This window comes from Colias philodice, chromosome 11 (assembly GCF_061535455.1).
Source record: "Colias philodice isolate Cphi_HAF_F1 chromosome 11, ilColPhil1 Martin Lab GWU primary, whole genome shotgun sequence".
Lineage (NCBI taxonomy): Eukaryota > Metazoa > Arthropoda > Insecta > Lepidoptera > Pieridae > Colias > Colias philodice.
The window spans coordinates 3520767-3664945 of NC_143096.1; the positions used below are offsets into that span (position 1 = coordinate 3520767).

The window sequence follows — 144179 nt, forward strand, 5'->3', positions numbered from 1 at the left end:
TCTATATTAAATCAACAATGTATTCAAGGTATTCAATTTGTTAAGGATTAATGCTGTATTGGTTAAAATCGCATCGAAAATTTGCCATTATTTGTCGTAAAAAGTAAATGACAAAAAAAAGTTATTGTGGGTTATCCATAAGAGATAGACATATACCATTGCGGACTTTTCTTTAGATCTTTTCAATGTGTATAATACTTAGTACATTATTTTGATAAAACTCGTAGGGTTTATAAAATGTAATTTTTTACGACATCACATTAGAAATCTCAAAAATAACAGTACTTCTCCACTATTTAATGGATGTTATTATACATATAAACCTTCCTCTTGAATCACTCTATCTATTAAAAAAAACCGCATCAAAATCCGTTGCGTAGTTTCAAAGATTTAAGCGTACAAAGGGACATAGTGACATAGGGACAGGGAAAGCGACTTTGTTTTATACTATGTAGTGATTATTTGTATCTTATCTTATATATAAAAATGAATCGCAAAATGTGTTGGTAAGCGCATAACTCGAGAACGGCTGAACCGATTTCGATAATTCTTTTTTTATTATATTCCTTGAAGTACGAGGATGGTTTTTATGTAGAGAAAACGTAAATATGTACCACGGGCGAAGTCGGGGCGGACCGCTAATTAATTATAAATCCGTTTTCATTAAGATCGTAAATACTTAAGCTACGAATTTAAAGTATATGTTATTCTTTGTTTACAAACAGAAACTGCTCTGGGCATACGAATTAACTATCTTCAGAATCCTGATAATAAGTTTCTAAAAGCCGCTACGAATCTGTTTGCGCTAATTACTGACAGAATGTTTCAAATATGGCTTTGGCCTGACGTGATTTACAACCGTTCCTCTAAATCAACTGAATTCTATGAAAATCTGAAAACAGTGTACGACTTAACCGATGAGGTAAGTAATTTAGTTCTATGTAGGTACATTCGTAATAATGATTATTTTAAACAAGTTGTACCTAATATTACATCTTCTTATGTACAAATTTCAGATAATTCAGACGAAAAAAGAAGAACTCAAGGATGTGGACATACAATTAGACAGCGATAGCGTTATTTTTGGTATGCTTATTTACTAATATAATATTGGCAAACGTTTTAAAACATCATCAATCGTACTTTCAATAATATCAAGATTACAAAAACTTTATTCAAAACCGATTACAAAATTTTAGGTCAAAGTCCCAAAAAAGTTCGATGCTTCCTGGAACATCTAATACTGTTATCGAAAAATTCTGGCGGCTTCACTGATGTAGAACTGAGAGAGGAAGTTATAACCTTTCTTTTAGCAGGAACGGACACTTCGTCTATTGCTATTTGTAATACACTGACATTACTAGCAAAGTATCCTAAAGAACAAGAAAGAGTTTATCAAGAGTAAGTATCTTCTTTTAAAGTAATATTTGAAACAGCTTTAACGTATTATAAATGTTAATTAATTTCAACAGAATAGTGGAGGTTTTAGGAGAATTAAATCGTCCTTTAGTAAAAGATGACCTCAAGGAGTTTAAATACTTAGAAAGAGTAATAAAAGAAACACTTCGGCTTTTCCCTCCAGCGCCATTATTGATAAGAAAGGTTACAGAAGAAACAACAATGCGTAAGTATCTACCAAATAGTAGAATGAATCACAATAGATCTAGTTAATTATTTTTTGTAGGTACCTATTATAATTAAAGTGTACCCATAAGTAAATACACATACTGGAAGTCAAATTATTTTATTATTGTAGGAGAGCCCAAGGGAGATCGTCCTTCACCGATCTGATAACCAGATGAGACGTATTTTTTATTAAATACTTTTTACAAATATGCCTATCTTCTTCTTCTTCTTCTTATATATAAAAATGAATCGCAAAATGTGTTGGTAAGCGCATAACTCGAGAACGGCTGAACCGATTTCGATAATTCTTTTTTTATTATATTCCTTGAAGTACGAGGATGGTTTTTATGTAGAGAAAACGTAAATATGTACCACGGGCGAAGCCGGGGCGGACCGCTAGTATTTAATTAAAAATAGCCATGACCACTTTTCGATAGGCAAGCAATTATAGGCATATTTGTTTATAAAAAATATTTAATTAAAAATAAGTCTCACCTGGCTATCATATCGATGAAGGACGATCTCCCACGGGCTCTTAAACCATCAGTTTATTTTGCTAAGAAGAGAAGAGATATTATCTAGGAATTGAATAAACTAAGTATCATCATTATAACTAGATATGGCTATTATAATATCCCATAATGTATTTTGGATATAAATCTCTGTAAAATTACTATAATTACAGGAAATAGTTTTTGCTGGTGTTATAATCTGACAATTGATGTCATTATGACGTAGGTACGCATCTTTAGCGTTTAGTATAACCTGTGGTACAAAGAAATAATAATAATTAGTGCTTATTCATTAAATAAAAATATGAGTTACGTCACGTGGGTATCAAAATGTAAAGGCTCAGACAGATTTATTTTATAGGTGACTTTGTGAAGCGTCTTTCATTAAAAATAACGTTTACAAAGAATTCCCCATTAAATTATAATTTTTATAACAAACGTTTTATTGTTCTGTGCGAAAACCCAAATTCTTGATCAAGTTTTTTCCTTTCAGAGTCAGCGATAGTTCTTCAAGTTCTAATTTTGAAATTATAAAGAAAACAAAAATAAGATTGATGTTTTTACTCTTTTTAAAGTTATTCGTCTGTTGATTCAATAAAGCAAACCAAATTTTGTTTTAAAATATAATATTTTATTTCCAACAGCTACAAGGGTGACTCTACCAGCAGACACTGCTATCATAGTATCAGTATGGGGAATCAGTCGAGATAAGAAACATTGGGGACCAGATGCAGATTGCTTCAACCCGGATAGATTCCTGCCTGACAGGAAGACAGGCTTGTTCATACCATTTAGTACTGGTCCACGGAATTGCGTAGGTAGGTATGAAATTCACTTTTTTCATAGGTAGGTATAAAAAAAGTGAATTCCTGTGTCCCCTTATCAGGAAATGAGGCGGATGCATTATGCATGTGTGCCATTGATTGGTCATTTGTATTGAGTTTTTTATTATTAATCCCAACAGGGAATCGAACACAGGACCCTTCGGCACAACAAACCGTTGATAAAATTTAACCAGCCATAAATGTAATGTTATGTTTATTTACAGGTTACCAATACGCTTTAATGTCAGTAAAAATGGCGCTTGTTGGTGTACTGCGGCGATATAAAGTTGTTGGTCAAGAAGAAGAAGGTCCTGCTCCAAAGATAGACACTAAATTCAACATAATGATGAAAGCAAAGGATAACTATCAAATAGCTTTGGAAGCTAGATAATATTATAGTTCCAGATAATTTATAAGTGAAATTACAATAATTTAATTACACGTGCAATAATTACTCATTTAAGTATTTAAAGTAGGGAATAAACTAAAGTTTTATGGTGTCTTGCGCAATTAAGAAATCCTTAGAACTATTGTTAGCTGTTAAGTATTTCTTTAAATATAATAAATGTTGTTTAAAGAGGCATCTTGTTTTATTGTCACCATACATTTCATATACTATGTGAGGCGACTAAAAAGTTCACCTTAGATAGGTTGGTACCTATACGAAGATGCCATTGCATTGCAATCAAGCTGCTCGCCCAGCCCACCCCTGTCAAAATGTCCTTTACAGTTTAACTGTCTACCTTGATCGGTGGTAATAACTTTAGTACAACCGAAACGACAAATCCATCCTTCATAAACTGCTCTAGCTACCGACTCCGCAGTCATGTCCTTCACAGGGCAAATTTCAGGCCACCGCGTTAAAGATTTAAAATATATCTAATAATTATCCTTATACCTACAACCGAAGTCAATCAAACAAATCCCAAATCACTTAAATCAGCTCTTTAATTAGCCAATCCATGGTCCAGCCCAAGTCCAGCTTTTTTATTAAACATTCAAACGGCGTTATATTTTGACACGATATAAGTAACTAGCCGCTCCGCGCGGTTTCACCCCCGTGGCTCCACTCCTGTTGGTCGTAGCGTGATGATAGCCTATAGCCGTCCTCGACAAATGAGCTATCTAACACCGAAAGAATTTTTCAAATCGGACCAGTAGTTCCCGAGATTAGCGCGTTCAAACAAACAAACAAACTCTTCAGCTTTACAATATTAGTATAGATTAAATATGTGTAACTCATAAATAATCCTTTGCACTAAAATGCTTTGAACACAATATTATGTAATTTTTATTACAATATATTATTATTAAGTAAAACACGTTTAGAATTCTGACCTCTACAGGTATTAGAAAAAACATGTGAAACAAATTCAGGTCTTAACCTGAACAAAACTTTTTATTTATTTATTTATTTATTTAAAAAAGGCTTACCAACTAGATACATAATTTTTTGTTCAAACAATTCAATATTTACTTAAAATAAACATTAGTATTTACGTATCTAAATTACAGGTAGGCACCGCTTTAACAATTTTTCATAAAAATTAAATTATATCTAAATTGAAACCAAAAAGTAAGAACTTCAATTACAATTTGTTTAATGTTTTAACAATATGCTTTTTGAACGAGCTTAGTTTTGAAAAATAAATATCTGTGTTATGATCAACTGCAAATATTCTATTATATAATTTTAAAATAAGTTGTAACGGGGAGTTCGAACCATATTTATTTTTTGAAAATTTTGTGTACATAGGGCAAAAAGTACTTAGCCGACAATTATAGATAGGCACCGAGAGACCAATTTGCGACAACAGTGATGGACAGTCTATCTCATTGTTTAATAATTTATGTAGGCATGTTAGCTGTGACGCGCTTCTGCGCGCTTCCAAAGACTCCATTTTAAAAAAGTTTAGCTTTTCGCTATAATTTGTAAGAATATTGTTTTTGGTGATATAACTTAATCTATTAATAAATTTTTTCTGTACTGATTCAATACGAGTAATATATTTTTTATAGTAAGGACACCAGACAACTGAATTGTATTCAAGGTTGGACCTTACGAGAGAATTATAAAGTATTTTCATAGCGAGAGTAGATTTAAAATCCTGTGTATTACGAAAAATAAAACCTAGCATTTTAAAACTTTTGCGAACCACCAGATCTATATGTGTATCAAATCTGCATTCCTCATCCAATGTAATACCTAAGTCTTTAAGATTGTACTTTTGATTAATAGCAATATCATCAATTTTATAAGTTGTTTTGAATCTAACATGTTTTCTGGAAAGTTTTATAAAATTACATTTACTTCCATTCAATTGCATTAGGTTATTCTTACACCAGAGAGATACTCGATTTATATCATCCTGCAGTTTTTGTTGGTCTTGAGAGCAATTTACCTATCTGAAAAGTTTCAAGTCGTCCGCATAAACCTCATATTCAGATTCCAAGATAACATTTGTAATGTCGTTAATAAATAATGTAAACAATAATGGGCCTAGATGGGAGCCTTGGGGAACTCCAGATAACTGATAGTATTCTTTAGACTGATATCCGCTAAGCCTAACTGTTTGTGGTCTAAGGTATAAGTAAGACTGCAACCAGAGTAAAACCTGTTCTGAAAGACAAAAAGTGTCCCTAAGTTTTTTTATTAGCAGATGGTGATTCACTGTATCAAAGGCCTTACTGAAATCAGTGTAGATTGCGTCGACCTCATTACCGTTACTTATTTTTGTTATTACTGAGTTAGTGAAACTTAGCAAATTGGTAAGTGTCGAACGTTTTTTTGTGAAACCATGCTGGTTCACAGAAATAAGACTCTTGGTGTGCCACGATATGTAACCATAAACGAAAGACTCAAAAATTTTCGCGGGAATCGATAACAACGTAATAGGCCGATAATTTTTTACTTCACACTTATCCCCCTGTTTAAAAATTGGCACTATCAAACCTTTTTTCCAAAAAGTTGGAAATATTCCGCTGTTTAGAGATTTATTATAAATTATAGATAGAGGAACTGACAATTCCGTTGCACATCTTTTGTAAAATACCGTACTGATACCGTCATAACCCGAACCTTTATTAATATCGAGTAATTGTAATTTACGCTTGACCTCCCGTTCATTAATATTTATGTTTTTACGAGCACACATAGTTAAAGATGAAAGTACGTTTTGTGACGACAAGGATGACGATGATTGACTGTATACCGAAGAAAAATGTTCAACAAATAAGTTTGCTATTTTTTTAGTATAATAATAATCTACCTACGTGTAGGTAAGTAATATTTTCGTTTGAAATGTGAAATGGTTTTATTTGAAACTACATAATTCATAATGTACCTTAATTATTTTTATTTTTAACTCTAATAATTATTATTTTAATCGCTTGAGAATTATTTCTGAATCGCCAAGCAAACGTGAATTACAAAATATTTATCTGAAAAAAATACTTTGTTGCGAAGTGGATGTTAACAATTATCTCAAGTAATTAATTGTATCTTATCTTAGGTTCAAGTGTTATAAACACTGAATAAGTATTACTGAGGTTCTAATTAGGCATTGTGCATAATGTTTAAATATTAAACATCTTGTCAGCACTCTGCAAACGATTAATAATAATTTGTATATCTTTACATTGTTGAAAACGAGTTCGGAAGTGTAGGTAGGTATGTAAGTAAATGCTAATGAGGCATTAGAATAATTATTTATTACAAAAGAATGACTATGAACACTATAATATTCCTATCATACAAAATCTATTGTTATTATAAAACCCATCAAGATTTACTTATTTTTTCCGTTGCTTGAGTGTTTTTTTTTTTACTTATTCCATGGTTACAAGATGTCATTACAAAATAAAAAAAAATGCGGGTTGCACTCCGGGAGTGCCGGCAGAAGTGAAAACTTGATTATTAACGTTGAGCATGTTTGATATCCATCCGTCTTACGCTTTTTTGATCAGGTCACGTGTCCTGAAGCGAGTTTAAGATTTTATACCGCTAAAGAAGTTTTCACTTCAAAAATCTTATACATAGATAACTTGCGGCCAATTTTATATACGCAAGATATCGCTTAATCCACATTATGTATTAGTTCTTCCTCCGCTCCTTCGCTCCTTCATAAAAGAAAAAAAAGGGTAATAAATGAAAAACAGTTATAACGTCGTATTATTTATTCCCGTCTGCGTCCCAGCCGCCCGCTACAGTCGCGAGCGGCGTGTTTCTTTACGTACACGTAATAACGCTACTTTTACCAAATTTTCGAAATACTGATATTATCTGAGGACCGTGGGCCCCGCAACACAAACATACCGCGGGGGTCAACGTGAGAGGCTAACTTGTATATCTATAAACATCTATCGATACAATCATTATAAACATACACAAACCATAAAAGTAAACGCTATTTACAATATCATCTTTATATTTATAAATAGTTATCTTTTCGTTTATTGCTCTATAACATTTATATAGCATTTAACCAATTGTTTTAATACATTTTTATAATTATATTTAAGACAAATCAGAATGAGTAAGGTGAGAATTGTGGTATGAAAAAATAACATCTTTGGCACGATCTGTCATTTCTATTGAATTTACAATAGTTGTAGAATAAGAGAATTTAACAGAATTAACGTAAAGTGGCTTTCTTAGAAGTAAGGCTGTTAAGTACAACACGAAACTGGTATATAAGAAAAACAATTTTATCTAATTCTGAAAAAATATATCGAATTCATCTATCTATGAAATAAATATTTTACCTACAGTACAATTAGACTTGAATAATTCAAATCCAACAATTCACTGGACTAAAAAAACATATCACCAGTTCATCTTGAAACTAATTGACCAATAAACACGAAAGAGCACAGAGCAATCTGTGAAACATCTAATACTTACATTGCAACAGAACAACAGAAGTGAGAACAATGAAATACTACCGTCGTCCACAACATATAAACATATCTACAAATGCCAAGTGACCTCTCAGGTGACCGCGCTAAAGCCAACCGAAGCCGCCGTCACTACGCACTACTGTCGCGCGGCTACGCGCCGTCGAGCGACACTTCAAGTCTTTAACACTATGTTACTCTATTTGGTTGGTGCTATCGGATTCTGAGGACCAAATAATAATAATAAAAGTGAAAACTTGATTATTAACGTTCAGTATGTTTGATATTTTGGAATGGTATCCGTCTTACGCATGGAATATAAGGACTAAAAAAAAATCCGTCTTACGCTTTTTCGATCAGGCCACGTGTCCTGACGCGAGTTTAAGATTTTATACCCAACGCCGCTAAAGTTTTCACTTCAATATACGGGCATTTCTTCGCAACTCAACATCAAGCGCTTATTTTGCGTGAGAGAGGGAGGTGGGGGGAAACCAGCTAAAACTGAAACCACCCGAGCTCCTCCATGAAGCCAAGCAGCTTGTGAGGGCTGCCGAAAGCTTCTGAGGACCACTTTGTAACTAACTTCAGTGATAATTCAGACGAATTTGTCATTTGACGCTAAAACTTCAATGAACTTGAAAAAATGTAGAGTCGAAGCTTCACGATCGTTTTCAAACTCATTTTGTGACCAACTTATATAACGATTTAAAACTGCTCCAAAAAAAAGTCTAGTCAAAGTCTCACGATCGATTTTTTTCTTGTTTATAACGTAGGTGTTATAGTTACCTGATTTTTTTGTCATAATTTAAAATATTAAATTATAAGTGTTAATAAACATCATGTATTCGTTTACACCACGGAGACCATGTGCGTCATTTGTAAGCTTTTTATGCTCAAATCTGATATGATCTTAGGTATTAAATGTTAATTTTATTTGTTTATTCTTGTTAACAAATATAAAAGAAGTAGGATTGATAATAATTATGTAATACGGGCTATCTATGAATATGCTTTTAAGTCATGCATATTAAATTATAATAATAATTTAGATAGATATAGCAAGTGGACCTATTAAGATTCCGACAGCACCAACTTAAGCGTACCACGTGAAATAAATTCAATGTTCGGTAACAATATTAATAGCTTTGTCTAATATTAGTAACAAGTATGTATAGTGAACAGTTAAAAGCTATCAATTTTCATATATTAAGCTAATAAATGCATTATTTTTTTTTATTTTATTATATAATGAATATGGCAATACAATCTACTTCACGTGGTTCCGTTTTAACTCACGAAGGCGATATCATTGAGATTAATACATTTCATCGTCAGATTCTATAAAAATTTCAAAATCATATTGTCTTCGCTTTCAACCTCTAAGGCAAACCTCAAACACACAACGAACCAAATTCCAATAGTTGCGAAACTGCTTCTTTGTACTTTTATTCACTGTTTGTTTGGCAGGGCCTTAAGACATGACGTCGTAAATTATGAGAATCCGTACATGAATTCCAAAGTTTTCTTACTTAATATAATATTTCGTATTCGTTGATAAGCACGTAGTATACAACGTCTAAAACCGACTAAATCAGAAGACATCAAGAGCGTAACAGTTAAATAAATACAAAACATTGTAACAAAATGTATAGCAAATATAGGAATTCATGAACAGACTTACATTTATATAAAAGGCGAGGTTCCAACGCAACTTCTAGTATATCACAAATGAGAAAAAGGGTAAAATGGTAAAGTATCAAAAACCTTGTGTCCCATTTCAGTCGTGTTCTTTGTGCAACTCTATATTATAAAAAACAGTAACAAAACTTCGTCTTGAAGTGTTGCTCAAAAGCATCGAGTAACCAAAGAGCCTCCGACAGACATATAAATAAGTGTATTAATGTAATAATATGTGTAACTATTTAAAATGGACCAATCATGGCAGTGAGATTTTAATCAGTGCTGTCATTGGTCGATTTCCATCACTCTTATATGTCTAGCAGACGCTAGTTATAAGAATAGAGATATTATTTGCGAATTTCAAATTATCCTATCAATAAATACATTTATCTAATTCTCTTTAACAGACAGATAATAAACGTTTAACAATATTTTGAATTTATCAATATAATATGAATATTTAAAAGTCCTACAGCAATATCAATTCGGAGAACATTATTAATTATTTCATCGAAGAACTGTAAATAAATATCAGCATTTTATTTATTGTGTCGTTGAAATTAGTCATTTTCAATTCGCAAATACGATCCCAGATCTCGAGATTGCGACCGATCTTTAAAGGAAGAATCCGTTCCTTCACAGAATTAGCGACTCGTAAAAATGCTTCACTAACACTATTTTACTTTAATATATAGTTATATGTATAATAGTTATTAATTTATTAATAATGAACAAGGAATATTTGGAATATTTTAAACTTTCGTAACAGTCGTGCCTCTAGACCCATAAACGTGACGCGATCGCTCGTCCTACGATGGCCGCCCACCGCGACCTCTACGAGCTACTCTGATATGGCCTCAGTCTCTAGACATTCCGACTTCGTCCTGTACACTCCCTGCCTGCCTACTGACTTGTGTCCACTGTCGACGACGGAGTTCGACGAAGTGTTCGTGTCGCATTCCAGTGTAGTGTTGCTACTCGTGTCGAGGGTGCACGCAAGTCTCTGATATGTGGGATGGGGTGTGCGGCGGGCCGGCCGCCGGTGCGGGACCGGAGCGGGCCCGCATTCGATACGTACTCAATTATATACAATGTACAATACATCACCGTCGCCGCGAGGGCGGCCGGCGGCTCGCTCGCGTCTCGAACGCTCTCACATAATGTACACCATAACTCGCTATATATAACAAATTCGCGAACGCGCCCGCTCGAGACGACGCAGCGTCCGGCGGAATCGTAGCACTCTTTCGATTCTTTAAAAAAATTGACTAGGAAAACGTTCAATTCGCCGGGAGCCCTACGCGTGCGCGGACGAGGAGAATATGTCGGCGGCGCGCCAGGCCTCCGCCTCCTCCTCGGCGTCGTACTGCTGCAGGAACGGGTTGGTGGAGCTGTAGCGCGGCGAGTTCAGCGTCACCGCCAGCCCGGCCGACGTGCCCGGGATGGCGCTGCGCGGCGACTCGCGCGACCCGTCCCGGGAACCGTCCCGCGACCCGTCCCGGGACGACTCCCGGGGCGTCAGGTCCCTGGGAGTACCGCGCGGCGAGTCCCTGGGCGACGCGCGAGGCGACGCTCGAGGCGAGTTCCTGGGGGACGACGACGGCGCCCGCTCCGGCTGGCGCAGGATCGACGACACGGAGCCGCCGTGCTTGATGGTGTCGGCCGGGCTGTGGCTGCCCGAGCTGCTACTGGCCGAACCGGGAGACGAGACCGTCACTTGCCGGGAGCGAGGCGGAGCGGGCAGAGGGCCGCGTAGAGGCGACTGCGGACGATATTGGCCGGCCCTGACTGATGAGAGAACCTGGAACCGAAAGGTCGACGTTATCCCGTTGATGATGTGCAGCGATTGTAGGATTTTTATTACGTATCTATTAAAATATAACGAAAAATGCCTCTACTTGTACTCAATAGGGATATAACCAAAAAGTATCACGCCAAACAAAAAAAAATCAGAAGTTTCATTGAATGGAGTGTTTTAAAAAACGTAAACGTTAAAACATATCATACTATAAGTATCCTCATTACCTAGCACGCAATTAGCTTTAATAGTAAATTTTATGAGGCAGGAAAAAATACTATAGTAGTTAAGCTAGCATTAAGTTGTAAACTTATTTAACAATGGGTTGCGTATTTTTATTTTTAACACAGATAAACCATTTTAGATGGCAGTTATATCATAATCGTTACGACGACGGCAATTTTTGTCTTTGCATTATTAATGTAGTACATATTAAGCTTCGTCGACGCGATAACCGAGTAAATTATGAGCACAATTATCTGAACCGCCTTCAAAAAGAGTTTACCTTAACCTAATGTTTTTCATATTAAATGCTGCTCTAAACTTGTTTTACGTCAGTGTGTCTTGCAACTATGTCTACTACTACATGCCATAGGGATTTGAAATACTGCACACTTACTTAAACCTGTCGACAACACATTATTTTGGTTTTGAAAGAAGGCCTGCGCATACTGACGTGAAACCCCAGAGGTCCAGCTAAACTATTAGAGATAGAGAGTTGCTGCGTAAATAAAACGTGATGGGAAACTCAGATAGTTTAAGGAAAATCGTTTTTCACTTGACAGAAACACAGCCACTCGTAAAATTTGGCGGTTAGCCACGCACAACAAAACAGTCAGTGTTATCTTCCGAATCAATTTATTACCCGAAAAATTTCCTCCGCTGTGCCATTGTTTTGTGTAATTTTGAGAGCCTGCTTAGGCATGCTGTGGTACGCAGCTAAACGCAATATAATAGCAAAATTAACATTAACTTTACCTAACTTTATTAATAATAAATAATAACTTTATTAAAGTATATTTCATGCACAGCATTCAAGATTTTTTTCATCAAGCTTGCAAATAACGTATCGTTCTATTTCCTCATAGGTTTACTGTTTCTATGGAATCATCCTGCCATGTAAATGCTCTATTTTGGAAACTTCTCGTTTACCTATATCTAAAGGAAAACATATTAATATGTTGATAAGGGCTAATGATGAAATGTTTTCATGCATATTCTTTTATATATTTTCATACTTTGATATCTCAGTTTGAAAGAGGTGGCACGATTTGAAATGAAAAAATAATGGAATGAGAGCGAATAATTACATGAATCGAAACTCAGTATGAGTAGCAAATAATAAAATTATTAATTAGTACATAATTCGAGTTTTTCTTTTCAAAAATGTCTCATTTTCTATGTTATGGAAATTCGACCTACGTTTCTTTCTCTTACTTAATATTTGAAATTTATTTATACAGCAGATCCGGCTCGGGGTATTATATCCAGATATAAGTATATTAAAATATTAATTACAACAGGATTCAGCACACATTAAGACTGTGATTAAGTCATAAGTAAAATATTTTATAAACTCTTACTCAAAATATGAATTCCTGAATTACCTACCTAATCATAAAGTATATCATTTAAACACAAATCTCTCACGTAAAGGAATAATTGATAATTAATTGATAAACGAATCGGCGTACTGTCCATAAACGTAAAGTATTTTTAATAACCGAGGTTCGAGTTAGAGTCTGAATGAAAATATACCTTATTGCGATAACCATAAAGTCCATTTTAATATAGCCAATGATCTGACATATATTTCAGAAAAGTTCTAATGAATACGCTACTGCACATAGGTAAAGATAAAGCCTATCATGACATTATCAATCAACACAAGGAGCTTTTTCAAATTAGAGTTTGAATGAAAATATACGTTACTAAACATACAAATAAAATCAATTTTAACATAACCGAAAACATATACGAAACATATTTGAGTAAAAGCTCAAATGAATTACTGCACATACAAATAAAGTCTATTATCACATAACCAATCAAACACAAGGCACATTTTCATATTAGAGTTCAAATGAAAACATACCTTACGACACATACACATAAACTCATTTTTAACATAAGCAATGATAAGTCACATTTGTGTAAAAGTTCAAATGAAAAGAAGCCTTACGACACATACAAATAAAGACTATTATCCCATAATACGTACATGTGCGGGCGGCGAGCGGTCTGCCGCGGGCCGAGCCGAGTGAGCTGGCTGCGGAGATGCTGCTGATGCTGCCGCTGGAGGCCGATATGGACTGACTGAGGGCGGAACTCGGCCTATCGGGGTGGATATAAATTGTGTTATGTATGTCGGGTTGTATGATAATAGAAAGTAATAGTAAATGTACTTTATTAATGTAACAATTGTAAATTAGTAATTAACAGAAAGGATTGTATATGATGCCGTGTAAAATGTAAATCAAAGATGTCTTCCCGAATAACAGTGTTGCCAGGTAGCTTTGTAAGTTGCACAGATTATAAATGTCCAAATTATGTCGCCAACAAATTGTATTCTTTAGAAAGGATACAGGTTTGTAAAGGTCGAAAAAGGAGAATGAAAATAATTGATCGACGTATAGGAACTCGCGTCCGTTGCCTTTTTTGGTGCCTGACTGAAGCGAGTTTGAATCCCGCAATGAGACCTACTTTTTCAAATTCTTTAAATGTTTTAATAGTTATAACTTAAATTAAATTTTTATAAAAATAAAAACTTATAAAGATGTCTGAGATTTAATTATTATTAAATATTATATATAATAATATTATTAAACTAAAAAATATTAAAATCATCCGTATTGATACGTACCTGGGGGGAGGGTGGCTGAGGCCACTTGCGACGCACTGGCTCTGCTGCCACGCGGCCCGAGTGCTGGCTCGCCGCGCCGAACTGTCTACAAACATACATGCGTTAAGGTGTTGCTTTACACGTGCCTTCAGACCGCCCAAATCGAATCAATTCCGACCGATTTCCCCCTGTTACCTTGAAACTTAAAGCCGATGAGAGATTTTGTTATAATAACGTTAGACGTGGTGTCCATTGTGATTTGTGACGTCAACGTCGATAGGTAAATTTGGAAAAATCTGAAACCAGCAGTACTAATTATTGAGAAATTTGGAATAAGAATTACTGTTTTATTTTTACCTCTTCAAGTAGCTATCTTAAAAATAATGCCAATATCTTTTTTTTAAGTACCAAATTTGATTACACACATGAATTAACACAAACACAATAGATGATGACATTACCTGAACGCTTCGGCGCCGGCCAGATCTGCAGCAGACACTGCAGAACATGTATCGGTCGCTGGTAATCCATTTCAGACGGTGGTTGTGACTGTAGCATCAATGGAGGAGCTAAAGCCACCGCCAAATGCTGTGGGGACATTTTGTTTCTATCTTGTGCGGCGACCACCAGCGCTAAATGGTCGAGAAGGAAGACTAGCGTCGCTCTAGCTGCTCGCGGTAAGCATTCTACTATCGACGCCATTAGTCTGGCATTCCCTTCTTTGTCGTCTGGTAGACAGACTCCTGGAAAAAAAAGAGAATATTAAAGTTGATTTCAAAATGTATTAGAATAGAAATTAGGAAGTAATAAAATAGAAATAGAAATGAGATATATTAATTCATTTATAAATAATATGTATTATCGCACTTTTGTAGATTTTGTAAAAACAAACTTATTGAAATTTTTTAAGAATGAAATTTTTATGAATGCTTTGAAATAAGGAACTCGTCATTTACCTAGAGCATCCAATGTCATTTGGAATAAACAACGGCTGAACAGCGGCTGTGGTAGTTCTCGTAAATAGTCTTTCAACACTCCGGTGATCACATTTATATCGGGAACAGAGTCTGGGGTTAATTCGACGCCACGAGCGTTGCGTTCAAACGCCTCTCGGAGGATTCGCTTCTTTGCCGCGGATCCGCAAAGACGGTATAGGCCTGGAAAGGAAAAATATAAGTTGAATTAATAGTGAGTTGAGTTTATTTTTATAAAAATACAAGTATTCAGATGGTTTCCGGATCGAACAATAGCGATGGATGTTTTATAGGGATACTTTCAAGTTACGATACTAAGCCTAAATGTTTACCAATAATTTCCTCGACACACCGTCTCACTATAAACGGTACTAGTGCGTGGTTCGACCACACTTATAGTTTTAAGCTTTTTTGATACGATTGGTTTTGAAACGATTTGAGCTCAGATACTTGGATGATATATTTACCAATAATATCCAATCCGCGTCGCTCAATCTCCTCCACACATCTCCTCACTATCAATGGTACGGGGGGAGCATGACTCGGCCGCACTTCCCTCGCTATAACTTGGTCGAGTTCTGCACCGAACAGTGGGGGTGGGGAGAGGCGCGGGGGGGCGGGGCGGCGGCGGAACAGTTCGTGAGGTTCCGTGTGACGGACACGCACGTACAGCGTGCCGCGGGGTTCCATCTGTGTGATTGGGAATGTTATTTGGTATTGATTTACAAAAACAATTGAAGATAATAATAAATAGTTAAGTATAGTATAAATCAAGATTGAGAAGGTTGAGTTTTAGAAAATTGAGATATAAAGATTTCAAATCGTTACGGTTTTTAAATTTCTTTCCATTTTTTAAATTCTGTTAATTTCCCTAATACGGTATTTACTCATGATCTGAAAACGTTTTATCTAAACATTTATCAACTAAAATTTATTAATTTTTGCAAGTATTTCAAATTGCTAAATCTATAACATTTTGAATGCTACATTACCCTAATAGCCAACTGATGCGACGCAGAACGCGACAAAAGATCTGGCAATGTAACAGCCCCGCGGTAGCACAGCTTGTGTCTGTGCTGCGGGTCCCACGAGTACACTAGCACGTCTAGCTGTCGGTTGTCCACTAGTTCTAGCTCGAAGGACTCGTCCCAGTCGAATTGGAGTTCGCCTGTGCGTACCTAGAATAGAAGTAGCATGTAATTTTTCATAGCAATATAAAATTTGCGACAAATAGCTTGCAATTCAGACCAGATTGTGGAAAAATTTGTCACCTTAGTCAAAGAATTTATTGTTCAATTGACAAATTTTATAAAAGGAAGGTAGGAAGATATAGAGTTTCTTGCCGACTCTTCTCTGAATGTTTCTTCTTGTCTACTGTTTGAATCAATGGTAAATAATAATTTTACATTACGACGATTTCAAATTCAAAAGTCTTGAATAAAGGAATGTTTGAGAATGAAAAAGTAAAGATTTGATTAATAATTCATGTTAGCATTTTTTTAACGAATAACTTACCACAGTCCGAGCTTTATGCACTCTATCGCATTCCAGCACACAGTACAAATCCCGGGGTGCCACCGGGGGCTGTGGCGGGGCCAATGGACCCGACGGGGGTGATCCCGGGGACGAACCCGAGGGGGCCGGTCTAAGCCCCCGCCCCGCTAGTAAATGCACCCACAGCATCCCGGACACGCCCCCCGCCAGCCGGGATAGTCCCGTCATAGATGTGGACAGACCCCCCGCGCCTGGCTTCTCTATCTTGTACTTTAAGAACTCTGGAAGAACACGTTTGAATGAACCACCGAAAAATATATTATGTACATAATAAAACACATAATGCAAAATTGTCACGTAATAAGTGACGAAAAAGGCTCTTAATCTAAATTTAACTACATTAAATTATAAATATTTAAAATGTATTTGCTGAATGTATTTTTAAATTCAAGCTCTATTTTTATATTAAAGCAATTATAGTGTTATCTATACTATAAGCTAAAATTAATTCTATCGCCATACCATTAGGGTTAATATCCAAATGACGTTGATGTCTAGATCCCGGTGTAGGAACCGGGCTAGGGTTAGGGCACGAGAACTTTGAACCTAGCTCGAGCAATTGTCTCACACGACGTGCTGAAGGAGAACCACTGGCTGTAGGTCCTGTAACGGTATAAATGTCTTAAAATTTGTAAGAGATAAAAATAGGGTTTGAATTTTCATATTACGAAGAAACTATGCTAGTTAAAGAATGTGTATAATAGAAATAGATTGTTCTTTTCCATAGCGTGAAAATGCAATGACTGGCTATTTTTATTGACAATTTAAATAACTTAGCTGTAAAAAGACCAGTTGACATTAAATTAAACTTCACTGTGCTTACTCCATTGTATTAATAACCTTACAAGGTGATTTTTTTTTCTAACTTTTATGTATAATCTCGACAATTACTATTAGTAAATAAAAATAGTGTGTCATGGATACTCTTCTTTTCGATTAGATAGAAAAAATAGTACTAACCAAGTTGTTGAGAAGACAATGAACGTGCAGGCAAATGTCGCGGGCGTTCAATTCGACGACCAGCCAAACCAAGTGTAGAACCAAAGCGACTGCCTGTTTCCATCTGTGAAATGATCAAGGTGTTAAAAAAACCACCAAAGTTTATTTAAAATTTTAAGGAACAAAATGTATCTAATACAATGGAAAACAGAAATTGGGTAACATAAATAAAGTTAATTAAAATACAATGATTACATCTTGTTGACGTGATGTATAAAATGAATTTAAAACAATGGAAAATAATACAGACAGACCAGTATCGACAAGAAATTCGCTATCTTGGGCAAGATATGTGATTAACAAATTAAAGCACAAATATCAAATCATACTAACACATTACACTTACATTTTTAAGTGCATCATGAATATTCTCAGCCGAGTAATGCGTCGGCAGTCTTGGGCGCAGACTCTCATAGAGCGCACTAGTAGACGGTGCACGGGAGAGCCACGCGCGGTACTCGTCTGATGTGAACACTGACGGTGAGGACGGGAGACGACCTGAATTTGTTAGTACATAATATGCAAAGAGAATGGGGGATTTTCTTCAATGGCTTACTAGTGTAAATGAAAAGGTTGTGGCAAATATGGTGTATGTGATTAGACCAAAAACATGACTGATTTTAGGGCTATTAAAAGCTGTTATCGCTATACAGTTCATGGTGTCAAATCTAGATAGAAGTGTTTTTATTGATAGCTTTATCGTAGACTCTCATAGAGCGTGCTAGTAGAGGGAGCGTGGGAGAGCCACGCGCGATACTCGTCTGATGTGAACACTGACGGTGAGGTCGGGAGGCGACCTGAATTTGTTAGTATATAATCCATACTAATATTATAAATGCGAAAGTAACTCTGTCTGTCTGTCTGTTACTCAATCACGCCTGAACTACTGAACCAATTTGCATGAAATTTGGTATAGATATATTTTGATACCCGAGAAAGGACATAGGATAGGTTTTATCCCGGAAATCCTACGGGAACGGGTTTTTCTCTGAAAACGCGGGCGAAGCCGCGGGCGGAAAGCTAGTATGTAATATATAATATGTAATGTGAGTAGGGGGGATTCTCTTGAAAGTCTTACTAGTGTAAATGAAAAGGTTTTCTAAAAATAAGTAAGTGTGATTAGAAGATATGGCAGATTTTAGTATGATTAAGGACGGGAAACGACCCGAATTTATAAGTATATTCAAAGTGTATGGATTTTTTTAATCACCGTGTTTTTTTTTATATCCTAATACTGGTGTTGATAAAAAAGTCGTGGAAATCTAACACTATCCATGATCATAATATCAAAAAACATTTGTTTTTTTTTAGATTTTAGCAACATTAAAAACTTTTATCGATATTCACTTTGTGTTCTTAGGAAAATTCATTTTTGTGTTTACCTCTGGAAGAACGAAGATCCAGACGTGAAGATAGAGGTTCGGGTTCATCTTGAAGTACACTACCGGCTCGTCTGGACAATCCCAATCTATAAAGAATATAACGTTATTAATTAGATACCCAAAGTTCTACACTCTCTATTAAAACTTCCTCACCTTTGGCCAGTTCCTCTGACGTCTCTCGGCAAGGAATTAAACTTAGAGCTTATATCCCTTCCTAATGTACTGCTTCTATATCCACTCAAGCCAGAATAGTACGGAGTCCGTGTAGGAGCCGTAGCTTCTGTATCCGACGAGTAATCTAAGCTTCGATTTCTTCTCGTCGTACCAAATTTACTTCCATATGACGATAATCCAAGGCCAGTAGTTCCATATCCACCGCCGAGAGTTGAACTCAATCCAGATCCGGTTAAGCCAGTGCCTAAGCCAGAACTTAGGCCAGTTCCAACTAAACTCGAGCCAGTGAGGCCGCTTAGGCCAGTTGATGACAATCCTGAAGGAAGACCTGGTCCTAAGCCAGACCCAGACAATCCTGTTCCTGTTAAACCTGAACCAGGCATTCCAGGCACTTGCATTCCAACTCCACCATAGCGTTGATATCTCGATAACGTAGATGCTGTAACAAAAACATCAATTGATGTTAGGATAATTTATGCAAAATAAAGGAAATAAACTTATAGTTTATTTGAACTTATTAGTTTTATACATTTAAATGAATTCGAAACCACGTCTTTTATCGTTCAGTGGCACTAAGACAAATTAAAAAAATATATTTATCAGATATCTGGTACAATAATAATATTGACATGATTTTAAAAGAGCAACTATGGAGTTTCTTGCCGATTCTTCTCCATAGATACTGCTTTCCGAATCGGTGGTAAATGTTAAAAATACTTATGTAATGACGATTCGAAAGTGCTACTAAATAGTAGTCTAATTGAATAAATGAATGTTTGAGTTTGAGTTTGAAATAGTTATTAAATAGATAACACAATATTTACCACCAGGAGGTCCAGTAGCACCAGATGCTTTCAAACTAGAACGCAACAAAGAATGTCTGCCGAAATCTGAATGCGTTTCAGCGCGTGGAAGTTGTTGTTCAGATCCTGATCGCGGTACTCTTCCTCCAAATCGGGTACTAAAACAAAAATAACATGTAATTAATGCTTAAAATAACATAGTAATTAATGCTCAAAAAACTATTTAAAAGAAACAAGAAAATTAAACTTATTTTACTCTTTACGACTTCGAAAACTTATACCAAACATATTTTCAGTTCATTGCTAATACTTTTTAATAATAAAATAAAGACTATTTGATTTTTTTCAAAATAGGTAGTACATAAATAAAAAAAAAGTATAAATCTTTACGTACCTTGCACCATCCGAGGGATAAAACGAATGAACCTTCTCAGCTAAGCTTTCCAATGTATTGGGGTAGGACCTTTCATACGGCACAAAGTGGGTCGCTGTTGACTTCGGTTGTTCTGTTATCACCGGCGGTGGCGGTCGATAACTGTTAATAGATTACAATATATTGAAGGACAATAAATAAATTGATAATATTTCTGTGTAACAAATATCAGCGCTGCTTTTGTGCAGCATTTTGCTGAGGCTGTCTCCGTTTGCCTAATTGTAAGATATTTTATAATGTGTTTGGCTGTGTTATTTCTTTTCTTTCTTTCTTTCTTTCTTTCAAATAGACATAACAAGATTCTTATGATAACCTAATTCGAAGTGTCTGATAGTGAATCTACAATAAGTTCGTATCCTGTTGTATTTATGAAAATATTAAATGAATCAATATCAAGAGTCTTATTTTACAATCTCAGTATTAATTCAGTCCTCAAATTCATAGAAATAAAAATCACTCTAAGACTTCTTACATAATATAAATTTTCCTCAAACGTTGAACTCGAATAATATGCATATCTGACTTTGTCTTCAATTCTACGAGTTAATTCTTATTTAATTAATTATAGAACATGTGGCTTACAGACAAGCCAAAGCGCCACAATGCTATACAGTACAAACAATTATTATAAACATTACAATAATTATACACGATAAAAAACAAGAACAATTTATTATTAAATCTTACCTCCAAGTAGAATGATCAGAAGGTGGTCTAGAATTGTAATATAAGTCCAACGGCGTGGAATCAGGTGATAATGCTCCAAGTTGTAAGCGACTTCTTTCTTCCCGACCATCACCGACCGGTCGTACGCCCCCTGAAGGCCCAGATGATCGGAGTGTTCCATGCCTGAGAAACAATTAGTAAATAACTAGTGGTCCGCCCCGGCTTCGCCCGTGGTACCTACATGTTTAAACTATCCTATCTCTCAAGTTGGATCGAACTACACATGGTGTGCGAATTTTATTATAATCGGTTAAGTGGTTTAGGAGTCCATTGAGGACAAACATTGTGACACGAGATTTATATAGTATACTAGCGATCCGCCCCGGCTTCGCCCGTGGTACATGTTTACGTTTTCTCTGCATAAGAACCATCCTCGTACTTCAAGGAATATAATAAAAAAAGAATTATCGAAATCAGTTCAGCCGTTCTCGAGTTATGCGCTTACCAACACATTTTGCGATTCATTTTTATACATAAGAAGATTAAGATATACCTAGATATACGTGCAATAAACATTTGTATAAAAGAAAAAAAAACATGAATATGTCTGGAACTATGTGAAATTAACATTTGTATCTAAAGTGAGAAAAGGAGTATATTTTGTATGATATCAACATCTATAATATAGCAAGTGAGGAAATTACAGTGGAATGCGGAAACAAGGTAGCTGATAAACTCATTTTAACTACTAGGAATGTACCGTGACCGGGTCGTCAAAATAGTTCTTAGTATAACTTTGCCAAATAGTTTTACAAGTACCTCGGAGAATACCAAAATTGTTTGATAAAGATGTAGGTACATCTTTATCAAACAATTTTGGTATTCTCCGTACTACTACATTTTATAATGTGATTAAATATACTAAGTAGGTACTTAGGTATATTTAATCACATTATAAAATGAAATCCATAATTATAGTGATATAAAATTTCTAACATTTTTCGTTTTTTTTAACCATTCATACAAAAAAAAGACGGGTTGCACTCCGGGAGTGCCGGCAGAAGTGAAAACTAGATTATTAACGTTGAGCATGTTTGATATTTTGGAATGGTATCCGTCTTACGTGTCCTGACGCGAGTTTAAGATTTTATACCCATTACAGAAAAAGTGCTCAACGCCGCTAAAGAAGTTTTACTTCAAAAATATTAAATAATTAAAACCGAACTTTTATACTTACTGCGAATAAAGTCCATCGACTCTATCCCGATCTCTGTCATCATCATCCCGACAGTCTCTTTTCAACACCACAACTGGTGGAGGTTTGTGCTCTGATCGAGGAAGAGATGGTGATCCTGGTCCTGATTTACCTGGATATGTGCCAAAATTTATATTTTATTGGCAGTTCTTTTATATTTGAGGAAAGTTTGATTTGGAAAAGGAAATTCAATGGGCGGATAACATACAGAGCAAGCAGCCTCGCGAAGCTCCTTATTAGGCGGGAGTGAGTGCCGCGGGACCACATCTACTTCGGTGTTCCGATCAAATTTTTGTACGCATATACGTGTATATTATAATACATGCATGCTAGATAGCTTTAATTGTATAAATGTAGATATAGGGATTTATTCAATTTAGATTATCATGTAAGCGACTTTTACAAAACCACATTTCTGCAAGAACAATCTTGCTGATTGCACAAACTATGTTAATGTGTATCCTGGTTAGAACAATTAAATAAAAGGCTTGTTGAAATAAATATGAAAGGAATTATTCATTTGAAAATATTGCAATAACAGTGTGTTACTAATTTGAAACTAAACGAAACATGTTTTAATTTTGCGGCCTCGTTTTCATTTCACTGCACTGAACAAAAATGTTACAGTTCTAATATAGAGTATAGCATATATAAACATGTGTTTATGCTGTAGTTTTAATGTAAGCTTATAATTATTTTGCTATTTTTAACTTTGAAATCTACTGAGTCCCAAATTTTGGTTAACAGGTATTGGATCTTTAAGCCGAAAAAACGCATTAATCGTTATATGTCACAATATCGTTATTTCCACAATAATATTTAAGTAAAAAACACAATATATTTCATGGAGGACAACGAAAAACAAACAAAAAGGATCAACATAAATCTAAAAAAAGCTTGTATGGAAAAGTCCTATACCTAAAAGTCACAATTAGTTCATACCTTTCCTTTGTCGAGTGCAAAGCAGGAGCCGCCTGGGTATCGACATGATGATAACAACATCATCCAGCGACATTCGCCTAACATCCACCAGGTTGACCGCCAGGATCTCGTCTCCCACTTTCAGACACCCGCTGTTGTATACCGCAGACTCTAAAGCTATTCGCGATATGAACACTCCGTCTGTTCTGGTGCCCCCGTCCCCTTCCCGAATGTATAGCCCTAAAGTTTGTCCTGGTCGCTTTACGATTTCAACCAGTTGTACTATGTGGCGTCCATCCTGTGGACATTTTATAAGTTAGGTATTTTCCAACAATAAATTCGAAATAGACTTTAAGAATTGTTTGGCTGAAGGTGTTTCCTACACACGACTTCAATATGGTCAAACGTCTACTTAAACTACAAAATAGGTGATTGAGAGACATTATAGGACATTATTGCTATCAAATGCTAGATCAAACCGATCAAACCGCAGAGACATCAATTAGATTGCATAACATTGGCTGGATGTACGAGCTGTGAGTGCGCATCCTAACAATTCTAGGCTAGATTGGATTCGCATTCCTATTATCTAGGCCAAGCCAAACAATGGATCTGTCTGGTGAGAGCTCTTTCATCGAGATCAGTACTAGGTTACGAGGAAAGTATTCAGGTCAACAAAGAGGGCGAAATTACCTGTTTTTAAAGGGAATTAGAATATGTAAATATCGATGAATAAATTCCCTTTCCACGCGCCTCTTTGAGGAGGTAATAAATGGTTATATAAGACGGGAGGATATATTTGAAGAAGAAAATTGAGGTGTAATCCTTTGTGAAGTATGAAGGCTTTCTTAATTTATGTTTGGCAGTTTTATTTCTGAGCACGCAGGTATTGTTATTAAAATATGCAAGCTCTAAACTTTTTAATCACAATATTTAGTGGTCCGTTGTAATAACATCTTCTAAAAGTATAAATATTACTGGTAGAGTGGATTTTAATGAAAAATCGGCTGACATAGTGGAAAAGTACCTTAACGCGGAAAGCTTCCATGTAGGTATAAAGCTTGAACTGCTAACTGTATGCTTGTTACTTCTCCTTTATTTTCCACAACAGCGTCTAAATATGAAGTTTAATTATCTAAATATTTTGTAGTGTACATTTTATTGACATACCTGCAAGGAGAAAAACTTCTTGGCGGCTTCAATGTTGTTTCGTCCAACTTGTCTCAGCTCAAGGATCCGAACAATCATCTCACCGCGGCGCTCCACCGCCTACAAACAAAAAAGGATTAAATATTTTACTTAAATAAATTACTAATATGTCTTATACAATATTAGTATCTAATCTAAATAAGTAACTATCGAACTAATATTATTATAAATGCGAAAGTAACTCTGTCTGTCTGTCTGTATCATCCTCACGTTTCAACCAGTGAACTTTGGATAAAATAGGGATTAAGATAATAACTGATAAAAATTTTAAAACTCAAAAATATTATACCAGACGGAGCTGAGACGAACAGCTAGTTTCAAATATAAAAAATATGTGTGATTTAAACCGTGAATTTATTTTATTTCTTATTTATTTTTTGAGCTCTTTTAAATTACCTACTCATAGCTGTTAAAAAAGTGTTCACCTTATTTTAATTATAGAGAAAGAAAGTAACTCATTACTCAATCGTAAATAATTTAAAACTAAGAGTGTATTAAACATTTAAGCAAGAAATCCTTACCTCGAGCGCCGCGGCCGTCGTTGCGTCGTGATCGTTTTCAACCATCTCAATCTGCCTGAATATTTCATTGCTAACGCCCGATACCTGCCAATGGATTAAACGCTTTAATGGGAGAATTCACTTGCCTATAATATACCAGTTTATAGATAATTTTCTCTTGTATTGGCCGATTTACAAATAGGTATACGAAATAGAAGTATAGTGGCAAATTTGTCGGAAATTGATTTGTTGTCTTCCAGAAAATAATACCTACTAAATAATCTTAGCTCCAACTGTGAGGTACTGGAAGTAAATCGATCAAATGCGTCTACATACACGTACCTATTACATTACACCTAATACCACATATTGGTGTATCTATTGTATTTCATTTTCTTTAGCAAAGCTGATCAATCGAAAGAAGCAAGAGCAATCAATGTCTATTCACGTTTTAGAGATGCCTGCAGTATGCCTCGCATTGTACTTTTCTACATGCGTTATTTTAATTAACAAATCAGATCAATCAAAAGAGCAAACTTCTAAAGTCACCATTATACATACTTTTCTATTACATACCTTCCTAAAATCTGGCTGCAGCACGCAGGGCGGCGCATGGTTGTTGCGCGCCGGCTGCAGCGGACCGGCTGGAGCGCGGCCCGGCGACGCCGTGAGGTCCGGCGCCGCTCGCCCATTCTCCTGCACAATATTATATAGATTAAGATTTAAGTATAGAGGATCTAAGTAAAGGAGAGTATTGTATACAGTACTAGGTTCAATAGCTTTGGCTGGGTTGAGGTTAGGCGCAAGTCGATGCGAATGTAAAATAACGACTGTATTAAGCGCCAGGTGACAGTAGTGCTTAATTCGGCCGGGCCAAGTAAGTATACTTATGAAGTAATAAACCTATTTTTCAACTTAAAGGTTAGTAGATTATCATCTTTATCAAGATCTGCCTTAATGCTGTTCGGAGAACATGTAGAATGAAAAATGATATAATCTTGTTTAGTTAAGCATGATATCGAATGATATAGCTATTATAATAGATATAACTAATATTTTGTATGTAAATGTTTATATGTTGTCTATCATATTTTAAGAAAGATGAAAATCAATGAAAAACATGAACATTAAGGACAGAATTACCGATAATCAACCGCATTATTTATTATATTTTCAGTATTTCCAATAATGCGATAGCCTCAGTGCAATTCGTAATTCAAATAGTAAAATAATTTAGTTATAGTTTCAGTCATAAAAGTCGAATATTGCATGCTATTTAGCGAACCATTAAATGAATCAGACTATAAACCCTTGAATAGTATATTGAGCGAATAACGTCGCCTTTAATTTAAAAATAAATATAATAACTACACATTTCTAACAACGTCGTTTATTTCTGTTGGTTTCATTTGATATTAGGTATGCCACATATCCACAAGTTTTGCTTTATATAATGCAAGGTAAGCTAATTGTTAAAATCTAATTGTTTCAAGATATCTGCTAATCTTACATACTTCAGAGGATTAAAATAAATAAAATTGCATTGTAATAAAGTACATATTAAATTGCCTACATTTTCAAATCTTATTTGTCGATGCAGTCGAAGCATCGATACGAGAAAGATATAATACGATACAGTTACACCAATGCACTGCTTATCATGTTACGTATCTACTCTTGTACCCGTATAATTCGTGCAAACATTGTACACGATAGAATCAATAGTCGAACTTTATCTAATCTCCTATGTCAGAGGAATGCAATATAGTGGAACACGACCGTCGGAAAAAGGGCTTGTAAACGATAGCCGGGAAGTAGGTCGGACTTTGTTGAAACTTCCTAGTCACAGTTTTATAATCCTGAACGAAATCAGAAACTTATATTATTAACAAAAATCTAAGTTTTGTTGAGCTGATAAAGGTGCATTGACAATGTTTTTATAAATCAGCTTTCCAAAGACTTTACTCGTTTATTATCCTTTGCGAATTTCCGCATGAAACGTTGAACGATAAAACGTGATAGGTTCTATAATTCCAGCAATTACCTATTCCCAGAATATTAAGAGGCATAAATTAGTAATTAAATCTATAACTAATATATTATTATAAAACTGAAGAGTTTGTTTGTTTAAAATTTTAAAAATTCTTTCGGTTTTAGATAGCCCATTTATCGAGGAAGGCTAAAGGCATATCATCACGATAAGACCAACAGGAGCGGAGCACTGCGTGTAAAACCGCAGGGCACAGCTAGTTTATTAGCTGTAGCGTGTAGCGTAGACACACTTTATCGAATTAAAGAAATATAATATTGTAAGTTTTTCAAAAAAGCTCTGCACTCCTAAAACATAACTCTAAACGCACGAATATTATCATATTAAAAATTCTATGCATAAATAACGAAGTGTATTAACATGTAAATACCGAGATACATACAAAATACACAGAACTGGTAATTAACTTCCAAAACAAATAGACAAACAGAAGTTAAACGATGACAAATTCTAATATAACTTTGAAACTGTGTTATTTGTCAAGCTTGGGGCCATTTACGAGATAATATACAAGGGGGTTGCCATCTTCCTTATTAGAGAAAACGCTATACCACAAAACCAATATTTAGACTAGTGACTTTATTTCAATAAGGTAATATACTAATTTTTTTAATACCATTATTAATAGATAGATAGACTTAAAAATAAATAAAATGTTATCATGACTCGGCATCCGAAAAACATAATGAAATACATAACAAACTGATATCAATTTAAAGCCTTATTAAATAAAAAGCTTTTCATTAAAAAATCTAGTGTAACGTTATAATATGTAGATAGTTACATATCTTGAAAATATATTTGGCAATGAGAGCTTTCTATTGGGCTAACCGTCAGCAAATCAATTCACTTTAAAACAATGAAAGAGAGACCTTAACACAATAACAAGCTATCAATGGCCCTGATAGGAAAGTAGGTCAAAGCATATTTTATTCCTGCTGTTTCTATGAGTCTTTAATACCACCATTTTAAAAGGCACTTTTTCGAATCGCACAGAAAATATGGGTAACCCATTTTCAAACAGTCTTGATTACTTATTCAACTGCAAACATAACGTGGATTTAAGCATAACCGGGAAATGAAAAGCTGTACTCAATATTACATACTAACGCTTTTATAGTTTCATCGTCATCCCTATATTAAACAATTAAAACCAGCTTTTCCTGTCATGCAGTAAGCTCTTTGATTCAACGCGTAAAAATTTACATGTGAAAAGGGACGAAGTATCAAAACGTGTAATAATCGAATTCCAGAAAATACTCCAATAAAGCAAAAACAAGAGAAATTTCTGTGTCAGTAATTACTTAATAGATAATTCCGAGAATGCCACCAATCGAGGGCTCTTGAATATTTTTTATCTTATAAAGCACTTCCAATTACAGTTTTGTTACCATGAGAACGTTTAGAATTAGGCGGTCGATCGAGTGCGGAGTCTGGGTGGGGTGGGCGGCAGGCGAGGAGGGCCCTGACCCACTTAAAGCCGCCCTCGCGTACGCATGAGGTCACTGTACTGCAGTTGCAAGCTTCCGAACGCCGCAAAGGTGACTGTACGTTCCAATGAAACATTTTCACCACAATACTGAACTATCGAACATTTTTCCTAATACCCTTTTATATCTAACAGTAGGGTATAAATGGGACAATTTTAACACGCAATACAATGATGGGATTTTTTATATATATACGTACAATACATAATATTATAAACCCTCGTTAAACGAATGCAAATTCAACACGTCCATAGAGACATGAGTATCAAAGCGAGTCAAAAGACGTCCTTCTGTTCCCCTTTGAGTCCCATTCCTTGCCATGACCTACTTTTCCAAAGAAGTTACAGTGCAATCAAAGACGTCTTGATACTTTGTACAAAGATGCTCTACATTTAGTGGTTTTGTTATAGAAAATATAAAATTGCGTATTAAGTTATTTCACGTGTTTTATGCCATAAAATAAAATAGCAATATTAATGATCAACACCATGAAATCAATCCATACTAATATTATAAATGCGAAAGTAACTCTGTCTGTCTGTCTGTTACTCAATCACGCCTAAACTACTGAACCAATTTGCATGAAATTTGGTATAGAGATATTTTAATACCCGAGAAAGGACATAGGATAGGTTTTATCCCGGAAATCCTACGGGAACGGGTTTTTCTTTGAAAACGCGGGCGAAGCCGCGGGCGGAAAGCTAGTATAGTATAAAGAATTCAACGTACAATTTCCCAAAATAATTTTAAGTATAAGTTTTCTCCCAAATTTTAACCAAAAATTCATAAAATTACAACACTTCGATGCATCATTAGCTAATTAATGTCTCCACTGCGCTAAATCCGACGTACTATTGTGGTACCATGAAGTTAATCCGGTACACGGTCCGAAAGCCTGCGGATTAGATGATGTCATTCATGTAGCATTCCAACTGTCTAATCATGCGATTAAGTACGAAAAATCTGTTATTTTTCATGTTTGTTTGCTTTCAAGGTTTTCGTATATTTTTCAGAACAATCTAATCATATTATATAAACTAAAAAGTTCATTTAAAATACGACATCGGTGTCAATAAGTTACTTATTTTATACAATCTGATTAAATACTGAATTTAGACATTTAGGTGTATAAAATTATGTAAAAATATTTGATGAATAGTTATAACTTCTACTTTATATAGTCTCGATTAACTCTTCTTCCAAATATTAAGAAAAATCATATTACATATATTCTTTTTTGTTACTATATATACATTAGCGTATTAAAGCTTTTATAATACTTGTATAAAAAGCTACTTTGTAACTCTGAAATTACTAAAATGACACAACAATTTTCGCGCGCCTCAATTGCTCGCCAAGAAAGCAGAGGACCAAACGCAAACAATAAAAGTTAAAAATGTGTCAGCAGTCAGCCTGTCGACATACTTTTGGTTGCATTATGCGAAATAAACATTAATTTCGAAATGCAAGTTACGGAAATATTAGATATCATGTGGTAGATATAATATTTTACATTAAGAATGTTTGATATGAGGAAATCACTCCCATGGTACCTATACAACGTAGATCTTATTTTTCAAAATTGATAAATATCATAAGAGCTTCCAAAATGTATAGATAGGTTTACCCAATGGTTTACCTATATAATATTTAAGAAATAATGTCTGTGACACAGCCTCTTTTGTTTTAATCTATTTTTGCATATAATATTTAATCGACAATATTTCAATATATTTTCAGTAGGTACATTTCAGTACATTTAAAAATCTGACACACAGCACATTCTATAAACCATGGAATACCGAAATAATCCGACAAAGAATATGAATTATTATACAAACTGAAGAATATTGAAAAAACATTTTACAGAGGTTCTGGGTCAAGCTTTAACAGGGATTCGGTGTGAATATCATATTATTATCCAACGGGATAATTCGTACAAATGCGAATAAAGGGTAGAAGGAATTTTTAATTCTCAGCTGGAAACGTTATAGGCGCAAAAGAATATAAAAAAAAATCCTATTATAATCTTTTGAGAAGTTGTACGCGTGAATATATTTATTTCGTAAAATACCTTTGTAGATTTCTTTTTTAATTCTAATGGTGTAGACGCGTCAGGTATCAATGTGTGTTTCGGTAACAATTTTTTTTTAAAATTAAGGTACGATATTTTACTTTTTGATGAGTAGAACCAATATATTATGTTAAAATTAAGACTCCTAGCTCTATTTACGATTTTAAAATATACGGGCATCATTTATAAAATCCTTTTGTAGGCATAATATCGCAATAGGAATTTTTAAACGCAGCAATCCTTCTCTTTTTGGAATAGTATAGTGGCCTAATTAAAGAAATTTCTATGAACGTTTAAGTACCTACTGATATCGTGAGGTATATTATAGTCAAATGACTTATCCTATTAACTGATTAATATTCAACGTGGGAGTCTTATAATGTAGGAACTAAGTACAAAATTCAAAACATTTAATATTTCAAAATCTATATTTAATTTAAATAGTATATCTGAAGTAATAATAAAAGGTACCCGCACAAAGCTATTTCTCTAAACTCTTAACTGTAATTTATAGCAAAAGTATGTAAATTCCGTGCCGGAACCCAATTTTAGCGTACAATTATTTAACTCCAAAACTATGAAGTTCTCCGCCAGAAATCTAGACCAGTATTTATAGAATCTTAGACAATATATAAAACGAGTCTCCGGCGGCACAAACGCCGGCGGGTCGATGGGCGGCGTACGCCCAATCGATACCGTCGTACTACTACCTCAATGAGATGCGCGCGCCGCCGTTCCTTACGTAACGCGCAGAAACCGTCACCTGTTGCTTCATACTACCACCTAGCTAAACCCAACCGAAACGAAAAGCCTCGCCCACTCTTTGCCGCGCTTATTTAAACGCCGTCCTGAATTCAGGCGGGTAGTCGGTGTCATTGCACCGGCGCAACCTTCGCTGCACTCAAGGGTGCATAGTAGCGGCTAGCTGGCTTGATAATGATCTTCGTTAGCTATTGAAGAATTGTAATGAGTATGTAACGATCGCGATGTCTATGAACTATTAATTAAACATACTATATCGCACGCTAGTTTACGTTTCACGAGCAGATTACGTTACGTTTAATGGTTTTCATGAATAAAATTGCTATTACGCATTTTCATTAGCTAACCCTTTACGTGTAATGAAACTACGTTATGTTACACTACGTTGAACTACGACAAATTTATCACGTTACGTTCATTCACTTTTTATGACTTCACACACCCAATACCTACCTACAACCTGATTAAGGCTACACCTACAAAAATAACTTATAAATAACATATAGTATTTCACGTAGGCTTTTTAACGTTAATGTAATTAAATTTAATACAGTATATTATGACATTAAAAGGTCAGAGTATCGTCTATTTTCCCACGCTTTATTTAAATGTCAACGAATTACCCTATTAAAGCTTTTACGGTAAAGGAGACTCCATTCTATTGAAAATATAATGAGCACAAATTTAAATATCAAATAATAAACATAAAGAAATTTGATCAGGGTTAATGATATAAAAGATTTCATTTCATATTTTAAAAAAGAGGAAACAACAACACAATTCACACTTGAAAATCAAGACAGTGATTATCATCACCACTGATTTTTTTGTTCAGAGGAATATGTAGGTACCTAATCATAAGCTCAGACACCAAAAGATAAGAAGAACATGTACCTAACATTAATTAAAAACGATACATTATCCTATTTCTCCACATACGAACTTAAAACCTTTCATCAGCAAACTTAATTCACAACTTTTACTTCGCGAAATCTTCCCTTTGACGGCTTGCAGTCAAAGACTGAGCTTTATATGATCTTAATATGTCAGAGAGGGGAGTGAAGCCTCGTCAAGGCTACCTTGTCTAGACGTGGCGTTTGAACCAAGCCATTATATGCCCCTACGTCTTCGTATTGATGTCAACTGACATCTCTAGGGGGCGATTAAACTGAACACTACGAGCAACTGACGTATTAACGCTTTCATATTTCACCTTTGAATTCTAAACGGAATAGAAGTGCAGAGCTTTAGATATATAGGTACATATCTATCCCTATTATACACTTAGGTATTTAAACTATATTTAAGGTAAAAAAGCTGAATCTCTTGTTTGTCAGTTTGGTTAGTTGGTGAAACGCGCTAATCTCAGGAACTACGGGTCTGATTTGAAAAATTATTTCAGTGTTAGATAGCCCATTTATCGACGTAAATCATCACGCTTAGACCAATATTATCTACCCAATATAAACAAGTTAACAAAACCTATTTTTAAACAGATAAAAATTAAAAACTATAACAGAAAAAAACGTGGCATAAATAATATTAGTCATGTCAATAGGCTGAGTTTTGTCGCATGGCTGTTCAATTTAGTCACTGCAATTTGTGTGCAAATTATTGCCACTATTGTACATAAAATAGCGAATTCATGTGAAATTAGTTCGTTTATTTTCATTAATATTTAAAGTGAAATTCGTTCCAACAATCGCAAAAATTACGTCGATTCAGCTTTAACAACATTTGTTATACTATTATTTTCCAGGAACATATTTTTAACATTTATCACATAAAAACTTAAACCTGAAACAACTCATAATTTTCAACCACCTTGAAAAATTGGAGGTTGTCAATTCGACTGTATTTTTGGTTTTATTAACGACTGCGAGAGCAAAATTTATTTAGCTTCTAATATTATAACCGAATCTTTCATAGATTCGGTTATATCAGAACTCAGAAGCTAGCACTTACGAAGTTGCCAAACTTTCCAATCTTTTACAATAAGAAATAATTGTCACAATCCCATAATACTTTCAGGGAAATGGAATATCATGCATGGTATTGATTGATACATGAAAGTTGATTAACATCTATTAAAAACTGCTTATTTGTTTCAAAGCCATAATAGATTATTTTATTATGTACATGTGTTGCAGTTCCAAGAATATTTCATACACCAACTATCGCGATCGTAGAGATGACCTCATTTTCAAGTCAAGTTATAATTTATGATAAAAATTCTAAAAGCTGACTCAACGGATTAAGCTGATTGAAATGGCTCAGTATTTATTGCATGTTATAAATGTTCTTTTCCATCGTAAATCCATAGACTAGAAGTAAAACTGTTTTCATAATAAAGATTCAACTTACAAGGTTCAGCCGTCTAGACAGGCGCCGTCGTTATGGCACCCGAGAAAAATGACGTCACACCTCTATTAATACCCTCAGGACATGCCATGGCATTCAATGGACCTCATGACCTAGTTTACATTACTTGTATACTGACGATAGTTATTGGGTCATAGAGATGTTTTTAATCAACCATGATGGGGTGAGACCAAGACTAATATTGCGAATTTTTGCTCTGCCAGCTTTCAGTTATTACAACTGGCAATATTGTCAGATAAGGAATAGTTATTTTATTCATAAGAACATAAGCTATGGAACGATAAAATTATCGGCGTATTCATGTACTGTTTGCAAATCGTATATCCTATAAATATTTAAGACATAGATACAGAATATTTATAAGAAATCCACAACCAAGAATGTTAAATGCTGAACTGTCGCTGCTATTTACCAGACATAAAAGCCTTTCGTTCGATGAAAATAAAACGCAATAGTGACGCATCCAGTTGAATAACCTGTAATCCGATCTAGAAACATTGAAGTATCGGTGTTACAACACTAGGAAATCGTTTAACCCTTCGACTTTATACTAAACTCTGTATCGCATAACACTTTTAGGTATTTCTTGATCAAGGCAGACATAATACTAGTGTTTTTCCTTTAATTTCCACATGTAGGATGGAGGATAGAGAACCAAACAATAACAATTTCTTATCATCCCTTTACATCAGTCACAAAAGTAAAATATACCATTTTAAAAATTACTCAAAGGCCAAGTTGAAACATCTTTGACAATAAAGGACTGCAAGCGAACCTGATAAAAGTCAACAGTAATCCGGGGCAGATCAAAAAGGAATTTTTAAATAGTGAGAAGAGGACTTACACTACCGACAATGTTTGACGTAAGCTTCTTTTGCATAGGATTATTAGATAAGCAAAGGGAATATCTACTATTCAGGAAGTTTTCACGAAAAACGAATTATGATTCTGTACTTACAAAGAGTTAACTTATGTCTGACATCGAGTGAAATAAGAAAGAAGCCACATATGTATCATGAAAGTAAAAAACTCCGTGAAGTATAGCGCATAGCTTACATAGATACACATCACCCCTTTATTCCTGATACCCTAGTATTTCAGGGAATACCAGGTCCCTTTCTAAGGTTTATTAGTTATGACTCAGCTAACTCCTCTTTGTTTCCTACTAATGATTCATTCCATTGTTTGGTTCTAATGGAACTGATAAATACCTATTAAAAATTAGCCGTATTGTTTTATAACAATAAAGATTGTTTTCACAATTTTAAATGGGTTTTGGTTTTGATTGAAAATTCCGTGAAAATTACCTACTGGTAAATTCAAATTTAGAATCATAAAATGAAAAGTTTGAATTTTTATTTGTTGCCAGTTACTCCTGTGTAGGTAATCTCTAAAATGAATTCGGTGTAAAGGGTGTATATTGGAAAATATTGGAAATTGGAAAACATTAAAATCTAATACTTACATTTTATTCAAATTACATATTTTGTTATTAGCAAGTATGTACAGTAATCATCAAATGCTAACAGCTTTTTGGCCAAAATATGCAATAGGTATAAAGTTATATTATAAATGCCTGCTACCTATTTTTCAAATTTGGTTTGGATTGAATCACAACGGTCCATTAATTATATTTCGTAGCAAAGAAGTAATGCATAAGTTTTCCTAAATCAATTTCACAGAGACATCGTTTAAACGTAAATAATGAATGCAGATATAATGCTATTTAAAATCAGATTAATCGACAAATTGCATGTTGTTTGATATGAATGAGTTTTGGTAGAAAAGGGGTTATTATTCTTGTTAACACAACGACAGAAAGCAAACATTTATAAAAACCACCTATTTATCTTTGACCTAGTTTTATGCGCTTTAGAAATAAAATGGGGATGTAATATCTATTATGGTATCAACATACGCGAATAAAATGAAAATCTAACGTTTATGAAATAACATGAAATAAATTTGGGTTACAGAGATTTGGGCTTCGAAATTCGTAGTTATTTGGTGCTAAAATCACACTTAGGTATTAATAAAGTTCTCTCACCATTTTCTAAAATCGACTCAAAGTGACTAAAAGCACTTAGCCGACACGTCACGTCTCTCCCATTAATAAGCTTATACATTAACATTAAAAGTTCCTTGCGTTACTTTAAGTGGCAACTTTGAAGGGTTACCTACTTCTGATTAGTTGGTATCGGCCCAGATGTTTCGTGAACTATAATTTACACTTATTTTTATAGTTGTTTTACATAAATTCCAAGAATTTTGTAGGTAGGCGCAAACAATTACATAGAGCCTCCTACTATCCGTTTAAAAAGACAAACTAACAAAATCAAAAGCTCCTTTACACAATATTTGATAACTACGAGTACTAATGAAAATATTATACGACGCGGTTGGCGCAGTGGTAAAGTAACTGCCTACTGAGCCGACGGTCCCGGGTTCGATCCCCGGTCAGGACAATTAATATTTGTGTGATGAACTCAATTATTTGATCTTGGGTCTGGGTGTTATTATCTATATATGTATTTATTAAATATTATATTTATCGTCGCCTAGTACCCACAACACAAGCCTTAATTGAGCTTACTGTGGGACTAGGTCGATTTGTGTAATAATGTCCTATAATACTTATTTATTTATATTTATTTATTATAAAAAGGAGCCTGTCTAACTACTACCTATCAGCCCTTTACTTAAATATTCTACTGTCATGTTTCGTACATAATGAAATATTGGTTTGTTTAAGAATATAAGAGCACGCAATATTCTCTACATGGTAAGAGGAACAGAGAAAGAAATAGGGGCGACCCATGGTTGAAACGCCCATGTGTTGTATAAATATAATCAACATCCACTAACAACATAAGGTTCTAGTTTCAATCTACAATCTATTTGCTTAAAAAATCTTAGATACAGTGGAAATTGTAATCCAGCACTCGTAATAGCTTCCTGTCAAGTTTGTCATCCTGTTGGAAAATTGTCGTTAAACGTCTACGAGGTAAATAGCACTTTACTTCAATGTAAATAAAGATGATACTCCAGTGAACCGTATCAAAGCTCATTAGAGCCGCCTACGCCCGTCGGTTGCAGACGGACACGCCCTTTCCGAAGATCGCTGGATACGATCTGATGAAAATCACTCGTTCGCATCTAAATACGTAATTCATTAATCGATTTTGAATTACCAAATGGACCTTTATTTCAATCTACTTTAATGTCCAAATTGAAGTGTTGTTAGATTTTTTATGGTGATTGATTTAGTTGGATGTTATTGATTATTACAAATTGTTTTTTGATGAATATTTATCGTTGTATTAAATACAACAAGTAAATAAATAGGTACAAACACAGACATGACATAAAAACCGTTTGTATTTCTCTATCTACCCTCACATTTCAAAAGTCGATAATACTGTCACCTCAGAGCAATAATAGGTTTATTCCTCTGAGACTGTCACTATTTTTGGTGTTTTATCATACCTTTAACTTTCAAAAGACATGAACAGAGGAATATAAAGCGGTGACGGCGTTCGTTTGAAAAGCTCAAGTTCTCTTAACAGTTTTAGATCGGTTAACTTGACCCACTATTGAAAATATCGGCCTATACAATTGTATGGTAAAGCAACCTTGAGGGGCGCTATTGAGTACGTTATGTAATCATCCCTTACAAATGACCTTACACTCAAATATTCATATTGATTAGATACACTGATTTTTAAATAATTCGTTTGTACTAATGATTTAGGAAATCGTATAAAAATGACTATAGAAAGTTTTAATATGGCTGAAAGCTTAGATTTTATATTTTGTCGAGCTTAAAAATTAATATCTTTAGAATATAACAAAATACATTATCGGAACGGTTATCTAGGTATTTTGTTGTAAAATCAATGAAAATAACTAAACCTTTAAAATTACAGCTAATAATTCAAAATATAGATACTATCAAGATCAATTAAAACACCGATTTCAAGACAATGAAATTATTGAATACCTCTTTTCATAACCAGCACATATCAACCAGGTAAAATGACATTGGGCAAAAAAATCAGGCACCTTACATCAAAGATTACTCGGTAACTGGCTACCCAGTACCCTGATACCATAATTGCATTAATAAGTCAGAGCTCCCGTGAAGCGAGCTATCAAATTAATCCTTAATTGCAAGATAAGCGCCCTCCGTCCGCGTTTTAAGCGTTATTCGCTCTAATAGCTGACCTTATAATTATTTTATAATGTAACAGAATACTTGGAATGCAAATTGGTCCTTAAATCGTATTCTTTGTAAACCTTTTAGGTAAGCAGAGTCAACGTTTACAGCGAGATAGTTGAAGTGCTCTTGTTTACTACAATATTAACATTTTAAACTTATTATACCGATTATATTATGTTTATAGAGTTATACATTTCAGTCAAAATTAACACGTTGTTTTCAAGACTCATTTGTTATTCGTAAACGAGTCATTATCTAAAAAAAATACAATTATTTATTGTATTATTTTCTTCATTTAAAGTTTGTTTGTTAAAACGGACTTTGCTTAATTATGAAGATTAAAACGGACAAAACTTCAGAGGCGAAAGCTCACGTAATTATTACTTACTAAGCTTGTACATTATACGGATACGAATGTTTTCTTCTGAATTTATTATAAGCAAGACCTCATCGCTACCTTGGTTAGCAACAAAAATGGTCATTTATTATTTAGTATATGAAAATGAACCTTATAAATAGCAAAGTGCTATATGAATATTTTCAATACGTTATATACATTAACTTTTGCTTTAGAAGAGAGAAAAAAAAGAATACTTTAACATTATCTAATCAATACTTTGTAAAAAAAAAAGTTTATGTGAAGGGTTAATTACTAATCTGATGCGACAGTAATTTTCTGGGTTGTAAGTATTAAGATAGATTATGAAAAAAAAATACATAGTAGATACCTATTCATTAAATTATAAACCATCAGTGCAATGCAATGCTAAAATTAAACAGTAACTCCAATGAAATCATAGTGCTTTAAGTGCATTTATACAACTCCATACAAATTGCTCTATAAAAGTACATACTTATATCGAAAAAACGACTAAATTGCGTGCAACATAAATCGAACTGCTATTAACACAAAATTCAAAACTTTACCAACGGAGCAAGCGCCTAATAACACTAAGTGGCACTCCATACATTGCTATAGGCACAGCCACCGACAAATACCCTACGCATAAAGAATCGCGAAACAAAACGTTTCGTCTTAGCACAATGGTCCCTCACGCTTCACCACCCTCTGCTGTACCTCCGCGTTCCCCTCATCCTGCCTCCCTGCGAGCAATGCCTAATGAGAACAGTTGGAACCTAAAATTTGGTGCCAACTCGAACTCTGGAGGACTCTACAGTCGAGAGCTGGAACGCGCTAAAAGTGGAGCAAGAATTAAATAAATCAAAGGAACACGGACTGAGAGAGACATAATTGCCTATAAGGAAATGTTATGCGCATTTCGTAAGAGCTCGAGTTAAAAATAATATTGGCATATCTCGAAGCCTCAAAGCTCCTATAAGGAGAGCGTTTCTTTGAGAAATCACGTGCACAAGAGTTTAAAGAATTATATCCGAGACTGGTTTTTGAAACCACGTTATATTGTACTGCGGAAAATAATTTTAGTGAAAATAAAACTGTTTTGTCTCCTTTCAATCTGTACCATTTATATAATATATTCTTTGTTATCGTTTAAAAGTCCCTATTGTTTTAACAAACAAAGCTCAAGCCGCCCTTAACATCTTACTTTGAAACAAATGTTTAACATCAATTAGAGAAGAAAATTTTTAGCACGAAAATCTATTGCTCATCGAGATTTTATCTAAAATATTATTTCTTAGAAATATTCTTAATTTATTGATAAACTAACTACCAATACCTATTGAAATAAATATACAAAGATACCCCGTTAGGAAACCCCGTCGCTACCCAACTGATATCCTCTACCAGGAGACCGGTTGTATGCGAGTGCGACAACTATACATTATGTCGGTCGCTCTTCGGTTTCACAAAACTGCACCATCAAATATGTATGTCCCTTCTCGTTCCCAAAGATGTAGAAAATGGAATAGACCTAAAACTAAACTAAATTTTGGCAAAAAATCATATCTATACATGGGTCCTTTTATTTACGAAAAACTAAATTTAGCAACTAACCTCCTACCCCTGACCAAGAGGCAATGCAAAAAACATATAAAAAATTTCCTTTGTGGCTTGGACTACGAACACACCGAAAACTTCCTCAGACCATTAAAATAATTCTACAAACTCACTCAAGACAGTCATCCTATCTCATTCACTCTCAGAAATTTATTCAAATAGCATATTGCATGTATTTTCGTAGTTAAGAATTTACCTCTGTATAAACTGTAAATAGACGTAAGCTGGAAGAGACTATTCTCCACAACACAGGGAATCCTAGTGTGGAGATTAGTGCATTGTATTATCTACAAAATGTTTATGCAACAATAAAGATTTTTGTATTTTTTTTTTTTTGTATACAAAATATCAGACTAAAAAATTTATTATTATTTTAATTTAAATTGTTTCGTTGGATTTAACTAAATATATGTTATTTAACTGTTCTCATGATATCATTCATCTCTATAAAATGTTAATGCCAACCAAAGACTAAGAGTTCAATTTCCAATTTTCAAATTGAGCTAAAAATCGACTATTCATCATTGAATATAAAGGTTAAGCGTCATTACGTCCTACAAAGCTTTGGCCTGGCAAGAGAAGCTAAGTGCTTAGGCTCACGGAGTCAGCGAAACCCTGCCACTCTAAATGCTAAGCGTAGGGCGCAACGCTTGTGACGACAGGAAAATTGGCACTTATGGCGCAAGAAATTAAAATCACACGCAAACTAGGTCGTAAATATCCATTAGAAAGCGACTGAGTGGAAAAATGAAGTAGACGCGTGCATTTCTTAACAATATTAAGCCAATGATTAATAGCTGTTATAAATATGAATGTACATAGAAATAAGTTTGTTTCTTTTCGTAGCAGCAGTAGCAATTAAGGATCCTGTGCTACGTTCATTTATTTTTAAATGAAATATTCATTATTAGTATATAAAAAGAACATAATTCAAGCATTGTATATTTCAATTACAATTAAACTGATCATCTCAGGGTACTATTTGATAGTAAATAATCACAAAGCAGCTATGTAACAGTTATGTACCTAACTATTATAGTCTCAAATAATTATTACCATTCCGTATAGGCTTTTTAAACCAAACCTGCAAGAAATACATGTTACATTTCTCATATCGATAGAATCTTCATTGTTTTGGCAATATCTCTTATATTATACCTATAAAAATCTCTGCAGTTTTATTTTCTATGAAATTCCGATGGCCAATGGTTGAGCCAATATTATGTGGTTAGGGCGGTCACAGTCCAAGGTCTACATAACCAATGCAAGATTTGCTAAGTATTCCATATTAATGGGAGCTTATTAACGATTTGACATTTTTAGCATAACATAGTTTTGCTAAGCGTCTAGACGAGTAAAATGCCTATGGGGTATTTTAATTTATTACCATGAAATATGGTCTAGATAGATATGTCATTATCATGATATTATACAACGAAGAATGAAAATGGGTTTCTTGCCTCTTCTCCGTAGATTTTTTTTTTGTTTTATTGAGGGAAGCGCTTGACCACAATCTCGCCTGATGTTAAGCTGAGATGTGGTCTAAGATGGAACGCGATTCCCTAGAAGGTACCTGTTCACTCTACGCTTGAAAAAACCTACTTAAAATGTTCTGAACCGGAGGTAAATTGTAATGTATTTTGAAAATTAAAACACGCTTCTGCAGGACTGAAGGAAGTGGTTGAGTTTGAATGATTATTTGAAAAATTATACAGAAAAAATCTCCCGCTGAATTTATATAAAAACTATGTTTATATAACAAGAATTGAGATTAAATAAAACCACTTTTGTGTGGGAAAATTTAAGAGGAGCTTTGACTATGATGTCATTTAAGCTCATACATATCGTATGACGTAAACCGTGGGCGAAAAGCGCTTGAAACCTTTTAGTTTGAACAAGCTGATAATAATTTGGAACTGTGAAAACTTATACGTAATCATATATACATGCTGGATGAGATTTGAGAGATTTTCGTATTAGACATGCGTGGACGCATAATTTCATACACAACTGAAATTTTGCCCAAAATAAAATATTATTACTATCGAAAATGTACAACGTCTTAAACTGTATGATAAACTTTTATAATATGTAATGGGAATCATTATTTTATTATCATATCTGTGGTCTACGGAAGCTCTACGACGGTGCTACGGCACTCTATACCATTATAATTTTATATTTAGCTTTTAGCTACTATAGTCATTCATTGGTAAATATCATCAGGTAAAATTTATTCATAGGAATTACATTTACAAATGGAGACGATTGATGACCCAGATAATTTATATTGACCTATTTAACTTACTAGGATTTTACTAGCGCAGCGTATTTCCTGTTTTATGTCATTTTATCGTACTACTCTAGTATGTTTCCTTAATAGGTAATTATCTGTGTAAGTATTAATCTTAATGTAAGTAATTACGCTTATCTTAATTATTTTGTTTAAATTATGCTTTCAGCATTGATTGATTGATTGATTTTCTTTCATAAAAATTGATTGAAAAGACACATTAAAGCTACAGTACTGTTAGTTTCTGAGTAAAATGAAATAATCTTAATATTTTAAGAAACGTCTCTTAGCGCACGTTATAACATCGACAAGATGGCGTGATAGGCCCATTCTACAGTTCATATAGCTCTCGTTATCATATTATATTATATTAATAATCTACATATACGATAATTCAGTCACCATTCAATTCCCGCTTCTAGCGTATGCACGACATAGGATATTTTTTATATAATCATGTATGGAAAAACGTGAATTAAATAACTAAATAGGCACTTAAAGGACTATAGGTACATGTAGTGTACAATAAAAGCATATAATTATACGAGAAGAATGGCACCACCAAACCGGCTTTTGTACGACATAAAAATTGCTCAGGAAACAATGGTGTCGAGGGTTCCATTCTCACATCCAGAAAATGTAGCAGGCAGGATTTAGCGAGGCCTTAGCTAGCGGGGTCGTCGAACGGCGTCGGCGTCCGGGCCGGGAGGGGCGAAGGTTTCGGCGCGCGCTATCGATCGTATCGCATACCTTCCTGCGGCCGCAGCAAAGCATCCTCCGAGCGCGCGACTGTCCGCCCGGCGAAGATTTCAACCTGGTCAATTTTCTCCACTGCATCGGTGCAGGTTAGCGCGGCGCTTGCGGGGGCGGCCGCGACGCCGGCAGCTCGCGCATCGCGGGCGCTTCGGACGCGGCCGGAGCGCGCGAACCTCTCTCGCGGAGTGCCCGCTCCACGCCCGCGCCTGCGCCCTGCGCGACCTGCCCGTACCCTACCCCCCACATTTTACTCCTCGCGATTAATAATTCCGACTACGATGCCAGTGCGTATGTGGGTTAGTTTTTTTGGCGATCGATGACATTATCCAGTGCGAGTCACTTCCGTGGGCTGATGCAAGTGTCTGATGACCTATAAATCGCCTATCGACGTAACAATTCGTAGCGTTTTTCAGTCACGATGACCCCGAATCGGACTAGTTTTAAATATAGGCAACCCCGGCGGTGCGAGACAAACGGTATTAAAATGGAGTGCTAAGCTAAAGCGGGTATTATTATTGATCTAGTCTATAATATCTCAAAGGCTAACCTAAAAAGCATAAAATCACTTTGCAGCACAATTCAAGATATAAGCGGGATATAATTTAGTCTATCTACTCGTATTAACACAAAAATACTCACGAAATTGCAACAACGATTCATAAACACTCACACGCGCGGCACGGCTTATTCAAACAACTGTGAAAAGAATGGAACTTTCGTCCCTAGCAGATTAAAAAATAAAAAGTCAAATGTCAAACATGTCGGTTTGATAACGAGGTACGGTGGGTTTTTCATCCATAGAGCGCACAAAGAGTGAACAAAACCGCATGCGGGAGGGTCGCGGAGCTCCAAAACGAACTTTCGCTCGACCGTCCACTCGCCACTGAAATTAATTGAATTTCAATGATCTTTTCTGCGAGAGTTTCGGCTATGATTACCATACATCATTCATATTCAGATTTTCTATTCATTTTGTGTGTTGCATATTATAGTTTATATACGTTCTTATAAATACAATCAAATCAATAATGTAGCTGATATTTTTGATTTGTCACAGAATGCGCGGCTGTATTAAACTAACACCTAATAGCGATAATTTGCATTCTTAACATGAAAATAATATATTCATCATTTCAATGTTAATGTTATTATTTCCAATGATTTTTGAAATGTAGGTATTCAAAGAAAATTTGAACTTGAAATTTACAATAACACACGATTCACATAAAGTAATTCATAATCGTTAAATTGAATAGGTAGCAATAATAATTACCGTATAATTTCATTTTAATTTCCACTTGTGAGGAAAAATATTATACTTAGTAAGGAAAATCAACCAACCTACCTACCTACCTTAATATTAAGTACTAGATTTCCGCCCGCGGCTTCGCCCGCGTTTGCCAAGGAAAACCCGCATAGTTCCCGTTCCCGTGGGATTTCCGGGATAAAAACTATCCTATGTGTTAATCCAAGTTACCCTCTATATGTGTGTATAATTTCATTCTAATCGGTTCAGTAGTTTTTACGTGAAAGAGTAACAAACATCCATACATCCATACTTCCTTACAAACTTTCGCCTTTATAATATATATTAGATATTAGATATTAGATAAGCAAGCTACTAGTTATTATTCTGTGGTATAAGGCCACAATTATATAATAATATCTAGGTATGCATCAATTGCTACAGGTACTGTCCACATCTAACAGTTTATTAGCGTGATCGTTTTGTATTTAAAGTACCTACCTACCTACCTATACGTGAGTCGATTTTCATAAATGTTCAATTATGAATGAAATTACAAATAGGAGTTAGTATTTAATGAATGAGTTTCAAAATAAAATCTTTTATTTTTAGTTTTTAGATTTAATTATTGACATTTTAGGCGGATAGAGCAAAGTTTTTTAAGTTTTTCTTAATGTGGCATGACTGTCGTTACGATACGGTAGTGTAATTTTCACGATCTATACTATAATAGTTAGCATGACAGGGTATTAAGCGGTATTAATTTGATCTGTTTAATGCCATGTTTTATTTACAACACAGTTATATACTTATAATCACTTGTTAAGTAGTACGTACTGGATCTTAAAGTAGGCTTAAGAAAGGTCTAAAGGTCTATTATAAGAAAACATTTTTTTAACTCACACTCACACAGTATGAGAGGTAGTTACTAGTTACATGGAATTACTTATAATATCTATTTCAGTTTCGTTTATCTGGACCAAGTTTCAGACAATACGAACATATAATAAGGGTCACTTGATATCAACTAAACGTTTTAATACAAAAAGTCTAGAGGTCCTACATTCTTAATATGGCTCGTCAGCATTTCGCCGTGATTTATAAAAGCAGGTATTTTCTTGAAGGTAAAACCAAATAACCCCTGAACTCGAGTTCTTAATTTCGAAATAGCGTGGGGTCCTGCCGCAGAATTGATTAGGGTAATTTTGTGGATTGTATTTTTATTTCTACTTCTTTGGCTGTGAGAAACTGACGACACGGTAATGATAGCTTATTTTTATCAGGATAATTGATATTTCGCTCGTATACTTTACAGCTTCTGTAACTACCTACTCCAAATAAAGGGATAGGTCTGTTATTTAGGCTATACCTAGTTAGGTAATACAATTCCCTACAATAGACCTATATAAATATAGGAATATCCATAGTTTCAATATGTACCTAAGTAACTACGTAAAATGCTATAAGAAAATTTAATTACAAAAAAACCTATGTACCCATAATATGGATTTTATATTAAGGTATTGATAAGGTAGGTAGGTACCTATCTAGCAACTATGATCTAGTCATTAAAATAATTATTATTATCTCCATCGATAAGTCCTAATAATGGTAAGGCGTTCACTTGTTTCCAGTTAGGGGCAAAGTGTATGAACACTTTACTTATTACTGTCATTTCAAAAGAAATTATTTTGTGGAATATTTTATTATGGACTCTAGGAAACGGACCTATGAGGACAGATTATTACAAATGGACTCTATTTCATGGTGTTTGGGTACATAATGCTTTGGCTAAGCAGAGCGTCACCACCCCTTTAATTGACCAATTCGAATGTCATTTCGTATCTTGATTGACAAGTAGATTGGGTTTTTAATGATACCGAAAATGGGTTATAAAAATATTAATGTTGTCCAATAAAACTGTAGAGCACTATTATTATACAAGTGTCTAAGCTCGCAAAGTATACATTAGCATTATGTACCTAATGGATAGATAGCAGATAATTCAACAAGTCACGTAAGTAGGTACGCACTATATAATTACCTACACCATTTTGAGAAATAATTTAATTAATAATCTACTTCTATACGTATTTAACAATTAAAAACCAGTGATTTACAATCACCTCAAGCGTTTATCAGTCTTTATATCAACCAAAAAAATAAAATTTGTATTGGACAGCAGTCACAACTTTACTTGTTCTTGCATTTGAAAAATATTGTCAGTTTCTCTAAATTTATCATGAATGTAGCATGCCGGAAGTACTGAACAGGTACAATATACCTAAGTAGTAGGTATTTGGAATGGTTTAAGTTTTATTATCCGTAGTTACATATCAACTCTTATACTTACCTAACCCCATTTAAAAACGGGTCTTTGAGGAGATATTTAATTTTAGAAATTTCGGATTTCCCACTTTATGTGATTACATTTAAAAGTACCTAATTATCTTCTGTTACGGAGCGATTTTATGACAATTTTTGTACCTAGACATAGTTAGGACGCCAGATAGTGACATAAGCTACTTTTAATAACGGTGAAACTCTTTGCCCTCATTGACTACACAGGCGAAGACGCGAATAGCGAAAAGTTAATAGTATTATAGTACATAAGTACTTAAATCGATATTTTATTTTTATTTTTTAAACATAACATAATGATTATTCTTTCGATAAAAAAATGACATAGCCAATTATTATCATCATTTTTTTGGCTAAATTTTAATGCATTCGGAAGGGTGGGGTCGAAAATGTTTCGAACTGAATTTAAAACTCTAGACATATAGATTAGTATAATCTAAATTAACACAAAGCCTATTTTTCGCCCTAGTACCACGCGAGTGATGCCGCGGGTTCCAGCTAGTTTAAAATATTAAGTACCTTGGTATCTAGTACCTTCTCGTGCTTGATTATTCGCGAATATTATACATTTAGAAATTAAAGGCTTTGGATTAAAAAATGTAATTACTAAATCGCCTTTAAAATCTGTTGAAGTCTTTAATTTATAAATATTAGTATCTTCTGTGAGGTTGGGAAGTCTTAAGAGTAGTTTGCCACTGATGAAATTTGCTCAAAATAACTATTGTTTATAGCAGTCTGATATTAGTAACAAACATTATTCAGTTCTCTAACAGGTGAATAGTAGGTATACACTTTGCTTCGTAGAAGTTCTCTATGAATAAAATGGAAAACTGATGTAAATTGTAAGAAAGTGTTAAGAAGTATGTACCTCCTTCTGGATATGCTGTATTCTGGTATTCCACCCACTGCAGACTACTAATTCTTCATACCACCTGTTTTAAATAAATACCTTATCAATTTCAAAAACAATTGTCACAATGCTTATATTTCTGTGATAAAAAGTCAAAATATTGTTCAGGATAAAGGAATTCAGATATATTGTAAAAAAATTTTATAAAAATAGTAGTTACTTTACTATTGTTAATGTAACAAAAACAGTCAAAGAAATATAGTGTTTGGATGATATGGGAAAGAATTGTTATTTATTAGTATGTTTGTATGAGGAACACGTGTTGGTTTAATTTATAATTAATCAATTTTAGAAATTATTTCTGAAGTAAAAAGCTATAGTATAGATAATGCATATAGGTATACATACATAGTATTTACATATACCTTCCCTTCATCACTACTGGTACATAGATCTAATATGCAATATTGTCCGAGTCTGAGTATTAAGGCTATTCATTATGTAGAAAAAAAAACTAATATTTATTGTATTTATTTATTCCATTCATCGAAATTTGTGTAGCAATTTTTACATTATTATTGTGTAAGTTAACCATCAATGCATTTCAAAAACAATACATATAAATAAAAATGAACTACCCAATTTAATAAATTAGACTTAAAATAAGTACATATATTTACACATACATACTTAAGTATTTTAAATCTTTTAGGGATTTACAACTAACTTATTATTTATCATTCATTTTTTCTAAGATGTGCCCAAGGGTCTTGTAACATAGAGGGATGTAGATATGCATCTATGTTATTGCTTTTGTTATCTCTGCCATAGCTGCTATTGCTTTCACTCTGAAACAATAAATTAAGGATTATTCCCTGCTTATTATATTATTAAGCATAAAACAAAGTAGGTAATGACGATTATGATTATCACTAGTAAACACCATATTATTTTTAATTAAACTAAAGTAATAGCAATGACTTTCTATAAATGTAATTGATAAAAACTTGTGATGAACCTACTCCAAAGCTGCTATTTCGCCTTGAATTGTTTCCCCACTTTTGGTGACTTCGATTCCTGTTGCTATTTTGTTGCCATCCGTTTTGGTAACCACTGTGGTTCTGATTTCTGTTGTTCCATCTATCATGTACTGGTGTACTTTGATTTAGCGGTATAAAGTTGTCCGACATTTTAAAACTTATATAGATCAATGAAATAAAGATCTAACGACAATAAATATTCACATTTGTTTTTTTCACTTCAATGTGTGATTAAACGATTTTTTAAATGTTTATTGTATATTTGTCTCCGAGTTTATTGTTGATCAAATTCAAAATGGCATATGTCATCAGTGTCACAGATGCAACGTCAAATAAATTTTTCGTAACTAGTGATGAGATGAAATACCGATTTTATAACTTTGTTATTCAAATATAAAAAAAAATATGAATTTGGTGCAAAATCTTTCTTGAAGGAATAATATCTATCGTCTGTTATATGTATTTAAATTCTACCACATTACTAACATAACAATATGTAAATTATTAACTGAGTCCTGCGGATAATACACAGAAATTTAGACCCTATCCAAATACAAATTATTGTAGTTTAATTTAGTTCTATAGTGTACCTAGTTCTATATAAATTATTATATGCTTTTTTTACCCGCCTGAACATTACAAAATATTTTAATATAAAACTACTTCTCTTCTATTTTTTTTTTAGAAATACATTTTTCCATATAAAATGAAATCAAAATATTGCAAATTTTCCTTACTATATTGTAGTGTATTTCCAGATAACAAACTAATAAATTAAATAACTAACTAATTTTAAACACTCCTAAGTTAAATGAAAGCATTAAACCGATTTTAATTTTTATCGTCAATCTTAAATCTTCATCAACTATCAACAAAACATCACTATTATTAATCAACACAAGACAAGGGTCGAGGCGATATTTCTTTAGCCTTCAGCGCAGTTTTTTTATTATCCCCATTGAACATTATGACAATGTAAAATAAATAATTTATAGTAAAAAATGATTCGCTAAAATATTAATTGTGTGTTTTGTGGTGTTGAATTAAGTGTAAAAATGTGGATTCCATTGAAAACTCCTAAACTTGCAGTCGGTGAGTTTGACGTTTTGTCTCAATCAGTATTACATCCTGCACAATTACAGGAAATGTTAGGACTTGATATGAATATAAAACAAATTGCTTCCGAAAACAAACCTACGTAAGAACTTCCGAGTTCTTGCTTATACTATATTTCCTAATTTCTGCAAGTCCATGTATTTATTATTACTTCCATTTGAAAATATTACAGAAGTGGTACATAATAATATATTTTTTTATATTATTTTAACTTATGTATGGATGATATATAGATATGGATTAAGTAGAGATAAGAACTAAGAAAATTAATGTTATAAAAAATATATATTAAGTTATTTAGAGACAAATATATCACATATACATAAAAAGTTACTAACAAATAACAATGAATATGTTATTCTCTATTAAAGTATCCAGTTATTTACCTGATTGTATAAAAAAGAAAAGAATTATAAGAAGAATTAAATTAAAGTTTTACTGCAAATTTATAGTTTTTATTCATTTTCATTACAAAGTCGCATAGTGAACTCGTTATAGCGATACAGTCATTCTCTATTACAGTTACTAAAATATTCACTTTGTAATTCTTTATTTGGTAAAACTGTACTTTATAGGGCATGGAGTTGACAGTCGTAAATTTTTTGTGGTTAGCTATTGTCCAATGGAACCTAAATCTTAATTTCACTTTGAGGAAACTTTTAGTTTTTCATATCGGAAAATTACTATAGAAAGTTACTCCGTCTTGTTTTTGTTATGCATATTTATTGTTTTGACAGTGTCAAAACAATAAATTTACGACTCTCCACTCCACGCCCTATAATGTACAGTTTAGCTTTACATTTTATTTTTTATTATCACACCATACAAAACTGGGAATGGATGCAGATTATATTTTTTTTTGCAAAATACATTAATGATTTCTTTGGTCTTTAATCAATTCAATTTTCAGCTGTGTACAATTGGAAAGGAGATGTACGATCAGGGTTACCTTTAGAGATTGGAGAAACCGTTCAGATCTTGGAGGAAAATGGAGGTAAGTCTTCAAAATATTATCCTTGAAACTTTTTCAAATGTTCTATTAGCTGTTTTCTTTAAAACATACTATACAGAAATTTTTCTGTTGATATGTAAATTTATTATTTCTGCATTGATTAACTGTAATACTTGTTTCATTTTGCAAATGAATAGGTATATAACGGGTTTTAAATATTTGAATCAAATTATCAAGTATATTTTTTTTCGACATCCTTATTTATAGTAAATATGGGTTACTGGCTGGTAATCAAGTAAAATATAATCTTTTCTGTTAGGTTGGTACAGAGGTTTCAGCTCGAAAAACAGATCGGCGTGGGGTATTTTTCCCGCATCCGTAGTGACGATACGACCATGTACGATCAAGGGGAGTGGCTTATCGGCGATCGCTGAATTGAAAGACGACCCTCTGGTGCGGGAAATAGCCTGCGTGCTGAGGGAATGGGCACGGTTGTGGAAGAAGCTATATGTGGTACTTATGTCATTTTAATTTAAAAATAAATTGTAAATTTGTTTTTCAGGTATCTTAATAATTGAGCTTTTATGTAACTGAAGGGCTGTTTGGCCATGCTTATGTATGAATTTGTAGTGTATCTAATCTTACATTACTCAATTGTCCACATTTAGTTGGCCCTAAAATATATGAAACTAGAGGTCCGCCCCGGCTTCGCCCGTGGTACATATTTCGCAATAAAAGGTAGCCTATGTCCTTTCTCGGATATCAAAAATCTCCATACCAAATTTCATGCAAATTGGTTCAGTAGTTTAGGCGTGATTGAGTAACAGACAGACAGACAGAGTTACTTTCGCATTTATAATATTAGTATGGATGAAATGGGAATGTCTGACGATGTTATATTTGTATAAACTAGTGATATTCGTTAGAAATACTGAGTCAAATGACAACTGACTAAGATAAAATGGTGTTGAATATGTAAAGTTATAATTAGGGATGTAACGATACATGATTTTGCCGATACGATACCGATACCGATATTTGTGGTAATGTATCGGCGATACCGATACCGATACCGATATCGATGGCTTGGTAGAAAAATAAATAGTGAATTATGCATAAAAAGTTACCAACATTTAACAGAGACAACTGTTAATCGTATTCTTTTAAATAAAAATGCCAAATCAAAAAACAACAAAACCATTTATTTTAGTATTATTATTTTACAAAGTCGGCTAAACTTTAAGTAATACACATACAATCAGTACCTAATAAAAGCTTACTATTGGTAGAGTTTTTTCAGAAAAAAAAAAGTGCGCACGCGCGGGCGGCCTCCGGCCTCCCGCATCGTTCATTGGGCGCGGGTATTTGAATTTTTTGATATCAAAAAAATTAGTTGTTTGTAAAGTAGGTTTACGATCGAGATGTTTACGTACGTGATAACATAATGCAGTGGCAGCGCTCGAGATGAAACGGGAGATCGGTCCGTCTCTCTCTCGTTATACCTGCGTTCGCGCTCGTGAGGTTTTGGTGTGACACAAGTTTATGAACATGTCACCCGACTAAAACGATTTTAAAAACGTTATCACGTTAAAAATTAAAAAAATTCAAAATTATTTCTTTCTTTCCTTTACATAAACAAAGGAGATGGTCCAAAAATGTGTGGACCAAAAACCCAGAGTCGATTTAGACAAATTGGTTATCATTGGCTTATATTGCACAATTCACCCCACCGAAAAATTAATGCCCATATCCATGGGGTATAACAGTTATAGGGTAATAAAGTATATATGGAAAAATCATGAGTAACTTGTTATTTTTACTACTTTACAAGACATGTCAATGTAAGTTTGTGTATCTGTCTGCATGGGTGTGTGTGTGTGTGTGTGTGTGTGTGTGTGTGTGTGTTTGTGTAGCTCATTGTACAGTCAACCGCAGAAAGATTTGATAACAAAAATAGACATTTAATGATTTAGATTTTTTGGACACTTATTAGTTCCTTTTGGTGTAACATCTTTTTACGGTTGGCTTTACCTGTTTTGTCTCATATTATTTTTCAGTTATTTTTATTTATTAAAAAAAAAGAAAATGGTGGGAAACATATTTATTTATTTCAATTATTTAGGCTCCGAAACTACTGGACCGATGGCGATGGAGCTATGCTTGGAGTTTCCCTCCGTGATCGAATTAGGAATGAGGAGATCCGGAGACGAACCAAAGTCACCGACATAGCTCTCAGAATCCCAAACCTTAAGTGGCACTGGGCGGGGCACATTGCTCGCAGGACCGATGGCAGTTGGGGCGGAAAGATCCTCGAATGGCGGCCGTGAATCGGAGGACGTAGTGTTGGTAGGCCCCCCACAAGGTGGACCGACGATCTGGTGAAGGTCGCGGGTAGCCGCTGGATACGGGTGGCACAGGACCGATCGCGGTGGAAAACCTTGGGGGAGGCCTATGTCCAGCAGTGGACGTCCTTCGGCTGATGGATGGTTTAATAGTATACTGCTGTTGTAAAAACTGGTAAAAATAACAAGTTACTCATGATTTTTCCATATATACTTTGTTAGCCTATAACACTCATACCCCATGGATATGGGCATAAATTTTTCGGTGGGGTAAATCTATACATCTATACAAATATTATAAAGAGGAAAGGTTTGATTTTTTGTTTGTTTGTTTGTTTGTATGAATTGAATAGGCTCCGAAACTACTTGGCAGATTTGAAAAATTCTTTCACTGTTGGAAAGCTACATCATTTCTGAGTGACATAGGCTAGGTTTTATCCCGGAAATCCCACGGGAACGGGAACTATGCGGGTTTTTTGTCTAAATCGACTCTGGGTTTTTTTTTGGACCATCTCCTTTGTGATTGGAACACTCCTAGTAAGCAAATAAAATGCTTGTGTCAGGAGGTTCCGCTCTTCCTTAACACTATTACAGAAACAGAAATAAAACAATACGAATGAATACAATGCAAAAGCATAAAAGAAAAGAAAGAATTTAATAAAAAAATATCGGTATCGGTTGATTTATTATCGGCGATACCGATATATCGGCTTTGCCGATATATCGGCCGATATATCGGTATCGGTATCGGTATCGTTACATCCCTAGTTATAATTAGTTTCATTGTTTGACTAATGAGCAAAAATTCTTTTGTACTTACTCAGCTGCTCTGTTGGTAAACTACATTTATTTGTGTAAATTGCAATTTAAATGGCAATTATTTTTAAAAGTTGCGCAGTATTGTTATTTTCTTCAGAATTAATCAAATTTCACCTATATGCATTATAGTTTTATTGGTGTTCTTTCTCTTTCTATGATCCTTATAAAAATCTTCTCCCAACCAAGAAGTTTAATCTTTGCATATTTTGTTTATATCCAATACTCTCAATCCTCATGAAAGGAAAAATATAGACTTATTTACGTTGACTGACTCCTTCCTGGCCAGAGAGCAATAGACAAGTGGCAAGTTAGAATTTATCCACAGCCCCAAATCATCTTCTAGTACCCCATCAGAAGTTGATCCAATATTAATTTCAACGTCATCTATTCGTAAATAGACAAACTACAATCGAACTAATGTTTCAGGAGCGCGAAACCTATCGGTTCAGTGCAGTCGCAAAGGTAATGCGCGAACTCCTGAGTGGTCGGCGCGCTCTGCTCACTGGAACCCTGACGCAGGATCAAACGAGGGCGTTACGTTTGAAATTAGTCGCCAAACTCGATTGGGGTAATCGGTAAGTTATTTTACTTTGATTTCTTTTTTTGAGTATTTTGTAATTCAACTGGGTAACGGGTGAAGGGGTAAACTTGATGCATACTGTGATGTGAATTTGAAATAATGGATTAACAGAAATCATTCAATTTATTAGTATTTTGGAGGGCATATACTTGACCTAGTGTTTTAATTTTGTCTGCTTTAATGTTAAAGCCAAATGTTAAAAAAAGAATGTCTGTGCCGAGCACACATGTTCCTTTTTAATTCCAAAAGTATTATACTATATTATAGAAGTATTACTTCCAAAAGTAGTCGAAGGTTTTGGTAAGTAGGTTTGATGTTTGTGGGTACACACTTAATGTCTCAGTTTGCAGACTGGCATTTATTTTTTTGATAAAAAGAACATGACGTGTACTTTGTGATTGTATCTAACTTTGCATGTAAAGGTCCTACGTTCCCTATTCTTGTGTTTTTTGATATGTGGGTGTGTAATTTATGTGAGTGAAATGACATTAGATCGAGGGATTGGGACAGCTGGATAGTATGGGTTAGATAATTAATATTAAGTATAGCATTATTAAATTAAGATTTATTAAAAAAATTAAATACTTACCTTTAAACTATTTAATCTTATCAACTGATTACATATTACATTATATTATAGTATGGATGAAAAGAAAATAAAACACTCCCGAATTTTTAATACTTTATTTGAATGAAAATATAACCAAAACTACATTGAATACCGTAAAATAAAAATTCACAAGAACAGTCTTCCTAGCACTATAAGCTATCGTAGGAATGATTGAGAGATATAGCTTGTCAAATTATTAACAAAAAATGCGACTACGTACATAATATTATTGTCGCATAATCAAATATCGAAATAATTCTATGATAACAGTATTATACTGGGAACTTATTATGCTAACTTTATTTATATGGAAGAAACATTTGTCGAGATTCTTGGAAGTCACTTAACATATAATTCTTATAATTATGAATATGGCTAAATTGACTGAAAAGTCTTATACTAAATACAAAAAGGCATACAATAAATTGGTCCTAAATGAGTTAGGGCATTCCGTAGATGTTCTAGTAAAATGCACTTCTGGTTATAAACTTTTTACGCCAAAAATTCTTTCTATATAATGGCACAACGTTGGGAGTAAATAACGCGAGTATAAAAATATCATTTGACACTGCCACTTGCACCAATATACTTATCCTAATATCATCAAAATTATATAAATCTTTAGAAATACCCAATAAGGCTAGTCAAAGTGTCTGTACACAACACTACTTTGTACTCGAACATTGACTTTTACTTGTCTTTTCTGTTAGGTAATTAACAGTAAATAAGAAGCATGCAATAGCCTACAATATAGCTCATGTATACATTGATTTATACATTACGTGAAATTAATATGCTACAAAAAGAATAGATTCTAAAATAATAAATCATACAATGCTAATTTGCGCGCGGTTTGAATCTAATCATATCGATGTATGATTGAAAGTTGCAAGAATTTGTTGCGTCTTTCAAATCACAAATCACAAAGCATTTGAACGAGCTTTGTTTGTTTTAAATTCATAATAACAAATTGAAATTTTGACAGCCTTTGAATATTGAGCAGCCCTAAGCCGGACTGCTTTTTTAATATCATAACAATTGTCTTTTTTTTACAATAACATTATAATCGTATTTTAGTCCACCAATCAATAGTACTTCACAAATATTACCCTGATATGTTTTAGATTTTAAACAATCGTACAGCAAAAACACATTTACGAAATCACAAAACTTTACATACTTATTATTTTTCCATATAAAATATTCATTCATTCACACTTTTATTTCAATTGTCTCAGCATTAAAGGCAATATGTGGCTTCGTTAAAAACATTGTCTACATAAAAATAGGAATGTCATGAGTTCGCTATACGTTCACAATGGGAATATCAATTTACATTTTAGCTGCTAATAGCAACTTGCTCAGATAATAGAACAATACAACCAGTAGGAACAGTAACTGCCAAGGCTCAAATTCGAATCACGAGGAGAATTTCTTGATAATATGTATTTAAAATTTCGTAATGAACTCAAGGAACGTATTTGAGCCTTTGTTTTAAACAGATTTCAGTACAGGGGTGTATTGTTCTCCAACAAGAATGTTTACGTCTCTGTTTCCTTGGAGAACTTATCAATATCGGGGTAAATCGGGGCCATTTCGATGGTGGAGGGAGCAGACGGTGGGTTCGAACCGAAGTGTAGTCTTCTCGCTAATTCGTCTAACACTTCTCCAAACACACGAAGCGACATATTTTGTCCCAGTAGATGCAGGAGAAGGAAGTCGCCAACCTGAATAAGATACAAATTTAGTCATAACATATTTATAGTCGTATAGAATATGATTACATCAATGTTTCTATTACTGATTGTTTACAATACGTGTATTGAATTATGCATACCTGTGTCTTTCTAACTAGGGCTTCGACACCGTTAGGTGTACCAAATCGGAAGCGTCTCTTGAGAATTGTTTCGCGTGTACTAGGTAGAAGTATGACAGCAGCTGAGTAAACTAGCGCCAGACCAGATACAACTGAGAGGATGATCAACCTGAAATTACACAATTTCTAAATTAGTTTCCTTATATAACTTATTCTGATTTAAAATAGCACATTAAATATCTTCATATGCATCCGATCAGTCTATTCTGCATTAGCACTTACCAGAACCAAAGGAAAATGAATATCTTCTCATTCAGAATGTTGAGGGCAAGAACGCATAGCGAGTCGTGTTTCTGGATTGTTCCAGAAGCTCCGAATTTGTGGAATGTACATTTGGTGACTCTTGGGAATACTTCAATCTGTAAATTAATGTTGCTTATGAGCAAAATGTTACGTAAACGCTACTTATACTCTAATATTTTTTAATTATTATTTAAGAGATATGAGGAATGCAATTTAGAAAATTGTTTACCATTATTGCTTACCATAGGATCGGTTCTGTCTTCTTGATTCATATTTGAGAACTTCACGACATCCGTACCATACGTCAAGAATGCGCCACCGAGGAATGTGTCCAAGAAGAATATATTCCCAACCTAAAAGTAAACGAAAATAATTACATACACTATGATAAGAACGAATATGTGGTTTGTCCAATATTTTACTAATTTGATACTTACAGCATTAACGAAATTTAAAACTTCGCAGAAGAAGTAACCAAAAGAGTAGGTGTTGTGCATGTGAATGGTGTCTATCAGATATTGAACTAGTCGACTCTGAAAAAGAAACAATCAATCGTAAATTGTAATAAGCATGAAATATTTTCAAGACACGATAACGCGACGCGATGACGATACTGAGGTCAATTATTAGGGACATGGACATGGACAAGTTTTATTAGTACAGTCTTATCTCAATTGTACCAATTGATGAGGCTGCTGTGTCTGTGCGATCAAAGAGTACATTTACATACGTAATAAATGAATGAGGACAGTGAAGACATTGTTTACCTGCATTATCTTAGAATGGCATTTTTATAGTTTTATTGGTAGCGGCTTCATAAAATTTATGCCGTGATCTTATCAGAAAAAAGAGGCACAACTCACAAGTAATTATTACAAACTTCATAAGTACTAAATTTATGATAGATACTATAAAGACAATACCGAGTTGCTTACATTTAAATATTTTCGAAAAATATTTTGTGAAAAATATCTATTTTCATTCATTGAAACATAAGAAAATATTGAAACATTAATATATAAGATAAATGTTTACCTGACGGTTAGTCCTACTGTCGTCAATTGTTGCCATGGTGCCTCGCATACCATCTGAGATCATGCGGACTTTGCCTTCTTCCCAGTTCTTCCAAATCCAATGAGGGAGGTAGAACAATACTCCCTGCAAGTAGAATTAACATATTACATATTATAAATTGAATGTATTGTAGATTAAAGGCATGTATTTATTGATAGGTGGCCAATTTATTGCCAACTTTTTTATTTTTATTATTTACCACTCTCAAACATTTTTGTGAGATGGATGTTATTCGAACAGAATAATTTTCCTCATCTGAGATATATTATGTATGTTTGATTTAATTAAAAACCAGATTCACAGCACACTAAACTACTTTTGTTTAAATTTTTTTACTTTAGTTGATCATAAAAAAAACTGGAATCTGAGTGGAAAATGAAAATCTTACCTGGAAGAAAAGCATGAACGGCACCCACTGGTAGTAGGAATGAATCCTTTTCTCTTCTCCATATTCGTTGCCCAGACCGGGATGCGAGATTCCCTTCGAAGCTGTGTTCGGCAGAGTGAATGTGTACGTGATCCAGCAATATGTGTTGATCACGTGGTTCGGTATGACACCGTCGTTGATGCAGGATATTGGGTCACCTGAAATAGTATTATGTAAGAATTTAGTAAGAGGAAGATAACACTGGAAATTATAGGAAGAGCTTGAGACGGTCTTTATCGTATCGTGTATCTTTTTTATAATTGATTAAAACAATATTTAAGTTTGATATGCACTTATCGCCAGTATAATAGGTAAAATGAAACTTGACAAAAAAAATTTAATATTTAGCTTAACATCATTTGCTTTATGTTGACACACATTAGTCATCGGTAAAATACGTCTATAGTAAGCGAAAGGTTGTGAAAAGTGTGAATCATGCACACAAATGCTTTGAGGTTTATTTTAGAACGTTTAAAAGATATGAACTTATAATTTCCCCAGTGGCCTCGACATTGCATCCGTAAGCGTTGCGGATGCTAACTAATGTTCGCTAATGATAGTACGTTTCTTCCCCTACCTGTGTAACAATTGTTGACCGTGACTTTTATCACCTCATATGCTTTGCTCGCATAATAAGTTATTGTTAACTCTATGTATTAAACAATAGTATCGAGTAGTAACTCTTCGAAAGTATTGCACTATTGTTTTCAAGACGCAAAGTAAGAAAAAATTTACGCGATGCTATAAATTCCCAGAATGCTTAAGTTCTGGGAATTTGGTCATAACTCTAAGATTTAAGACTAAGTATTGTCATTATTGACCACTTATAGCCTCAAATTTTACATTAAATCTAAACCAAGTACCTATATGACATGATACTTTGTAGTTCTATTTATTGTATAGGCTTGTATTTGATTCATTCATGCCACAATTGTATGGTTTGTGATTATATAGGCTGTGTTGTGACATTGAACGGGTTAACATGTCAACAAATTGGAGTATTGTATGACGTACATACCTACTGAATTTAAGAGATATAAACACGGATGTTTTAATGAGCGTTTAAGAGTATCATCTTAGCCGTAAACTTTTAATGATAAGTGTAGTTTCATAGAAAAGATGAAACTAATTTTTTGTTAGTCAACTGGTGACATATTAGTTTAGTTAATACATTTTTCTTGCCCTCGTTATAGTAACCTATTTTCATTTCCGGGGTATAAACTAATTTTTTCAATAGTCTTTATGAGCATTTTGTATTTTATAACCATCAACAAGATAAATATGATTGATTGCTTATGCAATTCGCACAAGTACATAATATGTACATTGTGTTCGCCAATTAACAAAGATAAATGTGGTAACCTAAGAAATATAGGAAATATAATATGCTATTAAAAGCTGCTCCACACTCGAGTCGGGTGTCTTCCAGTCATATGCAGCTAATTACTCCTTAACGAGCACTTAGAATAGTTAGAGCGTTTATCATCTAACTAGGCTCGATATACTTGTACGAGAATGGAATCTTTTTTTTTTTTTTTTTTTTTTTTTTTTTTTTTTTTTTTTTTTTTTTTTTTTTATAGTGGGGAAATCTTCCAAAGATACCTACGGCCCCCGGGGAAGGAGCCGTGGGTTATGTCGGATTCTTACCGACTAAAACCCCACTGTGTTCCGTCGAGCCGCTTTAATGATGGGGCCGCGGGTATTTGTTGGAATTCTTCCGCGACCCCCTCGGCGGCAGCCCATCTCCAGGCCAGGCGCAAGCCAAGAACAGGAAAGGTAGTTTGCCTGCTCTTCCCTCCCGATGGCGGCATGAGCGGAACACGTCTCAAGCCGCCTCACCGCACCGGACGATGGATTACATTCCCCGTTCCACCGCCCGGCGCCCTTCGTCAAGGAGGCACGTTGCGACCGTGTAAAGCGGCCGCAACACGGCGACGACGCCCAATAAGACGTCTGCGCCGGATCGGGTCCGCGTGAGGATCCCTCTCGCGCACCCGCTCTGCCTCCTCTTTCTGCGAGATCACGCTCTCCGAGAATGCGATCACCGCACGCCAGGATCTGTCGCCATCCACCATTGCACGAACAACGGAGGGTAGAGAGAGATCCGGCCCAATTATCGCGACTAAGCGAGCACGGGGCTCGGCCCACGCGGGACACACGGCAAGAGTGTGATCTGCCGTGTCCTCCGGGCAGGCACACCAGTGGCAGACCATGCTGGGCTCCCTCCTCGCGACTTTACACAGGTACCGCCCGAAGCAGCCGTGCCCGGACAGTATCTGCGTAAGGCGGAAGGTTATGGCCCCGTGCCGCCTGTCGCACCACTCTTGGAGGACTGGACGTATGGCCGCAACCGTCCTCTCACCCGCGCTGGGCTCCTCGAGCCGGCGTTCCCACTCCCGGAACCGCCGCTCGGCAGCCTCGACCCTCCACTCCTCTACTTCCTCGTAGGGAGGATTCACCCCATGTGACCTAGACGCCGAGACGCGGCGATACACGTCCGCTAGCATCTCGGCGTCCAGATCCCATGGCGGCGTTCCGGCCATTACGCAGGCAGCCTCAAAAGACACCGTGCGGTATGCCCTAACTACCCTGAGCGCCATGACCCGCTGCGGCCTCCGCAAGAGGGGTCTGGTACGGGCGCTCAGGGTGTCTGCCCAGATGGGGGCCCCGTAGAGGGCCATGGAGCGGATTACGCCAGTGTATAGCCGGCGACACCCACCCCCAGCACCTCTAAGGTTTGGCAGCAAACTTCCCAGTGCTCCGGCCGCCCCTACAAGACGGGGGGCGAGGCGACGGAAGTGCTCCGTGAACCTCCATCGGCTATCCAACACGATACCTAGATATCTCATGGTGGTGGTGACCCTGATCGCTACCCCATCCACCCGGATCTCTGAGCCTGCGCTATGTAGCCTCCGGCGACCGGGAAAGAAGATGGCTTCGGATTTCTCCAGCGCTACCCGTAGTCCCAACCGCCGGATGCGGCACACCACCTGCTCAACTCCCGTGGTAGCTAATAAAGCTGCCTCCTCGTATGTGGCCCCACGCGCAGTCACCAGAGTATCGTCGGCGTAACAAGTTACGCCAACACCTGGGAGGTTAGTGGCGCGCAGGACCCAGTCGTACCCGATGTTCCACAGAAGAGGCCCGAGGACTGACCCCTGTGGGACACCGCACGACACTTCCTTCTCACTCCATCCATCGCGGGTTGGATAGGCAACAGTCCTATCTGATAGGTATGACCGCAGCAGTCGCACCATGTAGCCCGGCACGCGATGATAGTGGAGAGCTTGCAGAATACTGTCCCACGGTAAGGTATTAAACGCGTTGGCGATGTCCAAAGACACCGCCAGGAGGACTTCTCCACTAGCAGCCGCATCTTCTGCGGTGGCTCTCACGCGAGATATCGCGTCAAGTGTGGACCGACCACGGCGAAAGCCGAACTGGTTCCCGCTGAGGTCTGGTCCCACTCCCTCCAAATGGTTGACGAGGCGAGCTGCGAAAACGCGCTCAAAAAGCTTGCTCACCTCGTCAAGCAATACAATAGGCCTGTACGCTGAGGGAGAATCGCGCGGGCGCCCCTCCTTTCTTAACAGGACCAAATTCCCTGTCTTCCACCGACGGGGAAATTGGCCCCGCTCAAGGCAAGCCGAAAACAACCGCTCCACCCGGGGCCCGAGGGCTTCCAACGCTAGCACCCACGCTCGGCCAGGTACACCGTCAGGTCCAGGAGCAGTGCTTTTCCCTTTAAGCCGCGTAGCTGCCGACTCCAACTCCTCATGGGTAACGGCAGGGATTTCTTCTGCAGGCTCCTCCTGTGACGCAGGTGTCGCCGCCATCGGCGGAGGAGAATATCTTCCCCGGTCCGGGAACAGAGACACCACAACCTGTTCTAACAGACGGGGCTCGAGAGACTGAGACAGGGGCGGAGCCCACGGGCGGAGCTTCTGCCTCACCCGTTTATACGGCCGACCCCACGGCACTCGGTTCAGACCCTCGAGCATCTCTTCCCATGCTCTATCCTTGGCGCTGCTGATTGCCTCCTTCAGAGAGGTAACGCACTCCCTGTAGGAGGCATACAGTTGCGCTTCCTCCACTTCGTCCCGTGCACTCCGTCGCCGGTGCCTGGTGTACGCCCGCCTCGCAGCCACGCAGGATGCGCGCAGCTGGGCAATTTCGGCGGACCACCAATACATCGGTCTTCTGCGCGGATTAGAGCGAACTCTACTCATGGCCGCATCACACACCTGCGCCATGGCATCAGCCATCCATGCTGCATCGTCCTCTACTGTTGCGATCTGCGGTGCAGGGATCCATGCCTGAACTATGGCAGCCTCAATTAGGAGTTCCCTATCGAGACTACGAATCGACCAACGTGGACGTCCACCATTTAGGGAAGGCTCACCGCGAAACGCGGATGGCGCAGAGACGCTGAAGCGGATGTATCTGTGGTCCGATAGCGTTTCCACATCAGTTACAACCCTCCAGTCGCTAATTCGCCTTGCAAGGGGGGGGCTAGCGAAGGTGATGTCGACGATGGAGCCCCCTCTTTGCCGCACGCATGTTAGCTCACTCCCGCGATTTACGACCGAGAGATCAGCTGCGACCGCCCAGTCCTGCAGCACCGCACCCCGCGCATTTCTCACCGATGATCCCCATGCCATTGATTTGGCATTGAAATCTCCGGCCAGAAGCACGGGCTGCGAAGGAGCGAGGTCAATCAGTTCCCCAAGATCTGCCAGGAACCGCTCGAATTCATCCAGGCTACGGTTGGGAGAGAAGTAGACCCCGATCACTGTGTTACCATTGATCGAGGCCGAGACACAACCCTGCCGCCGGACTACCCTTTCCATTACTGTGCCGCCCTGCGTTACTAGCGTCACCAGTCCATCCAAGTCGGCCGCCCAGTTGTCCCGGGACGGCACGAAATAGGGCTCAGCCACCACCGCCACATCTATCCGCCACTCCGCCAGACTCTGGAGCAAAAGATCTTGAGCTCCGGCGCAGTGGTTGATATTGCCTTGGAGGAAATGGAGGGGAGCCATTACTGCGTTTCCATTTCGCTAACCGTCACATTCGCCTCGACGGGCGCGGGACAAGGACACGGCGTGGTACCTGGACCATCGCGTCCCCGATTTCCTCTTTTCCGCTTGGGAGCCTTGCAAGCCGGGCCCCCGAGCCGATGGCCTGCCGGTAGCTTGGCCTCGGAACATAGAACGCAGCGAGCGGCGGAGGCAGAACATTCCCCGGCCTTGTGGCCTGTTTCTCCACATCGGAAACAGACGTTGCTCCTGTCTACGGGCGACTTGCACGTGGCTCTTACGTGCCCCACCTCTAGGCAGCGGAAGCAACGCTGCGGCTTCACCCTGCCAAGCGTGACACTTGCAGAGATCCACCCTACTTGGATACGGCCCACCTGTGCCACCTTCTTTGCCGCGGCTATCGGGCAGCTCACCCAGGCTGAAGTCAAGCCGCGAGAGCCCATGCGCAGTCCACTACACTTAACGTGTTCTGTAGGGCATTCTCCTGCCTGAGAAATCGCAGCCACGACATCATCTACCGCCGCCGAGTCGTCCAAGCCGATGATGTGCACTTCAGTGCATTTCACCGGCCTGGAAACCTTGACGGTGCCTTCGTCCCAAATCTCCCGCATCTTTGCAGCGAGAGCATCTGCCTCCTTCGAGCTTGCGGCACCAGGGATTTCTAAAATCCTTGCTCCAGTCGCGGCACGCTTGAACCGCAGCGCACCTACGCCGATTTCCGCCAGATTAATCTTTTGACGTGATCCAGCCATTATAGAGGCATAAGTGACGCCTCGCTCCTCTGCGCCTGGCTGCAGAGCAATTACGACAGCCGAGGACGAAGGATTGCGCAACCTCTGCGCCCTCGTGCGTACTCGCGCCGGCCCCTTTTTCTTTTTCGCCTTGCCCTTCTTTCCAACGACCGTCCATTCCTGCTCCAGACGTTGCTGCAACTGGGGAGCAGAAGAAGTGGTGGGCACAGTCTTGTCAGCTGACTTGGTCTTTTCCGGCTGCCGTGCAGCCTTCCCCTTGCCCTTCCCCTTGGCTTTTGCAGCTGAATCCGGTTTTGCAGGCTTCGCAGCAGGCTGTTCCGGTTTTCTCGCCTTTGCTGGGGCAGCACCTTTCGCTGGCGCCCTATTAGGGGGCTTTGGCGGCGGAAGAGGAGGAAAGTCCTCGATTGGGGCTTGCCCAACCGCCATTCCCTCAACCCTGCCATCCCCCGCCAATGGAGGCCTTACACGCCTCATTGGTGGGAGGCGCTCCTCCAACGCTTCAAACCGGGCGTCCACCATTCCCCCAACTTGCCGCAAAATCTCCGCGGTCAGTTCGGAGTCCACTCGCGTTTGCATGGGCTGTGCGGTCCCTATGATGGCCCTCAGCTCTCCCATCTCTTTTCGGAGGCCCGCGATTTCCGCCTGTAACTGAGTGTTCGCAGCTTGCAGCTGCCGCGTCTCCTCTGTTGCGGTACGCTGTGCAAGAAGCACCGCTGCTTCTTGAATGGTGTCCGAGGCATCCTTGAGGGAGCGTTTGAACGCCACCCTTAGGTTGGTCGATTTTGCCCGCACCTGCTCAATGGCATCCAGGCTCTCCTCTATACGGCGTTGGAGGGCCGCGGTAGAATCGTCGGCAAGACGTCCGTCCCCAGTTTCACCAGCGCCAGAGGTACCGGCTCGAGAGGCTCGGGAGACCTGCGTTTCCTCTCTAGCCTCGAGCTCCGATTCCCTCCGTACGCGCGACAAGGCCTTCCTAGCGGCTGTCATGTCCGCTAAGGTCTTTCTTGCAGAGGCTGTACCTGCACAGAACCCAGCTGCTGCAGCCCCTCGCCCTTTGCCCCTTTTCGAGGCTTTCTTGGCCTGCCGCGTTCGGCCTTCCTCCGTGGAGGAGCCTGAGCAGCTCGCTCCAGAGGACCGCTTTCGCTTGGCCCACAGTCTATCCTCCTCATATGACTGGACCGTCATGAGACTATCTACGGACGTTGCCGTGGACAGCCCACTGGGTCCAGTCTTCCTTCTTCTGGTTTCAACGCGCCCCGTTTGGGTGCGCGCCTCCACCCCGCGTTCCGTTTCGCTAAGCTTATCGGTATCCGTTAGTCGTTTGCCAGTGGTCAGTTGCTCAGTAGCATTAGGGCCTGATGCATCACCCGTATGATGGCCAGTGCCCCCTCCAGAATACGATGGGGCTGACGGTACTGTCCCGTCGGGACAGTCCCGTGAGGGATTCTCCACACTCGAAGCGAGGTGGTACCCTCCTGGAGTAGTTTTAGTTTTATTGACCTCCATTTTTGCTTTTTTGTTAACCAGGGGGCGCTCCCCTGAGACATCTCTATCTGCCGGATTCCCACCGACCATTCATCCTCTCGCCGAGTGTCACTGACTTAGGATTGGGGTAATTTTTTATAGGGGTTGTCTTCCCCGCAGTCCCGAAGAACTCCCGGCCCTGTCTGCCATCCTGCGAGCAAAAGCTCCGCTGGCCCCTTTGAGCCACAGACACGCGCCAAAGCGCCATGCATCTCTTGTATACTCTTCTAGTGAGAGAGGTACAGAGAGCAACCAGCTCGGTCCATATTCGCTTCACTCAAGGTGCTGGCTTGCACCCCAAGCTACTGAGCCCCTCCGCCGCGACAAGGCTTGGACCACGGGGGGACGAGAATGGAATCTGAGAAATCGCTATTCGATAACTAATGGATGTGCAAATTATATCGAGCCATTGTTCATATAAACGATGTCTCTTATAAAGTGCATTTGAAATAAAAGGAAATAATATTAATGCTCTTGTTAAATACTGGATGGAAAAAGTATGGTATGGTATAGAAAAATTTAATAATTTACAAAATGTGCTTAACTTAGGTATAATTTTAAGAAAAGATAAATCGTTTTGTCTTGATATATTTTTATTTCAGGATAAAGTCCTTTTTGTTCCAGCTTTTTAAATAAAGTATCTATTTAGAAATAACTCATTATGTTAGAGAAGTATTTATCATTATATAATGTAATGTAAAACAATATATTTAATACGATTATATTGTTGTAAGTTGTTACTGGGTCACGGTAAACTTCAGACGATAAACTTTACTGTTATGTGCACCTGTCGATGCAAGTTGTAAACCTAATACATGGCCTTATAAATAGTATGAAAGAACAAAAACGTTCGAACTCAAACTGTATTGAGATTATTTCTAAGGCAATACAAGTACTATGGAGAATAAAGGATACTTTATGTTAAGCTTTAATATTTTTATGGCAGCTCAAAAGATAATCCTTGTTTGAAAATGTCTTAAAATATTAACGAACTATTGTCTCATTGCAACACATTGTTTCACAAAGCGGTCGTTTAACCCAGAATTTTGGAGTTATTAAATTGTGTGCCTTAAATGTGACTCAGCCAAGATACAGACAGGTAAAATAATTTTGTCTCAATATAAAAAATATTTATAAACATTGGGATGTTTCGGAACGTTTGTATATTTTCCACGCCGTTTCTTTTATTGAATTAAATGGCTTGAATACCGTATTATGTTCTGTATGAAAACAATGGAAGTTTATGGAAATTTGACGACCACGATATTAAATTCGTCTTATGTCACTTGACTTATGGACGTGAATATCTTATTTTTGTTTCAACGAAAAATTCTTTATACAATATTACCTTAAATGGGTATTCTTTTTTGCTGTAATTTGTCTTTTCTGAATATCTTAATGTAGGGAATAATAAAGTTTATATTTCTCAATTTATAAGTCAAAGTTCATAACGATTTCGTTTTTTCTAATCTAAGTATACACGAAGGCTTCTATGTTTTTGTAGCGTTTTATGAAGGTACCAGACTTATCCCGCATATTGTAAATCGTAAACCTCAATGTATTGCAGCCAGTTATGATTTTCAGTTTGCAATAAAAGCCTTAACAACAACGGTTCAGTAACAATTGTTATCGCATTTGTTTTGATTGCCCACACCTGGTGTGCAGATGTGTGCAGCACATTATGGCTAGATATCTTGCATTGCCAGCGTTTTACATGCTGATTTGATACACTCTATACCTTGCAATCCAATCCTTTCTTGTATTATGTAATTGTTGGGTAAGCAGAGGTGTGTGGGATTCGTGTTTATTAATGTTCTGGCACGTTTGTAGGAAGATAAGCAGCTTGGACTTAATTACGTGCAAGGCTTTCTAATAATTATCGTAATATTGGACGATGACGCTGAGTACACTTATGTTGAACTTTGCATTGCATTACGATGATCTTAGAATAAGTAGATAATGTCACGTATTGTTCACTTTGTCAATCCAATTGAAAGTTGAAATTGAAAATGTAAACGACTTTTTATTAGAATTTTGATGGTCACTAAACACGCCGGGTACCTATTATAAAATTAACATTAATTGAAGTCATTATTTCATCCGCTAGTGTCTAGTACTTGACCTAGATTATCAACTAACAAGGTTTAAGATTACTCTAGTCAACAAAAACTGCAAAAATGTTGTAAATCCTGTCATCATACCTCTGAACGGTGACCCAGAGCGAGTTCGTTATTATCAAACCGCATTGTAAACGTGTTTTGTAGTCTATTTGTAGGTGATTAACGATTAATTAATTAATTATTATGAAGTACTGTTACGGGAAATACCGCAATGACATTATTTACGTCTTTATCCGAATTGAACTAAATTGGTCAACAATTAACGAAGACGGGTCAAATCGGAATCCATGCAATAGTTCAGTGCCCCGATTTGTTTCAATGGCTCTAAACTTGGCACGTACACAGTACACACCTCCCAATGTTTGTGTGTACAAACAATTTGCTCGTGACGTGTCAATTTGGGTAACTGTTACGAATTTACGAATGACTTCTTCAATGGGAAACTGAAAATGACTCATTTTCACCGAGCCGGGCCAGACACACTGTTATTCCGTCTAGGTTATTAGGTCTGGCTTTAGGATGCAGTGATAATTTGTGGAGGCGTCTCTTAATTCTCCTAATTAACTTTCTCTTTTCCGTTTTGTGATTTACTTTCTCGTGATTATACATTTTTTTGGGATATAAAATAAAAGCATGTGTTGTTGTAAAGCTGAATTAATGCGCATAACTAGTTACTTAGAAGATAGATAAATATTAAATGTTTAACACAAAGAAATTAGGTAGCAATGCGGGTGCATTATTTGCATCGACCTACATTTCCTATGAATTATTATGTATCTATCACAAATTATATGTGTCGTTAGATAATACATTAATATGCATTTAAGCACAGCGCGAGCGTTTAACCCGGTCAAGTGCTATGTAAAATTGATCATAAAGATTACTGTTACGTTGTTACTATGATTATAATCTATGCTAGAACAGCTCAAGAAGTCAAGTACCCCTTATTTTTAAATGAACATGTTTATTCAAATTTTTAACTCACCTATAAGATTGTTTGCGGTCACAAGTATGCAGCACAGGAACATTATGGCGGAGGTGATTCTGTAGTGCATTCGGAAGACCATGTTATCGATGACAGCTTTGTCGATCAGGTAGCGGACTTTCACGAAGCCCGCCACCGCGGACGCCATGCCGAAAATCGCCATCTTGATTTAAGTTTCCTACAACTTCTGAAACAAAGGAATGCACCATTTAAATCTCGTGTGCGATCATATCTATTTCCAATGAAGTGAAGACTTGAATGTGTGAAACCAAACAATGGTAACTATTACGACTTACAAGTATGTATCTATATAAATAAGCTGCCGTCGAAAACAGTGCCATGACAAGTGCCACACGCCGGTCATACTGATTTAGGGTTAAAACGGTATATTTAACTGCTTTTACTTGAAACGAATAGATAGAGGTAACTTGAACGTTTTGAGATCTTGTTTAGTTAAGTTATAAAAATATAATCATTGGCGATTTCACTTTTGATCCTAAATATCTACTTACTGAAAAAAAAATTAATTCGACTATGAAGTTCATTACTATAAAACAGTAGGTACGTTCAATGAATGACATCACACAATTTAAAGTTTCGGCTACCTCATGCCCACGCCGCATTCGTCTTTCGTCTCTCGTTTTTTGTGACTTACAGTTCAACCAGTTCCACGGTGGGTGATAAATTTCCGATCTATTTATAAAGCATAAAACGTTGACGTTAAAAATCTATTTGTTTAACAATTGTTAGAACTCTATCTCAATGGACGTAGACAATTTTAGTACCAATTCATCAAATGGATCCAACCTTGAATACTTCTTGATCCTGTTCCTACGCGGTGTCGTGTGTCCAAGATGTATTACGTACCAACGTATGTAGGGGCAAAATTAATATTCAATTTACCAATGAACGACAATTTCAACACGTGCAATCAATTTATATTGAATGCGGTCCTAGGTTGTAGGGAATGTAATGCACATAAGCTAACTGATATTATAGATAGGGCTGACATAAATAATGGGCTTATTAAGAAGCTCGTTATCATGATTATGATCATAAATTTGTTAACGCGGCTACATTTAAGTGTTAGTATAGGCCGTGGCCGTTGAAGGCGAATGGTGCGCCGGCGCAGGGCAGGCGGGTCGTCGACCGCTGATCGCCTCCTGCGCTTACAAGTCCCCTCCCCCCCCCCCGGTGCCTTCTCAGGGCAGACTGATGCACCGCGTGGCAACGCGAATTTGACGCAGAAACCAGTTTACCGACGACAATCTTTACCAGATTCGCACGTCTCTCACCGGCGAGCCGCAATCACGACTTTACTTGTTCCAAATTATTTACGCTCACAAATCGCTCAAGTCTTATGAAATTTTGTCAAGGTTTAACTCAGAACATCGATACTAGTTGTATCAGATTATAGACATATCGTACTCAATATTTTTATAACTTAAATTATACTATTACTTATCGTAGGTACTATCTCTTCAATTCGTGTATGTGCTGTTTACATAACGCTAACAGATATTTAAATAAGCTGGGCACAGCTACATTCCAGTTTTTACGATAAGCACAGACGCCGAGTTTAGCTTTGACGTCTCCTGCATTTTTATGACGACATGCCGCGACTTGATATTGTGTTGAAGTTTTAATATTAAATGTCGGTTTATATAACACGATGAAACATAATATGTAAGCAATAACAGTCGGGTTGTCGCATGGCACGCGACGACTGGTCTGAACTCAATGGATTCTAATTGCATGATGCGCCCGCGACCAGTATGGCCGTTGTCGGTTGTATATTGTTGACGTGAGAAATCTCATCGGTATTTTTTCAATTAAGCAATTTATTCCTCCATTGAACGCGGGCAATTATCTCTTAAATTAAAAACAATTACTAGTCGTTCTTCAATCTCTAGTAGAAAACGATTGAGGTAAAGGTGTTAAAGATGATGAAATAGTGAACCCATATTATAGTGAATGAATTTAATAAGAATGAACGCGATGGTGTTTGTCACACTTGTGCTCACAAACGTCTTCTGTCCACAGATATAATTAACTTTCATTGACCGCTGTTCGTTCCAGGTTGTTAATTTTCTAAAGCCTGAGAGTTGAATATCAAAAATTTTCAGAGTTGGATATAATAAATAGAATAAAGCAAATTTAAGTTCTATACCTACATAAGATATAATTTGATGAGTTGTAAGTATAATTTTTGATATAACTAATCATGTTTGACTATAACACTTCAACAAATTGAATACAACACTGCTCACTAATGAATTAGGCGTCAAAATGATTTAATGTCGCTAAGTGCATTTAGATAAACACGTATTTGTCACCGTATCCGGTGTCCCTGGCTCATTGGTTCGGTTTGTCATCGAGATAATATCAAGTGTTGCGGAAATACAGCGTATCTGGACTGTGGTTACGGTAGACGGCATGGATTTACGTTACAATGTCAGGATGACATTCAATGTTGATATTGAATAACGCTCTCGGGAAATTTGTGATAAAAGATGTTCACACATAAAAGCGATTGTTAACTGTTAAGTTAAGATGGCCTGAGAACACGAATGTATAATTAATACGGATTGTTTATGTATAAAATATAAATTGTCGTAAAAACCAGGGGAAGCGAAAATACGTCGTTATCACTTATCAATGGGTTCAAACATACAAATACGTTTCACAAACAAAAAGCGTATTGTAAAACTTGTTCAAGTTTAATTGCTACCACGTGTGCGGAATACGCGATGAGAATTATCGTCTATACCCCACAATTGTTTCAGTTCAGTGAATCATTATCCACAAAGGGTTTGTAGCTTTTGTGTGTCGTAGTTTGTGTAAATTTATTATTTATTATTGGTATCTATTCGTGTTGCAAAGCCGATAGTTATTGTAAATTGAACTGTGCGTAACCTCGACCGCTGACGCGTTATGTAAACAGTATATACCTACATCGTAATTTCGATTATTTAAATGAGTAAAAAAATATAATTGACATATTTATAAGATATTTTTTTTTCTTTAAGCAATGAATATGTTTTAAAATATATTTTAATGCAAAAAGCAATCTCATATTCATACTTACTGAAAGAAAATATCTAAAATGGCTTTTTATTCCCACATACAACATTTATTCAATGTTAGAAAATAATCATGCAAATGATTATACTATGTATTCATTTATATAACTGTAATTAATACGAGATAATAAATTCCTTATACATGTAAAATAAAGAACACGTAATAAGAAATCTAGTACGTTTTATTTTAACAGGAAAATGTGAGTAATTATATCAATTTACTACTGTTAAAGTTAAAAAAAATCAATTACAAATTGAACATCAGCAATGGGGATTGTCGTGTTTATTTAAAAATTAAAATACAAGAGGTGTGCACACAGCGTGACAGAATGCAATGTGTGTGACCTGTAAAGATATGGTGGTATTGTGGCTTTAACAGGTTGAAATTGTTTATCAACAATTACTATAGTCTACGTGTTTGATTAGCTGTGTTCCGCTCCTGATGGTCTTAGCGTGATGTTAAATAGCCTATAGCCTTCGTCGATAAATAGGCTATCTAACACCGAAATAAGTTTTCAAATCGGACCATTAGTTCCTGAGATTAGCGCGTTCAAACAAACACACTCTTCAGCTTTATAATATTAGTATCGATTATGCCTTATGGTAACGTATTCTACGTAGGTAGTAGTTACTAATATGTGGTACCTTTCTCACAATAATCACAGATGTTTTTGCAAACTCCTTCTATGGTGTGATATGCATGTTAATGCAAGGGATTACGCTTGATTTGATTCCACTTTAACAACCTATAAAAACACACGAAAGTGCCTATTAAGATAATCATCTTATTTTGTGTTTTGCTTTGTAGTATTTAATTCATTTTGATTGTTCTATAGCTGGGCGCCACAAAAAGTTTTAATTGTCTTTGAATTTGTACCCAGATAATCATAATATTGTTTATGTGTTGGTTATAGATGCTTCTTTTTCTTCTACGTTCATATTTTTTAAACATTTGAGATCATACTTCATTTTAGTTATTCTATTTAAATAAATGATTATGTTAGAAGTCCATAAATAGTTAAATTTATTAAAGTTATCTTGTATTATGTATCAAGTTCAAGGCTACACCTTGAAATTACCAACAATGCTCTTGAGACCGCTTTAAAAACTAGTACTGGTACTTGTACAGAGCATTTATTGAAATCAACAAAAATCATAACAATTCAATTAAATTTACATAAAAAATATGATAATGATTATTGAAAATCTGAGCCACCAACATCCTTTTGCTTTTCTAAGAACACCGTACGGTATTTACTATTTACCGAGTGAGTTAAGACATGACTTGCGTTAAAAACGAGGCTGTTTTTAATAAATTTTGATGAAAGTAGAAAGAAAAAAAAAAACATATTAAATGTACGGTCTATTACTATCACATAATTATGATGAATATAATCCTAGAACTGTGCAGTGTTTTCCACATTTTTAAAATAATAGTGATATCTGCAAGCAAATTGTCAAACAGCAACCTTTTAAATTTTGTCACAAATGGTACAAGAATGATATAAAATATTTTAAAATTGTATGTTACATATTATGGTCAACATTCGATATCTTGTGTAAACTATGATAACTTTATTTGGAATGTAAAAACTAGTATAGGTGCCTACTTGTGCTATACTTTTCAAACTCAGTTAGCTCTCTCAATCGATTATTGCACGATACAGCGGTGAGCGGACAGATTGCAAATCTTAGTGAAATTATTTTGAAAGGTAGATTGTTAATCTCTTTATCTTTGTGAATCGTTAACAAATAGTTAGAACTCATCTTAATAACACTCGCTATTTTATTACCTCTGTATTCGATTTATAAATCTATTACGTCTTTACTATCTATTCAACATTCATTTATTAACTTATGATGCCTAACGACTCTCATTTACTAATTTGTGCAGATTTACTACAAATCTAACGCGACATAAGCATGGTCTTTAGCAAAACGTATTTGTTGTATTTTGATTTTTTATTCAAATACGGGGTGCGATACAAAGCGTCCCCAGCCGCCAGGTAAAAGACGGGGACGCTACCTGTGAGAATATTGAAATTCTAGCACCTAATAACAAGTTTTAATTCATAACTTGGAAATCGGTCACCCTCGTTCATCTCATTTAACAAGCGGCTCGCCCGTGAAAGCGGGTATGAAAAAAAAGAGGCTCGATGACTGTGCACAAGGCTTTTGTTCCTGCACATGCTTATAACGTATGCCGTCAAACTGCATTCCGACGTCGTCGTCGATAACTGCTAAGCGCGTCCCAATACATCTGAGCTTTTGTGGCATAACTTACCTTTTCAAAAGTAACTGTAATTCTCGCCGCCGACGTTCGATAACTCAATCACAACACAAAATACACAACTGCGCGTACGCTGGCGCACATGAGATTTTACGGCACACTATTCGGGGGTATGAGCGATTGAATAATTTTGAGTAAAACGAGTGGCAAGTGCGGTCGTGCCGCACGCCAGCTGCTAGCGAGACGGGAACACAAACTGGAACTGAAAAGCGCACTCGATCGACCTCCTGCGAGTCTAACTACCGAACGAAGCTAGCGGCGTACGCGCAACTATATTTGTCTCGCTCTGTCGCACACCTGCCGCGCTCGCTCGCTACCAGCCGTCCCTTTCTCACTCCGACCCGTGCAAATGCACAGTAGTCAGATTCGAGAATCCATCGGGAAACGAGTTCGGTTCGTGACTTCTTGCGTTTTCTCCAGTACTTTGCTTCTCAGCAAATTTTTTATTGCGGTTATGATTACGGGTTTTAGCCGGTGAAAATGCTCGAGGCTTTTAATTAACACATTATTTGTTATGTGTATTATGTCATCGTTGAAATATTACTACTGACTATCTACATGAGTTTAAACTTAACGTGATTATGCTTTATTTATTAAGATTTATTAAAACAGAAGCTAATACGATTTTATAGGTAATTAAATAAGTTATTAGTTCTGTTTTATGCGATGTAATTATTTTTTTTTAATACATAATAAATAATAATGGAAACAATTAATGTAAATTCATACGTTCTTTTATTAGGAATGTTTTAATCATTTATGCAAGTATTCATGTTAAAGCCAGAGCATTATGAGAGCACTTGCTGTTCATTTTAATCTCAAGTTTTGCATCATTATCGATCAGGGCTCGATTCATTATGAGGTCAAATGTGGTCTGTGGGCCTCGTTGTCATTGGCTAGGCATGCGGGCATCTACCTGCCTCGTGAGAAATAAAAGAAAATAGCGCTTGAAGAATCCGGAGCGGTGTAGATAGTTTGCTATGTTAGGATATTTGGCTAATATTTTTTTGAAAGATATAGTGCGGTACAATGGCAATAGTTAATACTGGGGTATTTTTTGGGTAACTAATAATAATAAATAATTTAATATTTTTTGTAATATTGCATTTAGTTTAAATTGGTTTAAATCGTCTACAAGGTTGGTTGTTTACTTTTGAAACACAATTTAAAGTAAATAATGAAGGAAGTCTATAGGTTAATCGTGAATGACGAATTAATAATTTAAACAAAAGATTTCAATGAAGACTCAAACGAGGATGTTCAAACTTCAAGCTGAGCTTGCGTAAACATCTGTCGTGACTCGAGAAACAAACATATCTATCCATTTTGTGTATTTTGTTCTCATACCTAATTATTTATTAATGGAATAAGAAGAATCGACTTGTGTAAAACATAGGACAAAGAAAAACTTAATAGATATGAGAAGTGAGAACCGAACACACCTTCCGACACCACCGAGAAAATAAGGAATTATATGATTGGGTTTATTTCTTATGTGTTTTGGTCGGTATATAATACTGCTAATTTAGAGACATCAACATTTTTAATTTAATTGTAATCTAACAAAATGTATTCACAAGAATCGCGGACACATTCCAATTATTTAGAAATAATAAACCAACATTCGTTAATTTCCAATAACTTGTAGTCATTGTTAAAAAGTGTTACATTACGTGATCTTTGTCTTGTGGTGAGAGCAGGAAACAATCTATAGGTAGTATATTGACCGATTGAATCACCACATTTCAAATTATAACTCACTAGCTGTGCCGCGCGGTTCACCCGCGTGGCTCCGCTCCTGTTGGTCTTTAGCGTGATAATATATAGCCTATATTACTAGTGGATAATGTAGCTTTCGAATGGTGAAAGAATTTTTAAAATCGGTCCAGTAGTTTATGAGCCTATTAATTACAATCAAACAAACAAACAAAGTTTTCCTCTTTATAATATTAGTGTACCTAGATAATATTAGTGTAGATTAAAGTATCTACGTAGGTAGGTATCTACCTAATTACATTTTACACAGATTTCAGAATTATTTTTCGTCTTAAAAAATGTTTGGAACAGGATTATGGAAGACATTCAAAAAAATTGTATCTTTGTGGATGTCCCTGTTGTATGGAAATTGAGTAATTTATCTTTGATATTACTGACACAACCATTTTTCCAATTTTTCGTCGAAATAAAAGCTGAAAGTTGATAAGGATAAAATACTAGAAATATACCAATAACAATTTATGATACAACCATAATATTTTAATTATCATCCAAATAATTTTGATATTAGCTCAGATTTAAATGTACTTATATATTTTAGCTTGTAAGTATATATTTGAATAATTTAATATTATGTAACAGAATACCTAATATGAAATTAAATTCAGTGCAGTATAGGTACCGCAAAAATTGCATAAAATTTATCGTCCCACGTTTCCAAAACTTGAAAATTAAGTCACCGTACAAGTCAGCTTTTAGAGCTTTTGAATATCTTCAGACGGTAGTAAGAATTTATGTAACGAAAAAATATTATGTGCGAGACCGTGAAGCTAAATCAAATATTGATTAATTATTATTATTATTTTTAGAAAGACTTAAGAGTTCGATGCGCCGAATATACTTGCTAAACTTGATTCTCCAGTCTTTTTTAGTATCATATTTTGAGCTATGTAGACGTCTGCGTAACCAAGAATTTTATATGGGTAAAATATTCGGTTATATTTTATTGGTTATATTGTTGCATCTTATAGCAGCTTCAAGTATTCAGCGAGAGATTGATCGACGCAATTTTGTATGCAAATTTAAGTGCGATAAAAGAAAGCTTTATTCGACACTAACAAAACGGTTCAATCATAGCATTTATTTTAAATTAGTTTTTTATACAAGGAATATTGGTTCTTGTATTGGTTAGCAACCAGAGCCAACGAGTGAGTGGGGATCGGCGCGGCAACAGGTTTGGTGACCTTTCTGCTGCAGTCCAACAAAATCTATAGCTTTTTCTGCTTCACTGATCAATCTGTCGGAAGTTGTGCACATTTCTACGGTGTTACCGCCCAGACTCGTTTTGTTACATCATTAGAAGTTCTATCACATGCAAACATCATTAAATGCAGACATTGATTAAAATAGCAAAAAATCTTAATATTGTAATACGTTTATACTACAATTGTATGCACATTCTACATAATTATTATGATGATGATATTCGTAAGCCTGCAATAATATGCAAGTCATTTACTATCCATTGTTCTTTACATTTGTTTCACAATACTTACGTTCACTTACTTAAGGCTTTTGGGAATTCTGAAATACCAATACATTCTTTTCACGTTTATGGCGAGCTAATACCATCTTCTTTAGGTAGGTATGCGACGAATTAGATTATTTAATAATATTTAAACAACGCATGACATGATTTTTAACTTAATTCTCAGAATGTGAAAGTCGTGTTTCGCTTGCATTATCTTGTTCTCACTATAAAATACGTGAGTTGATTGAAAGCTTGTTTTAACGGTTGTTACGTGACCGATTATCCAAACATCTAATTTCGCTTATAGGATAAAGTTTCTGAAACATGTGATTATATATCAGAATGATTAGCGTCAAGATTTATCGCGAAACGATATGCAAATCGAGGCATTTACTTTTTAAACCTTTTTTATGTAGAATATTATTAAAACGTTGTCCTATAATGTTGCTCTGGTCATTTCGAGTATCCGGTAGGTGTTGGGTAAAGATTCTCAGAATCGTTAATAAGTGATTCACAATATTCACATAGTGTGGCCATTTGCATTGTGTTCAGGTACATTTTGTAAGCAGAATTATGTTTCGGCAAAATCTTTTTATGCGTTGACAATATGAATCAATATTAGAGTTGGTATTCTGAATACGGGAAAGACTGGTTTTGCGGTTTTCTGTGTGATTCAAGTGAAATGCGCGAAACTCGTGCGGCGCATCACGTTGCTTTGTACATATTTCATATTTTAATGTTTGTAGTTGTCCAATTTAGGAGTTTGATGCATTTTGTATGCCTATGTTTTATATACATATGTATATGGAACCAAATTCGATGAATAGTGATGAAATTCGAAGTTAGCTAATGGTACATCACTATGATATTATAGTGATGTACCTCTAGCTACCATCGCATCGTTACTTAGTTTAAGAACATATACCTACCTAGGAATCATGGGATATATTAAAATGAAAGAAGTGGTGCTCTTTACCCATTTCTATGCACAACCATTTCTTTTAAAATCCGAAAGCAAATATAATAAAATGAATTAACAAGCTATTCTATCTTGTTTGCAGCAAATTGGGTTTGGAGCTGGTGCCGCGGCGTGGCGCTGAAGCGGTGGACCCCGAGGAGTCCAGTCTTGTGGAACTGTACAGGGTTCACGTGGAGAGCGCTGAGAGGGCTGCAGCAGTGAGTTTTGATATATATTAAAATATGTTTTTCTTACTTAGTTAATCACTAACAAGAGATGCAAGACACACTGTCACACACATAATAAAAGAGATGCGTGCGTTGTAGATACTTTTTTAGTGTCGCAGCTAGATTTTACAGACCGGGCTATATGTTGGCTATAGTAGAAAAAATATAAAGTTTTTTAAATTCTGCGGCTTGTTTAAGGACAAGTCAATATTTCTTGCCCCTCAAAATCTTTATTACCCCCTAACTCCTCAGACTTTATCCGCGTATTAGGTACCTACCGACATGATTCATATAAAAGTAGTCATAATGTGGTCTGATTCATAAAACGTAAGTAACATATTATAATTACTAGCCAATAGTATAGGTTTTCATTACATTCAGTTACAGTATTTAGGAAATTATATTGAATGCAGTTTAAAGTTTCGTTTTTAATTTCATTTAATAGGGAACGCAACTGCATGTTTTCATTGAATCAATTCATGTTGTAAAATGTGTTATGGAAATTCATAGAATTTATAAAGCAATCGAGCTTTATTGTTTTATATAATATTTTCAGGTAATATAAATACAAATGTGTTATTTAGCATGCGTCTCTAGTCTCGTGCATTCTTAATGTGATGAGATCGCAAAACATTTTGTGCTGATATATCTGTCTGCGAGTTTGTATTCGTATCACGTACAAGCGGCAATCATAATGTGAATAGATGATTACGTCTTTTATTTACGGATCACTTTTATTTCAAGGGTAGTATTAAGCTTATGTTTTCAATTACAAAGATAACGCAAGGTTATTAGGATTTGATTTCAAATGAGTGTAGGAACAGCCAGACATCTCAATGAAAGCACAGAATGTTTAGTACTTGCCATAGTAAAAGATTATTGATCCTCTTATTCCTATCATTAGATTTGAAATGCCCAATTTGCGGATAGACATAAAACTTACAGCTAAAAATTTTGCAATATAAAAATTACAGTTGCAAGTTGATATATTTTTTAACTAGCGTAACTTGAATACACCGTGGTCCCTGTATCAAACGATAGATTATTTTTCCTACTACTTTTGGTTCTTAGTCTGTCTATAAATGGGTCAGATTGACCCCTGCCGGCCATGCGACCGATTTAATAGAATAATTTCATATAGTTGCATACTGTATAATTTATACCCATTTGTTACTTTTAATGGCCTCCTTTCAATCCATATGTTGCTCAGTATCATAACCGTAGATGGAGAGTTTGCGTAACTGATACAGATACAGTTGGTCCGAAAGGTCATGTTTCTTTATTTGTTAAAATGTTTATGTGTCACAACATAGTGTGATCGTGTGTTATAAAGTGCACATAGCACTCTTGGTAGATAGGAACTCAAGTTTTCTTACGATATTCATTGTAAAAAATATGCAAAATCTTTTTTGGTCTTATAACATGAATATTTGAAAATCTTAGGTGTTTCATATCTGGTATACTTACAAAAGAAGTAATACGTGGACCAGATTTTAATTTCCCGACAAATGACCATATTAAAATATATATTATTTAATTTTTCCAGCCTTCTTTATGGCCTGTACCCTATATTTTCAATTAATGCATCATTGTTTTTGGCTGAATATGGTAAAATTTGATGCATCGAATTTGTTCACACCATAGTTATATCATTATTCCAGTGGCGCGGCACGCTCCGTCGCGCGGGCGGCTCGGGCAGCAGTTTCAACTCGGGCACACTAACGAACTCAACCATCACTACACCCACTGTTCAGTCACATTACCTCATGTGCAGTATGAGAGACTTCGGTCACACAGCCGGTGGGGACGAAGCAGAGTTGTTGCTATGGTTACACGATGCTAGACGAGCCCAGCCGTTATCGGAGAGGTTCAGGGTCCGGATAGCGAGGGACGGCTTCTCGAACTATATAGATCGGCTGCACGCGAATAGCACGCTGTTTGCGGTGAGTGGGCAGCTTTATTTTCAGGTGGAGCAAGAAAGGTGTGAATCGTGTGAACATCACCCCTTGGTTGTTGGTTTAGAATTAATCACTCGTGAAAAAAGCTCGCAATAGACAATAATAAAATATTAAAATGTTGCCTGTAATTTATATAAATTCTTAATATTTTTTTGGAATTCAGATTGCAATATGAGTTATGACGCGATAAATCACAAAAAAATGAACATGTGATGTTTAGTAAATAAGTCTCCCTAATCAATAACTTGTCTTTTATAACACTTGATAATGTATTATTCTTCTAGGAGTGGAATAAGCGCTGTCCAGAAATGTGCTGTGTCGGAATGACGCTTCCATAATTGTCTCTACTCTATTGTACCTATAGTTGAATAAAAAAAAACTGTAATTATGGTGATAATATACCCGAAAATATAGTTAATAAGAAATACCTGCGAGTTACAACAACAAAAAAATAATAAACGTTTTTCTAAACTGCGGGCTTGGCTTGTTGTTTTAACAGATTGACTCGATGTATGATATGGTATTTAATAAAACTGTTGTTTTAAAATGAATGACTATTTAAACGATGAAATAAAATAAAAAATCGAAACTGAAATTGGACAAAAATCCCCGTATTCACTCTGTATGTAGGTATATATACTAATAGACATGACGCTTTCGTGTGTTTGTAAGAATTACAATATGTACCTAATTGCAATATAAAAACTTTTACTCATTATATTGAGTCGATTTCCTTAAGAATTTATAATTTAATTTAAAATGACTTGCAAGTTTTGATTCTTAATTGTCATATAAGGGGATTTTTCTAAAACCACAGCAGTCCACCACATACTTAATTTACCTAAGCGAATATTATGTACTTTCGTTATCCTGTCAATGAATAAACTGTTTTGTTTTGTTTTTGGCCTAGTTTGCTAAATATCTCGACATTAAAATATTATTGCTTTTTTATAGCTTTTTTATAGCTTTTTGAAAATGAAAAATTATTTATTTCAGCAAAAACAAAGTACGTAACAAAACAAATTTAACAATATAAGAATTTGCTGTTGCTTATTATACATTATAATTATTAACTATTAATAGCTCCCACACTAAGAGAACTTGTGTCGTGGGAGCTGGGACGCTTTATCGGAACGTCCGAAAACAACTGTCCTTATAGCTGAATACAAAGACTTGATGTGGAATATTAATAACATTCAAGAAGAGTATTTAGGGCCGCATTCAATTCCTAATAAGTCAGTTAAAATGACAAATGACAATGTATGAAATTAAATAACCCATTCTTCCATATCCAGGATCTATCAGCAACAGATCTTTCTCGCGAGCTCTGGCTTGTGGCCTGGGTGGTACGAGTGGGGAGATGGTCTGGTGCGGGTAGTATCGGTAGTGGGACTGGGGAGAGACGTGGTCCAGTAGCTAGACGGCCTTTGGGAGCTGGTGTGTTGCCATTGGTTGAGTTTCTGAGACAAACCGAACAGCCGACTGCAGAGAAGGAGTATACTTTTAAGGTGGGTGGAAGTTTTGGGGTGATTTGGGCATGTTTTTGTGCGTTTTTTTTACTGTTGGTAACTTTTACTGTATGTAAGTGCATACTCAGGTCTTAATGTAATATTTCACTAGTGAGAAAGATTCGGTAATCATATTTTATACTTGTGATGAGTATTGAAGGAAATTGTGTTTTGTAAGTTAGCTTAGGTCAAGAGGTAAAAGCGTTTTCGTTTGCTCTGTATTTAACAAGTTTAGTAACTGTTGAGGAAAATAGGATAAGTACCCAGTTAACTTTATTTGTATATGTAATTCGAAGTGGTAACGCGGAATGGTTGCGAATTGGTTAACGAAATATTAGTATTATTTAAAGAGAAACTATACTTTAATCCCTCAGTCCCCGGAATCACAGACACAATAGAAAATCTATTGTGTCGTGGCCCGATCGGGCCGCTCGAGGGGTTAAAAGTAGTTTTTCTTGCCATTATTTATATAGTGTTCCAATTTTATGTAGTACAAATTATTTCGAAATTATAGATCAGTGTGTAGATGAAATTAGCATTCATTGTTTATGTTTACGTTACGAATCGGCATAGGCAAACTATATTATGTCGTTGTCATAATATTTGCTGGGTTACTCAAAGCTTTGTTTACTAAACACGGCACAGTCTGTTGCAATGATGCAAAGCAATTTGCGACCTAAATAAATGCTAAATAATATTATATCTGGAAAGTCCAATGCTATACTATAATTAAAAAATATGAGTATTCATCAGGGAATTTGGATTATTTCTAATAGAACATAAAAAGTAAATTTATGGACCAATTTCAGGTTTACCAATGTGAAGAGAAAGACTTTCATCAGCTTCATGATATGTTAATCCGGAAGCAAACAAATAAGTGCAATATTTTGCCAGGACAACCTAATTATGGTATTTATATAATTTTAATTTTAAATAGAGTATAGCCTCCTGTGGCTTAAATCTAATCTACGATAGTTATACGAACGTATTGTTGTTATTATCTTGCCCACTATTTCTCTTTCACAAAGCACATTATAATTAAAAATAAAGTCGATATATATAGTAACAATCTCTAACTACCCTCTTTCTTGCAGGAATTGTCGTGGCCCTCAGATTACTCACGAACCAAGGCAGTATATCAGAAGCAGTGGCCTCCGGAGCCACTGTTACAGCGAAACGGGGATTTCCCGATGTCATCATGCCGGGAGATGTGCGAAATGATCTGTATCTAACATTGGAGAGGGCGGAGTTCGAAAGGGGTGGGAAAAGTACGGCGAAGAATGTTCTCGCAACTGTCAGCGTGCATGACAGTACGGGATTGGTTATAAGTGTAAGTGGATTGTATAGTAGTAGATTCCCATTATCGGACAAATATTTTGTATGCGTATTTTGTGTCTAATAATAATATAGAAAACACTATAAAGTTTATATGTTTGGATATTGAATATATTTCCAAAAATATGTAAATTGTGCGTCTATCTCTTTTATAATTCATTTACAAATGCCTTGTTTAAACTAGATAGCGCTGTATGAAATGTATGTAATATAAATAAAAAATAATATAAAGTATTTTTTCTATGATATTTGCCAAATATTATCTTTCTTTCTCATAGGATTGTGTATGGGGTGCCAGTGGTATTGGCTCCACCTCCTACGAATCTCTAGTACTATATCATAACAACAGCCCAGCGTGGGGTGAACAACTACGACTTACTGTACCGCTAGAAACATTCACACACGCACACGTACGCATCGAGTTTCGGCATTGTTCTAGTGAGTATATTTTATTATAGGATAGTATTTGAGGTGCTAATAGTATTGGCTCCACTTCATGCAAATTTCTAGTGCTAAGAACGGTTTGATTTGGGGTGAACAACTACGACTCACTGTACCGCTAGAAACGTTCACACACGCACACGTACGCATCGAGTTTCGGCATTGTTCTAGTGAGTATATTTTATTGACGTGACAACGTCTTATAATTCGATAGAGCCGGCTGCAAGCACTAAAAAACATGACTCTTGCGGCGTTATCTCGCTCTGAGGCGTTCCATGTAAGGCTTGAAGTGCAAGAGAGAGCGCGGAACGAGCGACAAAGAAGCACAATCGGCCGTTGTCACGTTCAACTATCGTCAGTAAACCGACTTTACAGACAACCAATTTTTTATAGGATAGTATATGAGGTGCTAATAGTATTGGCTCCACTTCATATGAATTTCTAGTATAATATTACAAGAACAGTTTGGCATGGGGCGAACAACTACGTCTTACAGTGCCGTTGGAAACGTTCACGCTAGCACACGCATTCAAATGCAATAGCAATTCCGAAATACTTATTACAATTTTAAAGACTCAAACTCGAACAAAAGCTGGATATGCCTACACATTAAAATATACTTAAAATATGGATGACGGAAAAATAAGATTCTTTTTTTTTTTACTTTTATAAGCAGGCTATTGACATTTATTTCAGTACCAATACCTACATTCAGTAAAAATTACCTTTCTTATTCACATTAAATACCATTTCCCAGTTTCTAATTTCAATAACTTATTTATTCTTACAGCGCGAGACAAAAATGAAAGGAAACTATACGGTTTCGCATTCGCAAGACTAATGGAAGCGAGCGGCGCTACGCTCAGAGATGGAGCGCATGAGTTATATGTGTACAAGTGTGATGATCCTAGCAAGTGAGTTATTAATTATATTTATTTGGAGTTATTTTATATGCAATTTTGTATTTTTGCAAGGTCTTAAGATATGAATTGAAACAGTCGTTTCAACAATGTTCTTTGTATTTTTGGCCCTGCGAGACAGGCTGTGTGCGGGGTCCGTTATCTTAATAAGTAATAAGATAGAAATAACCTTCTTTTGGCCCATAAATGTTTTTTTTTTATCAATTTTAGGTATTTAAAATCTTAATATTTATTTTTTTGGCTAAGCAATATCTTAAGAATGTAAAATGATTTGTGTTCTTCTTTCGTAAGAAGGCGCGATTTGCTAGCTTAATGCGATTAACGAATATTAGACATTTTTGAACAACGAATCCACTTGCTCTACCGTTGAAAAATAAATAGCTTTGTAAGTAAGAATTCTTTATAGAGCGAGATATTTAAGGCAATAATCCTAAATTTTCTTTATAAACAGGTTAATATCAGCAAACTATCTCTCCCTACCATCGTGTGCGAACGACTCGGTACGCGCGAACGCAACCAACGGGCTCGTGACGTCGTTCCCGAGAAGTACCAAAGAGAACTGTACTATTAGTACGGTTTTGTGTTCGACTAAACTTACGCAGAATGGTGAGAGCTTTTTTTTAGGAAATTACATTTCTGTAGTGGCAGTAGATGTAGTTTTTATTTTGTTAGACATTATGTAATGCATATCTCAATATTTTTATTCCGCTGGATGATTTATCTTTGTAAAATTTCAACTCGAATCAGACTATCGTGATTTTTTAAGTCTTTGTTGTGCTTTTAATTATTTTCTCAATTATTACATTAAAAATAGTTTAAAGAAAGTAATAAAGGACACTTAAAATATGCCGATGAATAGCATTAGGCTTAGCTAAGCTTCACACTAAAAATAACATTAGATAAATATGAAAAAATAGGAATAGAATAATGATTTGTTCTTTCTTCTTCAGAGGATCTTCTAGCATTATTACAATGGCGGGCTCACCCGGAAAAAGTGCAAGAAACGTTACTGAGAGTTTTGCGTTTGGGCGACGGTCTTAGCTGTGAGGAACTTATCAAGTTTCTTAGAGATGTTTTGGACGCACTTTTCGCTTTGTTTTCCACTGAAGATGGCAATAGGTGCTCAAATTTTTATAGCTCTTTAGACGGTTAAAATTTAGCGTAGTCTCTTTAAATTAACTAAGTTATTTCACGGTGTTTAATACGTATCATGTATTTAGCAAAACTGATTAGATCTTGAAATATTTATTTGTAATTAAAAACATAAAGCTAAAATAACAATATCAATTCATTGTTTACAGTACGCCTCATTCTGGAACAGTTTTTCTAGTCCTGGTATCAATATGCAGTTTATTAGATGAAAGTCGATTTCAACACTTTAGACCTGTACTGGATGTGTATATTGAAGAACATTTCTCTGCAGCTCTTGTTTACAAGTGAGTACATATTCATTAAAATTTATTAAAAGGTTAACTTCACTTAAATTACAAATGAAGTATAGGTACTTCATTTGTAATTTAAGTGAGACATAGGTGTCTTAATACTTTATTTTGCATATACAAATATACTAAAGTAACAGTATTAACTTTATGATTCACGATATTTGATGTGTTTTTCTTTTCGATTTCGACACTTAAAATAATTACCAAATTTTTACCGTAAGTTAATAAATTTAAGAAAGAAACGAAAATTTGTATTTGTCTGAGCTTTAAGTTTAATAAGTCTTAGTTGTCTCTGTAGACTTATTACTAGCATACTACTGTAAATCATACTCATTCGCATAATAGAAATATATTTCATAAAACATTCCAGAGGCCTCCTCTCCTCCGTACAACACTGCGCCGAATGGGCGGCCGGCGCTGAAGGCCAAGAACCAATTCGCAAATGCCTACGTTCTCTCGGGGCCGTATTCCGATTAGCCGTTCGCTCGCGCTGCTTGTTCGCGCGAGCTACTGGCGGACAGTATGAGGATAGCTTTAGACGGGATGTTAGGGCGGCGTTACACGCGCTAAAAGCACTGGCTCAACACCCGCATAGAGAGCACTTGGCGCCTGCCCAGGTAACAGCTATAGGCACGCCCTAGAGGCTTAACGGCTTGTCGTATATGTTGTGAGAGTGATACTGGGTACATTAAAACACATCTTGGCTGCATCAAACAATTAATAGTATAATTTGCAGTTGTGTTATCTTGTTGTCAATGTTATCACAATTTTTATAATATTTAAAGAAGCATAAAACAGAATCACATGTAAAATGTAGTATAATTTAATTTTTGCTTATTACATTTGTTTTTTTCCTTTTTCTTTTTAATTACTAGGAATCGACATTTTTTAAGGTTGCCCTAATGACGTCATGGGCGAGCGTCGCGAAAGAGGTATCTTCAGCGCTAAGTCCGGTAGAAGCTGCTAGAATATCGGCGGCCATGTTGGATGCATTCGCAGCGAATGTACCGGCGCCATTGGCTAGAGCAAGGTTGGCTGCGGCACAGGAGATATTGAAAGGGCCGTTGGGACAAGAACCTGGTGAGAGAGAAAATAAGCTCTTCGACTTATCATTTTTTTTCGATTTTGTCATATTTATTACATGAACATAATATCATATACAATCTGTATTTTTGATTTTTTTTTTGCATCACATTTAGGAACTAAATTCATTTAAAACATTTAAATGAACTAATGTGGATAGGAATTATTTATTTATGTGACGTTATTTCTTAAAATATGTAGATGTGTATATGTAAGTTAAAGATAAAAAGAATATGATGATATGAATTATGAAGTCTGTTATAGTTTAAGTTAATTCTAAAGTTTAAAAATTACAAACGATTAAATAAATTCAGTTATAACGACTCAATTTGATCTAATTTTCTACAGAAGCGAGAAATATAGTACTAACCACTGCGTGCCATCACCTACGAGTACACTTAGCACGACGCGACGAACTATCCCAATGTGCCGATATGTTAGGTGAACTTGTCACATTATTGTGGAAGAAAGAAGACCCTGACATTCCATTGGATGATGATGCACTGGATCCAGATGTAGATGTGCTCTGCTTGAACACGCTGGACGTACTCGTTGAGACTGTACTGCATTTGATTGGCGGCAATTCGCCTGTACTTGTGAGTATAATTAATGTAATAGTTAGCCTCATGGTGTCATGATGTTCGAACTGGTAACGTTGCTGTGGAAGAAAGAAGATCCAGATATACCGTTAGATGATGATGCACTGGATCCAGACGTGGATGTGCTCTGCTTGAACACACTTGACGTACTCGTTGAGACTGTACTGCATTTGATTGGCGGCAATTCGCCCGTACTTGTGAGTATAATTAATGTAATAGTTAGCCTCATGGTGTCATGATGTTCGAACTGGTAACGTTACTGTGGAAGAAAGAAGATCCAGATATACCGTTAGATGATGATGCACTGGATCCAGACGTGGATGTGCTCTGCTTGAACACACTTGACGTACTCGTTGAGACTGTACTGCATTTGATTGGCGGCAATTCGCCTATACTCGTGAGTATAATTAATGTAATAGTTAGCCTCATGGTGTCATGATGTTCGAACTGGTCACGTTACTGTGGAAGAAAGAAGACCCTGATATTCCATTGGATGATGATACACTGGATCCAGATGTAGATGTGCTGTGCTTGAACACACTGGACGTACTCGTTGAAACTGTACTGCATTTGATTGGTGGCAATTCGCCCGTACTTGTGAGTATATTTTGTATAATAGTTACCTATTGACGTCATGTTGTTCGAGCTAGTCAAGTTAGTGTGGAAGAAAGAAGACCCTGATATTCCATTGGATGATGATACACTGGATCCAGATGTAGATGTGCTGTGCTTGAACACACTGGACGTACTCGTTGAGACTGTACTGCATTTGATTGGTGGCATATATTTTGGTGTAATTGTCGGAGCTAGTGATGTTATGTTGGGTTACCGTAAAATACCCGTGTCGAGAAATTCGTGTTATGGCTAAAGAAAACGCTTACAACGCCTTCTGGGGATAAAGAAAAGTCATGACCAGTTCTGAACATTGATTGGTTCACCAGAATGCCGCTCACTCAAATTCGCAAATGTTTTTTTTTTTCCATAAATAAGGCAAGGCAACATTCGTGAATTGTAAGTCTAATGCTTTCACATTAGTAACATTATGGTGAAGTTTTTTACCCGCTTAAAATTAACTATGATGACAGAAAAAAAGCTTATTTAATTTTCTTTTAGGGGTCAATGGTAGCTGGTTTACTGGGAGTGATGGAGCTACTGAAGCCAGCCCATTACCAGAGATTATGGAGTCATCTCGCCCCACACCCGCATGATAGGAAACCGCTAAAGGACTTCCTAATGCGAGCGTTTCTTGTATTCCGACATTTGATTGAACAAGACGTGAGTATATTGATAACTAACTAGAACCGGTGGGTTTGCTCGTGTAGAAAAAGTACCTTAAAGATGTCTGTACTAAAGTAAGTACATAATATTATGTGTATTATTATTTACATACTAGCGGTCCGCCCCGGCTTCGCCCATGGTACATGTTTACGTTTTCTCTACATAAGAACCATCCTCGTACTTCAAGGAATATAATAAAAAAAGAATTATCGAAATAGGTTCAGCCGTTCTCGAGTTATGCGCTTACCAACACATTTTGCGATTCATTTTTATATATAAGAAGAAGAAGATGAGAGATCATATTACGTTAACAGTACAATCAGTAGAGTTTTTATTATGGTAATAAAATTTGCTTTTGAAATCGTAGTTCCTATATTATAAAATTATTACATTTTTAGGTATTCCCATCGGATTGGATGGTCCTGCGTGTGCAGAGTTGCAAAGTTTTGTTATCAGCGCTGCAGGATTTAGCTAAACCTCTACTCGAAAGATTCTTGGGAGATGAACCACCGCAATTCGATTCACAAGTTAGTATACTTGATATAGTTTACATTTTAGGGTGCACTCACACACATCAATCACCGTCACGGCACGTCACCGGACAGGATTAAAAAAAAATATGTATCAATAGTTCTAGTATGACTCTGTTCCCACACGACAGTCGCCGGCACGAAATCTATCAGTGACGTCACCGGTCAGGCACGTCAAATAATCTTTCCATATATGTATCATACTTTTATCCCCACTCACCCGGTGCCGTCACGTCTCAGTTCAGTCAGCGTCGTGCTACCGTCAATAATTGCTACATGTTCTCTAGCGTGACACACGTCTAATCACTGACTAACCTGATGTATGTGTTCAATGATTCAGTCAAACCGGCGACGTGACTGACGGACAACATGACGGTGACTGGTGTTTGTGGATATCGGTCAGTTAAGGAAAGCTGGCATGTTCACAGTACTCACACTTATGCAATTTCACTTACAGTATGTTCAAAAATAAATGCGACTCTAGTTTCATTTTAGACTTGAATTGTAAAATGGGTGCGTTGTAGATAAATATATGCAAATATAATTATGAAAGCTCTCATAATTTACCTGTAAAATTATAATTTAAAAGTAAATCAATTGATGAAGTTAATTACATATTTATTCTAATAATAATCAATTGGATAAAAGTATTAATAATTATTAAATTATCAAATAATAATTAAATTTCAGGTCATAAAAACAATACAAATAACACGTGCGCTCACTTTCTAATGGTCTAAACTCTAAAATATAATATACATTACCATAGTAAATTTACTCAGAAAATGCATACAAACAGTGTGATAATCGGATTGTCTGTAATTTATTTTTCCTTTAATTTTTATCACATTCCCCTCCTTTTCTAATAGGTTTCATCCTACTACTATTTTTTTTTTGTTTCAAAAATTATCGACCCCGGTCTAACACACGGATGGTTGTTTTGATAATGATTTAAATAACGGACGTCTTCTGCAGTTGCGGAGCAGTCTTGTCCTGACTTTGGTCGAGTAAAGATATCTAAGAAATATTATATTTGTAGTAAGTACGTAATACCTACCAATACGCGCTAACAAATATGTGTTACATGTTTATTGTATAATTTTCACACTATTGGTTTTAAACTCAAACTCAAACGTTTATACAATTCTAGACTTCTTCTAGAAGCACTTTTGAATCGTCATAACAGTTTAACAATTTTAACATTTACCACCAATTCAGAAAGCAGTATCTATAGAGAAGAAGAATAATCTATTTTGGGGTGTAATGGCTGTCTACCATCTCTCAGCCAAAGCCAACCTCACCTGCCCGTGGTGCACCCTGCCGAACAACAGACGAGGCTCTGGCGTTTACATTTTACAGTGGTAGAGCTACAGCTACATACAATTTATTTTGTGTGTAGCACGACTGGGCTGTAGCTTGTCCGGGGAAGTACCACTGTCTCACGTAATACCGGCGTTAAGCATCTTCTTGCGTTTCGCATGCGTTAGTGAGATTGCCGGATGCCCAACCCCATCGCCCTTCAACAAACATGGCAGCGGTACTCAATAGAAGATTACCCCAGGAGGGTACTAGTATCTGCGATCCTAGAGAATCCCTCCCTGAGCTCTCCCGCTCAGGCTGCCCCACGTATTCTGGGGGGGGCAAGTTTCCGCGCTTCTATTCCACTAGGGGTAAAAAAACTAAACATCTTTCGGCCAACTGTTCAACACTACTATCAGTGGACTTTTGTAATATCAGGGGATTAAATTCAAACCTCGAGGCTGTACACCACCATCTCGAGACAGCCAAGCCGGCCCTCCTCTTTTTAACGGAGACTCAAATATCTTCTCCGGCTGACACATCTTATTTGAATTACCCGGGCTATGTTCTGGAACATACGTTTGTTCCGCGCGCTGGAGTTTGTGTATACGCTAGAGAAGATATTTGCTGTCGTCGCTTGGGTGACCTGGAAGGCATTGACCTATCGTTATTGTGGCTACGTGTAGACTGCGATAACCAACCCCGCGTCTATGCGTGCCTGTATAGGTCGCACAGCGGAAACACCGAAACTGACAGACTCATCCAGAAAATTCAGACTTCGATCGATATTCTGCTCCAAAAGATTCCAACGATCGAGATAGTGGTTTTGGGTGACTTTAACGCTCATCACGCTGAATGGTTGTGCTCACGCAATACTGACCATGCAGGACGTTCTTTCCGTGACTTCGCCTTGGCCTACGATCTAACACAACTGGTCCCCTCGCCTACAAGGATACCTGATGTCGAGGACCACACTCCATCTCTGCTAGATCTATTTCTAAGTTCCTCTCCAGACAATTACAAAGTGAGCGTCGCAGCCCCTCTTGGATCCTCCGATCATTGTCTTATACAGAGTACAGTGCCCCTCACATATCAATCTCGGTCTCGCCCAGCTACTACCCGACGTGTCTGGCATTATGGGTCGGCGGACTGGGATGGGATGCGCACGTTCTTTTCCTCCTACCCATGGAGACAGGTCTGCTTTGCAGATGAAGATCCCGATGCTTGTGCTGACTGTGTCGCTGATGTTGTGCTACAGGGCATGGAGCTTTTCATCCCGAACTCTGTGGTACCTGTCGGTGGCAAGTCGCAGCCCTGGTTTGGGCAATCTTGCAGAGAAGCATCTCGAACGAAGCAAGATCGTTATCGAAACTGGGCAGAAGCTCTTGCTGCGAAAAATCCTGAAGCTAAGCATCTCAAGAAATTGTACAACTCTGCCTCCAGATCACTAAAGAGGAAAATTGCTGAAGCAAAGGCAAGCTTCATCAACAGAATTGGAAAAAAGCTGACACATTACCCTTCGGGCACACGGGCTTTTTGGTCTCTTGCTAAGGCTATCCTGGGAAACTTCTGCCGGTCGTCATTTCCACCACTACGCAGGGCCGACGACTCTTTAGCTCACACAGCTAAAGAAAAAGCTGATACTTTGGCGACTCTTTTCGCATTAAATTCGTCGCTGGATGATGAGGGGAAAACACCACCGTCCATCTCAGACTGCAATAGCACGATGCCCGAAGTGAAATTCACGCAATCTGCAGTGCGTAAAGCCCTTCGTTCTCTCATCATTCATAAGTCAAATGGGCCTGACGGCATCCCTGCTGTAGTTCTAAAGACCTGCGCTCCCGAGCTGGCTCCGGTCTTAACACATCTCTTTCGATACTCATATGCCACTGGTATTGTCCCTAGATCCTGGAAGACCTCCTTGATACATCCGATCCCTAAGAAAGGCATACGCTCCGATCCATCTAACTATAGGCCAATTGCAGTCACCTCCTTATTCTCTAAAGTGATGGAGTCCATCATTAACAGTCAGCTCTTGCGATATCTCGAGGACTACCAACTGTTAAGTGACCATCAATACGGCTTTCGTCATGGTCGCTCTGCAGGTGACCTCTTAGCATTTCTGACTCACCGATGGGCAAAAACAGTGGAGAATAAGGGGGAAGCGCTGGCTGTAAGTTTAGATGTAGCGAAGGCCTTTGATCGGGTGTGGCACAGGGGGCTCCTTTCCAAACTTCCATCGTATGGATTACCGGAGAGGTTATGCAATTGGGTAGCTAGCTTTCTCCAGGCACGTAGCATCCAAGTCGTCGTCGACGGAGCATGCTCTGAATCTATGCCTATTAGCGCTGGTGTCCCACAAGGCTGTGTGTTGTCGCCTACGTTGTTCCTTCTGCATTTCAATGATATGTTGCGAATACGTAGCATTCATTGTTATGCGGACGACAGCACTGGTGACACGCATTATGCCGGCCAAGCAAAAACCTCTCTGGAACTAACAAACCAGCATCGAAACGAGCTTGTGTCGAACATTGAGCGTACACTCGAGGAAATTTCTGCGTGGGGCCAATCCAACCTTGTCGACTTCAACCCAGGGAAGACACAGGTCTGTGCATTTACAACCAAGAAAAGTCCCTTTGTCGTACCACTTACCTTCCAGAACAGTCCCCTGACTATCAAACCAAGCATCAGCATTCTCGGCGTTGAGATTACGTCTGACGTGCAGTTCCGTGGATTCTTGGAGGACAAAGCCAAGATTGCTTCGAAGAAGTTAGGGGTGCTCGCCAGAGCGAGACGGTACTTCACACCCGCTCACCTATTGCAACTTTATAAGGCTCAAGTCCGGCCCCATATGGAGTACTGCTCGCACCTCTGGGCCGGAGCACCCCAATACCAGCTCCTACCACTAGACCGCGTTCAGCGTCGAGCAATCCGCATCATTGACGACACCGAGATTGCCAAATCGCTTGATGCTTTGTCGCTGCGGAGAGACGTCTCCTCTCTCTGTGTCTTTTACAAAATCTATAATGGGGAATGTTCTGAGGAACTCTTCAACTTGATTCCAGCCGCCGATTTCCACAACCGCACATCGCGTCACAAGCTAAAGTATCATCCTCACCATCTGGATGCATGGCGCTCTACCACAGTGCGATTCTCCCGTAATTTTTTGCCTAGAACAACATCGTTGTGGAATAAATTACCATCTGAGGTGTTTCCAAGCGTCTATGACAAAGAAACCTTCAAAAAAAGGGCATACAAGTTTCTTAAAGGCCGGCAACACATTCGCGGTGCCCCTGACAACGCGAATGCCTATGGGCGGCGGGCATCACTTTCCATCAGGTGACCCGCCTGCTCGCTTGCCCGCTTAAGTATAAAAAAAAAAAAAAAAAAAAAAAATCTATTTAATCATAATCGTAATCTTCTACTTCACTGAAACTTTCATCGCTCGAAGAACTCGCCGTCGGAATTTCTTAATGTTATTATATAAATGAGTCAGTGTAATTATCTACTTTTGGTTCTAATTGAATATATTTTTCCTCATGTTCTCGCGTCTTTCTCCAAACGTCACTAAACATATCCAGACTAATAGCATTTGCTTCCTTTCTAAATAATTCTTCCACAGTTTTCAAGTTAAAGTTCACATTTTGTGATATGCCCCATAGTAACTCTATTGGGTTGAGTTCTGGATTGTATGGTGGAAGGCGCAATACACTATGTCCATGATCTTTGAGGATTGCATCAAGTAGGTAAAAATGGTGTATAGTTTGGCTTACTTTTTTAATAATGTGATAACTCTGATTATTAATTAGTAATTTGATTTTTGAAAAAAGAATGCCGATTTTAGTCAAAATTTATATTTTTCTAACAAGATCCTTATCATCCAAATTTCCACCTTGGTGAGAAAAATTGACATTTCTAATGAAAATGAACAAAAAATTAAATGATTTTATTAAATACTGTAAAATAGTCTATAATTCTTCCATTTACTGTATCACAAAATTCTTCATAGATTTTTAGATATTCGTAATACACCAATTACATCACCCTGTATTTATAAACAATTGCAAAATATGACACATACATAGGCCGGGAGATACTGACACAAAATTTCGGGTCATTTGTAACAGAATGGCGGTTCTACAGAGGTCTTATTACGCAATGACTAAAAGAAAAATGATGGTCAGAACGCTGGTACCGGCGGACTAGTCGCGTGGGCGTTAGTCGAACTCGTCGGATAAATAGCGAAAGTCAAACGATTTGTAACACAAAAATTTTAGAATTTACCTATAGCCCATAAAAAAGATGTAGGCGGTAGTGTCATGCCATACTTTTCCGGTGTAACTTACAGCCCCCCCATACCGACGCGATGCGTTGATTAAAAAAAAAACAATTCAACCATTTGTACCAGGCTAACTTTTGCACAGGTAATCATCATCGTGCAGACATTTACGAAAATCGCCATGCCATACTTTTCGGACGATTCCAAATGGCCACTATACCGCCGAAAATCTGCAAAAAAAAAATTTTTTTTCGCCAAACAATTTGTACCAGTATTGCATTTGGATTTTTGGAGAGTATTTGATAAAATGTGACCATTATTATATTTGCCATACTTCTAGTAGGGGGAAAAAGTGCTGCCATACTTGAAAAATTAATTTATTCGTCACGTTTCAAAAATACGACTGTACAATACGTAAAATAATTTTTTACAGTATGGGATCATTATATTCTGTTTGTTTGTATACAATTTTACCTAGAAAAAAATATCGCAGAATGCAAACATGGGGCGGATGATTGTAAGACTTAAGCCAAGACGTAAAAAAGAAATGAAAAGAATTGGTGATTTGTACCAGTACGGCATTTTTGAAAAGTATATGATGCAACGTGTTACGTGACCATTATTATATTTGCCATACTTTTAATAGAGGGAAAAATTAGTGCCATACTGCTACAAATCGTTCAAACTACGAATAAAATCTTACAATAAGAAAAAAATCTTATACACATTCGTCACCTCCCACAGGCATTATCACACTTCTATTTATAATCATTCAGGAGTTGTTGAAAAAAAAATGTAGGGTGGTACAAATCGTTTGGCGAGAAAAAAAAATTCAAAAATTTGCAGATTATCCGCGGTATGGCGACCATTTGGAATCGTCCGAAAAGTATGGCATGGCGATTTTAGTAAATGGCTGCACGACGATGGTTACCTGTGCAAAAGTTAGCCCGGTACAAATGGTTGAATTGTTTTTTTTAAATCAACGCATTCACGTCGGTATGGCGGACTGTAAGTCACATCGTCAGAGTATGGCATGACACTTCCGCCTACATCTTTTTTAAGGGCTATCGGTAAATTCTAAAATTGTTGTGTTACAAATCGTTGGACTTTCGCTATTTAACCGACGAGTGTGACTAATGCCCACGCGACTAGTCCGTCGGTACCAGCGTTCTGACCATCATTTTTCTTTTTGTCATTGCGTACTAAGACCCCTCTAGACCGCCATCCTGTTACAAAAGACCCGAAATTTTGTGTCAGTATCTCCCGGCCTAACATGTGCAATGTGTAAATGTGTTGACGTTCCAGCTCTTCTTAATATACCTATACGTACACAAACCGTCACCGATCAGTCATCGGTGACTTGACGGTGACTGATGTGTGTGAGTGCACCTTTAAAATCAAATTAATTAGAGTTAAGTTTTTTCCCCTCAATTAAAACATTACATATTATGTAGTTATTTACGAATCCTGCCACTTGTAATGAATGCGCAACTAAAATATGTGTTACAGTTCGATTCAATTAGGTGTAGGTGCGAGTGTGAGTGCGCACAGGTCCCATATCGTCCCGCTAATACCTAAAATTGTTTTCTGCGCATCGGATCGTACGATGTTCCGAGCCGCCATTTAGTTTGAATCGTACTGTTCATGAATGTTTTTCTTGTCTTTTCCTACTCGTAATGACATTATCTTTTATGTTTCAAAAGGCCAGTGCTGCCAGACATAACTTATCATCTATACTTAGCAAAATTTCGGGCTTCGAGTAGTGTTAATAGCTGTCTTTCTACTCCTTAAAAAAGAATTGTATTTTGAGAATATACAAATGTGTTTGTTCCAGTTATGGTCGGGTTACATGGAGCTAGGTGTGGCCCTAGTGACATCAAGCGCGCTACAAACGGAGCGGTGGACGGGCAAAGGGCCCGACAGGAGCGGCATGCGAGCCGCCGCTGGCCTGCAAGTGTTGGCCGTGTGGAGTCGGCTGGGTTAGTGCTTGTATTGTAAGGGTCTGGTTATATGGAGCTGGGGGTAGCCACATTTAATTCCTATTTTCAAGACATTTGCAAGTTCAATTAAGCAGAAATATGGTTGTGATTTAGTAAAATATGTGGAGATAATAAAATAATAATAATGTAAGTAATTAAACTGATATTAAAACTTACATAAAATTAACAATTGACTCCTTCATAATTATTATTATATACAAATTACATTTTATAACGAGCTAATAATTACACAGCACATTTACATTATATCAAAATATCATCTTCACTTGGAGCTATAAAGAGTATTATTGTATGCATTTATTATCCAAGTAATCTTATTTTGCCAACTCAATCTCACTCATGTTTTCCTCTTTTCATAATCATAAAATATGCCCACATCCACAGGGGCCGCACAACTCCAACTAATAGGGGCGGCAGTAGGCGCCCTACTCGAAATCACTCTAGTAGGGGAGCTCCGTAGAGCAGCTCTAGGCGCTCTAGTCGCTCTAATGGCGGCCGAACGAGCTGCTACCGGCTCCGCTAGACGCACTGAAGCGGCGCTTGTTGATAAACTGGACTCGTTAGTTGCGGATAATAAGGCGGATGATCACTATCGACGGCTTTTTGATACTGTGTAAGTATGATAGATAATACTGCTTTCCGAATCGGTGGTAAATGTTAAAAATATGTATTGACGTTTCAAAAATGCTTCTCGAAGAAGTCTAATTGAATAAATAAATGTTTGAGTTTGAATTTTTGAAATGAAGAATCGATGACTAAAATTAAGTAATAACACGTTGAAATTGCAGTGACTCAAGATAGTAAAAATAAAAGTCAGTGTATATGTCGCAGGCAAATTGTATTATTTCGCCGTTTACTAAAAAATTTCTGATTACGAATTCTCGACATATTACAAAATGCCCGAGCATTTGTAAACGGCGAGATTATACAATTTGCCTGCGACATATACAGTGGTGGACGTTTAATTAGAAACATCTAACTCAATGAAGTAGTCATCAAATTCATTTAACATTTATGTATTAACGTATTAGAGATTAAGTATTATTTCATTTGTAATAGAACACCCGTTTATCTAGTTTTATGATAAATTGCTTAATTTTAATCAAACATTAGCTTAAATTAATAAAATTAAACAACTTTAAGTGAAGTCTGATTTCTGAGTATTTTCAGTCTGGACAACAAATTAGAAACAGCATGGTTCGAATGTTCCAAAGTCAAAACCTGTTGAAATGCCGCCAATATTATTTTCTTCTACAAATTTTTGCACCGTTTTTTAAACATTATATCTAAAAGTTTCTGAAAATTTATTAACTTTGCAGTAAAAATGGGTAAAAGTAAGATTTTTGACCCTTCAACAAGAAAAATAATTTTAAGTTTACATTTTGACAAAAACTGGAGTTACAGGAAAATTGCAAATCATTTAGAGTGTTCGATAAAAATATATTCAATGCTATAGTTTATTTAAAAGAGCATGGTACTTCCGATCAAGTGCCTAGAAAAGCTCGACCATGAAAAACCACTGCTCGCGAGGATAGGCAAATGATTCTTTTGGCAAAGATGGATCCATTTAAAAGTTCAAATTCTATTATAACATTAGTTTTTTCCGAAGATGAACCCTGCAATGAGTTGATGAGATCGGTTCGCAGGCGGTAAGTCGAGGCAAAATTTTTTTGGGAGAGACGCCAGGAAAGTACAGCTTCTTACTAGGCAGTACAACGACAACAACGATTTTCATTTACTAAGAAATATTGCTCGTGGACAGTCCGCCAGAGGAAATTTTTATTTTGGGACGAAACTAAAATTAATTTAATCAATTCTGATGGCAAAGGATACCTACGCACGTCGTTCAGTTAACCAAGCCTTAGATAATAAATAAAAAGTTCAGCATGGCGGAGGAAACATTATAGTATGGGCACGTATGGGGTTGTTTCTAGATTGTTATAATCTTTATAGACAACAACGGCTTTACAACGTCGTGGCTTAGATTGTATGACGTGCTGGCCACGGACAATTCGCTATAGCGAAAATTCGCGCGGCGCGACTGGCGGCGCGTCTTGCGAATGAATCAAATGTATGGAAATGTACTGGGCATGCCACGCGCAGCGGCGACCAGCGAGACGACCGGCGAATTTCCCCGAGCGAATCGCGCGGCACGACTAGCGATCGAAACAAATGTATGAGTTATTACGGCGCAGGCCACAGAGTCGAGCGGCAGACGCGGCGACTACTCCCGGAGCGAACTTAATTTAAAATAGTTTGTTTTTTTTTCGCGAAAATGGAGACGGAAGCTTTTATTGCAGAAATTCTAGCTAGACCAGCTATTTGGAAGTCTAGCCACCCGCAACATAATTTTTCATCATGCCTATATTTTTCATATTTTTGGTGGAATTCTCCGTCTGTAACACGATTTCTATTTAATTCGTGTACTCCACTATATCTTCCAAACATTAACAGCCGTACAAATAAAAACTTGCTTATTCAAACCTTATGCAATGCATAGATATGATAAGAATAAATAAAGAATAAGGATGTCATAATTTCTTACAAATAAATTTGGAATAACGTCGATGTAACTATGCTCACGCTATGCAATAGGCTCAAAGCGGCAACGTCGCAATTCATTCACAAAATTATGAAAAACATTGAAATTGTCTACGGTTAAGCCTTGGTGCTGTCATTTTGCTGACGCTCGTTTGACAACGTCGAATTTGTTGTGAAGTTTCATCATACGATGTTCTGTTTATTTATTTTTTTAAATATATTTATTGGAAATAATTTAAATATATCATTAAATATGCAAGCAAATGATAGATAACGCTATCCAATATCTGGAGAACAGAAGATAAACCCACCTTGAGATAGAGAGTTGCCAAATAACTGGTACCTACTCAAAACATACAACTCCAAGCTTAGAAGATTTATATTTTCAACGAAAGTGTATATTATTGTGATAAGTTTAGAAATAAGTTTTATGTGTAATGTATGTATGGTTGGGCGCATGTTGTAAATAAATAAATCATTATAAATATCAAAAGGGTTTTTCATAATTTCGTATATTTTGACATTTCATACAAAATTTTCCATTTCAATAGGTACGTAATGAAATTATTAATTTGTTCAACTTTTTCTACTTCTCGTATTACTCTCATTGCTATTATCTCAAATTTAGATTGAAAATTGCTTCTAAAACTTGTAAAACACAGCAAAATGTACTAAAAGATATGTTACAACTCGGTTATGTCAGACTTATACTAGGGTGGTAGCCGGAATAAGGACGGAATAGCATTAGTATGAATACTTATTACGAAGTTATACTAGGTTACATTTATTTCGTGTTTATTTGTATGATTTTTCCTTATTCTTAGTTTATTCTTTGCATAAAATGTTATAACTCGTTTATTTGTACGGCTGTAAATCTTGAGCAAAAAAGCTGCTACTCTCCAAACAATACGTCGAGCTAACTTTGATAAAGCCATCTCGTCTCCTCGTCTACACTGGTCGCGGCGGCGAACGCAACTGCCCGTGGCATGCTTACCGCGCCGCGCGAATTGCCGCGCCGCCCGTCGCGCCGTCGGTCGCGCCGCCGGTGTCCGTGGCCAAGGTGTGAGATTTTAACATGTTTGCAAAATTTCCTAATAGAATTGGAACCTTTAAATGGATCCATCTTTGCGAAAAGAATTATTTGCCTATGCTCGCGAGCAGTGGCTTTTCATGGTTGAGCTTTTTTAGGCACTTAATCAGAAGTACCATGCTCTTTTAAATAAACTGTAGCATTGAATATCGTTTTATCGAACACTCTAAATGATTAGCAATTTTCCTGTAACTCCAGTTTTTGTCAAAATGTAAGCTTAAAATTATTTTTCTTGTTGATGGGTCACAAATCTTACTTTTACCCATTTATACTGAAAAGCAAATTAATTTTCAGAAACTTTTAGATGGTATGTTTAAAAAACGGTGCAAATATTTGTAGAAGAAAAAAATATTGGCTTTGGAACACTCGAACCATGCTGTTTCTAATTTGTTGTCCAGACTGAAAATACTCGGAAATCAGACTTCACTTAAAGTTGTTTAATATTATTAATTTAAGATAACGTTTGATTAAAATTGAGCAATTTCTCATAAAACTAGATAAACGGGTGTTCTATTACATATGAAATAATGCTTAATCTCTAATACGTTAATACACAAATGTAAATCAATTTGTAGACTACTTCATTGTGTTACGAGTTTCTAATTAAACGTCCACCACTGTATATTGTAACTACAATGTCCGTATAGAATAAATGAATGCATGAATGAGCGAGTGAATTAGTGAATGTGTAATAAGTAGAAGTAATACTTGGCTAACACGACAGAGAACTGCGTCTTAATAGAATACACCAATAAAATCTATTTTTTGCACCTACAGATAAAATATATGTTTTATGGTTGAGCAAACCTTCATTATTATTGAAATAAACTAGCAGACACTAAAATGTTACAACCAAAACAAGGAGTACTTACATGAATATATTATTACCAAATTACTTTCAAATAGCCTATAAATAGGTAATTAAATTATAACTGAATAGAAGAGATCATTATATTCGTTAGACAAATTAGTAAAATGTATAAACGATAGTTTATTTCTTGATAGATATACCATTAAGTAAGTGCTTTTCGGCATGAATGTACGGTTTATATTATTTAAAAAATAAGTATACAATGTTGTGTTCTGCTGTGTGTTCATCGATAAGTTTTGTTAAAATGTTAATGATGGAAAAAATATTACACATGCTTACGTACATCAGGGAACATTTGAGTTCAGTGTGAGTATAATTACCAATTATTGATAGTAAATTTAAGTATGAATAGTTGACATCAAATTTAACACAGTTATATTATTGAATAAATGTTGAAACATTAATGGAGGTTTATCAATTCGCAGTTTAATTATTTAGTAAAATATGACATATTTTATTATTTCATATAACTTATGTTACAGAATATGTAAGGCTACATACAAATAGCATACTTGTCTTGAGAACTAACAGAAAAAATGGTTACTTTCATCTGCAACAGCAATGTTGTGTAAAAAAATGAGGTGTTAAACTAATTAAGGCGATCTTATCAATCTATTTATAAAAATTGCGAAGGTTAATTTCTAGCTAATTAACATTTCTACCATACCAGGTTAAAGGTAAGACGTTTGACGAATTTAGACAGGAGCTTCTACTCATGAAACTGAACAACTTTTGTTCTACAACTTTGCTGAATTCGTAGAAAAAAATTTGGACTTTGTATGGAAATCGGTCAGCTGATTAGCGAAGTTTCCTTACAAAGTCCAATTTTTTTTTACGAATTCAGCAAAGTTTTGTCCTGTCTAAATTCGTCATACGTCTTACCTTTCACCCTGTATCAAATTTTTACTTGTCTGTCATAAAAATCGATATATTTTCATCAATAATATATTTTTTAAAACAGTCTCATGGAACGCGTATCTACGGAGGGTTGGCGGGAAGCAGGCGCAGCCTTCGTAGGATGTGTTACCCGCTTATTAGAAAGACTACTCGACTATCGTGCCGTGATGCAGGGCGCTGAACATAGACACAAACGTATGGCGGCCACTGTCAACTTGCTGGTGAGTGGTGGAATCAAGAAGCTTATATCTAATACACTGGAGATTGCACTATGAACATTAACTTGTAACAAGAAAATATGACGTTGAATGCCAACTTGCCAAGTTAGGTGTGAAAGGGATAAAAAAAACATACAGGCGTCATTCAACGTCATATTTTCTTGTTACAAGTTAATGGTCATAGTGCAATCTCCAGTGTATTAGATATAAGCTTCTTGGGTGGAATGTTCTAGAATTCGAACACGCGTTCACCATTGAGTTATATTATAGAGAGGACACCACAAACAAAATATGTGCGACAAGCGCGGCGGTGCGGGCCGGCTAGTGAGTCATACACTTTGTAGATATTCTGCCTCTTATTACTTATAAATTAAAACCAATCAATGTAACAAATAAATATTGTGTATCTTATTAAAAAAATATGAATAAAATTATCAATTAAAACCAATCAATGTAACAAAAGAAAATGGTTTGAGACGATTGACTCTAACTCGTATTACATATAGTTTAGTAGCGATGCCTTCTCTAGTACGTAGTACTTGGTAACTCAATGGCGTTCACATACATATTGCTAGTAAGCGTCCCAGCAGTGGGAACATAATGGGCTAATGATGATGTAGAATTGTTCTAGAATTCGAATGCGAACTTCTGTTTAAACTGTGTGTGTAGGCGTGTGTAAGTGAATTTATGTTAGAATTTTTACTTCTATTGTAATTTTAACATTATAATATTTTTTTTCAGAACTTTTACAAAAATGAAATTGATCGTAAAGAGATGTATCTCCGGTACGTGTACAAGTTGCATGATCTGCACATCGCCTCGGATAACTTTGTAGAAGCTGGATGTACTCTTTTGGTAACAAATTAATTATTATTTTTATTATTTTAATGTAATACTTCTTTTTTAATACTAAGTTATATAATATGAAAACATCATCATGTCAGAATTTAAGCAAATTTTTAAGTATGATAAGGAAATATGATAACTTGTATTTTAAATTAGGCCAAAGAAGTATAAATCCGAGCAAATATTTCCAGTTATTTCATACAATCATCGGCTATGTTATAATTTATTTTATGATTGTTACACATATTTAAAGTATATTTTTCACAAATTCACAGTTATATGCCGAAACACTAAGCTGGGACAGCGATCAAATTGGTGTCGATTCTGAACATCCAGAAACTCCAGAATGGAAGAGAAAGGAGGCGCTTTATAATCAAGTTCTGCAATACTTCGATAGAGGAAAGGTATGTTTCCTATTTTTTGTTGTATCTCTTCTTGATCTGCAATATGTCACTATGGAATTTGTTTATTTATTCTTCATTGTACAATGGGTCTTAACTTATTTCATAAATATCTTATTCAAATTCAATGTTCAAATAGCGGCCTTATGGTCCTAAGCCATCTCTGCCAGGCAACTTTCAGTTGCAGCATTTAGCTGGTTGAGCAGAATTCCATTATTGGCATGCATGGTAAACTTTTGGTATCGTATCCATATAAATTATCTGCCCCCTAGACAAGTGGCTTTCTATTAGCGTAAAGTTCAATAGAATAGATTATGAATGTATGAGATTGACGTAATCAATCGTCGTCGTCGTCGTAATCAAATGTCTAGGGGGGGCTGGGTAGATACGTCCTTCGTCTACGATGGAAGAGGTCTTGATGAGCTCTTCCAAAATAACAGCTAGTTATTAAAGTTTTTTTAAACAACTTTAGTAGCTCGTATTGAAAATTTTTGTATTATGAAAAAAGGATTCGCATATTTTTACAACGGCAGTTTATAATGAATAAGAAAAAACAATGTTTAGGTACACTTATTATTTTGCATTAAGTTCGTTATGTTCGAAGTAAAAATTTATATTTTAATGCCATCTATAGCTTGGAGTTGAAACTTATTCTCTAGTGGTAATCTTCTTAGCGCGATAATTGTAACGAGTTTTGTTAATATGTGGAGGGGAACACTCAAATGAGTCTAACTCAATTTTTGATGCTCTACTATAAGTAGAGCTTATAAATCCATTATCTAGTACCTATAAATATAAATAAGGTACATATATTATTTGCTGGCTTTACGCCCGCATTGTAAAAGACAAACCCGTATGTGTTCATGTGTGATTTCTGGGATAAAACCTCTCCCTATGTCCCTTCCCAGGTATGTGTGTCCTGGTCCTATCAAATTGTATCCAAATCGATTCAGTGTTTTAGGTAAGAATAAGTACAGACATTTTATAAATCTATAATAATAGTAGGGAAAGTAGGGATTTTCTACAACATACATCTTGGAAGAATTATTCATCTATTTATAAACGTCCGTTTTTGATTATATGTACATATTATAACAAATTGGTTGCACCAAACTAGCTGTAAAGTTCTACTATACACTAATTTACATATTAATTTATTTTAAACACTTTATTGTGCTGCCAACATAAAAATAGTTATTTTGGCAGCACAATTTGTTGTGTGTATGTTTAAAAAAAATAATCAATCTAATACACATATTAATTATCTTTCTAGTGTTGGGAAAAAGGTCTTCCCCTACTTCGTGAATTAGCAACACTATACGAAGTGAAGCTATGCGACTACGCTCGTCTGGCACATTGCTTGCGAACGCACGCGACTTTCCTCGACTCTGTGTTGAAGGAATTGAGGCCTGAGCCGGAGTATTTCAGAGTCGGATTCTATGGAAAAGGGTGTCCGCTGTTTGTGAGAGTGAGTAATTTGAAATTCTATGTATGTGTTGTGTTGTGTGTGTTGTGTTCTATGTTGTGTCTATGTATGTATTGTGTTAAAAATGTAGCCGATATATTATGATTCTACTGGTCATATTAGAGTTTCTTAAATTGTCAAAAGCTGCCTATATGTTTTATTTGCCATTTTAAAAAAATATCCCGGTCCAATAACATTATTATTGGAAATTTTTGAAACAACATTTATTGATTTAAAAGAATAATAAATAGTCTTGAAAAATCACTTTTCCGAGACGATTCTAGCGAAAATTCACTAGATTCCTCGCAACAATTACCTTTAAAATGTTTTTTTTTTTTTCAGAACAAACAATTCGTATACCGCGGACACGAGTACGAACGCATCGGTGCGTTCACGCAACGTTTACAATCTGAATACGTGTCAGCCCATATTTTGATGCGAAATACTCCCCCAGATGAATCTGTTATAGCTGCTGATGGACAGTGTGAGTTTTTTTTATGTATTAAAGTTAATTTAAATCAGGATATGTGATTATATGTATGTTATTTACAAGTAGATACTCTGATATTCTTGAATATTTTGATATCAATATTACCAATCGTAAAGAACTACTTTAGATTGGTTATTCACTTAAAAAGTTATTTCATCTAGCTAACTATATTTATTATATGTAGATATAGGTAAGTGGATGGAACAGTAGTTAATAATGCTTTTTCTGATGACAAAGTATAGTTATATAAAACTTTGAAACTTATTTTTATGAAATAGAATATACATTAGATAATCGCTCTATCACGTTCTCCGTCTTTGTGTTTTATCTAAATTGATAATTTATTTTATAGACATCCAAATCTGCAATGTAAAGCCGGTAGCGAGACAACAATCGTGTCCTGCGCACGCGCCGGAACAAGTGAAGCGATTCTATGCGTTCAATGACGTCGATACATTTTTGTGTGATCGGCCATTGCATAAACCTCCAATAGATAAGGATAATGAGTTTAAGGTTGGTTTGTGATTACTTGTTATACAAGAAATACGTGCGACTTTGTCTGCGACGTGCTTTTTTTTATCAAAAACGCTAATTCTTTCTAAAAAGTAGTAGGCTAAGTTTAGTATCAAATCATGAATATTCTAACAATTTAAATTGTACGCTACATTCTTTCATTTTTATTTAAATTCAAATTCAAATTATATTTATTTGCAAGAATGTAGTTACAAATTATAGATGTTAAATAAACTGATAACAAATCACTTCCTTTTTTCTTATTTTCCAAAGTGACCAGATAATAAACATTCGATTTGTTCATTTTTTACATTTATTTCCAGAGTTTGTGGATTGAACGCACAACATTGGTGACAGAGAATACGCTTCCGGGAATATTGCGATGGTCCGAAGTAGTCACCAGATCTGTTGAAGAAATACCACCAGTGGAAGTGAGTATAAAATTAATAATGTGATAATATTATGTCGTAGTAGCCAACACAATTTTACCTAATTTTTTACAAATACATAGGTCTATGTATTTGTAAAAAATCATGTAAAAAGTCATTTCATTATAATTAGTGGTATTTATTGAAGTGAAACTTCTTTAGGCGCGTTGAGAGTAAAATTTCAAGGTCGCGTCATAGCAATAACGTCACATCATGGAGTAAGGTCACGATTATGGTATCTTTGAATCTTGCTAAAGGAGTTTCACTTCTGACACGTGTGCCCTTTTTTATTACAACAATTCATTATACATTTTTTTTAATTTTGAAGTAAACTCAATCTTTTAAATATGTCGATTTGATTGTATGTACATATTTTTTTATGAACTTACTAAGCAATAACGTTTATCCCCAGTTCGCATGCGAAACAATGGAATCAACGGAACGCGAACTGCGCAACCTCATATCTCAATACACGGCCGATCCGACACGCAACATTAACCCCTTTTCCATGCGACTTCAAGGCACGATAGACGCGAATGTACAAGGGGGCTTCTCTAAATACGAACAAGCTTTCCTAACAGCGGAGTTTGGTAGAAACGCTAGTGCGAGGGAAGTTGCTGCTGCAGCGAAATTGAGGAGATTAGTAGCATCGCAATTGGCGGTATTGGAAGCAGGGCTGGGATTACATGGGAGGTTGGCGCCGGAGGAAGTGAAACCGTTGCATAGGTGAGTTGATTAATATTATGTAAGTACCCCTTTTCCATGCGACTTCAAGGCACAATAGACGCGAATGTACAAGGGGGCTTCTCTAAATATGAACAAGCTTTCCGCACAGCGGAGTTTGGTAGAAACGCTAGTGCGAGGGAAATTGCTGCTGCAGTGAAATTGAGGAGATTGGTAGCATCGCAATTGGCGGTATTGGAAGCAGGGCTGGGATTGCATGGGAGGTTGGCGCCGGAGGAAGTGAAGCCGTTGCATAGGTAAATTAATATTGTAACTCGTGAGATTGAAACTGTCGAAAAATTATAATCCTTCGAGTCCATACAAATGAGGCGTTTTACGCATGCAATGAGCGGGATTCTTGACTCGCCCGTTTAACTCGCAAACGATGCGTGAGTGAGATACTCAGGTGCCATTGCAACGTCCAGTAATACGCACGAGTCCGTTATGAGTGAATGAATTTGATAACAATGGAGCGTGATAACTTTCATACGGAACTCTGAACGGAACCCAGATAGAACACGCGTAAAACACCTCATCTGAACAGGCTCTTAAGTGCACATCAGAAAGTTTAATCATAATCACTACCGTAATGTTAAATAAATACATTTATTTTATATTACAGGCGTTTAGTTGAACGATTCACTCAACTGCGACAAAACTTGGGCCCTGGACTAGCTCGAGCTCGTCGTCAACTCTCTGAAAGTATTGTCAAGTAAGTATACGCAATGTATTATTATATGAATTCACAAATAGAAATTTGATTTTTTTAGAATAAAATTTCAATCTGGAATACGGAAACAAAACAATTACATACTTTCATGTTTTTGTCCTTTACCTGAATAGCGCTTTCTTCATTGGATATGTTTTCTTTTTGTATTTTGTAAAAAATATTGAAATATTTTTTTTTGAAGTGAAACTCTTTATCGTGGTTGGAAAAAAATTTAGTGTGACATTTTTTCGTTACGCGCCATCTTGTTTTTATCCCTTACACGTGTGATTGACGTATTTCTGTAAAGTTGCATATAGTAAATTATTTTTTGAAAAATAAGGTCATAAAGAAGTTTCACTTCTTACGTGTGTACACTAGTACACGCACACATATTTTATTTTTTATTCCTTTACAGCACTCCATTACCTCCAGTCCCTGCGTTGGATAAACGATCTCACAGCATACAACAAGGCGATGGGTATTACGAGGATGGACACCTTTACAATAAACCGATCGTAAGCAAAACAATATAATATTTGCTACATCGTTCATAATATTGTCGGATATGTAAATTTAAAAGGCCACAGAAAAAATGGGTCCCGCAATGGTTAAGAATCGGAAATAAATTAATGTACTCAATTTTATTTATGTCATTGTAATTGAATTTCAAATAAATCATCAATACATTAGCTAATTTTGCAAAAAAAATTGAGTTCCCTTTATTTATTTTTCAGCGTCTCTATATCATTAATTATTCCTTTTAAAACTACATATTATATCCTTTTCCCAGTATTCCCTCGAAGATTCAATAGAACAACAAGCCAGTATTATGTCGAGCAGTTTGCCGATAAGCGACAATCGAGATTGTGATGACAGCATGTCTATGGTGAAATCTGCGCCGCCATTACCGTCTAGACCTAAATCTGGTGATCCTAGGAGTCCTACACGACCTGAAAAATATCGGTTAGTATCAACTATCACTACATAGTATAAAACAAAGTCGCTTTCTCTGTCCCTATGTCCCTATGCTTAAATCTTTAAAACTACGCAACGGATTTTGATGAAGTTTTTTTTAATAGATAGAGTGATTCAAGAGGAAGGTTTTAGTATATAATTTATTATGTTTTAGACAAAGCGGGCGAAGCCGCGGGCGGAAAGCTAGTACATAATAAATATGTTTAGAATTTAGACTAATAGGTATATTGAAAGTTTCTTGAAAAAGTGTCCTGTAAAAGCTAGTGGAAGTTGAGTGTTACGAATGAAATTTTGAGAGAACAAACATTATAATATATTCTGTAACTTGTACATGTGATGTAATGAGAACTAATAAACAATTGTACTTAGTTTATTATTAGTGTATTGCAAATTAAATACATCCGAGGCAAAGATTCTTAGGTTGTTTAGGTGCTGAATATTATGCAATAAGCTCTCAAATAAGCTTATGGTAATAAAACATACATTTGTGATGTTTATTGAAACGTAATATTTGAATTGAATAGGGTTGTTACATCAGATATTTAAAATTCAAAATACTTATAGCGAGATGGACGAAGAAGTAGAGACGCGTAGACACAGCCGCGCCTCTTGGAGTGAACACGATGCGCCGCCATTGCCGCCAAGAGTTTCTGGTGAGTAAAGTATGCTGTTTTTGAAGTGAAAACTTCTTTAGCGACGTTGGGTATAAAATCTTAAACTCGCGTCAGGACACGTGGCCTGATCGAAAAAGCGTAAGACGGATGTTTTTTTTTTTTTAGCCTTTATATTCCATGCGTAAGACGGATACCATTCCAAAATAGCAAACATGCTGAACATTAATAATCAAGTTTTCACTTCTGCTGGCACTCCCGGAGTGCAACCCGTCTTTTTTATCCAGTGTTAGTTCAAATAAAAATAAATAAATAAATATTTCAGGACAATTTTCACACACGATCTGATCCCATACTAAGCTTTCGCTTGTGATATGGAAACCAGATGGCTGATAAACATACATATATATATATAATTTTAAATAAATACTTATGTAGATAATTAACACCCAGACACAGAGCAAACATCTATGTTCATCACACAAATATTTGCCCCGGGTGGGAATCGAACCCACGATCTCTGGCTTGGAAGGCAGGGCCACTACCAATCAAGCCAACCGGTCAGTCAAATGTTTGGTAGGTCCAGTTTAGGTGCTTTTTAAGTCTTGTTGTCTAAAAAAAATTGGAATAATTGTATTCGAATGTGACTTCGACTTTGAATTTATAGAAATGACTTCAAGCACCTACTTTACTTTTGTGTTTGGGTGGTGTGGATTTCCACTTAACACATACCTATTACAGTTCGATCCAAACTTAATGGCGGTTCTCAAGTTAGCTGCGAATATACGAGCGCGTAGGTATCCGGCCCTTAACGGCCGGCAATATCTAAAATTGTTTTCTGCGCATCTGATAGTTCGACGTTCTGAGCCGCCACTAAGTTTGAATAGTACTGTACCTATACATATATATGTATGTTGTGAAATAATCTTTGCTGTCTCAGGTGAAAAACGTATATGGGGCGAAGCACCCGCAGTACCGCGTCGTTCGGGCCGAGCTACTGACGAACGGGATTCTGGAGTTAGCGTCGACGCGCATGCGTATACTAATGCGGATGACCACCGGCATAATGGTAACGTATATACAATGTGAACATCTACACATCTATTACAAGTAAACACACAGATACAATTAGAAACACATATACTCACAGGTCACAGGCAGACAACCATAAATAGGTAAACGCACAAGCTATGGATATAGACCAACAAACAAGCGCACACATAGACACGAGACACATACAACAATAAATATAGACACACTAGATTTCCGCCCGCGGCTTCGCCCGCGTTTTCAAAGGAAAACCCGCATAGTTCCCGTTCCCGTGGGATTTCCGGGATAAAGCCTATCATATGTGTTAATCCAAGTTACCCTCTATATGTGTGCTAAATTTCATTGTAATCGGTTCAGTATTTTTTACGTGAAAGAGTAACAAACATCCATACATCCATACAAACTTTCGCCTTTATAATAGTATTAAGATATTACAGAGGGAATGAAAGATGAATAATATATAAAAACAAAAACATAATGAGAGCCAAATAAATAATAATCAGGCATACCACAAATGAAGATAAGAAACAACACAAAGCATTTTTGAAAATAACACTAACACATCAGACACTACGAAAAGTTATAAAAAACACCGATGACATTATTTATGTGATATTTTGTTATGTGAAAATGATAGAATAAAAATAACCATATCTCATCTCTCATCATAATCTTCTTTAATTAGTGTTGTCTTTTGAATATTACATATTTCTACGAGTTCCTATATTATAAAGCGGTATTATATTATACAATATATTTTATCATACAGTATGATTCTCTACGTGCAGGGATGATAAACGACTACAGACGATCTATGTAAGCAAAGATGTTAAAGAGCTTGATTTTATTTCGGCACAGGGAACCATTTCACTCATTAGAAATTGGCCCATATTCACAAGCATGTATATTTTCATCCTATTGGAAATCATTTGTATTTATATGTGACCAAAAAAGTGCACTTGCATACTTCATCTCTTAAAATATTTTTATCGAACAGGCATTTTTTATGCAATTTTATTCACGAATAATATTTCTATCACTGAAATTTCATATTTTACTTAAAATATAAAACACATCACAATACGTCAAGTAGTGATCTTGGACGTAACAAAAGTAACATGCATCTGGTGGTTGTTACGGGTAGGGTAGGGTAGGGTAGGTGGAATGTTAAAGTTGATAATTGCACTCTTTCTACAAGGTTTCCTATATAATACACAGTTTATTAGGGGAATAACTGCTGAAAACTTCCTGATCTATAGCTTAAATATGTGTTGTAAAAAAATGAGTTTCTCAATCTGTTTTATAGCAAAGACAACTGCACCATTCAATTCAAATACCTTAATGTTGAAATAATGAAAAATTTTGCAAATTCCTGTACATATTATTTTCTCCACAACTAAATAAAAAACCACCTAACAAAATAATAAGCCATATTCAATTTCAGATATCGATTTAGTCGAATCACTGCGATACGAAGAGATTATATCCATGATGTCGGAACCATTACGTGTAGACGAAGGTGAAACCCCTCCCCCCATACCGCCAAAAGGACTTGGACATCTCAGCAGTTTTGATTCCGGACACCATGAGAACGGCGAGTCACATTGTTAAGTAAATATACGTGAAATCACTGTGATTTGTCACTGTGATTTTCGATGTAACAGCTCTTTTTAATAGGCCAAAAGTTATAGGACTTACTTGAACATAAAATCGCCAGTGAAAATCGTAGTGATTTGTCACTTTAACATAATGTGGAAACTACTTTTGGCCTGTTTAATCAGTTGTTACAAATCTTTGTATTACAAAGAGATTATATGCATAATATCAGAACGTCCGTGTCAGCTCGAATAGATACACCTCTGCAAAAAAATAAGCGAGTCGCTTGAAAAATCACAGTGATTTTTCACTGCCGCTTACATGGTTCATTTTACAGGCTAAAAGGCTTGTTTTTAATTTAATATGCTTAAAACGCATGGTAAAAATCACTGTAATCTATCACTATAAATTAATTGTTATTCAATAGGCCAAAATATGTATCATGTGATTCATTTTTACACGGTCTCGAAAATGAAGATAAAAACAACAACTTCATGGCAAAGGAAAAAAAGATTGGAATACCTGTATGTATGCCCGTGCATATATTCATTATAAATAATAATTCATCGCGATATCAATAATTAGTTGTACAATCTTTTAATTTCTAAACGTGCAAAGTACCACTAAATTAAATATTGGCTGTTACTTTTGTAACACTTTCCTAATATTTTTAGCTTTGATTTATAAATGATGTATCTTTGATAATGAAAAAAGTAACTCGAATAACTTTAAAATATAAATAAATAATTCTCCTACTACCCTCATTCTGCTGTCATCAACTTTTTTCTTCTTGTATATAATTACTTCATCTGCCCGATTTTTTAAAGATTAACCATTTTATCTATTACTAGCTTCCGCCCACGACTTTGTACGTGCATCCCCGTTTTTCCCCGTTCCCGCAAGAATTTCGGGAAATCTTTTCTTAGCGGATGCCTACGTCCTACCATCTACCTGCATGCCAAATTTCAGCCCGATACGTCCAGTGGTTTGGGCTGTGCGTTGATAGATCATTATATCAGTCACCTTTGAGTTTTATATAATAATATATAGATTATAGTAAACCCTCATAAAGATGATTGTTTCATATCGTCTAAATTTAACACTAACTTTTAACAGATATCGTATTCAAATAGCAAGTGCTAACAAAAAATGAAGTACTTTTGAGCCTAGTGTTATAAAAGTTGATCACTTAATTATAACTGGACTTAACATTTTTGCTCTAAGTTTGGTCAAGATTAGTTGATGATAATATTATTTATTTTTTCTAATCATGCCATTATTTGATATTATCCCCATGAAGTATTAAATTTCATTATATTGTGTGGCCAATGTTTATTAATAAAGTACATGGATGCAGTACGAATTTATTTTTAGGTTTTAATTTAGTTAAATATACCATCTACATTCACATAACATATTATATTTTTCTATTTTTTTATGATGTATTATTTTTTTAAGCTTTTTAACTTGTCATTTATGCACAACATTTATAATTATTTAATTTTATGATAGTTTTAAATTCACTTTTAGAATTTTAAAAAATTATGTTTTAAAACGAAATTGCTATTTTATTCCGTCAGGCGTTGTTTTTTCACGCACAAAACTACAAAGCAGTAATAGACTTGCAAACTATTCTTCGGGGCCAGAATACATTATTAATAAGATTTTTGAAACCATGCATATTAAGAAAATTATACTTCTTTAATACAAGCTTTTACGCACACAATAAAGTTAGCTAAACTCAATATTTTACTCGTAGCTTAAGCTTCCTTTTTGAACCGGCTTTTGCAACAAGTTTTTTAAAGTTTTCTATTTTCTAACTTGTATTTTTAATGTATCCATCGACTGACTGTTTGGTCAAATTAATTTTAAACGTGTTTTTAAACATTTGGAGAATTTAGCTGTAAGAAAATATTATTCAGTATTTAAGTTTTCTTTCATGCACGCAATTGGAATTCACTAATATTATATAATTCGTGAATAAAACTGTTTATTTTATGAAATAAATGAAAATCCAACTTTTGAATCATATTAACATTTTAATGATAATTGATATTTGATGTGAAGTGACAATTCACAAAATATTTTTATTTTTTAACCAACACAAACACAGTGCAATTTTAACATAATTATTTTAATGCATTTTTGAGATTTTTAATAATTTAAGTGGATGTTTATTACATTTTATCGTGTCCAAATATTAAAAATATTGTATTATCGTAGGATAGATTTTTCTTTTCCTTAAATTTTTGGCTTTAAACTCGGATCTCTTCATTAAAAACGAAACATTGTAATGAGTACTTTTATATATTGGCTGTAATAAATTTTTAGCTCAGTATTTTATTATTTTTTCCTTAATATTGTATTAGCTGGTGTTTTATCGTTAGATATTAGGATATATTATTATGTGGCAAATATTGCAAGTGTCATAAAGTCTCTGAATTATAATCTAAGTAATTATCCTTAAAGAAAATGTTGCCATTACTAGGTGTTGTCACATCAATCGGTGTTGTCAGATTTAATACATATTTAATATTAACGTTTGATCATCCAACAAAAAACAATGTCTTTCCATTTACCAGGTGATATTTTGTGAAATTTACAATATCTTTTCTAAACCAATAGTGTTTAAGTGCTAGCAATAATTTGACTTTTCCAACGAACAATATTATATTATGATACATGTTAATCCATTAATGGTAGTTATAATTATTGTATTTGTCATTGATTGTCTGTTTATTGTATTCTTATTACGTTGGAGTACGTTGGGTTTGGACATTATTTTGATGTGATATTCTTGAGCATAGAAACCCACCGGAAAATTAAAACTTTTAGCTATTTCTAAGCAAAACTATCTTATTTGATATATTTGACAAAATGTCCTTTAATTGTTATTTAAAAAAATACGCATTCTTATAGATTAAATTATTTTTATGTCACAGTAAAAAATAATGTCCAATACGCCAATATAATGTAGTTACCGAAGTGAGGTGGTTTTGACTGAACTTATTGTGTAGTTGATTTTTGAATTATTTCCACGTCATTATTGTTAGACATTTCTCAGTAGTTCTAGTGGAATATAATACATTTTAATGTAATTTAATATAACCAAATATTTCTTCGGCTATTTTTGTAATGGAATTGTATGAACATTTTATTTATTCGACGCGTCGCTCAAAATGTATTGGGTTACCAATTAAATGTATGGTGAGTGTTGCCAGTGGATTATTTTTTTTCCACTACTCCTATTTATTAAATATTTTATTTAGAAATATGAAGTTTTGGAGTTATATATGGGAACTAATGGGATTATTTTATCATTTTCTTTGACGATGTCCATTGGCAATAGTTGAGATTATGGAGTGACGTAAAAGCGATCAGTACAAAGAGTAGCGGTTAGGTTAACGGTGTTGCTATAGTGAATTGAAAAAATTGTATGCCATTTCCAAAAATGTATGCATTTGAGCGAAATAAATATTTAGATCAAGGGATTTGTTTTATTTTTGACTAACACCTCCTACCCAAATTTAAGATATTTAACAACGAACTTGACTCGTATACAATAATGTGTTATTCTTGTACTCATAAACTGAATAGCAAACATTTCAGAATTATTGGAATATAAAAAACATGATATACAAAACCACACAGGGCATTAATTCACTTATAAATGAACTGACATTTCTATTATTCTACACTGAACATGTAGATTGTAGGATATCTTGATCGTATTCAAGATCAATACTAGCTCATACTCCCAGTTCTAGTACAATTTGTTGAACTCCATTATATTACGCAGTTTATATCTAACGTAACATAAAATGGAAAGTGCAGTAAACGCCTACTGCCATCGGGTGTTGTCATGCGAAACGATTATTGTATTTAACGAGTGAATTTCGAAGTAATAGCCGCTCTTAGGTTATAATTGAAGGTAGTCGCGTCGATTGGCCACGCCTTGATGTAGACGAGATTTGGTTTGATGGATATATCCAGAGATAGGCTTTTCTTTACGTTTAGAACTTATAAATTGGAATAAAGAACTGAATAATTTTGTAGTGCCAATTTACTTACATTATTTACTCACAAATTATAATTTTATGTAATATTAAGTTCTTGCCACAAACCACCAATTTAAATAATGAGTCACTATTAAATAATAGGTACCTATTTTAAGAAAATAAAACATACACCTTTCTTCCAGAATTACTAAACAAAAGTAGAGTATCATCAGCACGGTTTTGAAATAACTATCTCGTGTGTATCGAAGCGTTGTCCAATAGCCACGCCCCTCTGCTGCCCTTAATGGATGTAGAGAGTGTTTGACAAAATGTGACACCTTAATTAGAGGGAAGAGTTTGACTGACTCGTGTAGGATGCAACCTGGCCTTTACATGTATAGCTTGACTCATATGTGTAATTTAAAGTTATGTTGTATTGAATTTGCAAGGCAAATAGTTAGGGATATAAATTTTAATAAAAAAAATTCCGCCTGAATAACTTTTCACGATCTCCTACCTACTCACTACTGTTGTAAATAACTAAAAAAATCTTCAAAATGAATACCTACCTATTATTTCACAACGGTCATGGTGGGAATAAAATATTTAATCTTACTATATTGTACCTATAGGTACGTTTTGTTACTTTCCTATTTGGTCTGGCAGTCAAACAATTTACCGAAAACCGAAATTGACAGTGAAATTGTAAGTCAAAAGAAAATTTTGCGGAATATCCTAAACTGTTGTCGTTTATTTGAAGAAAATTTTAACTACAATGGCTGTCGCTTTACCGATGGAATCCAACCCTGAGGTGATGAACAAGTACCTCCAAAAGCTAGGCGTATCGAGTAAATGGAAGATGGTCGATGTTCTAGGCTTGGAGAAAGATGCCCTTCAATGGGTCCCACGTCCGGTCCTTGCTGTTCTTCTTCTATTTCCCCTTTCAGAAAGTTACGAACAGCACCGCTCTCAAGAGGAAATCGAGCTAAGAAGCAAAGCCCAGGAAGTCAACGATGTGTTCCACCTTAGACAAGTACTTAGCAATGTATGTGGAACAATAGCTTTAGTTCATAGTGTAGCCAACAACGCACAAACGATTGAAATAGAAGAAGGCCCATTGAAAAGGTTCTTGAATGACGCTAAAGGCCTCGATGCAGCGGCCAAAGGAGCTCTTTTGGAGAACTCTGCAGCTTTGCTTGATGCTTACAAAGATTTGGTTGGAGGTGGTAATGACGAAACCGATGTCAACGAAGCGTCTAATCATTTCGTAACATTCATCCATAAGGATGGAAAGTTATTCGAGCTGGACGGCAGAAAATCTTTTCCCATAGAACATGGAGCTACAACACCAGAGACGTTTTTGGAAGACGCTGCGAAAATATGTCGCGAATTTATTGCCAGAGAACCGGACAATATTGGGTTCAATGTTATTGCTCTCGTTTCTTCTGAGTAATAATATATTTGATGATTAATTTTATTTGGTAGTGAAATGTGCATGAACACAATTAGTTTCATAAAATAAATAAGTTCTTTTATGACAATAGATCATTTGTTTATATTTTTCCCTTTTAGCTTCAAGATTCCCAGTACAAAACAAACTAAAATATTGTATAAGTAAGCACGTTGTTAATTTTTTAACTTTTATTATCTGGTAACAACAAAGATGTTCCGTATTTAATACAATTTACCATCTTTATCAGACAAATACAAACGTATCCGTGAAAAAATGATAACAGATCTAATTGAATATTAATTGGTGTAACACGTGCAACAAATCTTACTTTGTTCCGAAATTTGTGCATTCACATCTCAATTAAGAAACCGAGGCACACTCGCAACACGGCTCCTGCATTCCTCCTTAAAATCCCCTATCTTCGGAAACTAATTAAAAATTCGCCTCGCCTCCGTAGCCTGGTGTTCAATCGGGACGATATAACTTCATTTAAAAACGAGCAATCTTGTCCAAGATAAGAGCTGGCGAGAAAACAACGAAGAGCGCAGCCACACGCGGCTGCGACGCGCACGAGCAACAAAAACAAATAAACAAAACTACATACTTTTAAATGGAACGCGAGAGAATTCACCGCGTAACTATGCCGATACTGGGAAGGACGCGACATCGGTAAGTCACGTCACCGAATAAATGACGCTGGCCCTGAAATAAATATATAAATATTGTATTTGTATAAAGAAAATAATGCGACGGGGACCCCGAATGCTTTAAATATTCAAATGAAGCGAGCCGAGGTGAAATACGAAGGCGAGCTCGTTCGAGTTGAGCCCAATTAAATCGGTGCCACTGAGGTAGAAATTAAAAACAAAAGGAGGATGACAGGGGTCCAGCGCATTTTTCTCATGAGTATTATTAGCGCGATGTCAACCCACAAAAAATGGTTTTAGAGGCTCGTCGTGATCGCGATGCTTATCGATAACATCCCCGTTTTGTATTGTTTTGATAAGTGATGTTTGTGCACTGAGCCGGCGGGTGACGTTTACATTCGCTCTACACGCATGATAGATACGAGCCCGCTCCTCTGTGAATTCCTCGCTATCCTAACCCACATTAAAAAACATGTATAATGGCAGATAATCGATTACATCTGATAGTTAATCAGTCACTTGTAGTGGACAAACTGATTTTGTTTTGGGATCGATTTGGATATTTAACTTGTGTGTTTTTTATCCTTGTTGACAATGACCCTAAATCTGTGCGACAATGTTCCTCTGTAGCATTGCAAAAAACCTTTCTTTGCTTGAGAAGTAGGTACCTAATAATCTTATAATAGAAGGCAATACGAGAATAATAAGTTGCTATTAGATTACTACTTTGAAGGCGCTGAAAAAACTCTTTTTAAAGAGGTAGAGCCATGGGGCTCTACCTCTTACGTATCTATATGTTTTCATTTTGAGCTTTTATATTCTCATGAATATTTCATTTCATTGTGTTCGTCATGTTTGCTATTACAGTTTTAAGGTAGGTACCATTACTTGTACAACATTGAGATTCATTAACACCGCTACGACCTCCAGACGCTTGATTTATTCAAACAAAATACATTTATTTTGGACAATGATGATCTAAGTGCTTATTGAGCTCACCTACCACGAAATACAGGACGGTTAACAAAAGTCTCGATACATCGCTCGTTGAAATTAATTTCGAAAAACGTAAGTAAGAAAAATGGGTAATGGATAGTGGTTGGTGATTTTTGTTGTAACATATTGTATGAATGATGGTAGGTTGCGCGAGGCTCGCGACGGGGGTCCCGCCGGGGCCTACTGACGCTCATCACTATTCAATAAGTTCCATTTATTGAAATTACATAATTTGTGTGTGAATAATGACGATTGTGATGGATCTTCGTGGGCGATGCGAGCGACTTAAACCCGATTAACTTTTGACCGCAATATCGTATTAATAAGCTGTCTATTCAACACTGGCCTGTACTCACATTTGGTGTGCTGTTCTGCTTGGCTCCGTCCCTTTATTTTTATATTGAGACAAAAAATGCTATCAACCAAACATTAATACTAAGTAGTAAGTACCAATGTGTCAGTGTTAGCGCGGTCTATATACATTATTTTTCTTTGCTTTCTTTTTAAGTTCTCCCTTCCGTGGCGACAACTTGGACAACTAGACCATAATCAGCAATAGATTATTTTCTATTCTATTCGATTTTTTCAAATACAAGATTTATTTTTTAATTTATGATATTTTTTTTAATTTTGAATTTACTAAACATTACACACTTCTAAAGTAACTATAAATTACTAGGTAATAGGTATATGGTAACATGTTTACAGAGAACATAGGTATCTTCTTAATTTAAATTTTCTTGTATATACTAAGCGCTTAAGTATTCAAAAGTGTTTATTAATTACATATTATTTACCTGAAGACAAAAAAAATATATTTTTAATCTCCAACAAATTACACATAAGGAAATTGCATACAATATTAACGTCTAACGACGCTATTAAAAAACAGGTGTCAAACAACAGCTTCAAGCGGAATAAAACCCCATAATGACATGGAAATGGAGTAGAGTTTAAACCATAGCCGCGGTTACAATTATTCATGTCATCACGCACTTGGGTTATTTATATTTTTAATTCTTGCTCGTTACAATCCGCGGGGATTTGTGCCACGATTGTTGGTTATAATAAATAATGTATGATTGAAATTAAATGCTTCTAGAGCTTGTTAGTGTTTATGAATAGTTTTTGGTTTTGTTTGTTGCAATTAGAAAGAGATTTTGTGAATTTAGCGCATAATTTTAAAGGAGAAAAGTGACTTCTGCAACACAGCATAATGACAGAAAAATTAAATTTAGAAGACAACATATTTCAGATATTTTCTTAGTATACGTGGTTATTTTATAAATTTATCAGAAAACGGGTATGATTTTCTTAGATAGGTACAAGAAATGTTATCCGAGTCTTCGCAAGTTTAAAGAAAGCAGAGAAGAAATACACAGTTTATCTCTATTTCACCCCATGTAATTAGACAAATAGATGTGTTCCGACAAACGAGATGGTTACAATTTCGTCACAAGATTTATTGCGCTGTAGCAGCACTTGCAACGCAAACTGACGTGCATTACCCGTTGTTATGAATAAAACATAGTCTTCTATGTTCTTTGTGACTTTAACCCACTTGCTCATAGCGATTATGAAACCTAGTAATGTAAATAATATATATTGTGAGTTGTGACAATACTGCAGTTACATGTGTGAATAGGATTTATTTGATATTTATGAAAAAAAAATTTAGCATTGTTCTTAGTATATTCCTATAGTTGTGAAGCAAACAAAAGCTCTGAAACAACGTAAGCTTTGTCATTTTATTTTTAACGGGGCTATGCCATAACTATTAATTGCATTATTGTCAAACAGGTGTATCTACGATAATTATTAATTCTATTAAATACAGTGAATTCTTGTATGTTGTTTGTATCATAATAAACTAATTAATCACAATACTCTAGGAAAAGTAAAGAGCTTTTAAACTACAGCTATTCAACATTAAGATGGTGTTTGTTGACTGAGGACATTAATAGGTAAAGAGTCTTTTGCATATCTTGTACCAAATATCTTAAACTTTTATTTTTTATTTGATGTGAAATGAAATTTAAAATTTGATTGTGAAAATTTACAAATACTTAATTAGTTTGTAACAAGCAGTTTTATTGCAGAACATGTAAGAAATTATATAAAATTGTTTCGTAGCGGTTTGTTACCCAACTCCTGCCAAGCGGCTGAACCATTTTTTGTAAAATTTTATGTTTATGTCGGTTAGGTCTGAGAATTAGCCAACATTATATCTCTTAACATAAGGGTGTGTGGTAGAAGGGTAGAACTACGTTTGCCGGTTCAGCTTGTTTATCCTTACTATAAAATATGTGAGTGTGTTTTTCTTTCCTTCACGTCGCACCGGAGCAATTTCATTATATAATTTTTGTGTCTGGAGCTTCTGTCTGTCTTTTACCGGGCTCTTATTGGTATGGGAATTTCCGTCCTACCAACACTCACCTTGAAATAAGTAGATGATCTAAAACTTGGAAGGAAAAAGTAGATAAAATAAGAAAACAATTGATTTTTATGCTATTAGTTTTATATAGGAATCAGTGAGTTGAACACGCCTTATTATTATTACAATGAAATATTGTGATGAAGAAGCAGTTCATCAATACCGTCAATAAATCTTGCTACCATTTAAATCAGACAAAAAAAATAATTTATCCATCCAAGTGTTTAAAGATATTTACAATCAGTCTCTTGCACCGTCACATACTTATAAAGCTCTGTACATTTGTCACTATCGAGTTCCTACATTGAGTAGGCGTCTTTATATAGAAAGTGGATATGTACTGCGATGCGCCCGGGCCGACCATTTTACGAGTTCCGAGAAACCACAAAGGTAAGGCACGATGCGGCCAATGAAAACGGTAAATTGTCTAAATTAAATTAGGCGGAGGCGACTCGTGACAACTGAACTGATGTTGTCTAAACGAATTCGTTCTTAGTCGTAAAACAAACCAGATTAACATTCTTTTGCGTTCACCAAAACCAGCTTTTTGTGGATTCATTTATTTTTATGGATTTACAAACGATTTTCGTTGCAACGATACGACTGACATGCAGTTTGTGATTAAATAATATTTTACAATGATGATTAGGTATAAAAATGTAACATTTATGTTAAATTTACATTTATGGTAGGTATAAGCTTCTCCTCAGATCCAAATATCGTTATGTCATACAAATTACCGCGAACTTATGTCCAAATTCCTGAAAAAATATTAAAAAGAGGAATACTGAAATAAGCAATACTTTTTTCCTATCCAAAGAAAAAAGCTCCCAATGAAGCTTTTTTATGGTTATCATGTCTTTTTCTGTATTTTGTATTATTACATAATATTTTATTCCCTCTCCTGTTCTAAATAGTAAATACCTACTTATTTGAATCCAGTTAGATCTATATTTAAAATTAATCAAAAATTTCATTCAGATTCATAATCAGAACGGATAGAGTTATCAGTAAATCTGTATTTTTAATAGGTACTACTGTCCATTTAGTTCCCTAAATATGGTCATTAATATTACTATCTAATTAACAATAAATATAAAAGGATACATTTTATAATAGGGTTGAATGTAAATATGATTTGAGTCACAAAACAGTGGGTTATACAGCAGCACCCCCCGTAGAGAGATAACTCCCTCAATTAAGCAAGTCTTAAACTGATTATAGGTACATATCGCATGATTAATCTAAACATTTGGGATTCATATGTTATATCATTATAAATATAATGAATTATTGTAATGGCACATAAAATTTCAGTAATTGAATGAAAATTGAATAATTTTGAAGGTTAATATGATAAATTTAGTTTGCACACTCTGCATGTGCTCCGGTGTTTTTAGATAATTTTATATATTTATAAGTATACGTGAAATCTAGAAATTATCTACGCATTGTTATTTTATGATTTTCATCATCAATATCACCGTCATCTTACACCCACTGCATCAAGGGCTTTTATTCTAATTTATAAATCTGACCAAAGCAGACTTGTGGTGACTTTATTTTTTTTTTATAGATTCAAGCTATTTGTAGACAAATTGAACACTTTAATTAGATCATTATTATTATTTTACGCATTCAACTAGTACCGAACCCTCGCATTTTTTATGACATCGGAAGTTTTATCCGCTGATCCATCATGGCTTAACTCCATGTCTTCCTATATTAATAGGAAAATTATGTTGTAGGTGCATATAAATGAAAATATAAATTTGCAGTTCATTTTCTTTACCTATTGAAATAATTTTTATGCGATTTAAACTTTTTAAATATGCATTTTATTAGTATCTAAGTAATAAACATTTCAAGAATACCTAATGCGAAATATTTGACTTCATAAGTTTGGGAATTCCAATTTATCTGTCTCTACCTATCGTTACTAATAAAAATTCTAAAATACTTTAGCATAAAACTGTTCTAGTGAACATTATAGAAAGTTCTATCTTGATAAATCACGGGCATCGACTGCTTTGTCAATAAACTATTCGGATTGGATTACAACTGGTTTAAACTTTTACCAGCGTAGAAATTTGGTTGAGCCAAGATTCGTAGAATCAGTGTCTATGTTGCTTCGGGTTAATTATTGGTGGGGAGTGGGGAGATTAATGAGTGGCTACTGCTGGCTTATCGCAGCATCTGGTCATGACTGATCATCTGTCGTGCGCCTGCGCTTGCGCAACTAGTGATGTGCTGTGTTATCGATAGTTTTTGTTTATTTACCTGTGCATTTTATTTTTCTAGTTCGATTCGAAGTTGATGGGAAATTAATGTAATAGAAACTTGTTTTTATTTTGAACAATAATTTGTAGAGTGCGAATTATTTTAAGAATATAATTGATAGAGAAATAACATTCAATGTGGAAATAGAGACCTAACTCACATAAATAAAAGAAAACAACTGAATTTAACTATATCCAATTTCAATAATTATAAAACGGAAGTATCTCACGAACGATAAAATTCCCAAAATACCCGATCCACGTGTAACCTAACGAGTTAGAAACAAAAGCATCGACAAAAATTCCTCAAATGTCAGCGCGCATCACTATCTGTCGTGATATGACAGTGGTCTGCAGCTTCCCAGAACCCGTACTCATCGAATACCTTACGAGCACCATTCTGCTTTTTTCATTGCTATACTTTTATTGGTGCATTGAAATATTTGTTTAGATAAAATGACGTTTAGGTAGATCGCTACATTAGGATTAATGTCGGGCATCAGTTATCCGCTTGTCCCCTTATATTGTGGTGTTCTGATGGCGAACTGACACGACAATCGAATATTTAATGGTTAAACTTGAATGCTGTGTTACGTGTTCGGTAACGCGCTTTTCTTGGTATCCTTATCGAATCTTTTGTTTACCAGCTCTTTGGAACCTTTAAAAGGGTTCTGTTTTAAGATCCTTATTTTCATAAACTGTACCTTATTTTTATTTTCAGCGATCCTTGTTTGACAGCTTGCTTATAGTGCCTTTTCAAGTATGCCCACTACACCTTTACCTACATATTAATGTTATCATTTATACATATATATTAAAAAACATCTTATATAAAAATACCACACCAAGTAATCATAAAACAAAAATCCGTAAAAAATAAAGCAAGAATGTCGATAGAGAATCGTTCATCATATCGTTCATTACTGTACATTATCGGAATGCCGACACAATCGCTTGATTCGAAAGATCGATTGATCTGTATCGACTTTTGATATACGAGCTCGGCTCCATGCATCTGATGCTACTGTATCAGCCTACTGATTGCGACATAAAATATTACGAATTAGCATAATCGTGACGAGTTATCCCATGTGTATGATGGATTTCCTCAAAATAATTGAAACACAGGTAAGTTTTTGTTGGTTTAATTCATCTATTTGCTAAACGGTAAATTATTTAGTTCGTGCTATTTGCATTTGTGATTTTGTAATTAAGAATAATAAAAACGTCTCTACATATCGCTCTTGTCTCTACATACTATCGCATATCTCAATAAACATGAATTAACCTAATTATGGACAGGAGTACGGCACTAAGTAATCATTCACTAATAAAAATGTTAGTACCTATAAAGGAATAATTTGCATTACCAAAGGATATTTACTTCAAACTAAACTTAATATTCCATCACTATAAAAATCAGTGGAGGAGGTCACAGGAAGTCACCGGTTCACGCGATTTTTTCCAACTATCATAACAATTGGTTCGTATCTACAGTTATTATGGCGATCATTAAGTCAAAACTGTTAGTTAAATCTGTCTCTTAACTACCCATTTAACATCGAAACGTGCCAACCGAAGCGACACAGATAATTATAATTGTTCATTTAAATACAAAGGCTAATTTAATAAGTGACCCGGCTTCCAAATGTCAAAGCTGTTTAAATAAAAAACGACATCGAGATATAAAGAAGGATGGTGCTCCGATGTGAATAAACGGAACGCCCAGGCGGGTGTCATGGGAAATGAGACTTTTTATACTTCAAATAAATTGGAAGTCATTTTTTAAACGTTATTTTTTTGGATATTGAGCTCGTACAATGGGTGGACAAGCACGGCTGTTAGGTTACATTTTTAACATCATTATAACTGAAAAGCAGTGACTGATGGTGGCTGGTAGTTGGTACTCCGGAAGGCTTATGTTCGTTTCCAAGAAAGCATCTCTCGTAGGTGGCTAGCTTCGTACCGGTATTTATAATATCTCGTAACAATGATATTAATATAGAGTGTTGTAAATTAATATTGTGTTTAACTGGATACAATGTTATTTGTATTATTGCGTTGGTATCTAGTTAAGTGATAAGACACAATACAATATTTATATCACTCAATAAATTAATCTGAAATCTAATAATGTATTTTATTAGTTAGAAACTATAAAATTACAATGACTATATACTAATGTATTTAATCTAATGGACTAGACACTACAACTTTTTCATTAGTAGGTAGGTATACCAACCTAAAACTGCAATGTAGGATTTGTGACTTAAAAAACGGACATTTTTATGAATCGTCGTTAGTTTTAAAATTAAAAATGACAGATAATATTCGACTAGACAGAGCTACATGTCCCAAGTACCCCAGGGGGCAAAGCCCCAAGCCCCGGTAGCCCTGCGCCCCCCGCCGGCGTCACGTCACTTAATAGACCAATGAATTAAAATTTCATCGTTTTTGGTATATTTTGATTGTTTTGTTTAATAATCTGACAACAATGGATTGGATATTTCATGGTTATAACAAGTTTGTTTTTTCTCTTTTATTACCCATTGTGACAAAAAATCCTCAAAAATAGATTGAATGTTTTTACGTTCTCTAATAACTTTAAATCAATACATTTTTGTCTATATAATTCATACTCCTAACAGAACAGTTTTTCTAACTTATTAACATTTTAGTAATAATCAATAAAATTAAAAAATCATATTCTACTAGAATATGCTGAATCACAGCATAATATAAAATATTGCAGTAGCAATGTTGAATCAATTATTTTCACAAAATATTTTTGTGAAAATAATTGATCATCATTAAATGTTAATGAAAAACTTGTATAATGATTATTTGAAAAATTTTGAACCAAATATGTATCAGAAAAATTTTGAACCAAATATGTATCAGTTTTATCTTTCATTCTGTGATGATAATAAATAATTTAAATAAATAGGATCGCCTATTTAAAAATTTTAATACGACAACAAACCTACGCCTAACATAAGTAGGTACCATCTAGTTACAAAATATCCAAAATAAAATTCCAGTTTCTTCATTGAAAAATTCAAAGTATTTCTTTAACGATCCCATGTCCGTAATCTCCGAATTGTAACCCCTAGTAACCTTATCTGATCTGTGATCCAACATTCATTTGGTACCATATAAAAACACTAGTAAAAACGTCAATAGCTAAACAGAAAACTGATAATAGATAAGTGCATATAGCTACCGAAACTTACAGTAGCATTCATATATGTCATTAAGATTATTAAATATAATTCCGATAAGAAATTTGATGTTTGTCTTGCATGTTCGCTGTGAGCATTAATGGATTATAAAAATGATCGTTATTATTTCTTACAAGATATACCTAAAGATCAGAATTTATAAGATCGTATGGCATTTTAATAAAAATATCTAAGCATTTTTTTAAGTTTAAGAGAGTAATAGAAATTAAGTTAAAATATTTTGGTGATGATTCACGCTTTTTTTAAACAAAAAAGTAACAGAAGCATTATTTTTTTGTAAAAAGTCATAATATCCATACAACAATCTAATGAGTAAAGTAATTGCAGAAGCATGTTTCTTCCACACTCAGCAAAAAGGCTCTAATAAAAACTGCAATGAATAAGTAATTGCACATGATACGAGCTTTTGAAGCCCAGAAGCCTGTACGTTACTCTAATTTCTTTCAGATTCATTCGGAGTATGGACATTGACAAATAAACAGCTGTCAATGCAGTGTCTGAGCGAATTTCGTAAATGCCCCGTGTTCATTAATAACCGGATCGGATAGTGTCGCAAGATACACCGATATGCTACCTGTATTCGTGATTAGCTGCGACCGGTTACGAAAAAATACTAGACATTCTATTTTCAGACAAGACGTTTTTTGTTCAGCGTCAGCTAGTTGATTTCTTAATTAATTAGAGTGCCGTATTTCAATGCTTGCATTGACTTGTGTCTCTTTACCCTCTTTAAAATTTTGAACAGCACTCAATGTATTACGCTGAGTGAAAATGTAATAAAATGGATCGTGAAATGTGTCCTAAACTATTTGCTCATAAAGGATTGATTCATTGAAAGATTCTCGTCAAATTTTGTTAGATAAACAATATTGGAATGGATAAACACACATTACAGGTGCAATGCAAGATTAACTTTAAATACACGGCTTTACATTTAAAAGCAAAATAACATCTATAATGATTGTTTTTCTTTTTTAATCGTAAAGGAAATTATTTATCCTTTGTGAAGTTTTGTTTTGAGAAAAACACCATACCATAGAAACATAAATCAAGACCAAGCAACCGTTTCTTGTTTTTACGATATGAATAAATTCTATTACTCCTATTGTAATTGTTTTCTTTATTAAAGCTAAAGTGAAAATGTTTTTTTTTTTAACATTACAAATGAATATTTCTAGCCGATGTTACTTAACGTGTGAGCATAACATTGTAAATCGATCGATACAGTTTTTTATAAGCAACTCTATCAATCGTAGCAATACAGTAAAAAGTGTCGGTAGCTTTACGAATCCGTAATATACAAGAACTTTACGCTGTAATTGTCATACAGAATATATGTTTCCGGGAAACTACTGGAGCATCGACTGAGGGCCGTCGCACCGCCACATCATCAATCGATTCTAATTAATAAATTAATTAACCATGTCAATGAGATGCTTCAATGAGTTCGTTTCTTGGTACATCTTAGCATTAATCACGTATTTTTTATGTAATTAGTAGGTAATGGGCAACGGTAAAAGAAATGTTGAAATTATAAGTTTTGTAAGAGATGTTTTAATATTTTATTTGTTAATGGAGATAGTGTATAATTATGTAATTAATTTATTAAGAAGTGTGAATCGATACGTCCTAATTGGACGAACTCCCAATTGAGCCTAATTAACGAGATGCAGTCATATTTTAATTACACTGATCCGGATTTTAATTAAAATTATGTGTCAATATGTTTTTCTACTTTTATGTATTGCACATTTTTGTCATACTGAACTTAAGGCGTGGCTATAAAATTAATAGGTATGCAGTTCTTACTGGTTTAAAAATATTAATCATACTTAATTATATTAAATTCCAATACATAAAAATAAATTATTAATATGTATAATTAATGTAGTCGTCTTTAATATTGGTAAACATAAAATAGTTAATAACTTTATTCAGATAGAAGAGACAAGCTTTAAAATTGGTTAGGTACTACTTGTATACGTAGTATATTATTATTAGTCTGTGGTACTACGAATAAGGAATATGCTCTACAATATTATTTTGTTTACAATAGAAGCATCTACAGAGCTTACAGGATTGTTCCTACGTCTGCCAAGAATTTGACCCCTTTCGATAAAATTCATATCTATACTTTAATATTATAAAGCAGAAGAGTTTGTTTGTTTGTTTGAACGCGCTAATCTCGTAAACTACTGGTCCGATTTGAAAAATTCTTTCGGTGTCTGATAGCCCATTTATCGAGGAAGGCTTATAAGTTATAGGTTATAATTATATCATCTCGCTGAGACCAACAGGAGCGGAGCACTACGGGTAAAACCACGGAACAGAGTGCCATATAAAATTCCTACACAACACATCGTATACTTTTTCCATGCAGGCCAAACGAGAGCCATTGATGTATGCCGACAAAGGTATGTCACGTACAAGATGGTATATTCACAAAATGATGTACACTTTCGAGAACCCTGGCCAGTCGCCATCTATCTAGATACGTACGTGTTACTGAGTCTTGTGGGCATAAGATAAGTGAGATTCGTTGTTTCAAAACGTAACACTTTCTATTAATTATGCAATTTAGGCTCTATCAATTAAATAGCAACCCATAAGTGTTATTTTTTTATAATATAGCTTCATCCATCCATACATACACCATAATATACCATAGACATCTAAATAGGTATGGATTTCTATGTAATATTCCTACATTTGACAGTTTTGCAAGGACATGAAATTTCAACACAGAGTGTTGAATGCTTTGGGAAGAACATTTATTGGAGACGAAGCAAAAGTTACCGTAAAAGATTTATTGAGTTCTTACTACTAAAACAAAAGTTCCTGAAATTATTCAAAAAATCGCAGGTTTGGTTGAAATAGGAATAGAAAGAATAAAAAAAAACCTAGATGTCTCTACAAGTAGGTACAGAGCATAGCATGGGGAAAAAGAATGTTAGATATAATTTAAACAAAGTTAATTTATGTTATGTGAAGGAATTTTATATATTAATGTTTAATTTTATAAATAGTCTCCGGTTTGTATCCTTTAGCTACATCTACAGTCTACGGCTAGTTCGATAAGAACTTTCCATGTTCTCTCATAGTACTTATCAATACTACAACACAGCTGCTATAATAATACTAAATCGTATACATCATTACGTTGAAGCATACACGAATAATCCAGAAATAAATATACGCAATACAATATACAAAGCATAGGAGGCCAATTTAACAGACTTATTGTCTCCGAGGGCCCATAATGCGAGGCGCAGGGAGACGCAAAAGGAGCAAGAATCGCGGAGTTCCCGTCTCCGGCCGATACAAAACAATGGTATTTAATCAACGATGATAAATGCTGTATTCGAGCACGTTTTTTAACGATTCAGGCGTATTGTTTTGGCGAGAGCTTACCGTTGAATACGGAGATAAGTCGCCGCTGAGAGTGGCTTAGCTGACAAATTGGAATAAAAGGAATATTTATTCGTGTTGCTTTCGTAAAACCTTCGGTGTGTATTGTAAGTATGTCCTGCGTGCTTGGGAATTCATAACCTCAATTTCGAAACGTTTGGAAAGTAGAAACGCCGCCTACTTGGAAAAGACGAAGCAACATTGGTAAAATAGTGCTTGAGTACAACCATTTAGCCTAGTTTTTGTTTCATTCTTTCCTACCACTGCAGATAGAGCAATAGGCATATACGATAGTACTTGTATTAAAAGCAGGAAGGATAGATATTCGATATTGCCTACTACAAATATTAAAGAACCTATACAGATTACTAAACTAGCTGAAACGTAAAAGCGGGCTATACCACAATAAATCCGCGAATCGAGCTTTTGTATAAATCACGATATTTTGTTGAAATAACGCGGAGGAGCCGATCAGGATCGTGTAGTATGGTCTCGGGAAATGTTCAGGGGCGATCGTAAATTTGTGCGGTTAAACAGCGGGACGCCGAGCCGAGGGCCCTCGACGGATAGAGCTACGATTTGATTTACTGCAATGCAACGCTGACAATACCTCATGTAGCTGGACGATTTGAAAAATTGTTCACCGCCTTTTGTTTTGCATTCTGACGGGATGCTGCATTACTGGAGTGTTTGGTGGAATGGTATTATAAGTTCTAAACTATTTTGGTACATAGATATAATATGGGGTACAAAAGTGTTGTTTCATTAACACACTAAATTACGTTCACATTGTCATACGCATAAATATATAGTAAATTATACTTAATACTAATTGAAATTGTTATTGTAGTAATATTAAATCATTTTCAGGTAAAATCGTTTGTTATAGAGCATGAAAATGTATGCTGCAGCAAGTATTGTCCGTCGGTAATACAAGTTTGTTATCACGCTGGTCTGAAAGAAATACATAATATCAAAAATCTTATGCCCTCCTCAAAAAAGAATTATTTTGTTTCATTTAAAATAAGAGTATAACTTCTATGATGAAATGTAGAGCTTCATGTATATGGTCTTTGGTATTTAATTAACCATTAATTATTTCTTTTAAATTAACGTGCAATAAGTTAATCAATCGTCAGATAACATTAACAATTTGAAAGAACTCTAATGTTTCGGTTCTATTGTAAAATATGTTAACTACTTAATTATTAAACTAAATTATATACTAAATTATAAAATATGTTAACTACTTAACTAACTTCAATTCTCTTCAAAAATACGCAATCATAATAATTTTAATTTGCCATTTATCTAGGTATACATATACGCAATATAAATCAGTTTCACAGAAGTAGCACTAGCGGTGTTTCGATAAGATTGGCGAATCTACAAAAACAATTATGTCGGCTGCGACTCTTGTATTGTTCGTTTTGTCTCTAGACGCCGGCCTCGGGCCGCGGTAGCATAATGCGTGCTGATAAATATTTATGCAATTTATTCATATTTGTGCTGATCCCGCCGCCGCCATCCAAATCGATGTCCAAGAGCTAAATTAAAACAAAACCGCTTGCATTATTAAATCGATATCCAATTTTTTATTAAAATTTATTGTGTCGTATATTTAGAGACGTTAATTTTCATAAAGCACTTTCAGAATTGTTGTATCAATATTTTCTGTTAAAGAACACATTCCTTCGTATATATGCAGAATGCTCCTCACATTTCTTATTTAAAAAGAAATTGCTAAAATTGGAAAGGAAAAGAGAAAAAAGCGTGGGAAAAGCATCGCTTTCGGTACTTTGTACTTATATGGAAGGTAAATGGAAAGAAACACAAATTTACAACCATTCACAAAAGTCTGACGCGATCGCATATAACTCATGTAATAAAAACTGGCGGAGATACAATAGCTTAGATATCGAAGTGGGAGAAATCGTTGTCGAATCTGGTATCTTCAGCGAAGAGCAGCAATGCTCCAGAGCTCGCAATAAATACGTCGAGGGAGCACAAAAAGGCGGGAATGCGCGCGCGCCCGGCGGTCTCCCGCGCATGCGTCGTTCCTCGCGCTTTTTCGTACGTCAAACAAATTTTCATAACGATATTTGATTTTCGATGATATATTTTTTATCTGCGATCACATTCAGACCTTTGTTGTTTGAGTGATGCAGGTGAATTTCGTGAGAGGAATTCGTAATTGTTTGCTAAGTGAAAGAATGGGTGAACACTGAAACATTGTTTATTGCCGCGTTTTGTGCCTATTAGCGGGTGTATTATAGACCATTGTTATTTGTTGGCGATGATGAGTTGAGAGTGGGGCAATTTGGATTTGGGCAGCGCAACCCGAGGGGCCAGAGGCTCGCTGAGTTTCTGGAGAAAGAAGGACTCTTCATGATGAATTCCTTTTTCCAGAAATCTCCGCATAGGAAGTGGACCTGGATAAGCCCCGACGGTAAAACGAGGAATGAGATTGACTTTATCATGACTACAAAGAGACATATATTCAATGATGTTTCTGTGATCAACAGGGTCAAAACCGGCAGCGATCACCGTATGGTAAGAGGCACATTGAATATAGATGTGAAACTCGAAAGGTCTCGCTTGATTAAGTCAACTCTTCGACCGTTCCGCACCCAAATTCAGAACCCCGAAAGCTTTCAACTCGAGCTCCAAAATCGCTTCGCTTGCCTAGGCGATGACGTATCTGTGGACGATATGAACAACAGGCTTATCGAAACGATTCGTACGGTAGGGTTGCATCATTGCAAGATTCCCCGTAAGAATCGAACACAAAAACTTTCCGACCATACCCTCAAGCTCCTGGCAGAGCGACGCTCTTTGCTACTGAATACTTCCGATGAAGCGAAGTCATATAGGCAGCTCAATAGACGAATAACAAAGTCCTTGCGACACGATATCCGCTCCTTCAATACGAAAAACATTGAAGAAGCGATACAGCGAAATAAAGGCTCAAAAGTGTTCGCAAGAGATGGATCTATTGGGCAAAGCCGGTTGACTAAGCTGAAGACGGATAGTGGCAAAATTGTGTCGTCTCAACCGGAGCTACTAGGCGAGGTCGAGAAGTTTTATGGACACCTTTACACCTCCATTGCTAAGCCTGTTGCGAGTCCGGCGAAAGATCCTAGAGCCCGACTAACCCGACATTACACCGAAGACATCCCGGACATCAGCCTGTACGAGATTAGGATGGCTCTCAAACAGCTTAAAAACAACAAGGCGCCGGGTGAGGATGGAATCACATCTGAGCTTCTGAGAGCGGGTGGCAAACCAATCCTCAGAGTGCTACAGAGGTTATTCACTTCCACCTTACTCGAGGGCACTGCGCCAAAAGCATGGAGCAGCAGTATGGTTGTCCTCTTCTTCAAAAAGGGAGACAAAACCCTGTTGAAGAACTACAGGCCAATATCACTGCTGAGCCATGTCTATAAGCTGTTCTCGAGAGTCATCACGAATCGTCTCGAACGCAGGCTTGATGACTTCCAGCCTCCCGAACAAGCCGGTTTCCGAAGAGGCTTTAGCACCATGGACCACATACATACGCTGCGGCAGATTATACAGAAGACGGAGGAGTATAATCTGCCATTATGCTTGGCGTTTGTGGACTATGAAAAAGCCTTTGATTCGATCGAGACTTGGGCCGTATTGAGGTCTCTTCAGCGTTGCCGCATTGACTATCGGTATATCGAAGTGTTGAGAAGTTTGTATGAAAACGCCACTATGTCAGTCCGGGTTCAGGAGCATTGCACAAAGGCAATTCCTCTGCAGCGCGGGGTCCGACAAGGAGATGTTATTTCTCCGAAACTGTTTACCGCTGCTTTGGAAGATGTCTTCAAGCTCCTGGACTGGCAAGGACTTGGCATCAATGTTAATGGCGAGTACATCACTCACCTTCGATTTGCCGACGATATCGTAGTCATGGCAGAATCCCTGGAAGACCTCAATACAATGCTCGGTGGCCTCTACAGAGTTTCACAACAAGTGGGCCTTAGCATGAACATGGACAAGACGAAAATCATGTCAAATGTCCATGTTGTGCCCACTCCGGTTTCAGTTGGAAACTCTATTCTCGAAGTTGTTGACGAATACGTTTACCTGGGACAAAGCGTCCAATTAGGTAAGTCCAACTTCGGGAAAGAGGTCAATCGTCGAATCCGACTCGGCTGGGCAGCGTTCGGGAAACTACGCAACATCTTTTCGTCCAAAATCCCTCAGTGCCTGAAGACGAAAGTCTTCGAGCAGTGTGTGTTACCGGTGTTGACTTATGGATCTGAGACGTGGTCGCTAACCGCGGGCATGGTGCAGAAGCTTCGCGTCGCTCAACGAGCTATGGAACGGGCTATGCTCGGGGTTTCTTTGCGTGATCGAATCAGAAATGAGGAGATCCGCAAAAGAACTAAAGTCACCGACATAGCCCACCGTATTAGTAAGTTGAAGTGGCGCTGGGCTGGGCATATAGCCCGCAGAACCGATGGCCGTTGGGGCAAAAAGGTTCTTGAGTGGCGACCACGTACAGGACGTCGCAGTGTGGGACGGCCTACAACGAGATGGACAGACGACCTGATCAAAGTGGCGGGGAGCCGCTGGATTCAGGTCGCTGGTGATCGGTCGTTTTGGAAATCTTTGGGGGGAGGCCTATGTCCTGCAGTGGACGTCTTGAAAGGCTGGAATGATGAATGATGTTATTTGTTACATTTGTAAGATTTTGTCTTTGCTATTTATGACGGTTTATTGCTATTTCATTTAGTTTTCGTTTTATAACTCTTGCTTATAACAGTTTATATAGTTAGTGGGCTCTAAAAGTACGTAGATATAGTATGAAAGCTCTACCTCATAATATATTGATCCAATAATTTCCACATAATATAAACCTAATCAATAAAATCATACCATACTTTCATCAAGTTTGTAAATTATGTCCCCGAAAAAAAAAAGGATTTAATATCTAATGCCAATCCGTTGTATTGGATGATGAAAATCAACAAACAAGAGCTTTAACAAAACAAAAGACAAATTCTGCAACTTAGACAATTACGGATGTCAACCTGAAGATGACAAAATCCTGGATAGTATTACCAGATAAAAAGAGAAACTAGTAGAGTTAACCTTTCTTCACGTGATGACAAGCTATATAAAGTAGCAACTACCTACCGTGATGGCCGATTGATAACAAATTATCTACTCGAACATTCTCAAAAAATAATAGAATTAAGGAATTCAAATCACTGGGTAGGTAAAAAGGATGTAGAGATGTCTTAATCATATCATCGTAGTAGGTAATAATTATACAAGAGTAACTAAGCGAATAGGTATACATACTTAATACATAGTAGATTTTATAAATCTTTTATAATTATATTTTGAATTGTAGTAAACAGCCGGATTACAAAATCCTAAAGCAACGAATTTGTAATAAGCATAATATCCGTACAAAGTTTACCACCATTTAAGTCATGGAGAACGTTATAAGGCACGGCAGATCGTGAGATAAGTAGTGACATTTGAACTATATTTCACTATAACTACTTGGAGTTTTGCATGTCGAGTTGTACGCAGCTATCAGATCCAACGCACGTGTTGGCATTCTACCATTCTTCCTACCACGCCTTCCACGAAACGGTACATCTTGACCATAAGATAATTTGCTGGAACTTCATTAGTATGAAAATGTCGGGACGAATGCGTAGAGCACGCGTAGAAGTAGTTTGATTGAGTGATAAACTCTTGGGTGATCCGTGGTAGGTGGTTGAACCACAAACGAGGTACTTACTCTGATATAAAAAGAAGTTTTTGACTGGAAGGAGATTTTGGATGAGGGTTACATGTTTTTCATTCTACTGCAAATCCTGATGCAGCGTAAAACAAAATGAAAGAACGATAAATATGCAAATCTATAGAAACATTTTAAATTTTGTTTTTGTGGAAACTTTTTTTTAAAATAGGCAGGTAACATTAATTGAAGGGTCGCCACATATTCTTAAGAAAAATAAAAGACGGGTCAGTTAAGTTTATAATGACATTAAAATATTATTTTTTTTATATAATATGTATGTTTATATCACTTTATGTTCAGAGCTCAAGTCTCCATGACTTATATTTAATTAAGAAAGTTGATTAGGATTTTTTTTACAAAGGTCTGTTCAGATTGATCACATAAAGACATCATAAAAACAGCACAGTAGTTTTAAAGATCTTAAAATGTTGTTCATTTATCTTTTCTAATATAAAACTGAGATTATCATGACTCATTGCAAAACATGTAAAAATATGATTAAACGTGCACGCTTAGAAAGATGTACTCTACCATATAGATAGGGATTAGAAAACTGGCCTTTCATCTAGCTTCCTAGAAACTATTAAACTTAGCTATGTATGGTACGTGATTGCACGAATCCTTTGAGGTAGCCGCTTACTAGTCTACAGTTAAAGAAGCTTCTATACAACTGCGGATTGCATAACGTCATACTATGGTCATACAAAGCCCAAAGGTAAAAAGTATGATTTCAATGCTATTGAAAAAGCTTTGAACATGTTTTTTTTCCGTTGCTAGGGTATTGAGATTATTTGAAATCGGTGACTGCAAAAAATACTTTTTGCAGGATCGTCTAATGATTTTCCATTAGGTATTGATTGATGTAATATAATATTATCAAATTTAAGTTGATTTTTACTGTCATTAAATTATTATATGGGCACAAACAAAAGCAGGTTGATATTGCTTCCTTGCTACTTTCCTTGATATTTAACCGCACATAACTTTCATCCACTACGTTTGGCAAGAGTAAATAAATATTAATGACATACAATTTCACCACAAAGGCGGCAAACCTGTTACTTTGAGATAGCAGAAATATTTAAATTGTCCAATGATATCAATCCGCATCTAGAGGCATTCAACGTGAACTAAAACTTGTGAAGCTCGTATAATTTCTCCTTATAATCAAGATATCTCATCGCTTTTTACCCGAGATGCACGTACAGTCTACACCTCCGGTATGTAGGCACCGAGCATATGGTCATAAGAAATTGGAATGTCAATGATTACAAACGCAGGGAACTCGGTTTCGGTGCGAATAATTCGCGGCGTTGTTCAGCGCCGTTGTTAGCAATTGTCGCGCGGGCACAGCTTAACGATAGCATCGTGCCGACCAGTCGCCGGCGCCGCCAATCTAGATCGCGGCTACGGGCCAAAGACATGCCCTCGACGGATAAAGTCTTCAAATGCGACGAGGCGACAAGCACCCGCGCAAGCACGCCTTTGAGAACCATTCGACACCGCCGATCGTGATGGCATCCTAGAACCTATCGCACTCGCTTTAACACCACATTTTTTCATACATCGTCGTTGCGATTCAGTGCACAACTTCATCCATTGATAATAAGCTCTCATTGTAATTCTCGTGCGAACGCGCCGCAAAAACACAAAGTATCGATCTGTATTGACGAAAATCTGTCATAATGGTCGCAACAAGAAAATCAATGCAATGCGCTGTATCGGAATGCCATTAACTGTTTTTTATGCACTGTGAGTTTCGTCACTGATGGTGTCGATATCGGACCTATAGGCGGTGGCCGAGCGGACGATGTCATATGAATTCTTAACTTTTTTAACATAAATATGCAATTAATTCGAGCAACAATACGGCTTGCGCGATGCACAATAATTATTATGATTAACAAGATATGAATTTATAACTTCATAAATGTTTGCGAAAATATAATGTCAAAACCTTTATGCTTTTTTATTTATTGGTATACAAGTATTAATGTGAATTACTCGGTCGATCAGATTAACGTTAAAAGAATTTCATCTTAAAAACATTTAAAATTCATGAGGATATTATTGGTAGAAAAGCATCATTCATCAAACGGAGCTTTCCACATCAAGAAATTCCTCTCCGAACATTGGATAAACGAAAAAGGTCGACAACGACGATCAAATTATAGTGTTTAACCGTTTTAATATAACGCTAAAAAATGTACGTAAAAGTTATAAAATGACGGACCTCATAATATATGTAGCGTTGCCTCCTGGCGGCCATTACTTAGGCGCAGGCTTGTTATTAAATTCGGCCTTATTTATTTATTTATGATCTTATGTGTACACTCAATGCGGTGGGATCCTCTCTTAATAACTAAATGTTGAACCATTTTTGCAATATGGCTTTTAATATAAAACGCCATAAAATGTAAATTGATTTATGATTTTCAAAATATTCCGCATTTTAAAAAAATCTTCCGAAGATGAATGTTTTTTTCATACCATAGCAGACGACTGGGTTTGAAGCTCATGTGATAGTAAGCGACTACCACCGTCCATGGACATTTGCAGAGGTTACTTCTCTACAAATGTATTCTCACATTTTTTGCATAATGAGAATAAAGAAAGAAATAACGACAGCAATAACGGAATAGATTGAGAAGGACGAGGAATCTTACAGGCCTTCTTTTAAGATATCAATAACGCCCAAAATTCTTATAAGTAACAAAACTTAAGAAGCTTAAAAATATACCCCAAAATGAATAGTCAGTACATTACAAACCTCAAAAATCTACAAACATCCCAAAACAAGAGGTCAGTACAATCTTGTATACAAAGTCCAAAGGTCACTCATCCCAAAATACGAATAAACAAAACAAACAAGACCAACTTGCAGTGTCCGCAGCAACACCTAGGCGTGAACATTCGATCCTCAACAATCGACGCTTAATTCGTACTTAATTACAGGGCGATAATAAAATATCGATTTGGAGAATATTCAAATGTATGGTACAGGTGTCTGGACCCGCCCAGCCCTCGAGCTCTCCACACTCAATAACAGTTATATGTTAAATGTTTTATTATTATTATTCCGTATTTACGTATTCCTATTATTTTGTGGATGACTTCATCACTTTTTTATTGGAACAGACAAGAAATTTCTAAATTGTCATAAGATCTATATTAGAGTTATTTATCTTTGAAATTGTTTAAATGAAAACACTTAGTTACTTCGTAGGACAAAATATAAGTTAATAGGAAAATTGATAAATATCAAAAGTAGAGTTTCTAGTGATCTCAAGAATCTAGTAGATTTAGGTTTGATCGAAATTACTAAGATCACTTTTAAATAATAAGTTATTAAAGAACATAAATATCAAGGATCTATCATAAAAATATTTTCTACATGGCCTTTAGCTTAATTTTTATCTAAGTATATTCTTTAAACATATTGGATTCTTGTTCATTGGTTTTTCTTTACACATTATAATAATTATGTCCTCTGAAGTTTAATTTAATAGCCTGTAAGATTAGATCTTCAAACAAAATTAAACATTCAATAAAATAAACTTTAAATAGCAACTACCGTTTGAGCTTTTGCTCAACGCAAATCGTATGCGAGTTCAGTTAAGGCACAGTCGATATCTTTCAGATTTATCTCTTAAAACCTACTCGGCTTTCTCGGATCGTTTACAACATTAGCGGGCAGATGCATCGTGCACGAAGTGAGTTTTCCAATAATTTCATACTCAACGAGACTCGATCGAAAAGTTTCTGTATCGCTACGTCCATCTCTCGCCTTGGGCTCTCTACAGCCCTTATTAAATGCAAAATATCGTTGTGCTCGTTAATGTTGTAGTAATTGTGATTTCTATTTCGTTATATGAAGTTTATGATTTTTTTGTGTAGCATTACCGGAAATATCTTCAAAGACATACCTATAGTTTAAGAACTATGAAATATATTTTATGTTTGCAATACTTGATCTTCGATAGTCAAGTCATTTTTAAGTAACAAAAATAAGTAAATATATCTACTTATCAACCAAGTAACTAAATGCACGAATAAAGGACAGAAATATTCGGTAGGTAGGTACATAATTTTTTATTGAGAATAAATATTTACTATACGTCAGTATAGTTATATTTATTTAATGACTTCGAATGAGCATAATCTAGGATGTAGCATTTTATTTGTCCGATCTTTTAATACAATTATTTCCTTCATATTAACCTAATGTCAATAATATGAAGATTTGCATACACTCGTTAATACTATTTGAGAATATTTATTTTATAGCTGAACGTTTTCCATAATTTTGAAGTAATTAGGTGCTCATTGATTGTAGATGCTATCATAATATATTACCAACATAATAGTTTCTACGCTATAAATATTGTTTATGCATATACGCGATGGTATCATTGAAATTCGAACGAGTCTGAGAAAACAGCTATTTCGCACGACACTTGATGCAATGCAATTAACGCAACCATTTGTGGTTCGCATAAATATCGAATATTCATTTATCCTGTTAAGTTATTCGAAAACTAATTGTACTATCCGTTTCCCACTTCATAAGTCAGCGATGAGGCGCTTGTAGGCGGAGTCGATGGTGCGATGCTTGGCCCTTCGACCACGATGAATCAAATCTTCGTCCGAACTTATCTAACGCCAACACAGATTTAGACATTAACCGATTTATGGATGCTGCAACTCCTTGAAAATATATGAACTTAAAACTCGGGAGTTTTTTTAGAAATTCTGTATTACTTATACCTAGTATGTAGACTGAATAAAATTATAAAAGGACGATACCTAAATACTGAGGTATGTATACTCCCAGACGTTCAAAGCAATATTATCAGCATTATTTTAATTATAATAGTTAGTTACAAATGACATATACTCTACCATAATTAATATCCGAACTCTACATATTGCTCTATCTCCTACATTGTGTTAATGATGAAAAATAAAACGAAAGTAATGCAGTAAAATAATAAATATTTGTTTTTTTTTTTACTTGCAGTGTCTAACGCTTTAATTTATGCTGCTGATATAAATGCCCAAAGAATAGTTATTCTCACAGACAGTCAAAGTGCCCTTTATCATCTTAAACGTTGTGTGTCTGGTAAGATAGGTTTCCCGATAGCATATAAAATAATAGAACAAATTAATAACTTTAATAACTCCAATGTTACTTTGGCACTGCAATGGATTCCTTCCCATATCGGTCTGAGTGGTAACGAAGAGGCTGACAGGCTAGCAAAAACGGCTATTTTAGATGGAGAAGAAATTAATTACTTACCAAATTATTCGGATGTTCTAACAGAATTCAAATTTAAGTGTTATAATCGGTTTAAAGAGTATTTTAATGAAATGTCAAGGCTAAAGGGCATTTGGTACAAGAGTATACAATGTGAGCCTCTTCACATACCATGGTTTTATAACAACAAGTTTAATAGACGCGAAACTGTAACCGCTTTTCGACTTCGTTCCGGACACATACCGTGCGGAAGTTTTGCTTATCTTTTGAAAAAAGCTGACTCGCCCAACTGCGAATTCTGTCATAAATATGACGATATCCAACACTTCCTCATGGAATGTGTTCGGAATGATGTTAAAAGAAAAGACTTGTTGACAAATTTTAAAATAAACTTTATGAATGTTGGTGCATATCATAGCATTCTAGCTGCACCACACTCTGATGCAGCTAGAATGCTATTCAACTTTAAATTTAAAATATAGTTAATATACTTTGTTAAGTGTTAAATATTTGTACAAGGTACGATGGGATTGCCATCGTCCTTTAGGACAAAAATCCCTTAATAAAAAAAAAATTAAAAAAAAATACGTTTTTTTACTGCCGCACTTTAAAATTAAAAATATATAGATGATTGTGGTTATTATGTTAAAACGATGCACATTTAATGTTTATAATTTAATTACTGGCAATGGTTGAAGCATTTACATCTGTCACAATTATTAAAACACACCTGCGCAGGCGCAGCGCATTTACATAAACGAAATCGGCCCGTAGACGATACTCCACGGAATTCTATATATCCATAAACGTAGCTGGCAGCATACCGAGGCCCATACTTAAAAACAAAATTAAAGGGGATAGCCGTACGATAATATGAATTAAAAATAATAAAACAAAAAAATAGGAGTCACGGATCGCCTCGGGAGTTTTTTTAGTTTTTTTCAAACGATGCCTGCGAACACTGGACGGTATCTCCTGACAATATCTTTGACGAGTTTTTTATGCGGCATTATTTTTAAATGAACAGATTATAAATGGTTGTTTGGCGATTTAACGCCCAATCTAATTAGGTAAATGATATGTGTTTTCGAAAAATCGATTTATGATAGGCTGCGCTATGGAATAATTGATTTTTGATTGAATGTTTATTGATAGTTAAGATTGTGATAATCTGAAGTGTGGATCATGGAGACAGACAATAAAATACACCCAGTTAAATATTCGGTAGATTTGTACTGTTGATGGCACAGAAAAAAAATAACGATTAGGTACCTACGCGTAACAAAAATTGTTGGAAGAACTTGTTTCTGGTCAATTTTAAATGCTTTTCATTCAGTAACAAAACGATAGCTTGTAGTTATGTAAATAATAAAAAAATTCAGTGTTTATTAAATTCCAATTAATGTATGTTTCTAACACGTAGGTACCAACGATATAAAAAAATCGTTTATTTTTCTCTGATCGTATTGCTGACTCTCTTATTACGACCTGATTTAAAAGTAAAAAAAAAAAACTTAAAATATGAAATAAGTTAATGTACCTAATTGTAATATTGTAGGTATAAACATCCTTATCTACAAGTAAATATCCATTGTATTTATTGACTACTGTATCTATTATATCGAATAATATATTTGGTAGTCGGTACAACAGACAGCTTTTAAACGACGTAGGTTTACATATTATAAGAGATCGAACAAAATAATCTAAGACGTTATTGGACTGATTTTGAAAAATCATACACTAGTAGTAAGGCTCTACCAAGGCT

At 35.8% G+C, this 144179-nt stretch overlaps 4 protein-coding genes, 1 long non-coding RNA gene and 1 pseudogene across 9 annotated transcripts in view; 3 read left to right on the forward strand and 3 right to left on the reverse strand.

Annotated features, from left to right (window-relative positions):
- The window catches only part of LOC149484442 (cytochrome P450 4C1-like), an 11262-nt gene extending 7723 nt beyond the window's left edge, over window positions 1-3539 (forward strand). For both annotated transcript variants that reach the window (XM_089700570.1, XM_089700571.1), the window contains 6 exons: window positions 726-922; window positions 1017-1086; window positions 1200-1401; window positions 1473-1624; window positions 2783-2956; window positions 3187-3539. In XM_089700570.1, the coding sequence (XP_089556696.1) occupies window positions 726-922; window positions 1017-1086; window positions 1200-1401; window positions 1473-1624; window positions 2783-2956; window positions 3187-3353 (962 nt within the window). In that variant the 3' untranslated portion in view covers window positions 3354-3539. The remainder of the gene's footprint in view (window positions 1-725; window positions 923-1016; window positions 1087-1199; window positions 1402-1472; window positions 1625-2782; window positions 2957-3186) is intronic.
- A 3581-nt stretch (window positions 3540-7120) lies between these two features.
- On the reverse strand, window positions 7121-25729 carry RhoGAP100F (Rho GTPase activating protein at 100F). 3 transcript variants are annotated; one of them, XM_089700541.1, is made up of 21 exons: window positions 25625-25729; window positions 25070-25153; window positions 24510-24608; window positions 23361-23637; window positions 22401-22530; window positions 21185-21346; window positions 20459-20599; window positions 20086-20222; window positions 19241-19700; window positions 19088-19173; window positions 18052-18179; window positions 17667-17769; window positions 17169-17309; window positions 16668-16927; window positions 16145-16330; window positions 15620-15842; window positions 15135-15335; window positions 14640-14921; window positions 14200-14280; window positions 13558-13670; window positions 7121-11339 (listed from the first exon to the last, which is right to left on the reverse strand). In XM_089700541.1, the coding sequence occupies exons 2-21, from the start codon at window positions 25112-25114 to the stop codon at window positions 10836-10838; spliced, it is 3759 nt and encodes a 1252-aa protein (XP_089556667.1). In that variant the 5' UTR covers window positions 25115-25153; window positions 25625-25729; the 3' UTR covers window positions 7121-10835. The 3 variants fall into 3 exon arrangements, with proteins under 3 accessions (XP_089556667.1, XP_089556666.1, XP_089556668.1); XM_089700540.1 differs by having other exon boundaries at window positions 18052-18203; XM_089700542.1 differs by having other exon boundaries at window positions 11088-11339; window positions 14200-14284; window positions 18052-18203.
- Window positions 25730-48027: 22298 nt separating this feature from the next.
- On the reverse strand, window positions 48028-48838 carry LOC149484444 (uncharacterized). 2 transcript variants are annotated; one of them, XR_016316238.1, is made up of 3 exons: window positions 48532-48838; window positions 48180-48357; window positions 48028-48143 (listed from the first exon to the last, which is right to left on the reverse strand). It is a non-coding gene; the product is annotated as an uncharacterized LOC149484444 (long non-coding RNA). The 2 variants fall into 2 exon arrangements; XR_016316237.1 differs by having other exon boundaries at window positions 48028-48357.
- Window positions 48839-49451: 613 nt separating this feature from the next.
- Window positions 49452-116397, forward strand: spg (dedicator of cytokinesis spg). The gene is made up of 35 exons (XM_089700600.1): window positions 49452-49641; window positions 50576-50659; window positions 50937-51130; window positions 54205-54353; window positions 78690-78804; window positions 80475-80756; window positions 82067-82279; window positions 83089-83188; window positions 83374-83609; window positions 83893-84052; window positions 84846-84969; window positions 85427-85581; window positions 85926-86094; window positions 86277-86411; window positions 86788-87034; window positions 87311-87497; window positions 87849-88096; window positions 89213-89374; window positions 89776-89904; window positions 97320-97464; window positions 97870-98098; window positions 102949-103105; window positions 103844-103957; window positions 104224-104352; window positions 105623-105817; window positions 106157-106298; window positions 106657-106817; window positions 107141-107248; window positions 107658-107971; window positions 108591-108680; window positions 109093-109192; window positions 109468-109640; window positions 110217-110305; window positions 111204-111332; window positions 112758-116397. Exons 1-35 carry the CDS (start codon window positions 49605-49607, stop codon window positions 112922-112924), a joined length of 5568 nt encoding a protein of 1855 aa, XP_089556726.1. The 5' UTR covers window positions 49452-49604; the 3' UTR covers window positions 112925-116397.
- Window positions 55029-74592, reverse strand: Inx3 (innexin 3). The gene is made up of 9 exons (XM_089700581.1): window positions 74376-74592; window positions 69009-69195; window positions 58550-58746; window positions 58123-58245; window positions 57525-57620; window positions 57330-57440; window positions 57067-57203; window positions 56806-56953; window positions 55029-56695 (listed from the first exon to the last, which is right to left on the reverse strand). The coding sequence occupies exons 2-9, from the start codon at window positions 69169-69171 to the stop codon at window positions 56510-56512; spliced, it is 1161 nt and encodes a 386-aa protein (XP_089556707.1). The 5' UTR covers window positions 69172-69195; window positions 74376-74592; the 3' UTR covers window positions 55029-56509.
- A 1285-nt stretch (window positions 116398-117682) lies between the features above and the next one.
- On the forward strand, window positions 117683-118360 carry LOC149484447 (ubiquitin carboxyl-terminal hydrolase pseudogene; annotated as a pseudogene).
- The last annotated feature ends 25819 nt before the right edge of the window (window positions 118361-144179 follow it).

Coding starts and splice junctions, on each gene's coding strand:
- spg (XM_089700600.1), top strand. CDS start 49,605: ATGTGGATTCCATTGAAAACTCCTAAACTTGCAGTCG. Junction 54,354..78,689: donor AAACTCGATTGGGGTAATCG/GTAAGTTATTTT, acceptor TCTTGTTTGCAG/CAAATTGGGTTTGGAGCTGG. Junction 83,610..83,892: donor GTACGGGATTGGTTATAAGT/GTAAGTGGATTG, acceptor TCTTTCTCATAG/GATTGTGTATGGGGTGCCAG.
- Inx3 (XM_089700581.1), bottom strand. CDS start 69,171: ATGGCGATTTTCGGCATGGCGTCCGCGGTGGCGGGCTTCGTGAAAGTC. Junction 58,747..69,008: donor GACCGCAAACAATCTTATAG/GTGAGTTAAAAA, acceptor ATACTATTTCAG/GTGACCCAATATCCTGCATC. Junction 56,954..57,066: donor TTCATTTTCCTTTGGTTCTG/GTAAGTGCTAAT, acceptor GTGTAATTTCAG/GTTGATCATCCTCTCAGTTG.
- RhoGAP100F (XM_089700540.1), bottom strand. CDS start 25,114: ATGGTTGAAAACGATCACGACGCAACGACGGCCGCGGCGCTCGAG. Junction 24,609..25,069: donor CGACGGCCGCGGCGCTCGAG/GTAAGGATTTCT, acceptor TTTTGTTTGTAG/GCGGTGGAGCGCCGCGGTGA. Junction 17,310..17,666: donor ATTGTCTTCTCAACAACTTG/GTTAGTACTATT, acceptor ATACCGTTACAG/GACCTACAGCCAGTGGTTCT.